The sequence below is a fragment of the Aedes aegypti genome, chromosome 1, assembly GCF_002204515.2.
Source record: "Aedes aegypti strain LVP_AGWG chromosome 1, AaegL5.0 Primary Assembly, whole genome shotgun sequence".
Lineage (NCBI taxonomy): Eukaryota > Metazoa > Arthropoda > Insecta > Diptera > Culicidae > Aedes > Aedes aegypti.
In genome coordinates this window covers 55,111,634-55,255,812 of record NC_035107.1, presented here as the reverse complement: position 1 = coordinate 55,255,812, position 144,179 = coordinate 55,111,634, and the positions used below count along the sequence as shown (strand labels likewise).

Sequence of the window (144,179 nt, the reverse complement as noted above, 5' to 3'; positions counted from 1 at the left end):
ACATTACATATAATTTGCAATTGGATTAGATTTTTCGCAAATCTTCACATCAATTTGTCCATCTAATCCAATTGCAAATTATATGTAATGTTTAGCTTTTCGGTAGTTTTTTTAGTTATTTTTCAACAGAACAAAACTGTAAGGTCTGTGCTGGCCGGATGAGAATTGATTTCCTACAATCAAAATTTTTAATGTGAAAGATTTTTCGATCAAACAAAATTATTACAGGTGATAATTAAAAAACCATATAGATAAAAAAAATATATGTTCGAAAAAGTACTATGATTTTCATTATCCAAGTCGTCTGGGACACCCTATCATAGTAGTTTACGAACAAGTAGCAGAATTTTTAGAGCCGTACAAGCCACAAGTCGGTTTGCTTCATAACATAAATATGACGAGTGCTTTGAAAATCAAGTTCTGTAACACACAGTAGTTGCACACAATATTTTTTTGCTATCACAAATTATTTTGCTGAAACTTGAGGGTTGCACAAATCATATCGAGATGTGTTCATCATTATTTTGCAATTTTCTTTTGCAAATTCTTGTGCAATAATTCATAACGCAACTGAAAAGAGGTGTGTAATTACTTTTTTTTGCAATTTCTCATCGTAATAGCACAGACAAACAGACGTAACAGTTAGAACAAATTTCTTCAAATTCCATCGCCCAGTTTACACCATCATCATCTGGTGAGCATGTTACACGAAAAGGTGTTTCGTGCAACAAGACCGGCAGATGGCGGTAGTGTGAAACGTCAAACGCGAAGAAAAACGATGCGCGCGCCTCTGGGTGTGAGATTTGTAATATAGCGAATTTGAAATGATTGTTAAATGAGTGATCGATGGAAATTTCGTCAGTGTTACGTCTGTTTGTCTGTGGTAATAGGCTATTTTTCATCGCGGTAGTCTGTCATGAAACGGTCTACTTTCCTGCACTGAATTATACAGTGTCGTAATAGTCATTGCACAACGGAAATCCGTTGCCATTTCGCAATGCCTTTCCATTACGAATCATTACGAATCGAATTCAGTGCAGGAAAGTAGGCCGTCTCATGACATAGTGTAATTGATCCATTAGTTGTGGGTGTTCCTATAGTTGCGGTAGTGCTATTTTCACTGATTTTATTACATTAGCCACAGAACCAACACTGCCAATCGACGTATAGGCTTGTTGATACACAGTATAATTGAAGAGAGCGTTCAAATCGCTTTAAAACTGATGAAATATCACTAAAGTTGCTAAAACTTTTTTTACTTGTACCACTAGTTGCAGTAAAGTGTTCCTATGATGGAGGATCTCATAAGAAAACCACATATACCAACAAATCAAAAATATACCACAACTAAAGGAACAGGCCTACTTTGCTGCACTGAATAACGCAACGCTTTTTTTTATGACGCAACTGTTTTCAGTAGCGCAATGGATCATTACAAAACAAAGTTTAAAAATTGCAAAATAATGTTGTATGCATCTCGATATGACTTCTGATACTCGTATGTGGTCTTCTGCGAAATTGCAAAAAAAAAAATGGTGTGCGCAACGCATTGCAGAACTCGATTTTCACAGTACCGTAATTGATCAGTGGGGAGAAGTTGATCATTCCCGTAGCCACATGTATAAACTGCCAACAGAGTTATGATCCGTTTTAAAATTATCACAATTTCTGTGATATCGCATTACCTGATAGCTGCTATTGATGTTTCAAAATTCGATTCGCCATTCAATAATATTTATACCATGGAAAAACAAATTTTTTTAGGAAATGTTTGATCAACTGTTGATGGGTTCTACTCCAAACATTCGACTATTGCCAAGGCTATACAACGAAACCATTTAAATAATCTGTTTCATAAATTCCAGTTGGGGCCCAGATAGTCGTAGCGGTAAACGCGCAGCTATTCAGCATGACCATGCTGAGGGTCGTGGGTTGGAATCCCGCTGGTCGAGGATCTTTTCGTAAAGGAAATTTTCTCGATTCCCAGGGCATAGAGTATCTTCGTACCTGCCACACGATATACACATGCAAAAATGGTCAATCGGCAAAGAAAGCTCTCAGTTAATAACTGTGGAAGTGCTCATAAGAACACTAATCTGAGAAGCAGGCTTTGTCCCAGTTGGGACGTAACGCCAGAAAGAAAAAGAAGAAGAAATTCCAGTTATGTTCTGTGAACCCAGCTTTGTATTTGCATTGAAAATAAAAATTCATTTTCAGAAAAAAAAAACGTCCTTTTTGTGAACTAGTTGCTAATTCCAAAGAAAATTGCATACCTTTAGGCGTTTAATGTGATGTATTCTGTAATTTACAACATTCAAATATAAAATTGACAGGTTTATCAACAAGTTGTAAGATTTTTGAGACTTGATTCGAAATCAGTGACCCCAAATTTAGTAAACAGCATATCTCTTTACTTTAGGAAACCTATCACAGTAATTGATCAACTTCACCCCGGAATAAAAAAATCCATTTTTGAGTTTCTAAAAAAAATTTTGTTGTTATGATAACATTTCGTAAAAAATCGTTTGTATAATTTGATAAACATCCAACCAGTACAGGTTTTTAAAATATTTGGATAGTAATACATGCATTCTACTCGGGATTATGCAACAAAATCTCTCTAAAGTGATCAACTTCACCCCATTTTACGGTACTCGTCATTATTATCCATTGCCGGGTTGTGTAACCTTTCACAGAAGGTTTCAATAATTGTACCCTTCGATCAACCAATTGAATTCACTCCTCTTGTAAATAGTTTTTTTTTGTATATAGTTTTTGTGCATACTTTATTTAATTTGTTAGTTGTTAAAATCTCTTTTGTTAAATTATATTGAATTTGTGGTCTAGAAATAATAAAATAAAATGAATTAGAATATGAAATAAATAAATCTAGTGTAAAAATCCCTATCCTTTCCTACCCATTTTCCTTGGTGGCAGATGCCCTTCACAACCCTATTAGAATTTGAATTTACAAACCATGTCCAATATCCCCCTGACACCAAAGACCGTGTGCACCAACCATATTGAACGTTGGATACACGTCACCCCAATATGGATTCCAGGATCAGTGATTCAGCTGATATAAAAACCCCATGCATCGATGGATCGATCTCTTATTCGGTAACAAAATTTCAAAGATCAAGTAGTCCGTGATTTTATTCCGGTTTTAATTTCATCTCACAGTGTAACAGACAGTTTAGTAAAGCTAGTGAGTGCTATACGAACCAACCCAGCATTGAAGCCCTATGAGCCCGTCAGTGAAGTGCCGAGTTAGCTCAACGTTTGTGCCACGTGTAACCCAGTCGACAAAGTTAGTGGGTGCGATTACCGAAGGCATCGAGCGAGCGTCCCGACGACAACCCGTTGAGTGCGTCGTAGTCGACAGGCGGCAGAAATTGCGCCAACCGGAGCCCGCATCCAACATTGAGGCTCGGCGTCGTATCTTCAACGAGCGTCGAAGATCGCCGTTACCCGAACAAAAAGGTGTGTTAATTCCAATTTCCTAATTACATCCGTCCTATTTGAATTAAAAGACTGAATTAAAAGACATTGTTGAATTAGAATATATAATATTATTTTATGACCACATTCTCCCTTTTCCGCCATCTTCAACTCGTTGTTCGACTGGTGCAAAAAGCTTGGGAAGTGAGTCCGCCCTAAAGTTTCAATTTCTCCCGGATAGACCCTGAGGAGCAAGTGGCAAAGTAATAGAATAACCAATTTAAAATCTCTAGAATAAACTAATTAATTTCCCCAAAAATTATCAATAACTTTCAAAAAAACTATCAATTGGCGCCCAACGATAAAAGTAAAAAAAAAAAAAATGTTTCTAATTTAAAAATTAAATTAGAACCATTTTTAGATGTGCTCCGGGAGGAATTGAAATTTGTAAAAATTCAATTAAATTAATTCTTTTCAATCACATTTCTGAATTTCCGCTTTCCATTATCCTGTATATATTTCCTTTTCTTTAGGTTCTAAGTTATTTAAATTAAGAAGTGATAGTGAAGTGCTATATTATGGTGAATTTGATGGTAATTAATAGTGCAAAGTAATTTCTTTTCGGGTGATGATAAGCAGTTCTTACGCTTTTGTCAACCGCGTGTTAAGGTAAATTAGGATCTTTTGTTAATTAAAACAATACATCAAACTTAGGCTCTTTATCAAATTTCTTCGTCGTTTTCTCAACGCTTTGTTTCAACTAGAATAATAAATTTTGTGACCGCGTGGATTCCTTTGACGATGGCGCAATCGAAAATCAACTTCGATCAAGCCGTCGGAATGATGCTAGGGTGGTACCACCACATGCGCGTGGATCACTTATCGGAAGATGAGTTTCTTTTTGAATTGGAAATGCGATCAATTGTCATTCGTGACGATCCAACGTTTTCTCGAAGGCGAAGAAGCTTGAGAGAACATTTGAAAGTAGAAAGAGATGAAAAGAATGTTTTGGATGTTCCATTAGATGCCGAAAAAGTTGAGGAGATTGAGTTATGCGACCGGAAATATGAGCAGATTTGTGAAATTTTAAGGCGAGGTGAAATTAGTTCGAAGGACAAATGTAAGGCTAGGTTATTGCATCTTAGTCACAGATTATTCCAAATGGAGAAAAATTGTGACAAAACTGTCGAGCTGGCTGAAAAATTGCGTACTCTAATGGTGAAATGTGTCGTTTTATTGCAAGATTGGTTTTACACCCAGTCTAGTGCACCTGCTGAGGGAGACGAGGAAATAGCTTTCCCCTCATTGGGAGATCTTTTTGCGATCAAACCCGCACAGCTTCAAATCGATGGCTTGCAAAACGAACGAGGTGATAATTTTAACAATGCCAAAAATGACAATGCAAACGATCGAGAAATGATGCTCGCTTTGCATGCACGTATACGACGGCTTGAAGATGAGTTGGCTTTGCGAGATAGTCAAAAAGAAATGTTTGCGCAAGCTGCTCCCGTAGGCGACGGTGTACAAAGCAATCGAGAAGCATTTGTACCTCAGGTGGGGGGAAATGAAATTGTTAACGAGCAAACCACAAGCTCAAAATCACACGGTGCGCTTAACAGTGGTGTCCCAAATTTAGCAAACCCTTTCCCCGCATACACATCGCAACTCGGTTCATTTAATCATCTTCATCCTCAAGTAAACGGTGTGTTTAATGCTTTCCAAAATTCTACTCAACCTACGCCAAGCTGGCAACACCCAATGCTACAAAACTTTCCACCTTTGGGTATTAATTACTCATTACCGAATGCCGCTTTTTCGTCTGTTAATCCTGGCAATTTGAACCCTGGACCTGCTCCCAACCCTCTTCGAACTCCCTTCAATTCGGGCCAATTTTCACATCGCACTTTGCCAGTGTCCCGATGGACTTTGACAAAATATGATGGAGAAGATCAGGGCCTAAAATTGAACGAATTCTTAGAGGTTGTGCAAGCATTGTCCTTAGCAGAACACGTGTCTGAAGCTGAACTTTTTGAATCAGCCGTTCATCTTTTCACTGGCCATGCACTAAAATGGTACATGACTATGCGTACAACGGGGCGACTACTAAATTGGCAACATTTAGTAATGGAACTCCGACGCACGTTTATGCATCCTGATTTGGATCCATTAATTAAAATGAAAATTTATCAGCGACGACAACAGCGAAACGAATCGTTTAACGAATTTTATTACGAAATGGAGCGTTTATTTCGCACCATGAGTAATCAAATTCCCGATTATGAAAAGATGCAAATATTGATGCAAAATATGCGCATCGACTATAAAAAGCAGCTTACTTTTCTGCCTATCACCGATTTAGCTACACTCGTGGCTGCGGGACAAAAGGTAGACGCATTAAATTTCTCCGCATACAATAAAGTTTTCGGATCGGAGAAACAAGCAAACGCCGTCACTGTTAGCGAACCAAATTCCAAAGCCAAGAAAACAGAACGGCAAAATAATCAATCCCAACTATCCCAACCGAACAATAGGGGACGAAACAAAACCCAAACGCAATGCTCTGCACCATCTGCGCCTAACGCAACGCGCGCGCAACACCAAGCAGCAGCTTCATTCAACAACCAAACGAATCGCATACCTACTCTAACAGCTCTGATTGATTCCTATCGCCCGCCACCACCTAACCATTGCTTCAATTGTGGCATGCATGGGCATCGTATGAACGCATGCAGGTTGCCCAGAGGCGTACTTTGCGAAAACTGTGGCTTCCGCGGGTATCCTACCAACAATTGCCCATATTGTATAAAAAACGCGATGTCAGCGAGCGAAAACCGCGGCTCGCTGCACCATTAAACGCGTACAATTCAAAGCAAAACTTCACGACATTCTTTGAACCGGCCAGTGATGAAATTTATACACCCGAACCAACCACGTGCTTAGTCTCATACCCATATCCAAATGATAATCGACCGTACACAACAGTGAGTTTGTACGGACATAAATTTAGGGCTTTATTAGACAGTGGTAGTAATTTAACTTTAATTAGCGATTCAATTTACGCTAAAATCAAACCACGTAAACTCTCTACCGTTCGTAGTTCAATTGTATTGCGTACGGCCAGCGGGGAGCAGTTAGATGTTTTAGGTCAATTATATTTACCCTTCTCCTTTAATGGTGTGGTGAAAATCATTCCCACGTTAGTTGTTCCAAAATTAGCAATTGACTGCATATGCGGTATGGATTTTTGGAGAAAATTCCACATCCAACCGACAATCCAGCAATGTGCTACAATCGAAGACTCTAACATGGAATTGTCTAGTAGCCAACCATCGTCGTCTCCCTCTATCTCAGCTGAGGAACGACAAATTCTTGACCAGATCAAACAGCTGTTCCTTCCCGCTCGCCCAGGGCAATTAACATTAACTCCGCTCGCGGTACATAGAATTGAGATTCAAGAAGAATGGAAACACAAGGCCCCGGTGAGACAGTTTCCATATGTAATGTCCCCAAAAACCCAAGGATTGGTTGCCGTGGAATTACAACGGTTGCTGGACACCGGAATCATTGAGCGTAGCAATTCAGATTGGTCTCTAAATTGTGTCCCTGTCATAAAGCCCAACAAGGTCAGATTATGCTTGGATGCGCGCAAGATAAATGAACGCACTGTACGTGATGCATACCCCTTGCCGCACCCTTGCAGAATCCTCGGTCAGCTTCCAAAAGCCAAATATTTGTCCACTATCGACCTTTCGGAAGCATTTTTACAAATTCCATTGGACCCCTCTTCCAGGAAATACACTGCATTCTGTGTGCAAGGCAAGGGGTTGTTCCAATACACCCGAATGCCATTTGGCCTCGTAAATAGTCCGGCCACACTGGCCCGGCTGATGGATAAGGTACTTGGCCATGGTGTATTGGAACCCTATGTCTTCGTGTACCTCGACGACATCGTCGTGGTCACGGAGACATTCGAGCAGCACGTACAGTTGCTTCGCGAAATTGCGCGCCGACTACTCGAAGCCACTTGAGTATCAATCTCGAGAAATCCAAGTTGGGAGTATCCGAGATTCCATTCTTAGGGTACCTGTTGAACACGGATGGCCTTCGTACCAACCCCGAGAAAATTCGGCCCATTATAGACTACGAAAGGCCAAACACTGTTACCAAACTTAGGAGGTTCTTGGGCATGGCCAACTATTATCGTCGGTTCATCCCCAATTTCAGTGGAATCACTGCAGGCCTCACAGACCTCCTCAAAACAAAAACGAAAGTGATTCGTTGGACCGAGGAAGCAGAGAAGTCCTTCTGCGATATAAAGGAGCGTCTAATATCTTCTCCAATTTTGGGAAGTCCCGACTTCTCCAAAGAATTCACCATTCAAACTGATGCCAGTGATGTGGCTGTTGCTGGCATCTTAACACAGCAACAAGAAGATGGAGAGAAGATCATTTCATACTACAGCCACAAATTAACCACCCCTCAAAAAAATTACCACGCGGCCGAAAAAGAAGCCCTGGCAGCCCTTATGGCCATAGATGCATTCCGTGGTTACATAGAGGGATACCATTTTACTTTAATTACAGATTCATCTGCCCTGACCCACATTTTACATACAAAGTGGAAGGTAGGCTCACGTTGCAGCAGATGGAGCTTGGACCTACAGCAGTACGACATGACTGTCGTACACCGAAAGGGGCGGGACAATGTTGTTCCCGACGCCTTGTCACGTAGCACTGCTATGGTCCAAGAAACTTCAACTGCAACCTGGCACTCATCCCTGATGCAGAAAGTGTTGGACAGACCAGATGAATATGTAGATTTTAAGGTGGATGATGGCAAGCTCTTCAAATTCGTGACTGCAAGGAACGATCCTTTCGACAGTCGTTTCGAATGGAAACGAGTTCCTCAGTCTGAAGAAATTCCCGAAATTTTGAAGGAGAACCATGACGACTGTTTCCATTTAGGCTACGATAAAACGTTGGCCCGCATCCGCAAACGTTTTTATTGGCCTAAGATTGGACCTGACATACGCAAATATGTCCAATCCTGCCAAACGTGCAAAGAGGTGAAAGCCCCTTTTGTACCGGTGGCCCCTGAAATGGGAAAAATGCGTATAGCTACTCGACCGTGGCAGATAATCTCTATAGATTTCGTGGGACCCCTCCCACGAAGTCGAAAGGGCAACCAACACATACTGGTCATCGCCGATCTGTTTTCAAAGTGGGTCATGATCCACCCTGTGAGAAAACTGGACAGCTCAGCAATGTGTAAGATCCTTAAAGATCAGTGGTTCTACAGGAATTCCGTTCCCGAAGTAGTAATTTCCGACAACGGTAGCACTTTTACTTCGAAGGAGTTCAAGAACCTACTCGATCAATTCGGAGTTACACATTGGCTAAACTCCCGGTACCACTCACAGGCCAACCCGGTCGAACGCGTGAACCGTACCATTAATGCGGCCATACGCACATATGCGAAAGATGATCAGCGATCTTGGGACCTCAAAATCCCCGACATCGAGGTCATACTCAACACCACCGTCCATTCATCCACCGGGTTTACACCTTACTACATCACACATGGCCAAGAATTGTCAGAGAAGGGTTCCGATCACCATCTCTATCGGCATGATGAATCTCTGTCTGAAGCTGAGCAAGTGGAACGACGTAAGCAAAGATTCGACAAAATTTACGAAATCGTACAGCAGAATCTGTCCAAAGCACACGAAGCCTCCCAAAAACACTACAATTTGCGCCACCGTCGATTTGCAAAATCATTCACTACGGGACAGCTTGTGTACCGCCGAAACATGAAGCCGTCTAGTGCGGCAGACCATTACAACGCAAAATATGCCTCTCAATATCTTCCCTGCAAAGTCAAAGCAAAAGTTGGCACTTCGTCTTATGATCTGGAAGATTTGTCCGGAAAACTTCTCGGTATTTGGCCGGCATCGCATTTGAAACCAGGGTAAAGTAATAAAATCACTTCGGGTTACATTGTCTTTATTTCTCGCTGATTAACATCAAATTCTGATGGGTTGTTTCACTCGAATTCGTATAATCAGCAGCACCTAAACGTCCCTCGTAATTCACCAACCTGAAAAGAAAACAAAAACAAACAGCAGAAAAAAAACAACAAAAATAGACACATTTACCCACCTTTTCAGTCGACGCCGATATTGTTTTGTTCCAGTCCATTATGGTTAATTGATTGACCTTGTCCTTGGATCGATGATGTGACCTCGAAAGCTATTTTTAGCAAATTTCGTCCATCCGATCACTAGCTCGTCGTCCTCACACTAAGCGTAATAAGTAAACAATGTTGACATTTTTCGCGATTTGACAGTCGACATTCAGCCCTGTGGTGATGACGGTCCAGAACCGACAGCCCAGGTGGTTGATTTCCTAGGTATTTAACAAATTTAGAATAACTTTTCAAAAGATCCTCTCGCTGCTATTCGGTTGAATATGCTTCAGAGAAATCGTTTTTGAATCGAAATGTTTCAATCAATCGAACCCAGCCGCTCTCTGGATTAGAGCTGTCTAGGTGTTCGAGGAAACAACTTTAGTAATAGGGCGCCCTAGCATAATAAATCAAATGGATCTGTGTTGGAAAACCAACGTGTTGCAAATTAGGATATACAATTTAATTTAATGAAAGCGGTTGAGATAAAGATGTAGAAATTCTAGTCTTTCTTATTCTTAAATTTAGGTAAATTTTCAAATTATACATTTGGTCATCCAAAGTTGACGTTAGAATAATCAATTAAATTCTAGTTTGTCTTGGTATACGTGAGGAAGACAAAATGTAAAAAGGACAAAATGCGACTTATTCTGACGAAAAATTATATTACACCAATAGCACCATACCATCAAATACGTAATTATCCCTTCAACTATCACAAAGCGTGTAAATTTGAATAATTTAGACTCTAAATGCTGTTCAGATTGGCTGGATCGAAAACCGAAAATCATGGATTCCCAGGCTCACTCTCCCAAATCCACGTGATTTGGTGGAAAAGATTCCCTCGGGAGGTAATCATTCCACTAAATCAAATTGGATTTCGAAGAGAAGAGTGGTCTCTATGATCAACCTTTAAGATTCAGAAAACAATCTCAACTAGTACTTAATCCTTTCAAGCATCCTCTATTAACATTTGCCGTATTATGATTGAGTGAATCAAAAAGATCCAGGCTCACTTATCCAAATCCATGTAATTTACCGGAAAAGATTCCCTTGGGAAGTAATCATTCCGTTAAATTTATCAGGATTTTGATAAGAAGAGTGTTCTTCCTGATATGCCTTCCAATCACGGTAACATGTTAATACGACGATCTTATAACCTTCGAGACAAGGTAGTTAAGAATACCGTGATCACTAAAACCCAGGCTCACTTTTCCAAACTCAAGTGATCTTGCGAGAAAGATTCCCTCGGGAAGTAATCATCTCTCAAAATCAAAACTGAGTTTCGAAAAGCAGAGTGGTTTTACTGATTATTACTTCCTACTTACTTTGTACCTCAACTTCCAAATCAAACCAACTTAGATTGAATTATAAGTTGAAGAAGATTCGACAGCTAGGGGATCCTAGGTTCACTCTTCTAAATTCACATAATTTGAGGAAAAAGATTCCCTCGGGAAGTAATCATTTCATCAAATTAGATTGAATTTGCAAGAGAAGAAAGTTCTTAACTAGTTGATCCTTCTAAACTTATAAATTCCAAGTCCTTCCCAATCCTAAAATCTTCCATGAAGAATGGTTGGAGACGATCAACGTAGACCGGTCAGTTCCAGGTTCACTCTTTTAAATTCACGTGATTTTGTGGGAAAGATTCCCTCGGGAAGTAATCATTCCACTAAATCAAATTGAATTTGAAAGAGGAGAATGCTCTCATCAGTCAATTAGGTCGTTTTCAAACATATTTGTGTAGAAAGATTTACCCATCCTGCGGAAAGTCAAAATACTTATTTACTGGCTCTAGAAAGCCAAGCAAACCAGGGGCCAGGTTCACTCTCCCTAATTCAAGTAAATCGGTGGAAAAGATTCCCTCGGGAAGTAATCATTCCACTAATTTAAAATGAATTACGGAGAGAAGAAGGCACTGGATTAGTTTGTCATTCAGAATCAGTAAATGTGTATAATTGTCTTTCGTGTCACAGAAACTTAAGAAAAAAATTAATTTCATTAATTTTTTTATCCGGACCCCGGGATAATTGTAACCTTTCACAGAAGGTTTCAATAATTGTACCCTTCGATCAACCAATTGAATTCACTCCTCTTGTAAATAGTTTTTTTTTGTATATAGTTTTTGTGCATACTTTATTTAATTTGTTAGTTGTTAAAATCTCTTTTGTTAAATTATATTGAATTTGTGGTCTAGAAATAATAAAATAAAATGAATTAGAATATGAAATAAATAAATCTAGTGTAAAAATCCCTATCCTTTCCTACCCATTTTCCTTGGTGGCAGATGCCCTTCACAACCCTATTAGAATTTGAATTTACAAACCATGTCCAATATCCCCCTGACACCAAAGACCGTGTGCACCAACCATATTGAACGTTGGATACACGTCACCCCAATATGGATTCCAGGATCAGTGATTCAGCTGATATAAAAACCCCATGCATCGATGGATCGATCTCTTATTCGGTAACAAAATTTCAAAGATCAAGTAGTCCGTGATTTTATTCCGGTTTTAATTTCATCTCACAGTGTAACAGACAGTTTAGTAAAGCTAGTGAGTGCTATACGAACCAACCCAGCATTGAAGCCCTATGAGCCCGTCAGTGAAGTGCCGAGTTAGCTCAACGTTTGTGCCACGTGTAACCCAGTCGACAAAGTTAGTGGGTGCGATTACCGAAGGCATCGAGCGAGCGTCCCGACGACAACCCGTTGAGTGCGTCGTAGTCGACAGGCGGCAGAAATTGCGCCAACCGGAGCCCGCATCCAACATTGAGGCTCGGCGTCGTATCTTCAACGAGCGTCGAAGATCGCCGTTACCCGAACAAAAAGGTGTGTTAATTCCAATTTCCTAATTACATCCGTCCTATTTGAATTAAAAGACTGAATTAAAAGACATTGTTGAATTAGAATATATAATATTATTTTATGACCACATTCTCCCTTTTCCGCCATCTTCAACTCGTTGTTCGACTGGTGCAAAAAGCTTGGGAAGTGAGTCCGCCCTAAAGTTTCAATTTCTCCCGGATAGACCCTGAGGAGCAAGTGGCAAAGTAATAGAATAACCAATTTAAAATCTCTAGAATAAACTAATTAATTTCCCCAAAAATTATCAATAACTTTCAAAAAAACTATCAGTTGTTTGATAAATGTAAGGGTTATCATCCGTCTTGATTTAGCAGGACATGTCCTGATTTTGAGTTTCTTTTGAGGCGTCCTGATTTATTTGTCATATTTTAGGATTTGTCCTTCTTTTTCAGCACAGATAGTAGGGGAAAAGCACTAATTTTCGACCCACGAGAATTCTGTGCCATCTTTCGGATTTTCATACAAAGCAGGCCAAAATCGTATGAATGGGTCGAAAATTAGTGATGGGTCGAAAATTGGTGCTCTTCCCCTAGCAACTACGGGACTTTCTATCTTCCTTTCAATATTTTGATGCATTTTAAAGAAATATTTCCTCCATCTTACATCTAGTGCTGCTCACCATGTCTAATCAAACTTTCTGGAGAGATCCTTTATGAATGTTTCAGAGAATCGTGTAGAAAAAACTGTCGGGTTCCAAAGAACATTTTTGACGGACTTCTCCCAAAAACATGGATTGATTTTTTGTAGGACTCTTCATGAATTCCTGGCGAGATGTTTAGCGAATTCTTACGGGATCTTTATGGAAACTTAATGGAAGCTTGTTTATGAAATTCTTGAAAAGATTCTTAGCATATTCTCTGCATAACTGTAGCGTGGTCTTTATTTATCTCTCAAAGTGTATCAATACCGTAAGGTGCAATGTATTATAATACATGGGTGTATGGGTATAACGTTTACGTCACATCTCCCTTTTTCGGGAAAAATGAAATATAAAATACATTACAAATTCAAACGTTGAATCGGTTTCACTAATCTGCCAGATCTGGTGATGGTTCTCTGTCCTCTCTCTACGTTGACTTGATGCTCTTCTGTTGGATCCACCGGGGTGAATTGGATGTCTACCACAACTGGAGGTGGTTGTCGCTGTTCCTCTCGAGCCAACGGACTTTGTTGCAGGATCAACGACCTCGGATCGTCACAGACCGCCTCGGGTTGCGCTGGGATGACCACATTAGACTTCCTAACGTGCTTCATGTTTCTGCGATAGGTGTCACCCCGATCAGTTTCGACTATAACCGATCGAGGTGTGTTTGCATCAGCAACGACTCGTCCTGACTCCCAAGTTTTCGTCAGCGGGTTCTGCAACTGCACACCATTGTTGATCTCCATGGGTTGACGAACTTGTGCTGATCGATCATAGTAGTCCTTCTGTTTGAACCTTTCAGCCTCCAAATTCTGCTTGACGTTTTCAATCACTGCTGGCTTCAGTTTTTGGTAGGCAACCGGAAGTGGCGAGTTTGTGATTCTGCTCATCAACCGTTGATTGGGGGAAAGCAGCTTCGAATTCCGTGGGATGTTGCGGTAATTGAGCAATGCAAGCTGAATCGAACTGTTATCTTCGTAGCACTTTTTCAGGATGTTTTTCGCAATCTGCACCGCTCGTTCACTTAGCCCGTTGCTTTGCGGATAATACGGACTAGAGGTCACTTGCTCAAATTTCCATTCCGCAGCAAACTGTCGAAAAAGTTGCGATGTGTATTGTTTGGCATTATCACTATGGAATTCTTCAGGAGTTCCCCAAACAGCGAACCACGACTGCAGGTGATCAATCACTTCCGATGATTCCATGGACCGTAACTTTTTGAAGTCGATCCAGCCAGAGTAGCTGTCGATGATGACAATGTAGTTGCCGCCGTTGAAATGGAATACATCTGAGCCAACAATTTGAAACGGGTACTCTGGAACTTGCTTGACTATCATCGGTTCTTTCACGTTGGAGCGACTGTGCTTCTGGCAAATACTACATTCCTCGACGAATCGCTCGATGTCCCGACCCATGGAAGGCCAGAAAACTAGCTGTTTGGCCCTTTTGATGCTAGACTGAATTCCGAAGTGGCCAGCATGGATAATATTCATTGTTTTGCGGCGCAACGTTTCCGGTATCAACAACCGATCCCCTTTGAAGATCAGTCCCTCGTAAGTGGAAAGCTCGTCCCGGTAGTTCCAGTAAGATTTGATGACTGGATCAACTTCCTCTGGGTCATTCGGCCAACCCACCTTAATAACTTCGATCAGCTCCCGAAGTGTGGCATCTTCATCGGTTTTTGACACTATCTCCTTCATCCAGGACTTGGACACGTTGAGGACGACATGTACTTCCAAATCTTCGTCGTTTTCCGGTGTTGAGTTTTTCACATCGCGACTTAGAGCGTCTGCGATTGGAACATTTTCACCTCGAACGTACACTATCTCTGGAGCGTAGGGTTGTACGTCAAGAATGATTCGCTTTAGCCTTGGAGGTGCCTTGTCGAGAGGTTTTTTGAAGATCGACTCCAAAGGCTTGTGGTCGGTGTGCACAACCACAGGCTTGCCAAAGATATAGGAGTGGAATTTCTGACACCCGAACCGGATAGCGAAGGCCTCCTTCTCAATTTGTGGGTAGTTCCGTTGCGCTGATGTCAGCGACTTCGAAGCGTACGCAACGGGATGCCCATCTTGAAGTAGCACAGCTCCCATAGCATGAGAACTGCAGTCTACGGAGAGCACATTCTGTTTGTTGACGTCGTAGAACTTCAAGACTGGTAACGATATCAGCAGGTTCATTAGTTTGTCGAATGCCGCCTGCTGTTCGTGCTCCCACTGCCAGGGAACGTCTTTTTGCAACAGCTGCCTCAGTGGAGCTGTGATTTGAGACAGATTCACGATGAATTTTCCCAAATATGTTACCATTCCCAGCAGTCGCTGGAGTTGCTTCTTATTTTCAGGCACCTTCAACCTCCGAATCGCTTCGATTTTCTCGCTGTCCGGTTGGAGGCCGTGTTCCGACACGACGTGGCCCAGGTAGGGAACGGATTTCTTCGCGAATAGGCACTTTTCAGGATTCAATTTCAGGCCCGCATTCCTCATCCGATCGACTACCTTCGCCGTGATCTCGTTTAGATTTTCTAGCGTTTCCGCATATATTAAAACATCGTCCATTGATACGTCCGTACCGTCGATTCCTTCCAGTAACGTCGAAATCATATTCTGGAACACCTCGGGGGCCGACGCCAATCCAAACGGCAGACGCAAGCACGAATAGCGACCCCATGGTGTGCCAAACGTTAGGTACTTCTGGGAGTTCTCGGCAACTTTGATTTGCCAGAAACCCTTTTTGCAGTCCAGGATGGTGAACCATTTTGCATTACGGATTCTGGCCGCAATTTCTTCCATAGTGCGCAGCGGATAGTGCCGACGAAGTATGTTTTTGTTTACGTCCGTCGGGTCAATGCACAAACGAATTTTGTTGTTCTTACGCACTACTATCAGGTTACTTACCACGGGTGTGGGCTCTTCCTGTTTGATTATGACACCCATTTCGACCATCCTGTCCAACTCCGCCTTCACCTCGTCACGAATCTTGTGCGGGATTGCTCGTGTCGGCCGGATCTCGAACGCAGCATCCGGTTTCAGGTCCAGTTCGTACTCAAAATTCTTGAAACAGCCAAGGCCTTGGAAGATGTCGTCACGGCCGCTAATTGAATTAACACGCTGAATCATCTGCAAATCGACACAGGTTTTCTTGCCGAGGATCGGAACGACGTTCAAATCGACGACCTTGAACGTGAGGTTGGTTTTGCGTTTGTTCACGACTGCTGCCACCGTCAAATCCCCTTCCACCTTGGGGTTTTCACCGTTGTAGGACACAATGTACTTCGTTTTTGACTTCTGCAACATCTTTCCGGAGAGTTTTTTCGCCACTTTTAACGGCAAAACGTTGCATTGCGCCCCACAGTCCAGCTTGAATTTAAGCCTCATGTTGCCAATCGTTGCCTCTTCGAACCAGTCCCCGTCGTCGTCGTCGTCGGTACCTACTGCGTGCAGGTACAGGTCCACTTCTGCTTCCGACGAGTCTTCTTCATCACTTTTAACAACCGCTGCTGCTTTTTTCGCCTTATTATCCTTTTTCGGCTTCTTCTCTGCGTTTCCGTCCTTCGTCTTCGTGAAACAACACTTCGCAAAGTGGCCAGTGCCTTGACACGCCAAGCACTGTTTTCCATACGCCGGACAGCTTTTCTTGCCGTGCTTCGATCCGCAACATTTGCACTGGAACGGCTTACCGTCATCGTCCGACCTGACAGCGCTGCAGCCTCGATTTTCCGAATCCATTTCCTTCAGCGTCTCTGTCGTCTTCTCACTCGCCTTGCAAATCTGGATCGCCTTCTCTAATGTCAGCTTCGGATCACTCAATAGTTTTTCCCGGACCTTCTGACTGGAAATCCCAAGTACGATTTTATCCTTCAGCAAGCGGTCATTGATATTCATGCCTTCGTGTTCCGTGCCAAAATCACAGTCTCGGATTGCTGCTCTCAGTTTGATGAGAAAATCATCGAAGCTTTCACCCGGTTGCTGGTCCGTTTTAAGGAACACGTACGTGCTGTACGTCGGATTGGCTGTCGGACTGTACGCATCACTCAAAGCTTTCTTGATCGCTTCCGGGTCCTGCTGCTCCTCATCCGTCAACTGCAAACCTTTGAATGTCCCAATGACGTCCGGACCGAGACTGTTCATCAGGATTCCCACCTGCCGGGATGCTGGCAGATCCTTTATCCCCGACGCTTGCTCGAACCACGTATACTGCTGAATCCAGTCGTTCCAAATACGCGCCTTATCCGAGTGACTATGGATGTTCATGCGATCTGGAGGGTGAGCGAAAAAATTCTGGACGGGCTGCTGCAAGAGGTTATGCGCTGCCGCCTGCTGTGCTGCTGCTGGTGGGTCTATCATTTTCAGCGAATTCCTCGCTCTCGAGCCGAAATTTCACGCTGAATTGGGTCCCTATTCACGACCGGACGCCTTAACTACGGTTTTCCGGTATTTTTTCGATCTTTCCGCGACTTTTTTTTCGAAATTTTCCGATTAAACCGCGGCGCGAAAACTGACCAACTTCTGACACCATGTAGCGTGGTCTTTATTTATCTCTCAAAGTGTATCAATACCGTAAGGTGCAGTGTATTATAATACATGGGTGTATGGGTATAACGTTTACGTCACAATAACCACGATTCAAGGTATGCTACCGTTATTTCCTGGCATCAGTATATTTAAACATTTAAAAAACACCTTCTTATCAGGAATGTCTCGTGATTTTACATTACAAGTCCTCAAAATCAAAAATTGAGAAATAATATTTGAAAATGCTACTGGGAATTGGGAATTTGAGCTAAAACAGAACTTACACAGGTAGGGCCGAATCCTATTCTTGGCACTTTTGATTCACTTTGGCAATGGGGTTTTTTGAAAGCTACTGACTTCATATTTGGTCACAACATGCAAAATGCTTCTTATTGCAAAGTTTCAGACAAATCGACCAAGAAATACCCCCAAAGCCAAAGCACCCTAAGTTGTGAAAATTTTAAAATGTCCTGATTTTGATTCTTCAGGAGATGGTCATCCTAATAAATATACGAGTGCTAAAAGTGCTGTAAAATCATCATTCTGCAATTAGTTGCGTAAACTTCTATTCCCGTTGTTTATCGACGGTAAACGAAGCCAGCAAGATAGTATCTTCCGAACAAGTTTACTAACCTGTGTACCGTAAAACGGGGTAACTTTGATAGTTTTTTCGAAGAAAACTTCAATATTTATGCATGCTGTTTCAAAGTATTTCAATTTATATTTTTAAAACTTTGCACTTGCACTTCTCTCCTTCTGTCGGGTGTGAGATCACTGCGTCCATTTTTTTTAGAACTATTGTGATATACCCTTTTGCTTTTACAAAGACCCTCAGTGGCGGGAACGCCACCGGAATACTTTGCGCGGTGACTGAACTTTTAGCCATCTGCCATTGATGGGCAGAAGTCCTAAGTTGCAGCATTGTGAATCCCCCAATCTGGTACGATCAGCCTGATAAAGCCGACCACTTCCCTGGGAGATGCGTTCCAAATTTCGGCCGGCTCCAAAAAGGGCTTGCCAAATATTTTGGATCTTCGTTGTAAATGTGCACTGCAGGAGCAGAGAAGGTGTTGTGAGGTTTCGCACGTTCCACTACAGAAACGGCAATTTGGGTTTTGGATGGCTCCGATCTTTTGTAAATGGTATCTGCTGGGGCAGTGTCCAGTTATAAGACCGGTGTAGGTGCTGAGGTCCCTTTTGTTGAGACCAATGAGTTTTTGTGTTTGTTTCGAATTAATTGTGACGAATCTTTTAGATTGATTCGCATTGGAAACTGTTTTCCAATTGGATATAATTTGCCTGGACAACCAGCTGTTCAGTTCAATATTTAGTGAGCAGTTTGATATGCCAAAGAATGGCTCAGGACCAATGAATGTATTGGCCGATCCATTCCTGGCTAGCTCATCGGCAATTTCATTACCCTCTAGACCCATATGCCCGGGGATCCAATATAGTTTAACTTGATTGCGGATGGCTAGGGTTTTTAGAGCAAGAGCTCATTCCCACACTAATTTTGAGTTAAAAGTGTAAGCTTTCAGAGCATGAAGAGCTGCTTGGCTGTCGGAGAAAATACAGATTGTGGCATTTCTGTAATTCCTCTTTATGCTAAGCTGCACACATTCAATGATAGCATACACTTCAGCCTGAAAAACTGTAGGCCACTGTCCGAGAGGGACAGAGATTTTGGTTCTTGGTCCGTGCACTCCAGATCCAGAACGATTGTTCATTCTCGATCCATCAGTGTAGAATTTGATTGAGCCTGGAGGAATACTCGGTCCACCTTCTTGCCACTCTTGGCGAGAAGGAATGAACACCGTATATGATATGTCATAATTCACAACCATTTCCATCCAGTCACTGCATTTTTCTACAATTGGATTTATAGAAAATGCTTAGGTGACCGGTTAAATCACCTGGCAGAAGGTTTATTGATCGTTTAAGCCTCAGAGCGCTTTTCTCAGCATCCAGCTTTATGAATTGATCTAGCCGGGGCAGATTAAGCATTGCATCTAGGGCGAATGAAGGGGTGCTGCGAACTGCACCAGTAATGGCGACGCATTGGATTTTGTTCAGCTTGGCTCTAGCCGTAACCTCGCTTGTTTTTGGCCACCAAACAAGGGAAGCGTAGGCTATTCTAGGCCGAACGATGGTTTTATATATCCACATGATCATATTAGGTTTTAGGCCCCACTTTTTTCCACAGGTCTTTGAGCAGACCCACAGAGAATTGAGACCTTTATTTACCATGTTTTGAAGATGTGTGTTCCAATTGAGTTTAGCATCAAGCGTAATGCCAAGGTATTTGACTTCATTTGAGTAAACCAATTGTGTTTGATTAAGGAAAAGAGGTTGCAGCTGTACCTTCCTGCGCTTTGTGAAAGGAACAATCGTAGTTTTTGAAGGATTTATCCCCAGTTTCTCTTTCAGATACCAGGAGAGCGTGTAATCGAGAGCTGATTGCATTCTTGCAAGGACAACGCTTTCAAATTTGCCGCGTTCAATGATGACAACATCATCAGCGTAGCCAACAACCTCGAATCCTCTTTTTTCCAGGCTATTGAGTAGATCATCCACCACTAGAGACCATAGCAAAGGTGAAAGTACCCCTCCTTGAGGACACCCCTTTGTGGCCATGACAGTGGCGCACGATCCGCTCAACTCGGATGAGATTCGGCGATTTGCTAGCATAGCATGTACCCAGGTAGCAATGCATGGGTCAAATTTTCTCCTATGCATTGCTGACACTATAGACAAATAGGAAGCGTTATCGAATGCACCCTCAATGTCAAGAAATGCCACGATGGCGATTTCCTTTGCATGAAATGTTCTCTCGATCTTGTTGACTAGCATGTGTAGTGCTGAGATCGTAGATTTTCCACTTTGGTAAGCGAATTGGTATTTGGAAAGAGGCATTGCTTCCATAAATTTTGAATTTATGAACTCTCCTAAGACCTTTTCCATTATTTTAAGCATCACTGACGACAGACTAATCGGTCTGTATGCTTTGGGATTGGTTTTGTCTTTTTTTCCCGCCTTCGGGATAAAGACAACTCGAACTTGACGCCAGCCATCTGGAATATATCCTAAGACTAAACTGGCCTTAAAAATCTCTATCATGGGAGGAATAAGCGTTTGCTCCTCTTTCTGGATAAGCGCTGGGAAAATTCCATCCATGCCAGCAGATTTAAATGGCTCAAGAGATCTCACTGCCCTTTCCACCCTTGCTCGCGTAAAGGCTTCTTTGGCAACCTTCAATGCGTCTCTTTTGGTACTTGAGTCCCATGACAGGAGCTCTTGTTGACCAGAGACGCCATGTCTGTTGCCATTAGCGTTCACGATCGCTTCAGGGATTGAATCAGGGAAGTGAGTCCTCAGCATTTCACTCAGTGTTTCTGTGGGATCCACAGTGAGCGAACCGTCAGTCTTTCGGAGAGTTCCCAGACCATTGGAGTGGTCTTTCGATAGAGTTTTATGAAGTCTGGCAGCTACGGGAGTCTCTCAATGCTTTCACACATGAGGACCCATGATTTCCGCTTAGCTAGCCTTATTTCCTTGTTGTAGTCTGTCAGAGCCTTTCGGTATAGGCTCCAATCAGTAGAGCGTTTGGCACGGTTGAACTCCCTCCGTGCCGTTTTCCTAAGCTTTTCAAGATGGTTGTTCCACCACGGAACATCTCTGCTCGACTTAACAGTTTTAGTCGGACAGCTTTCTTGATATGCATTAAGAATTTTAGTTTGTATAGAGTCAGAAGCCATTTCTAACTCTAGAACTGTTTTGATATTAGGATTTATGACAGGGCTGCCCAACGTACGGCCCGCGGGCCGCATCTGGCCCGCGACCTCATTTTGTGCGGCCCGCGGAGGGTTCGAAGATTCTTCTCATATTTTACCCGGTGAATATTCTACCAACCCGAAGTTAGAACATACTAAGCCTATTTAATTATCAATTTAGTTTCAACCTTATATTGTATTTAAATTGTTTCGTTGTTTTAACCTTCGTTGATATTTAGTTTTATGATTGATTCAAATTCTAAATCTCAAATTCGGGGTATTTCAACAATGTTTCGATCATGATTTCCAGCGATATTCATTCATTCAATATTCTTCCTTAATAGGATTATAAGAAAGACAGGCTTTTTACAGAATCTTGAATAGGACGTCTTAAGAATTCTGTATACGACTTTCCTGAAGTTTGCTGTTTTGCTAAAGAAAAGTAAATAAATTCATTGACTGAATGAGGCAAGAAAAAAAATCTAAGAAATGTGATTTTCTTTACCATTTCATGCAGTTAATTTCCCACTTATCGAGTTTGGCAATTAGTTTTCTTGTCAGCATCAAATCAGCCTTAAAATTTGCAAGATTATCACAGAATTTTTACCAGGATGCCATAACCAAGATTTTCAACGAACTCAATACATCATATTCAAGAATCCTGGGCAAGATTACAACATAACGCTATGTTACATTTTGCCAGAACACTAAACGAATTTATAATAAAATTATAAACAGGTTTGTTTTAAAAAACTTTTTAGTATTTTCAAAGTTTTCTAGGTGGACTTTCAAAATGACTATTGAGTGAGATTCTGAAGGAATCATAGGCACGATTCTTGTAAAATCTTGCACATTCGGATCAAGATTTTTGTAAAAGCTTGTTTAGAATGTTAGCACATTTCGGTTCATGCTAATAATATTAGGTTGGATTCAGAGCAGAATTCGGAGCACAATTAAAAAAAAACTGAGATCCGAAATTTGTTGGGTAGACCCATCAACATATTCTGGACTAGATTATTATATAATTTTTTAAGGGATTCTCACAATGTCCAGCAGAATGCTTAGCAGCAATTATTTTTTTTCGATTTCTTCAAATGACTCCATTTCATTCACTAATTTTTGTCAGGTTTTATGAACTTCATTTACAGACTTTTGGAATTTGTGCATTTAAGAATGTGGCCCGCGACACAAAATTATTTATGCGATTTGGCCCGCGGTTCGAAAACGTTGGGCAGGCCTGATTTATGATGTAGTCTTCGGATCGGAGAGTGGCTGAATAGGTTTCCCAATCAGTCTTCTTAGGATCTTTAAACGATTTTGCAATAGTTAGACCCCTTCCCATTCCCAGACTATGTGTTTGTGGTCTGACATAGATATTTCATCAGAAACATGCCAGTTTGTTATTTTGTGGGAGATGGACTGACTACATAAAGTCAGATCCAGCACTTCCTGTCGTATGGCGTTTTCATATGTAGGCTTGTCACCTGTGTTACATATGTCTATGTTGTTTGAGGATAGAAACTGTAAAAGGTACTCACCTCGAGGATTTGTATTTGTACTTCCCCATACAGTGTGATGCGCATTCGCGTCACATCCGATGACAAGGGGAATGTTTTTTGTTTCACAGTAAGAGGTTAGCGCAGCAATCTCTGGAGGAGGAACATCTTCCGCGTCGCCTGGAAAATACGCCGAGACCATGACGATATCAGCCAGGAACCACCACCCTGACTGCTACGATGTCGCGTTTAATGAATTCTGTAATTGGAAAGCATTTAGTGTCATTGCGTATTAGAATAGCTGCTCTTGGAGAGAGCTGGCTGTCATCATATACCAACTTGCATGAGTTTACATGAATACCCTGTATTCGAGATTGGTTGACCCATGGCTCCTGGATAAGAGCCACAGTGAACAGTTCTTTTCTGAATCTCCGGCAAAGCACATCCGTTGCGCTTCGAGCATGATGGAGATTCACTTGAATGATCTTAGTCATTTTTAGGTGTGCCGCAGTTTCCAGGACGGAGGTCGTTCTTCTTTGGATGATGCGGATCATCTTGTATTTGTTTTGGATGATGTTTCAGGTGTTCGTGTTTGTCAATCTTCTTCCCTAGGCCAGCCTTTTTTGTCTCTGTAGTCGAATTCAATCTTTTACCAGATCCACTGCTCTTAGATGGCACCAATCTGCCACCGCTAGAGCTAGGAGTTTGGTTGGAGCTTGAATCTTTAGAGACAGGCAGACTGGCCTTTTTAACGGGGTTTGATTGTGGGTTTTTGCTAGAGGCTGCCTTAGATTTCTCTTGGGGCACCCTATTAGTTGAATTTTCGTTCGACTGAGTGGTTTTGCCCTTTATTTTTCTCAGCTGTATTTCGCCAAAGCGATAGTTGAGGATAAAGTTGGATTTTGTTAGGTTCGCCATAGACGGCCCATCAACCGTAAATATCCACTCGACATGGATATCGTTTGGTGTGCTTCTTTGGAGAATACGCCAACTAGAGGTTGTGATCTTGTTTTGACTCTCGATGAGCGTTTTTATGCGCTCATCACAGTATTTCGCACTTTGGGGAAAGAACGCACGAATTGGTTCTGGACGCTGAATTTTCTCCTCGTCCATTGCTTCCAACTCGGCACCTTCCCAAGGGATGAGTGAAGGAGTTATTTCTTTTACCCAGTCTGCAGTCTCGAGATCCTTGCAGACAAGGACCATGTATCCAGACTTGTAGAGCAGGTTGCAGAATTTTGGTTTCATCGGCTCATTACGCTGTTTCTCCACTTTTAGCAGCAGGGCCTCCTGAAGAGCATCAAGCTGAGTCGTGGAAAGATGGGATGTGGGAAAGTGTTTCGGAACAACTCCGACCTTCCTACGATTGGTCATGTCACTTAATAGATTGCCTAAAGATTTATTCTGAAAGGATATATTATTTTTCATATAGTCGAAAATCGGGTTTCTGTTTTGGGGTAACTTTGATACTGGAGTATAAATCGAACAACATTGGATCAATTACGGAACATTTATAGGGTGTTGCATACCTCTAGGCGTTTAACGCTATATGGAAATTTCTGACTTAAATTAACAAAATGGTCCCAGTTTGTAAAATTAGGTTTCGCTAAGAGATTTGAGACCGAATTCATGTTCTACTATGGTCTAATCCATCGGTGTACTAAATTCACTCGGTCTGAAAATTGTGACACTTGAGCGGGGCACGCTCCCGTATGATCCCCACGTGATCTGGACCCGCTCTAGTGTCAAAATTCTTCGACCGAGTTGGTTTAGTACACCAGTGGATAAGACCATAACTAGGCTGTCATGGATAAGTGACGAACTCATTATGAATTTATCAAATAGCGATTGAGCGTAGAACAGATTGTTTGTAAGCGTTGCAAAAATGCTAAAATCTTGTAATTTTTTAATATTGGCATATAAGTTTTCAAATGCACTTGATTGCAACAAAAATAGCTTTGACATGAAGTGTCATACTAAAACTCTTTACATTTGCATTCGTTTTTCTAAACTGATTGACAGAAACTTCGTTATTTCGTTTGATATGTTGTGGGTCTCGCACTATCAAAGTTACCCGCATTATCAAAGTTACCCCGTTTTAAGGTAATTCGTTTTCATTGAGGAACATTGGCAAAGAAATTCTTTAGTTGCTGTCTAGCAGAAATCCTGAACGAATCTTTTGAAGAGAATTGTGAATTTGGACGAATTATTGGAATCTACACTAATGAAATTTCTGATCAGGAGAAACACCTAGAATAGCCTGACAACCATTCCACAACATTGTTTTACAAGAAATGGAACGAGAGGACATCAAGAACAAATTTCAAAATTTTTAAATAAAATTAAGGTGGAATCCTTTGATTCTTTAGAGAATCATTTTTGAAAAAGTGCCATACAATTATTACAATTATACAATTATTAATACAGTTTATAATATTTATAGATTGATTTTTCTCGTATTTTACTTGATTCCAGTATTACTAGAAACAAAATTTGAAGGTAGGATCAGGGGACAATTTTACGCTAGCACTATAATCATTTAGTGAGCAGTTATGCAAAGAAACCAAATTCTCACATGTCTGTTAGTCGCACGAAACATAGCCAAAATTCAAGCATGAGTTCACTCGTTCGTTTGGCTTATTATCTTGAATTTGCAAAGTTTTCTCATAGAAAGCGTTACTTCCTAGAATGTTTACTAGAATTATTGTAAATCCTTCTGATCTCATCAGCCAAATTAAAATTAACGGTTTTCAGACGGATCTTATCAATGAAACATTTTGAGAGCTCATCAGCGTGAGTGATTTCGCATGTAAATCTCAACCGTTACATGAATAAGACAGATCAATAGAAATATTAGTAGTAGAATGCTAATGACGCTGTTCTCAAAAAACTGAATTAGTTTATTATCACCTTTAACTGTATCTTTTCATTGTTTTCTCGATGACATGTTGTAGTGGATGATTTTAAAATTTATTTGACACTTTGAGGACCGGTACTCAAGCTGTCAGCGCGTGGCAAACTAGATGTTGGTAACACGAACAGTAGCGATATTAGCATTCTTAGGTTAATGCTTCTACTGACAGATCTCAAATGATTTCACTCTTGTGAGAAAGAAATCCTGGCACATTTGAATAACAGACACTCTTGACTATTGTACTTTACCAGATTTCTGTCGAGAATAGGAACAATCATTGACGAAGACAAAGTTTCTCTTTCAGATCGCCACAGACGAACTTCATTGACAAGTAATCGAACGAAAGTGCCCAAAAACCCACGTGAGTGGACTTTGACCGATAATTTTCGCACGTCAATCAAGCACGTTGTGTATGAATGAAAATGGGAACCCCGATAACGTTCTTAAGGGTGATACCCACAGAACAGAAGCCAAGAACAAGTGCTACAACATCGGCCGATACCTGGAAAGATACGCTATAAATTGTCCAAACATTGCTAAGAAGCGACGAGATAAGAAACTGTATTGCGCTCCTTTGCGAAATTCGGTGAACCTGGAAGTCTATGGGTTCCATAGAAACGGGAGAAACCATAGTAGAAACCATAGGGTTCCATAGAAACGAGGCGCTTGCTCCGATTTCGAGCGTTTGGACGTTGTTGGATCGATAAACGCAGGATTATTGTGTTGTAAACTGGAAGAAAGTGTCTTCCAAATCAAAAAATTGAAAAATGGGCGGAAAAGGCAAGAAGAAGCCTGCTGGAAAGCCGGGTGCGAAAGAACCGGGAGATAAATCTCCTGGCGGTAGTGCAGGGGGAGGTGGTGGAGGTTCGAGCGCCGGAGGTGGTGGCGAAGATGACGAAGTAGACGAAGAGGAATCGGAAGCCAAGCCGAAGAAAGGCAAAGGAAAGAAGGGAAAAGGAAAGGGCAAGGGATCGTCCAAGTTTCAGGGCGATCTGTTCAGCGAAGCCGCAATGGAGAACGCGTACTATGTGTGTCATAACATCCAGGTTTGAAGCGTATTGTAGATTTCATTGGCTAAAATCTAATGCAATCTTAATTTTCCAGGACGTTCTGAAATCGCGAGGATTCGCATGGCCCGAGGGGCAGAAAAAGAAAAAGAAGGGCAAAAAATAAATGGTGATCGCGCGTTGCCCAGGGAAACTGATGTTCGAAAGCAAAATCATGCTCTGATGCGCTCTGTAGACAATATTCGTTTTCGAAAGCGTGCGTACGGCGGATAGCCTAACCGTAGGCGATCGTTGATGGATTCAATGAAACGTGATAATTTAGTGGAATAGTGTTCGTACAAATATTGTACTGTGTATAGAAACAAATGTAATGGAGGAATGTTAATAAAAATGCGATAAGCTATTAACATGTGGTTTGTTTTGGTCGCAAAGCGAGACTTTCGATTCAAATTTGTCGGTGTAGACAGATGACAATATTCGAAGATGATAATGTTTGATAATAATTTTAAATCTCGTATCAAAATCTGGAGACTTTTCAACAAATTATTAAAATTGTTTTAAATATTGTTCAAAACTGAATCTATCACTCAGTGAGAACATCTCACACAGTCCAGAGATTTGCAGTTCCAAAAAGATTTTCGCTCACACGCCAACAACGGCGACGACGCCTGGTGATCGTGATCGTGAGAGAATCACTTTAAAAGCGGTGTGATCACGGCGCCCAGTTTGTACTCTGTTCGTCGCGGTTGTCCGGTGCAGATCTCGTGATTTGCTTTCTAGCGAAAAGAAACCAACTGGTGCTTCATTTCCAGTTCCCGTGTGAAGTGTCCACCTCTAAGGCAAGTGTAAGACCCCCCCGGTGAAAATATGCACTAATTGCCCGAAAGTGTCTAATTGAATTATGGTTCGGTGTGGTGGCGATCGATCCGGCGTCGATCCGAGCAGGCTAATTAGTAATGCTAACAAGAGCCTTCCCAAATAAGGACATCAAAGTGGTTGCTTCGCGATGACGATCGCAAATTGATGATTAATTGTGGGAATGCGTAATTGTGAGAAGATTTGGCTGCATTCAGAGTGGAATTTAGAGCGATTGATCTAGAATGATCCTGTTTCCATTGAATACGGTTGAGAAAACACAGCTTCGGTGTGGATGGTGCAACGAAAATAGACAGAATCGGATTATTGGTGGGGGCGGTGGTTCCGAGCGATTTTCTTGCACGCGCGTGGGAAGAAAATTTTGGAAAGATTTATCATCGCTTTTCCGCCCGACTGGAGGATATTTTGGCACATGAATATTTTTAGAGCACTGCATTTATATTCGTAAACACCTCTTAGAAGTGTCGGGTTACATCAGGCGACAAAATTAAAACTTTTTTTGCGCACTTTGATCATTTACAATGGAATCGCTGACTTCGAATACGTTTTAAATTTTTCCTTATTTTTTTTTTCAAAACTATAGAACAATGTCACAAATTTTCATATTTAATGTTAATTGGGTTTATGGCGATTGGGTTAATTTTTAATTGGCACTCTAAGTAGAAGTCGAAAAAAATTCCCAACTCGGAAAAATCTCCGTCGGAGTAGGCCGCGTGGTTGTGTTTTCAACTGCCTGTCACGTTTTTTCGCGTTCTGCGAGATGGATTTTTGCACGATGGTGTTTCGGCTGGTGCTACGCCACACGGATAGTTTTCGTATGTGATAAGTGTGGTTCTGTTGAAAAATTACATTAGTTGATAGTTGTAGCATGTGATAATGCCATTAAGTGCATTCGTATATTAAAAAAAAACGTTTCAAATTGTGGAAACCGCTTCGTTTATAATGGTTGTGCTAGGTGTAGGAGTGATTATTATGAAACTAGAATCAATTGTTTAACCTTCCAAAGTGAATGAAAATTATTGTGGAAACCGTATCTTTATTGGCCAGTAACACTTCAAAGGTCGCACTGTTGTATTTTGTACAACACATGTGGGAAAACCTCTAGGATAACATCGTTTTTCATGCAAAGCAACAGCGCGCTGTTTTTGGAGATAACCAGTCGAGTGACAAACGGTATTATATGCTTAGATCGGATTTTGTGAGTTCGTTCCAATCTAAAAAAAATATTTTCAATGCAACTAGGTTTTTTTCGGAGGGTAGGGTCAATTTGTTTTCTGGTTTAAGAGAGCGAGCAATGGCGCTTAAACCAAAGCTCTTTAGCTAAGACCCAAGGTGGAAATACCTGTGGCCCATTCCTGGAAGACTCGCGCATGGAGTGACATTAATTTTCTTAGCAACATCGATCCCCACAATTTAAATCCGGCCGTAGCACTCGCTATAGTTTCCTTCAATATCGTCCAACTTCTTGACATCTATGAGGGCGTCGATGAGCCACTGACCTCTCTTTAAGTAGGTGTCATATCATCATTATCCTTCGCTTTCCTCGTAACGGAGAAGATGGGCGTGACCGGCAATGGAAGTTGTAATGTCTTTTCATCTATTACTTCTGATTGAACAGCTATTTTAACCAAAATAAATAATTTGGATCCTAAAGTTTTCAATGAATTTTTGTTTTTATTTAAGAATACAAAAAAGCATATTCTTGCAACTACTTTAGAAATTTTTCCAACTCAAATAACGGCTAAAATAAATTTAAACTTTAATTTTAAAAGAGGTTCCAATTATGAACCTTACCACTTTTGATCACCTTGACGTCAAAAATGACAAAGGGCTTTTAGTTTTAACACTGGGGTTGTTCCTATCTGACATTTCGGAAGGGACACGGAAAACAAAATATACCCATAATTTGAGTTTAAACCAAGGGGTGTAACAAAATCTCAAAAATCGTAAAAAATGGTTTTTGAAGTGAAATTAACGAAAATCATTTAAAAATTAAGTAGACATGTGATTTTGGCCTTAACTTAAACGTTCGGTACTAAAATTAGGACAGGGTTTTAGGCTTGGTTTTAGGGCCCTATTGGAATAAGTTTCCAGTATGCAATCTACGAAATACTCCGTTAATACGCGACGCAACGCAATGCAACTCGAAAAAATCTCCGACCGATGGGATTCGAAGTTCGAACCCATTCATCTGGATCTTGCTGAAAAGCTGCATGTTTACTGCTACGGTAATCTAGGCCGCACAAACATAACAAACATAACGGAATACCCATAACCGTTTCCGTTAGGCCAAATTAGAAAAAAAATGATAATATAACAAATCAGCATCATTCGACAAGTCATTTTGGGGATTAGGGGCACAATGAACACACGGGACGAAATGGACACCGCCTAATTTTCTGAGAATATGCATATTTCATTAAAATTTCATACACTGCACGAAATCTGTATTGTATATGAACTGTATTGTGTAGTACTGAATGAACATTTTCACAGATCTTGGCCTCCAACCCTGTTATGATGGCTGACAATCAAAAGACTGTTGAAAGAACTCCGAGAATTTAGCATCGATCTAACGATCTAGTAGGCATGGCACAACTTTGACGTCTCACTCCTATAGTCACGTCAGAATGGAAAATAGAAATATAAGTAGTAGAACGCTAGTGGCGCTGTTATCACAAAATATAATTATTTTATTAATACTTACTATTGATGTTTTTGATTGTTTGTTTAGTGCCATGTTGTAGAGAATGTTTTATTATGGTTGAAAAATTTGATTTGACACTTATAGACCCGGTACTCAGACTGTCAGAGCGTAGCAAACTAGATGTTGGTCACACGAACAGTCGGCTAATGCTTCTACTGAATGGAATGAAAGGTTTTTCGTGGGGCTACCACTTGCCAACTCTGAACTCCACATATTTTACGGTATAAAAGTCAATGGTATTCAAGACTTCAAGTTGTTCTCAGCTTCAAATTGGTATATAAGTAAGGCGTTGAGAGAATGCAAAATTTCCCAAATTCCACGACAGTGCTCATTTTGCCGCAATACCTTTTTACCACCCTTGTTTCCGACCCAATTTTCTATCTCTTTTTCATGACATTTGATAAAATTTTTCTCACCATGAAAATGAATGCAGCACGTCGTACTAGTTACAAACTTGGAAAACAGCCGAGGGTAACTGAAAAATATTGCCATTTTCGAGGAATTCCTTCAGGAAAAACTCCAGAGATTCCATCAAGAGTTTCTTTCGAAATATATCCAATGTTTCCACCAGGTATTTCTCCAGATACTCTTCCAGAGATTTCTCCAGGAAAGATTACCTCCAAAGATTACCTGCCAGAAATTCAATACAAACTAGATTTAGAACGGTTCCGACAAGGTTCCAGGAATACCTTCAGCAATTCTTTCTGGAATTCTGTCTGGTTCATCTAAGGTTTCCTCCAAATATTATTCCAGGGGTCTCCACAAGGATTCTACTTCTAGAGATTTTGCGAGTGATTACTCCTGTATAATTTTTACTGAGATTTTTCTTCAGGGATTTCTCCGTGAACTTTTTAAGCAATTATTCTAGGGATTGCTCCAGGGATTCTTTCAGGTGTTTATTCAAGAATTATTCAAACGTTTTCTCCTGATATTCCTATGGATATCTTACCAGATAAATCTCCAAGGATTCCACCAGGAAAATCTCTGCAAAAATACTTAGCTTTATCCAGGAACTACTTCAGGAATCTTAAAGAATTACTCCTGTTATTTCTCCAGTGATTTCTGCAGAAATTTCCTCGGGTAGGTCTCTCGAGATTCCTTCAGGAATTATTCAGGAGAATTCTCCAGCGATTTCTGCAGGAATTTCTTCAGAGGTTCCACCAGAGATTCTACAATAAATTACTACAAGATTTTCCTTCAAAAATTCTCCCAAGAATGCCTCCAAGAAAACCATTTCATGATTCACTCCAAATATTTTTTTTTGCGAAAAATCCTTCAGAAATTCCCCAAGATTTTTTTCAGAGATTCGTTATTGGCCTCGGAAAATTTCTGTACAAAAACCTCTAGAAATTCTCTCATAAATTCCTCCAAGAATATAATCAGAAATTTCTCTAAGACCTCCAGGGATTCCTCCAAGAATTTGTTCAGAAATTGCTCGAGGAACTCCTATGCTGAACAAGTTTTTAAAAAGCCCTTGGAAAAATTCCTGGAGGAATCGCTGGGGAAATTGTTTAAGCCATCCCTGGAGAAACCTTTTGAAAAAAATCATGAAGACATGCTTAGAGTAATCCCTAGAGATCCCTGGATGATCCCCTCTAGTATCTCCGTAGTATTACATGAATGCACCCTTAGAGTAATCTCTAGGAGAATATCTATGAGAATCCTTTGGGGAATCCTTGCCTAATCTCTGGAAGATTCTTTGGAACATCCTTTGCAAAAATCTTGCTGGAGTCTTTGGATGAATACCCGAATAAATCTCTGAAGCAATCTCTGGGGAGATTCCTGTTGGAATCTCTGAAAGTTTACCTGGTAAATAGCTGAATCAATCAATGTAAAGTTACCTGGGTTAATTGATGAAGGACTCTTTGATAGATTATCTGAGTAAATCCTAAAGGAATCCCTGGAAGCATCTCTGAAAAAATCCCTGGAGAAATCCCTGGATAATCCTTGGACGATTTCATGGAGAAATCGCCGGATAAATGTCTGGAGGAATCCATGAAGGGGTTTTTCTAGAGGAATCTAGGTACAGATTTTTCTACTGTAATGCCTGGAGGAATTCTTAGAACATTTTATGATAAAATTCCTGGAGGGTTTCATGGTTAATCTTTGGAAAAATTTCTAGAGAACTCTGAACTCTGAAGAAATTTCTGAGAAAACCTTTCAAATTCCATGGAGTAATTCAAGTAGTGCTTTTCTAGGAGGTATTTCTTAAGAAATTCCTGGAGGAATCCATCAAAAAATTAGTGCAGTAAAGAAACCCTGGAGAAATCAATGGAGTCCTGAAGTATCCTTTAAAAAACCCATGGAGGAATTTCTGATTAAGGATGGAAGGATCCCTTTAGAGTTTTTCCTAGATGGATCCTTGAAGGAGTCTCTGAAGGATACTCTGAAAGAATATCAGGATAAATCGTTTGAAAAATTTCCGGAGGAATATCTGGAATGATTCCTTGAAGAACCCTTGAAGATATTCTTGGGAAAATCCCAGTAAAAAATTTACTTGAGGAATCTTTGAAAGATTCACTGGAGACATTCCTGAGTGAACTCCTAGTGAATTTTCTAGAAAAATCTTTGTAGAGATTTTTCTACAGAAATCTCTGCAATCATACTTGGAATAATCCCTGCAGGAATCCATGGCAGAGTTAGGTATTGAAGGTATTCCTGGAGTCCCATTGGAGCTGGTTTAAAAAATAATATTTATCAAAAGTTCTAAGGTAAAATCCTTGAGTTTTTGAAGGAAGCCCTAGAAGAATTCCTGAAAAAAATCCATTGAGAAACTCCGAAGAAGACAGTTTTCTAGAGGAATCATTGAAGGAATTTTCTGGAGAAATTACTGTTGAAACTATGCTAGAAATCCCAGGGGTAATCCTCGAAGGAGTCTCCGGAGAAATTCCTGGAGGAACTTCTGGAAAGTATCTGAATTTCTTTCTTGGTGAAATCTTTGAAGAAATCCTTGCAATAAATACTGGAAGGCATGTAGGAATTCTTTTTTCTTTTTCTGAGAAATACTTTAAGTAGCTTATGGAGAAATTCCTGAGGAAAACCCTTGAAAAAATCCAGAAAATTTTCGGATTTATGGAAAAGTCTCTGGAGGAATCTTTGAAGAAATTTCAAGGTGATTTCTTTGGAGAAATTACTGAAATCGCTACATGAGTTTTTGAAAAAAAAAAGTAATTATTTAGCGTTGAAATTTCCCTACAGTAATTCCTTGAAAAATTCCTGAAAGAGTTAAAGGAATTCTGTGGAGGAATCCCTTAAATAAATGCTGGAACACTGGAGGAGTCCCTTTGGGATTTCTTGGAAGAATCCCTGGAGCTTTTCTGGAAATGTCTCAGGTGTACCCTTTTCGGAATATCTGAAATTTTCGACGAGTTTTTTTTATAAAATAATTGAATCATTTCCTATTGAAATGTTCCTAAGGAAGTCCGTTGAGAACTTCCTAAAGGAGCTTCTGGAGTGATTTCAGAGAAAATCCTAGGACAAATTGCTGGAATTCAGGGAGGGAAATTAAGAAAATTTGCAGAAAGAATTTCTGGAGGAATCCTATAAGGAATTTCTAGAAGTTGAATTCAGATATCTGTTCAGATGGAATCTTCAAAGGAATTACTGAATTGTCTGAATTATTTCGAGAAATCCCTGTAGGAGTTTCTACAGGGATTGAAATATTTCATGGAGAAATATTTTCAGGAAATCCTTGGAGAAAGTACTGTCATCCCTGGAGAAGTTTTCGAGAATATCTCTGAACTAGGGAAATACGTTTAGAAATCTCTGAAGGAAGAGCTCTTGGAGGAATTTCTGAGGGAGAAATTTCTGGACGAGTCGTTGGAAGGATCCGTTGGGAATTCGAGGCGTATTTTCTCTAGAGAAATTCCTTGAGAAATCCCTGAAGGATTTTCATGAGGAATATTGTGGAGGAATCTCTGGAGATATTTGAATGAGGAATTCCTGGAGGAAGCCTTGGTGAATGCTGAAGAAATCTCAGCGACAATTTTCGGAAGAATCCCTGGATGAATCTTTGTTAGAATTTTTGGTGTTTTCTCTGGAGGAATTCCGGGTGGGTTATATCTAAATTATTTCTTGGGGAAATCTTCCAAGAAAACCTTGAAGGAGTTACTGGAATACCCGGAGAAATTCTCGAAAATATCTCCTATTTCCTTCCTAAGACCATAAGAAAAAAAATCCTCGAGATATCTTCGAAGTGGATTTTGGAGAAATTCCTGAGGGAATCCCTGGAAAAATTCCAGGAGAATTCCTCTGTAGGAATCCCTGGACAAATTGAAGGAGTAAATCTAAATTTTTAGTGAAACTTTGGAGGTATTCCTATACCAACGTTGCACTAAAAGTTTTTCCAGAAGTTCCTACAGGATTTTTTTCCTGTAAGTTGCTTTAGAATTTCCTCTGGAAGTTCGCTTAGAAGTTCTGCGGTAGTTCCTCTAAAAGTTCCTATAGGAGTTCTTCCACAAGTTATTGTAGAAGTTCCTCTGGACGTTCCTGTAGCAGTTCATACGAAAAAAAAATCCCCTGGGATTTCCTCTAGAAGCTAATTCATATGTTTCTGTAAAGGTTTTTTTTTCTGAAAGTTCCTCGGATTCCTTCCGAAAGTTTCACAATCCTCCGGAAGTTCCTCTAGGTGATCTTCCGGATGATCCTCTTCGATTTCATCAAGAGAGTTCTTCAGGAAGTTGCTCCCTAAGCGAAGGTGAAGAAATCAGCCCAGTTTGAGTTTCACAACAAATTCCTCCGAAAATTCCCCTAGGAGTTTATCTGGAAGCGGGTATCTTATGAAGGTTCCTTAAAAATTCCTTCGGGAGTGCCCCTAAATATTCTTATGATAGTTCTGGAAGGTTCTCCTGAAATGCTTTCGGAAGCTTCTGCAGGAGTTCCTGAAGAAGTTCTCCTAAAATTCCTATGGTAGTTGCTGTAGGAGTTCTACCAGTCCTGGAATCCCTTAGGAAGCATCTCTAGGATTTCCCCCGGAAATTCTCCGAGTAGTTTACCCGGAAGTTCTGTCAGTAGTTCATTCAGAAGCTCCGTAAGATTTTCCAAGAGTTCCTTCGAAAGCAAACCCAGAAGTTTATCTAGGAGGTTCTATTGAAGGATTTCTGCTCTACGATTTCCTGTGGATGTTCCTATAAGTATTTGTTTGGAAATTCCTCTAGGAGTTCTCGGCAGTTTATTCAGTATTTTCCCTAAAAATTCTTCAGAACGTTCCGTATTTCTGCAAGAACGTTCCTATATAAATTAAGTGATATAATATACTATAATTTTTAAAACAGTTTCTCCGCCGAATGCTTCAGAACTTTCTCCATGATGTTTTTTTCTAGGAATTTCCAAGGATTTCTACCTAGTACTTCTGGGTAAATTTGGGAAATACTCCCTGAAGAGCTTCTGTAGTAATTCTCTAGAGAAATTTCTTATGCCCAGAAATGGTTCAATGAGTTAATCCTAAAGGAATTTCCGAAATGTTTTCTGAAAGAACTCCTAGAAAAAATCATTGTGGATTTCTCTGATAATTTTTCTGCAATAACTCCCAGAATATCGAAGTAGTGTTTCCTATAGGCATCGCTGGTCAATTCGCGGAGGTATTCTAAAATGATTCCCTATAGAAAAACTGGAGTAGTTCTTGAAAAAATCTTGGAAAAAATTGCTGGTGAAATTCCTAGAGAAGTTTCCAAGAGATTTACTACATAAATTATTGAAATGATCCATATAAGGGTTCATTCAAATATTACGTAACGCAAAATTGTTCAATTTTAGACCCCCTTCCACCCCCACGTAACAGCTTTTGTATGGGAAATTTTAATTTTTTGTATGGACCGTAACACTATGTAAGACCCCCTCCCTCCCCCTGTTGTGTTACGTAATATTTGAACGGTCCCTAACATTCCCGGGGCAATTATTGGAAAAATTGGGTTCTAAAATGTTTAATGAATTCTTGTTTTTACAGTCAAACCTCCATGAGTCGATATGTGAAGGGACCATCGACTCATGGAAATATCGAGTCGTGGAAACAAATGCTTTGGAAAGCTGTTTGGGGGGACCATCGTAGTAACCATGAAATTTTGATTTTAGTATGGTTCCATGAGTCAATATCGAGTTATGGAACATCGACTCATGGAGGTATCACTGTATTTTATAATACGAAAGAGCATATTCTTGCAACAACTTTAGCAATTTTTCCAGCTCAATTAACGGATATAACATATTTAAACTATGATTTTAAAAACTGATAATCGTTTGCTTTGGAACAAAAACGATAAAATTTTGAAAATAAAATCCTTTTTATCTAAACAACTAAATGTGTTACTAAAATTCTGAGTACAGATTTAAAGTCAACGGGCCACTATCTATTGAATCCATTGCAAATAATCAAAAGAATGTGAACCAGTGTTGCCTAGTATTATTATTGCAAATTTCGTGTGTTTGTTGCTTCAACAGGTTTGGAAGAAACAAGAAAAAAGAGTGCGAAACATGGGCAAGACACCGGCCGTCGGAATCGATTTGGGAACGACCTACAGCTGTGTCGGCGTTTGGCAGCATGGCAAGGTGGAAATTATTGCCAACGACCAGGGTAACCGGACGACCCCTTCGTACGTTGCCTTCAACGACACGGAACGGCTGATTGGCGATGCTGCCAAGAATCAGGTGAGTTATATCCCGCCAAAAATGGCAAACCCAGACCCCGTGATTTGCAATTCATAAAGCGCGGAGACACCTTGCTTATCAAGACAAACACGATCGCACAGTAATCGAAACCGGCCTGAAGTAATTCGATGACATATTATTTACACTGCATAAGTTTGTCCAATATGGCGATAGGTCGATCGCAGTCAACTTGAACAACTTACTTAAGGCGCACGCTGAGACTGCGCTGTCACAAACGTCTATCTTTCCGATCAATTGTTTCGCCTTAAAAGGACTAGGCCAACTCGGATCGCGTATAAACAACAGGCAAAACACATGTCGTTCCGCATCACGATCAAGTTAGCCAAAAAAAATCAAACCAACCGCGCGAACTTTGTCAATGCTTATGCGTATATTTTGCGTTGATGACGCTTGTTTCCTTGTATGTACCGTTTTGCTCGCACGCAACAAACTGGTCCCATCTCGTCCAATCATCAATGTTTGGCACCTCGTCTAATTAAAAGTGTCACTCAATAAGCCGTAAATATTTCCCTATTTTCCCACGCACGCCATTTGGAGCTCCATCTTATGGCTTCATCGTCCATGGCTTCTGCGGTGCATGCGTTGATGGACTAAACAGCGCGGGATTCCAAAAATATCGTATTCTCTTCTCTGCCGATCCAAAACAGGCGGTGCGGTTTGACCTTAGCCTGCTCTGTTCGCGTTTTGATTGGGGACGAACTCCCTCTCTGTCTCTCAGGTTGACAAATGTTTGTTGGTGTTGTACCGAAATTGAAGCAGTAGATGCCCCAGGTTGTCGAGGTTTTCTAATGACTTACACATGTTGACATGACGTTGCTATGTGGTTGGGCATTTGTAAAACTATGAAAAAACAAACGGTTTAGTTAAATTATTTTTCTATAATGACTCATGGTTACCCGAGGAGGAACAAATAACTCCCCAATAACTTATGCATACCATATTTTGGTATCATACCATAATTAGGTATTATTCAGTTGTCAATACCTCATTTTGGTATTATAATGGTATTTGAAAAACAATTAAAAATACTTCATTTTGGTATTCGATAGCTATTGAGGACTGCTGGAGGTATTGAAAAATTTCACTTTCATATGCAAATCCATCAAGTATTATTTAGGTATTACAATACCTGATCTAGTTATCAGCTTGGTATTTGTAGAATATGCATGAGGTATTATTTGAGGTATTTTACCTCTTATGCAGGGCTCATTCATACCTCATTCAGGTTGTAAGTATTTGAAATTGTCTGGTATGGAATACCTCAATTTGATATTCAGTAGTTATTTTCTTCTGCTCGGGTAGTGTTCGATCTCCATCTTTTCACAATCCAAATTCTTCGAAGCTAAGAACATTAACAAAGCTTGATCTCTTAGCTGACTAGTTGTTTTTGTACCAAGTTTCTTGACAGAACAAAATGGAGAGAATAATTATTAAGACAAAGTTTTAATTTTCCGTAAAAAAGTGGATGAAGACATTTTACTTATTTGTTACATTTGGCTTGAATGCCCGCAATGTGATTTTTGAAAGTTCAATTTTTATCTAGCATGAGCCCTAGATACTTAACTTCATCTGACCAATTTATTGAAACTCCTCTCATAATAACAACATGTCTACTTAAACTACTTAAAGGTTGATGTGGGAATATTATTAGTTGAGTTCTGGAAGCATTGGGAGAATGCTTCCATGTTTGCAAGTATGAAGAAAAAATATCCAAACTCTTTTGCAATCTCCTACAACTTACACGCAGGCTATGTCCTTTGTGCGGAGAGGCCTGTGTCATCCGAAAACAAGGATTTTTGACATCCCTGAGGTAACTCAGGTAAGTCAGATGTGAAAATATTGTATAACTAGTGGTCCCGGCAAATTTCGTCTTGCCATCAAGTAGGCTGTTGAAAAACGCCTTAAAACGTCTCATACAAAATAATAGTTCCGTTCACTTTCGTTATTTCGACTTTCCCGGCGAATATTCTGAACTTGTCGTACACACAAACACGTCGGAACACTTCACGAACACTTTAGTGAAAGAATTGTCAAAATATGGTGGCCCGTTTGCAAGCCATTTTGTGACATACAAACACCACTCCATTTTTATTTATATAGATAGATAGATATTGGTCCCAAAATTCTGCCTTGAGGAACACCAGCTCTTACAGGAAGTCTTTCAGACCTGGAGCTCTGATAATTAGCCTGAAGTGTACGATTTGACAGATAACTTTGATTTATTCTAACACAGTATGTTGGGAAATTAAAGTTTTATAATTTTACAATCAAGCCTTCATGCCAAACACTGTCGAATGCTTTTTCTATGTCTAGAAGAATAAGGCCAGTAGAATAGCCTTAAAATTTGTTGTAACGGATCAAATTTGTTACACGTAAAAGTTGATGAGTGATCGAATGTCCATGGCGAAATACGAACTGTTCATTGGCAAAAAATGAATTTTCGTTGATGTGGAACATCATTCTGACCCAAATGACCTTTTCAAAAAGTTTACTGATAGAGGAAAGCAAGCTGACGATAGCTGAAAGCTTCTGCAGGATTTTTGTCCGGTTTTGAAATTGGCACAACCTTGGCATTTTTGCATTTTTCAAGAAAACATACCAACTAAAAACATTTGGTAAATATACCAATCAAGAATGATAAGCTACTCTCTGAAAGTTTCTTGATGAGGATGTAGTAAATTTCATCGTCGCGAAGGGCTTCAATATTTTTGAATTTCTTAATAACACTGTTCGACAAAAAATTTTTTTTGGATGGATCAGGGCCGCGTTTATATGGGTCTTGAAGTGCAAGAAAAGTATAGAAAGAGGCCGTTTTCAAATGATTTGCAGCATCCCTGGATTATTTTTTGATAAAGCTTGAAAATTTGGCATTTTTAATCACAAAAATTGTAATAAGCAAAATATCAATATCTTTTTAAATTCAATTATACAACCATTTAATTTGTCAAATCAATATTTTTTAGCACTGGATGACTTCAGGGAAACGTGCACCATTTCAGAAGAATATTGGCATCTATTTTGTATATGAATTTGGAATGTTAACAATCATTAAACAAGTACGTGAGGATGTGCACCATATAAATACTACTTTTTTCTATTTCACACATAGGGGAAGGGGTGGTAAAATGAACACCTTAAGGAAATCATCTTGTTTCTGATAGAAAAACGAGGAATTTGTACAGTTCTATCCCACAACATCGAAAACAGGGATGTTATCTATAGCAGCAACACGAATTCAGACTAAAATAGCTGAATTTTCACATATTTTTGTCGCTAGCAAAATATGATGTAAATGTTCATTTTGCCTGCACTATGTGGGTAAAATGAACAGCTGTTGGTGGTAAAATGAACATCATGCAAAAAACGTGAGCAAAACAAATATTTCTGAAAATTTTCATTGCCCCACCAAAAATACATCCAATAATGATTGAAACCCATTCAAAGAGAATTCTAAAGGTATCAGATTTGACCTCATATCATAACGATATTCACCTCACTGAAAAACCTCAAGTCTTCCGAGCTAAAAGTTACTTCAGTTCTAATTTTCAAACGTGGTTTTCTCAAAGCTTAGTTTTCGTTGATTTTTTCACATCAATTGACCTACGTTTCAACTCGAACACTCTGATTTATGCTATAAATCGTCCGTGCGTGATAAAAATTTATCGAGATTTGTTTTTTCTTGATAAAAGGCAAGGTGTTCATTTTACCACCCCTGTTCATTTTACCACCACTTCCCCTATGGTTCATTATATAATAATTATTATAGGTTCAAGAAGAAGCTTGATTAGGATTTTATTCTTTGCTCCATTAGATAAAGCAATGAGCAATGCAATCCAGTTACATTTGATTTCAACAAGGATATGACGACTACGGAAACTTTATGTGTCTGTTATATTTATATGGGCTGGTTGGTCTAATAAACTCTTAGCAGTAATACAAAATTAGGTTAGACACTGACATGTAAGTGGTTTTACATGAGCTAGTCTGTTTATCAGGAACTGATGGCGAAGTCTATGAAAAATGTGACAATATTGTTATTTGCGATTTCCAAAGATTTTGATACGTATTCATTAAAAATAGATTAGGGTAATTCGCTAATTGTTGAACGCTACCCAAATGTTGAACGATCTGTAGAAATCATGTTAAAACAGGATATTGAACCATTTTTAAACATTTTCAATAAATTATACAGATTATTTTGTAAGTTAGCTGTATTATTGGACACAAAAAATTTAATTAGCACATTAATTTTTTAAACGAAATATTTATTGAACATTTTTATCGGTAGGTGAAACGAAAATTTTAATTCTCTTAGAAAAAAAACTTAAGCTGGGGCTGTTATGAAATAAGCTGTGTAGTAAAACATACTACGTATATTGGGTTAAGCACCTATTCACGATATCAGTAAAAGTCTGCTTTAGTTATTTTCTAAACATCCGTACAATTTACTCGTACCTATTAATTACATAAAAACTTTTTCAATTGCACTTTCGTTTCACGTACATTTTCCATTTGTTGAACACTAGCATAACATGACAGTCTTGGTTTCATCGACAGTATTGCCAGATTTTTGATTTTCGTAGCAAACACCTATATTGAAATGGAATATTGCATTACATAATATAGTATTGTTTATTGCTTCAAATATCTGTTGAATAATTATTATTAAAAAATCCTATAATGGTGTCTGTTGCAATGATGAAAAAACGCGATTCAGTAAAGTATAATTAATTGCAACCCTGGCTATATCCTGAATCTGTCTTCGAATTTCACTATCTTCACTATGGCATCAATGCCATCACCGTTTGTTTGTTTACATCATGATTGAAATTGCGCATCGGCTGCCGATTTATCCGGAGTATAACCTCAATCTCGCGATTGATGCTGTAATGTCGAAGGTAATGTACATTAGCAGAAGCCGCTGAAGTCTATAGAGTGCCGAAGGGGACGATCCACTTCCGTCTCAGCCCAGAGTGGTCAGGGAAAGTGGTTTGCGGACCTTACCCTGTCCTCACAACCGACGAGGAGCGCGAACTTGCAAGTTGAATGAACGCGGGAGTAAAGCGGTCAACATTTAGCGACAATCGTTCAACATTAGGATAAGATGGGTTATGTATGTGTTCAACAATTGGGTGTAGAACTATATTTTTAAATATATTTATTTTTATTTCAAAATGGACATTACAGTACCAAAAATGTAACAGGAATAATGTTAAACAATCGCTTACGGTGTTGAATGTTTTTTTAGCAACCTTTCTATCAGAATTTCCATCAAAATCAAATAACATTAAAACGTCTATCTTAACCGTTCAACATTTGGCGATTTACCCTACCTATCGTGAGGTCTATTTGTTATCAGAATATCCCTAGAAATTACAGACTAACGTAAAATAGCAACCAACAATTCAGTAATCAACAATTTCACCTTTGTTGTGACACCACTCGATAGCCACTCAGGCAGGCATGAGCTCTTTTTGATTCAGTTTGTGCACAATGCTAATCATTTGTGAAAACTGGTTAAGTGGTAACATGCCTGATGAAAAAAAATCTGGTTAAACCATTTCCAAATCTTGTTTTTTTTTTTGGGTTCTACATTTTACCTTTTTTCGGCAATTTTAATCAAACTTTCAAATGGAACGTTAGTTTCTTGTTCAATGGGTTTAGTTGTAAGCATATTGGAAACATAAAGAAGTCGACCATTAAAATTAATTTCAAACTCGTTGCCCTTATGAGGCCAAACGTGTCCATTTATGAACCCCCATTCCCATATCCTCTAAATGAGTAAAAATGCTTTTCGATTAAATGAAGAAACAATTTATCAATACATTTATGATAAACAATTTTGCGAAACTTCACGTAAAGTCTGTTTTTCTTTCATTAAACAGGAAGACATAAAAAAAGTGTTTTACTCATTTAGATTATATCACAATTTTTTGTGAAATTTATTCTAAATCTCAAAACTGAAAGTTTGATTAAAATTGCCGAAAAGTATGTGAAATGTAGAATAAAAAAATAAAAAAAATCGGAAATGGTTTAACCAGAAATTGTTTCATCTTACAAGTAAGAAGCAGGCATGTTACCACTAAATCAGTTTTCACAAATCATAAGCATTGTGCACAAACTGAATCATAAAGAGCTCATGCCTGCCTGAGCGGCTTTCGCAAAAAATGAGACAATGTTGATTACTAAATTATTTATTGCTATTTTCTGTTATTCTGTAATTTTTGTAAGGATATTCTGATGAAAATTAATCTCACGATAAGTAAACTATTTTCAATGAAAACCTATCGAAATATTTAGAAATCGCAAATAACAATGTTATCACATTTTTTTACAGACATCGTCTTCTGATAAACCAGCTAGCGCATGTAAGACCACTTACATGTCAGTGTCCAACCTATATCAATTTTGTATTTCTGCTGAGAGTTTATTAGACCAACCAGCCCATATAAATATAACAGACACATAAATTTTCCGTAGTCGTCGTATCCTTGTTGAAATCAAATGTTACTGGACTCCATTGCTCATTGCTTTATCTAATGGAGCAAAGAATCAAATCCTAACCAAGCTTCTTCTTGAACCTATAATAATTATTATATAATGAACCAGATGTGTGAAATAGAAAAAAGTAGTATTTATATGGTGCACATCCTCACGTACTTGCTTAATGATCGTTAATATTCCAAATTCATATACAAAATAGATGCCAATATTCTTTTGAAATGGTGCACGTTTCCCTGAAGTCATCCAGTGCTAAAAAATATTGATTTGACAAATTCAATGCTTGTATAATTGAATTTAAAAAGATATTGATATTTTGCTTATTACACTTTTTGTGATTAAAAATGCCAAATTTTCAAGCTTTATCAAAAAATAATCCAGGGGTGCTGCAAATCATTTGAAAACGGCCTCTTTCTATACTTTTCTTGCACTTCAAGACCCGTATAAACGCGTTCCTGATCCATCCAAAAAAAATTTTTTGTCGAACAGTGTAATAGTTCTCACTTCTTCCAAATCAGTCTCCCATGAATTTTCAAAAACGTTTTCTTAGTTGAGATTGCTTTCGAAGTCCTGAGTAACTTGATTTTCAGTTGGACTAGTGAGTTTTAAATAAAAATTATGCGCGCTTTCAAACTGCATAGCAAGTTTTTGAGCTTTTTCGAAATTAGTTAGTATTAATTTGTTTTCCTCTTTCAATGCCGGTATTGGCTTCTGAGGTTTTTTCAAAGTTTTAGGTAATTTCCAGAAGGGCTTAGAGCCAGGGTCCAATTCTGATTTTTTTTTTCAAAATTATTGTCTCTCAATTGTAAAAAACGTTTCTTGATTTCTATCTGCGAATCCTGCCATATAATTTTCATGACAGGATCGCGAGTGCGTTGAAATTGCCTTCTCCTCACGTTTTTAAGACGGATCAAGAGTTTAAGATCATCGTCTATAATCACGGATTCAAATTTTACTTCACATTTTGGAATTGCAATGCCGTTAGCTTCAACAATGGAATTTGTTAAAGTTTCAAGAGCATTGTCAATATCAAGTTTTGTTTTTTAAAGAAATGTTAACATCAAGATTAGACTCAATATATGTTTCCTATATATTCCAGTCGGCTCGAAAATAATTGAAAGCGGAGCTGATAAGGATGCGATTCTCAACATCTTGGGATATTTGAAATGTAACAGGGACATGATCAGAATAAAAATCAGCATGAGTAATCAGTTGGCTACAAAGATGACTAGAGTCTGTTAAGACCAAAACAATCGTAGATGGATTTCTAGAAGAGGACTACAGTCAGGGTATTGAATTCAGAAATATTCTGAAGAGCACTTATCAAATAAAATTCTGCCGTTGGAATTACTTTGAGCATTATTCCATGACCGATGTTTGGCATTAAAGTCACCAACGACAAAAAAAAATGACTTATTGCGAGTCAATTTTCGCAGATCAGTTTGGAGCAAATTAAATTGCTGTCCAGAGCATTGAAAATGCAAATAGGCAGCTATGAAAGTATATTTACCAAGCTGTGTTTTAACAGAAACACCTACAGTTTCAAAAACTTTAGTTTCAAATGACGTAAACAGTTGATGTTTTATACGCCTATGAATGATGATTGCAACTCCCCCACATGCCCCATGAAGACGATCATTACGATAAACAAAAAAGTTAGGATCGTTTTTAGTTTGGATCCAGGTTTTAAATAGGTTTCAGTAATAACTGCTATATGCACGTTATTAGCTGTAATAAAAATAAACAGCTCGTCCTCTTTACCATTCAAAGAACGAGCATTCCAATTAAAAATATTTAAAGTATTATTTATTGGATCCATTAGAAAAACGTAATCCAATAACAATTTGATTAGTAACTTTTACACCAACTTGGACTGCTTCAGTCATGGTGGTGGCTTTGTACTTTGCATATATCATTTGGTCGGGGTTCTCCTAAACCCAGGCAATGGACATGCCCTATATAAACTGCAGCGATTTGCAGTAGACAGGATGTCCCGGGCCCGATCTATCTGACAAGCCAATCGAGCCCTCTGTCACCATAGAAGATGGTTTCTTCATCGATGTCGATAGCCTGGCTAAACCGCACCAAGTGCCAAAATCTTTATTCCTCTTTAACTTTAAAGTCTCTTTCTGTATTAGTTTATCGCGGACGATAATTTTATTTTTTTTATCGCTCACATGCGATTAACAGTGTTCAATAAGTACACCGAGATTAAATATACTAGTAAATCATCAAAAATTAACGATGTAATTGGATTTCATAAAACAATATGAAGCACTCAGTTCACTATGGCTGAACAAAAATTGAAAAATATGGTTCTTGGTTCGGTATGGTTGGATGTGTTTCACAGTTTTCAACAACACAAGTAAAATTGGAGACAAATGGTGTTTATCATCACCGTGCCTGTCGTAATCCATGTCACAAGTGTTTATGTGTTCATACATAAATCCTAATGATCGAAGAAAACCATGAATTCGCTCTGCCAAAGCGCACCAAGTTGCTCCCATTTGGTGCACCTTTCCTGATCAAGTTCACAGTTCAATGCGTGAAGTGTTCACCAGGAGTGACCATCATTTCAGATGTACGTACATTGACCTGATGATATTTTACTGCAATATAAAAATAACCACAGAATCTAAAAATTGTTTGATTTCCATCACCATCGGATTGGACATAAGCAAAAAAAGTTTCATCGGGATTCAAACTTGTGCTTTCTGAGTGGTAATCTAGTATGCTACCACTAGGTCATCTTCACTTCTTGAAGGAATGGTGATAAACTTGAATCAACAAATGTGCACTTTGTCTAACGGGGTTTGATGGCGGTAATGCCATTTTCTGAACAACTTAAGCGCAACAAGTCCACTTGAGTTGTTCACACAGTATCAGATTAAATTAATTCGTTTTTTTCATTACGGCTTCTGTATCAATTGATAAACATATTATATAACAAGCAAATACAAGTATTTATTGCATGTAAATGCCTTTACTTCATATCTGAAGGTGATTTTCAGATACACGCAGAATAAAACTGCTGTGTTGATCCAAAAAATACTGTCATTAGAAATAACCTATAACACGGCCATTGAATTAATCCACTTATTTGTTTAGTTTAATGCAGCATTTTTGAAACAACAAAATTTCAAGTAGTAAAATAGTAAGTAATATATTTTACTGCTCGATTTTAATTTTAATTAGTTTTATTTGTTGAATCAAACATTAAGTTTTATCGAATCAAAAATGTTGAGTGATTGAAAAAAAATTGCTCTCTTGTGTTTACGAAAATTTTATTGAATCGGTATGCAAACGTATCAGAAGAAAACTTGTAAAGAAAATCTTTTTCATAACTGCCTTGGGTGGACAGAGTCAAGTTGAAATCAAACATGAAAAAGGTGCTGCAGGTAATTTGCGAATGAATGAAAAAAAAAAAAGTGAAATAATTTCATAATATTTTTTCTTAGAACTAAGCCACCAATACTCCAGGCCAAACCAAATGGCACAGGAAAGGTAACAGGATAGTATTTTGGAACTAAATGACTATCGCCACGAGGAAGTATGTATGTGGTAGCGATGGTTTTCCATAATATCATATTTATCAACATATTATGGTCACAATATTTAATTGTACATCGAAGATTATATATGCAGAAAAGTAAAAAAAATGCAAAACAAATGAAAAATTCAACAAACATGTTTTTTTTTTTGTTTCAAAACAACTACTCTATAAATCATAATTGTTGTTTCAACAATATCTCACTTTTGTCTTTGACAATTGGTTGGTTTTGAGCATTTTTAGGAACAACATATTTATTTTTTGAAATTAATAGGCAAATTTATTGAAATGAAAAAAGTTGCTGGTAAGCCGTGAGTCAACAATAAAATTTGTTGATTCAATACAGAATCCTTTAGCCTTTACAATATTTTCCTCTGCTTAGTGCGGTGTGGCTGGATAAAATTTCAAAGAAAATAGATCAACGCCACCAAAACTATATTTAATTTTAATTAGTCAATTGCTGCCCAATTTCACTGGCCTCTGTTTCTATGAGTTGCTTGGAATGGATAAATTGTAAGAATATAGAAGGAAATTGGAAAAATATAGCTTTATACCTGAAAAATGAATTCCCTCTGATGACATGCGTTGGTTTATGGTTCACTCTGAGGGATTCCACGGAGGCATGCAAGTCGATTCTGATCGACCATTTCAAAAATATCTTAAACTTTGCACAGTTTTTCAGTTCCATCTAAATCGTCATTTTCCGATATCAAATCTTCAAGTTGAGTCACGACTAACTTTTCAAAAGGGTGTATGTGAAAATGGTTCAAAAATATTCAAAAAGCTGCACAGCAAAAACGGTTCGTTCGATTGTTAGACAACTAAAGAAACAAAGTTAGACAACTAAATAAAGATTCCAAAAAAAATACACACAGTAAAATTTTTTTTTTTTTTTTTTCATTGAAAAACATCATTTTTGTCACAAAAACTCAAATATCTCAAAACCCTATCGGAATACCAACGTATTTTTTTGAGGGAAAACGGTCCATTATATTAGCTATCTACCATAAAAATTTGGTGATGGTAAGCCAATAAACAAAAAAGTTATGACATTTCAAATATTTCACAAATTTGACACTTAGTGATTTTTTTTTTTTTTATTGTTAATTTTGTTTAGGACCGCAGTTTGTTGCTGAATTTTTTGTTAAGGGTACCACATGAGGTTAACAAGTTGTTTTCATGATATTTTATTTAATTATTCATAACTATTATAGCATCTATTAGAAAGTTAGACGCGATCCAGTGTTGTGATCTAAAGTCTTGATAGTGTCATATTTTTTATTGTCCGTAACTGAAGAAAAATTCTCTCAATAGTGTTGAAACCTTTTGATAAAAGAAACCTATAAGAAATCTAATATTGAAGACAAAAGCTACAAAAAAAGTTTTCTATACAGGTATACGACTAGTTTACCTGCAAAAAGTTTATCTCGTAGAGAACAAGGCGGGTCTATACCCAGGTGATCTAGTATACGTAAAGCAGGTCGGCTTTCTCGGCGCTGGTTTTCTCCACAAAGTTAAAATCTGATTACACCTGGGTATAGACCCGCCTTGGTAGAGAATAGACTTTGTTAATCATATTTGGGAGAAAGCGAGTAACTTCAACAACATCAAAAACATGATAGGTACATACCATGAACATACTCACGAAAAAGCTAAAAATATACTACCACTATGGTTATAAAAGATTTAATTGTAAAATTTTTCTTCAGTCAAGCAAACGACACCAAACTAGTCAGTAAAAACTTAAAAGTGATTTTGTTTATTAAAATCTAACGAGCAACATGAGTAGTCGCTTTCTCAACTGTTGCAGGCCGTTTGCAGAAAAAAGTGTTCGAAAGAGCACCATAGATAAACTGAAAGCGGCTGGTTATGCTCCAATGTCTACATTGAATACAATTTACGCATTTGTACGTCCTGCCGTTTAAACGTTGACAAACGGGCAATCTGTACATCATCGGTGGATCAGGTTGCAGGAAGTTCGAAAACAACAACAACTGAGGAATTACTAGATGCACCGACAACAACTGAGGAGTTACCAGAAGTACCAAGTGCAGATAGTCTTGCCACGGTACCATCAGCGACATCTGTTTCAACAAATCAATCAGAAGATGAGTGCATCCAGAAGGTCAACATCGAACGCTTCAACGAAGGGATAGCTGGAATAAAAGTGACTCCGATTAAATGGACGAAGATGGGTTACGTCAATTATCCCGAGAAAAAATACCGTGAAATCAACGAAGCTGTACGAAGAAACCTCTTCAAATTAGGACCTGAGGATGTGGAAAATACAGACTACGATGAGGTAATTATGAATATGAAGGAAAGGTTCTCGAATCTAGCCACGTCAAGGAAAGAAAAATTATTGATTTTGTCGATGCTGCCAAGCTCGTGGTCTATTCAAGACGCCATTGATGAGTTCAAAACCAATAGAAATACAGCAAAAGAGGCAAAACAATTCAAAAATAACTGTCTTGCAACCAAAAATGCTAGGTCGAGTACTTCATTAACAGATGAGACAAAAGAAAAAATAATTCAATATTTTGAAGACGATGAAGTAAGTAGAGCTATGCCTGGCCAAAAAGATTATGTATCTGTAAAAAAAGATGGAAAGCGTCAAGCAATCCAAAAACGATTAATGATGACTACTTTGAAAGAAGCGTATACACGCTTCAAGGAAATTAACGAAAATATTAAGGTAGGTTTTTCCTCATTTGCAAGCCTTCGTCCAAGGCAATGCAAGCTTCTATCCAATTCAGGAACACATAATGTTTGTGTGTGCACAACACACGAAAATATTAACCTAATCTTACATAGTTTGAAAAGAATCAATTTATCAAAGGATATTAAAATGTTAACTGGTAGTCTTTTGTGTGAAAATACAACATCAAATTGCTATCTACGATCTTGTTTGGATTGTCCAGATTCTTCATCATTGGAAAATAGTTTATTCGCTGAGTTTGAAGAAAATTATATTGATCAGTTATCATTTGAGCAATGGGTGACCACGGATAGGTGTGACCTAGAAACTATTGTAAAACCTGTAGATGAGTTTGTGTCATTTTTTTGCTTGAAATTAGAAAGTTTAATTCCTCACGACTTTATTAAAACAGAGCAATCCCGCTTTTTTTAAAATACGAAAAATACATTACAAGATAGTGAATTTTTAGTCATTTGTGATTTTTCTGAAAACTATAGCTTTGTATTGCAAGATGAAGTGCAGTCCCATCACTGGAACGTACAACAAGCTACAATTCATCCATTCGTTATTTATTTCAATGGAAGTACGCAAATTGAACATTTTAGTTTTATTGTAATTTCCGAAGATTTAAGACACGACTCTGTATCTGTAAATTTGTTCATTGCCAAAATGATTAACTTTTTACGCGTTGATAAGGATAAAGAAATCAGAAAGATATATTTCATGTCTGATGGAGCAGCATCGCAGTACAAAAACCGTAAGAATTTTCCAGGCCTATGTCAATTTAAATCAAAGTACGGAATTGATGCAGAATGGCATTTCTTTGCTACGTCACATGGCAAAGGTCCTTGTGATGCTATTGGAGGAAACATAAAGCGCATGGCCACAAGAGCAAGTTTAGCCAAAGAACGTGAGCATCCAATTAAAACTGCAAAAGAACTATTTGATTGGGCGAATCGCAGAAAAGAAGAAGATTTAACCAAATTATCATTTTGTTTTACTACTACTGAAGAGTACGAATTAACGGCATCAGAGCTCAGCGAGCAATATAATAACGCGAAAACGATCCAAGGAACCCAAAAATTTCACTGTTTCATTCCATTGTCAGAAAATAAAATTAAAGCAAAACTATACTCGAACTGTACTGATAATGATGCAAAAGTGTTCGATATTGTAAAAAAATTGAATAACAATAAATAAATAAATAAGTATTAATAAAATGTTTTCATGATCTCATAACGCATACCCAAATCCAAAACTTTTAAAGTTTATATATAACATTTAGAAACTCATCGATCATACTCTAAAAAAAATATCCTGGTAAAAAAAAATATTTTCGTGTAATCTGTTAATTCATTTTAATTTATACATATATACATATACATATAATATTTATACATATACATATAATATTTATACATATAATATACATAATACTAATGAATACATGAAAACGACTTGTTTAATTCACGCAAGGCCCTTAACAATAAAATCAACAACAAACTGCGGTTCCCGTAATAATTTACACCGAAAAAAAAATTTTTTTTTTCTACTAAATGTGAAAATTGTGACATGTTTGAAATGTCATAACTTTTTTGTTTATTGGTTTACCATCACCAAATTTTTATGATAGATAGCTAATATAATGGACCGTTTTCCCTCAAAAAATTACGTTGTTATTCCGATAGGGTTTTGAGATATTTGAGTTTTTGTGTCAAAAATTATGTTTTTTAATGCAAAATTTTTTTTTTTTTTACTGTGTGTATTTTTTTGGAATCTTTATTTAGTTGTCTAACTTTGTTTCTTTAGTTGTCTAACAATCGAACAAACCGTTTTTGCTGTGCAGCTTTTTGAATATTTTTGAACGATTTTCACATACACCCTTTTGAAAAGTTAGTCGTGACTCAACTTGAAGATTTGATATCGGAAAATGACAATTTAGATGGTACTGGAAAACTGTGCAAAGTTTCAGCTCAATAGAAAAAAATGAATTAAAAAATTTACCAAATTTTGGTGCTGTTGCTTGGAATCACTGACATTCGAAATTAAAAGATTCGAACGGCTATCCGACGGAATAAAGTTAGTTTATGAATCAGCATGATTATTATTTTCCTGATGGGTATGATTCTTAATCAAGCGATCGCTAACTGAAAAAAATGAGCATTGTTCGATACTCTACCAAGGGAATTCCGGAAACTACCGATATCGTAACGGACATTACTGTGCAAGTGCATCGACGACTCGCCTACGCGAAAGGCAAGCCCAAAAGTTTGAGTTATGATTGCCCCGCTATTTGCACGTATGAACTTATCGGTATCTTCCTTCATAGGACAGACGACCTTAGTGTGGGAAAAACCTCCGCAAATCATGCATTTAGCATCTATGCGACAATTTTTTGTACCATGACCCCACTTTTGGCACCGACGGCACTGAGTGGGGTTCTGGTAATTTCCTCCAGGTTTCTGGAAATTTTCCCATGTCACACGGACATCGAACATAAGTCTAGCTTTTTCTAAAGCTTCAATATTATTTAGATCTTTTTTGTTAAATTAAACTAAATAATATTACTGAGAAAGGCCTTTCCGAACAATGCCAGATTGGGTTCTCTTTTTTATAATGATTACTTAGACTGGGGAAAATCCAAGTAAATCATTTAATCCATTTTTGATCTCTTCAGGTGACTTATAGTCACTTTAGAGACCTTTCAATACGACTTTGAACAAACGTTCAGTTTTGTCGTCATAAGTATAAAAGTTGTGCTTCTTCTCTTCAAGATGTTCGAGAAGAAGTTCGCGATCTTTAAGAGGAGAGGGACCTTGATTCCCTTAATGGAGTTCAACATCTCCTGCCTTTTATATCCTGTAAATAAAGAATAAAATAATATGTTAATCAGTCCACAGTCCGGGAAGTCTCTCTTCTACGCCAACTGCAGCCAGTACTTATAGCTCAGAAATACCGTAGGTACGAACACATAAAAGGTACCAAGTCAAAAGGTAGAATAATTAATGTCACTTGAGATAGGTAGACATGACACTGCCTAAATACCCCAAACTCGGAACAACCATGACCATGATAGGCGTCACTCTTTGTTTCCTAACTTGAATCAAAGAGCCTGGGCTAGAGACTTGGCTTCGATTTGGTGTTCGGAAAATTTGTCTAGAGCATCGAACTGATTGCTCATTTCGCTGCAATTATCAATATTATCCATTTCACCCTTGGAAGAAAGTTCACATTCCGGAGAAAGGTCCTTTCTTCCATTCTTGCCACGTTTAGTGCCAGTTTTGAATCCCACTTTTTTGGTAGGAAGTTGTGAATTCAGAGATTCACCCTTCCTTTTGTTTGTTGTTGCAACCATGTTTAGTGAATAAGCGAAAGAAGACGTGACCTTCGAGAGGGGAATTCCGGCTACGAAAAACGTTGCCGTCCATCTGCCTGGTACGAGTCTCAACGATTCGTTTGCGAGAAGGACAATCCCAAAAGTTATGACTGCCCCCGCAATTTGCGCATACAAACTTTTTGGTATCTTCTTTCACATGACAGACGTCCTTAGCGTGAGAAGAATCTCCGCAAATCATGCATTTAGCTAGATTGGGTTCTCTTTTTCATAATAATTACTTGAACTGGAGAAAATCTAAGTAAATCATTTATTCCATTTTTGATTTCTTCAGGTGACTTATAGTCACTTGAGAGACCTTTCAAGTTGACGTTGAACAAAGGTTCAGTTTTGTTGTCATGAGTAAAACATTGCTTCTTCTCTTCAAGATGTTTAAGAAGAAGTTCGCGATCTTTAATGGTTTCCGGCAATCATGGGCAGGCTTGATAATTCTCCTCAACATCATCAGAGTTCGGTGACATACTCTAGAGCAGCGTGCTGCCTTTGCCTCTTTGCGAGGGAGCGAAAAAATGCTAAGCAGAGAGGCAACGAAAAATGAGCGAGGAAGATGCAGCACAAAAAAAATCGAGAAAAATTCCATCAAAAAAGGAGCTCTCACAACTCCCCGAGGACTGTCTGTTCGGGCGGCAGACTCGAGAGTTCGTTTGAAGTGTGAGTGATGGTGAGCATTGCAACGAGAGAGAGAGAGAGTGGCTGAAAAAATCCTCGCATTTTTCTGCACTCTCACTCGAATCGCTTGAGGATCTGTGTTGAAAATTTTGAGTTTATTTTTTTCTCCTCAGAAAAACGGCAAAATCGCCTCCTCTTAGCATCGCAGAGGAGTTTCTATCAAGCCTGATCATGGGCAAAGCCAGAGGGGGGCAGGGAGGGGCCGTTGCCAACAGTCCCCTCTCCCCATTTTTTACGAGTGTTCCCTGTCGAACTCCTCCCAGGAATTATAACTGGAAATTAGTTTATCAATCACAATATTTATAAGTAATTATACCTTATTTTTTTTTTGCGAATTGATCCTTGTATATTTTTGAGATTCTGCCTTGAACAACTCGATTAACTAACAGCCCTTCAATTATGTCTGCCTTGAACAATTTCTCCAGAACTTTGTGATGAAATGGAACCAAGAAAATCGTCCAGATAGGTATAACCTTCAGAAATCTCCAAAGATGTCTTCTAGGGAATTTTCCAGAAATTATACTCATTTTGCATCCGTATTTTTCAAGTTTTCTTGCAAATTTCACTAAACATAATAAACAATAGCTTTTTCATAAATTCTATGAGACGTTCGTCCAAAAATGTGTGAAGAACTTTATAGGAATCTTGGAAGAATTTCATCGAAGATACTTTCAAGCATTTCTCTAGATAATAATTTCCCAAGAAATATCAGGATTTTTAAAAGTTTAATTTATTATAATTTTTATAATTATTGAAGCTAATCTTCCAGTTTTTTTTCTGAAAATTTGGAGGTCCTATCACTTTAAATATTCCAATAATTCTTTCTGGCATTCTCTTCACGATGCATCTGAAGGGTTTTCTCTTGTATATTTCTATGATTGTATCCTTTCAAGATAATTCAGAAGAAACATCAAACAAGTTCTACAGCTGTTATTGTAGGAATTCATCTAAAGGCTCCTCAACGATTACACCAATAGTTTTTCAAAGAGGCAATTCTAGAATTTTTTATTGAGTTTATACTAGAGTGGTTCAAAAAATCGTTTTTGCTCCACACCGCTCATTCGATTCAGGGTCTAATTCTGAGTGTCCTCCCAAAATTTGAGCTCATTCGGATGAAAATTGAGTCTGCACAAGCCCTTCAAAGTTTATATGGGAATTACTATGCGAAAAGCAAGCAAATCATTCAATCGGCTATAGTGTTTGCCCATGTGCTTTTGGGGACTAGAGCCATGTTGATAATGTAAGATACATTCATCAGCTACAACTTTGCCGAAGACCGTTTTCAATTCGATTTTTTGAACCACTCTAGTTTATACTGTATAATCCCTAAGAAGTACCTCAAGAAATTATTATTGGATTTTTGGAGTTTATTTTGTTCTATATTACAGTTTTGATTCAAATTACGGACACTTAAGGCTTCAGTGAAGTACAACTAATCAAAACACATATAAATTGAATCGTTCTGTATGAAACCTTAGCGTAACGAGACCTTGAAAATCCTGAAATTTTGAATGGTGGGTGAAGACTCGGATTCCACATCTTGAATTTACTTCAATAAATAGAGATGTTCGGCCTCTTTATGATTTTCATTACAGACACAACCACACTTTTCCGGACAGCTCTTGAAAAACACAATTAGAATAGTCGAATCATTAATTAAACGCACTAAGTCTTTAGAAAGACGTCAAAACTAGTTGAGCATTGCAAACTTATATGAATTGCTATAGAAAATTTTAGTTAAAATTAACTTTCAAATTGGGAACATTTTAACGGCAAATTTCGAAACATAAGTGAAATCTTTCCCATGCAAAGTAGAGTGTCCAAAATTTGAAAGCTGTCCGAGATTCGAATCAAAACGGTATTCATGTTTTGATTGAGAGATTTTTTAAGTAGTTTGTTCAGAAATTTATTTTCTTGTATTATTCGAAGAATATCTTCTTGATTACCTTCAAAATGTATATTTAAATGTTACCATAATTTTCTGCAGAAACTTATTCAAGAATTAATGCAGCGATTCTTCTAGGAATTCATGTTATCTATTTTCGACGACCCCATAAGGAATTCAACCAGAAATTTCTCTTGAAAAATACATTTGGATCAAGCCCAGAGAAGAAAATTCTAGGATTCCATAAAATTTGACTTTAGGAATTCTGAAATAAATTCCTTTACAAACTCCTTGTGAATTGTTCTTGAAGATCTTGGGAAAGTTCATGTTGAAATCTCTAATTGAACGGCTGATGGACTTTTTGGAAATATTCAAGTTTCCATTAGTATTTTAAGACTAGTTTAAGCAACTATTGAAGAAATTTTTGAATATAATTTTGGATGAATTCAAAAAACCTAGAAGACGTAGCACTGGTGCTGATTCTGGTAGAATACAAGAAAAAAACCAAAAATGTACTTTCTTGAATTCCTGTAAAAAGTTATTAAGTTTTTAAATCAATTATTATTTGTATCTAAAATAGTATCAAATTCCTTGGACAAATCCTTTGAGATTTTTTAACATGCGCGTACTGCCCATAACATAACAGTCACATTCGACATTTTTGACAAATTGGAGTTAATACCATGGAGAGTCATCAAATGATCAATACTTTCGATCAACTTACTGAAATCTGTGAGATTGTTCTAGAAACTTCGAAAAAAATACCAAGTTGTTTTGTCACATTGGTAATTCTAACCGCATAACAGTCACATTGAGATTATAAATGAGCCTCGTAATGTAATAGCAAAGAAATTTGTATCAGAATTATTTTCTGACCATTCACCCAATGTACGATATGAGCTGTACAAAATTTCAGCCTCAAATAAGCACTTTTGAGCTCTCGGCAATTTTTTGAAATTTTAGTTACTTCTCATACTTTTATAAAATGTACAATTGGTACGCCATATGCCATTTGCCCAATGCCTACTTTTGTCGAATGTTACAAAAATGCAGTTATGGGCAGCGCACAGTGGTACCGCCCATAGTTCAAAAATCGAAAAATAAATTTTCTTATATTTCGCTCCCTCGCTTTTTCATCGATCAATTATGATCTCAAGAAAGTAAAAACATAAATTTTATAGACGTTCCTATAGAATATTCATAGTAGCGCCAAGAATGATGGAGTATCTTTTTCATGTTTCAAAAATACGTGAAAAATGAAGTGATTTCTGCGTGTTGTGTACTGTGTCCGTAAACCAGAATCAATTGATATATTGATCAGTTTAGGTTACAGAACCTTAGCACAGATGTATATCTATCACTTCCGATACATTTCAGAGTCTTATGTGACATCTAGGAGGCAGCATTGATGTGAGTAATGTGGATTAAAATATAGTCATTTCATAATTACACCACTTTATTTGAAGTACGTTTTTGAATATGTTCTTAATCACATTTAATCAAACATCTGCCACCAAATGATCATGTTTGAGTAGGAAAAGGAACCTGTGAAGCTTATAGCTGCAAATATTTGCAAATAAGTTAGCAAGGTGCCTTCAAAGTTGTTAGTTTTTGCCAAAGGAGGCAATAATAGTAATATTCATAGAAATTATCTCATACCAATATGATGGTAACTAACTGGAATATAGAAAATAATAAAATTTTCGCTGTATCTACTTCACTCCGATATGTATACACTTGCAACATTGAACATTTTGTTTATATAGATATTTTCAGTGAGGGCGCTAAGTCAATAAAGTGCTAATAATTTAGTAATGGTACAACGGTTATTCTAATATATATGAGATGATTTCCCAAAGTGTGGGAGGAACATCGAAACAATATCTTTAACAACATTCCAGTATCTACAGATCCAGCGTCAAAAATAAAGAAGAATCTGAAACAAAAATTAAAAAGCAACAAAATATTCACATATAACGCATTATAAATTTCTCATTTATAAATTTTTGAAACAATAGGTTTATTACATAAGTGACATGTTCGTTGTTTGGATTTGATAGAGATTTGATGTGAAATTGGCATAATTAATAAGTATTACTGGTATTTATTAAGTACGTACATTAACTGCACTTAGAAAAGTGTCTCAAGGCTTTTTATTTCCATATACCAAATCTAGACCTATGAGCAACTCTGAGCAGAGAATCATCTTCAGTTGGAAATTAATAATCCTGATATTTTGCTTTCAATTTACTGATTTCATGGTCCTTTTCCATTTTTGTTGGTTATTCTTGGACACGGAAAGACAGATAATTGCAAAGTCTCTTTAAGCGCATTTAATCATTTAAATAACAGCGCCTTCGCAATATGCTCTCTGCATCCTTTATCTATAATCAGATTTTTTTTATGTAATATCAATGACGACAACAACTAACAGTTAAAAATAATTAATTTGGCGATTTTTGATGGCATTTGTCATCGGATATTGAGTGAAATGATTTATGGCCGCTTCGTAGAACAAATGGAACCACTGTGCAGCGTAGCCTCCATATAAAATTCTACGATAGTTTTCATAATCACCAAAAACTGACTTTTGAGCATAAAAAAACATTACGAACTTTGTTGATAAATACTTCTCAATAACTAAAGTTTCAATTATGTGTTCAATTAAACAAATAAATTGCCATACAATCTTGTAACTGTACTTGCATGTAAGTTTGTTGAAATCGACAAATTATTCTGCATTTTTAACAGCCAATATCTCAAAAACTTGACGTGCTATGATATGTTCGAAAACACAAATTAAGTAAATAGCATTATGTTGATGCTTAGGGCGAAAAATTGTTCCGCAGTGTTAACATCCAATAGATAATAGGCATAGAACCACCGAGCGGAACGCTAATCTCACACGCCTAATCGCGTGAATTCAAGAGAAGCAAGTTAGATCAAAATCAAGTACTTAGTTCTGCTAAAGAAGATAATCCCATAATGTGTGTAAAATTTACATTTAATGAAATTGTTAATAGCATAGACACTTGAGATAAATTGTAGCCTCCTAATATCCTTAGTAGTGTCCATCAATGTCAATCAACTACAGCTGAAAATATACTGGAACATGCATACGAACGGCAATTTAAATCCTTTAACAAAACCAACAACTTAGACCAATCAAACGGTCACTGGTGACCGATAGAGTACCGGAATCAGTACAACGATTCCGGATTCTCAGAAATGTGAAACGCAGATAACGTGTCAAGACTCCATCTTACAAGTCATTCCAAAGAGAATGCGGAGCCTGTGGAATTCCTGGAATTAACTTCTACTTTTCATTCGTCTATTTAGTACGCCAAAACTGCGCTCCTCAAATAGCCCTCCAGGATCCGTGACAGATACCCGAGGAGAAAAGAATAACTCGCAATAACATATGCATACCATATTTTGGTATCATACCATAATTAGGTATTGTTCAGTTGTCAATACCTCATTTTGGTATTATAATGGTATTTGAAAAAAGGTTTAAACAACCAAAAATTACTCATTTTGGTATTCGATAGCTATTGAAGACTGCTGGAGGTATTGAAAAATTTCACTTTTATATGAAAATCCGTCAAGTATTATTTAGGTATTACAATACCTGATCTAGTTATCAGCTTGGTATTTGTAGAATATGCAGAAGGTATTATTTGAGGTATTTTACCTCTTATGCAGGGCTCATTCATACCTCATTCAGGTTGTAAGTATTGGACATTATCTGGTATGGAATACCTCAATTTGGTATTCAGTAGTTATTTTCTTCTGCTCGGGAAGCTTAATTAGTCAAACAATAAAAGGCAAAATGTTGAAAATCCCTTTAATATCCATATTCTACTATCACCATTACGGCATTGCAAAAATATTAAATTTTCACTTCTGATATCTCAGAGTTATTATGTAGTACACATGCAAAACCTTTCTGAATCCACTATAGTTCCATCCTTTATCATTCAAAGATTTCTTCAGCTAAAAGCGAAATCATTAACACTTTCTTTCTCCACTACAGGTGGCAATGAACGCCAAGAACACCGTTTTCGACGCCAAGCGTTTGATCGGTCGTCGCTTCGACGACCAGAAGATCCAGGAAGATATGAAGCACTGGCCGTTCACCGTGGTCAACGACTGCGGCAAGCCGAAGATCCAGGTGGAGTTCAAGGGCGAAACGAAACGCTTCGCCCCGGAGGAGATAAGCTCCATGGTGTTGACCAAGATGCGCGAGGTAGCCGAGGTATACCTGGGCGGTAAGGTGAGCGATGCGGTCATTACCGTGCCGGCGTACTTCAACGACTCGCAACGGCAAGCGACCAAGGATGCTGGGGCAATTGCCGGCTTGAACGTCATGCGGATCATCAACGAACCGACGGCGGCTGCGTTGGCCTATGGACTGGACAAGAATTTGAAGGTTTGTCTTTTAGGTCACCTGAACGAGTTAGTTGACGTTAATTTGTAAATTTCAGGGCGAGAAGAACGTGCTTATCTTCGATTTGGGCGGTGGTACCTTCGACGTCTCAATCCTAACCATCGATGAGGGTTCTCTGTTCGAGGTGAAGTCTACGGCTGGTGATACACATCTGGGTGGCGAGGACTTCGACAACCGTATGGTTAATCACTTTGTGGAGGAGTTCAAGCGCAAACACAAGAAGGACATGAGCGGAAACATTCGTGCTCTTCGTCGGTTGCGTACGGCTTGCGAACGTGCGAAGCGCACTCTGTCGTCGAGCACGGAGGCATCGCTGGAGATCGATGCTCTGCATGATGGCGTCGATTTCTACTCGAAAATTACACGTGCTCGTTTTGAAGAGCTGTGCATGGATTTGTTCCGTTCGACGTTGGCTCCGGTCGAGCGTGCTCTTACCGATGCAAAGTTGGATAAGGGGGCAATCCATGACGTAGTTTTGGTAGGGGGGTCTATCCGAATCCCTAAGGTTCAAAAAATGTTGCAGGACTTCTTCTGCGGAAAGGCTTTGAATTTGTCTATTAATCCGGACGAAGCCGTTGCATACGGAGCTGCGGTACAGGCTGCAATCCTCAGCGGGGATGGAAGTTCGCAAATCCAGGACGTTCTGCTGGTGGACGTTACTCCGCTTTCGTTGGGTATCGAAACCGCTGGAGGCGTCATGACCAAGATCATTGAGCGCAACTCTCGTATACCGTGCAAGCAGCAGCAGACTTTTACCACGTACAGTGACAATCAGAATGCTGTGACAATCCAGGTATTTGAGGGTGAGCGAGCTATGACCAAGGACAACAACCTGCTAGGAACGTTCAACCTGACCGGGATCCCACCGGCGCCACGTGGAGTACCGAAGATTGAGGTTACGTTCGATCTGAATGCCGACGGTATTCTGAACGTTTCGGCCAAGGACAACAGTACCGGCAAGTCGGAGAAGATCACCATCAAGAACGACAAAGGACGACTGTCGAAAGCAGAAATCGATCGGATGCTGTCGGAAGCGGAGAAGTACCGCGAAGAGGATGAACGTCAGCGCGAGAAGATCACGGCCCGCAACCAGTTGGAGAGCTATATCTTCAACTGTAAGCAAGCGGTGGAAGATGCTCCGGCTGGAAAGCTCTCCGACTCGGACAAGCAAACGGTTAAGGACAAGTGCACTTCGGAGATGTCATGGTTGGATGCTAACACACTGGCCGAGAAGGATGAGTTCGAACATCATCTGAAGGAGTGCCAACGGGTTTGTGGACCAATCATGGCCAAGATGCATCAGGGAGCAGCTGGAGGTGAAGGTGGTGGTTCTTCGGCCGGTGGCAAAGGACCAACCGTTGAGGAAGTTGATTGAATATCCAATTTGGAGCAATCAAATTATCTGATAAATCCTCAACTCTGTGTCCAAAACTGCTGATACTAACAATGTAACCGGCGCTTGTCTGTTTGGGTATGCTTTAATATTTATACATTTATAATTAGGTGAGGCGAAATACGAATAATAAATAACGGAAAGCTTGGGTTCAGTCACGATCGTTGTTTCGATAGAGAAATGCCCTAAAAGCGGGGCGAGTAAGGTTTAAACCGTTCACTGTTTGCGAGCAATGCCTACATACAAAATACAGTCAAGTCTCCTATAAGACACTGTTTTTTGCCATATTTTCTTAGTTATCGCTCTATCAATAGTAATGAGATGACGTTAGGACCGAAAAATCAATTCCATCAGATGCCTAAATAATAAGAACTTGCAGTTGAAGGACAACTGATAAAAACATTTCAAAGGATACTTGACTGTACCCGTATCTAATAAAATATTTGTCATGCTAATTGATGGTAAGTCAAAAGAGAGCTTCTCAAAAAAATTCGATAACACAGAGAATGGAAAAAGTTTGCCTTCGGAAGAGCGCCGGAAAGGTAGGAAACCAATACGCAACAGAAATCAACGCAAAATAGTTTCCGCTATCAGTACTACGCTGACCAAGAACGTATAGAGTCATATTTTCTAATATCTCTCGCGCGCGCGCAAAAACTGGCGACGAAAAGTTGACAAGCGTTGACTTCACGTGACCTACTGCCAAACCCCGTTGGATTATTAATCGAGCGAATCAAAGTCGAACGACGAAAGACCGCTGCCAGATGGGTACCCTGAGCAAGTACTTTTACGAGGCAACTCGGAACAAATCCTGCAGAGATATGCTCCATCCGGGATATACGTGCTACGAGGCAGGGAAAATCTACATACGGCAAGGGATTGTGGGAGCCATGAGACACTATCTGCCGGGAGCTGTGGTAATGATGTTGGTTCTGCTAGGGTTTGAGCCAGACACATAATCGTACTACCGTTGCAGACGGCGTTACTATTTCGAATGAATCAATGGGACGATCCGGAGGTGTGGAAAAACTTTTTCCTGCAATATGCACGTTGTATCTTCTTCGGATTACCGATGACGGCTGGTAGTTTTCACTTCTTCTGTGGGTTTTAGTGAGTATTTGGCTACTCTATGGTTTGTGATTAGAGCTTTATATGCCAATTGATCATTTTTGCATTTGTATATCGTATGGCAGGTACGAAGATAATTTATACTCTGGAAGTTTCCTTTACGAAAAAATCCTCGACTATTTGAGACCACGACCCGCAGCTTGCAAGCTTGCTGAATAGCTGCGCATTTACCCCTACGGCTAGCTGGACCCCATTTACTTGTATTGACGTATGCTTTCTTAACAGATTGTTGGAAACCAGTTAGCCCAGTTCCAGGCTTCGTTTGTCAAACTGTAAACGATGGGCTCAATGATCTTTGGAAAGTAAATATACTTCAATTCCTGGGTAAAGTCGGTAGGCGGTCAAGCTATTTCCTAATGTCTGGCTGAAGACTTCCGTGCGTTCACGCAGTGAACTGGATTTTTTAATTTCATATATTTTGCATGAAAGATGGAACGATTATTGCAACGCGAACGTTATGATTATGAGGGTTTAATACAGTATATAGTCTTTTTGGTCCACTCTTGTAACTATTGATAAATGACCAATTCACTATCGATTTACAACTAAAACTTTTTTATGATTTTGATGAAATTAGGTAATAGCTAATAACTTTTGTTCCAGCACTTTTGATTTAATGCATTTCTTGAATCTCGAAACATAAAAAAAAAGTCGCGAGCGGGAAGGGATTGAGATCCTGCACTCCAATATTGCTTTCTGTGATAAATCTTTCTCGTTAGGCTCGTTACACAAGGATATTGCAATCAGGATTATCAGGATATTCTTCTAGTATGAGCTCTTGCAGTTAAATCCTTCTTCAGCTCAAAGATCGTTTCGTTTTTCTGCACTCGCCTGATTTTACGATGTTCTTTTTCTAACTCTTAAGTATTTACGATCGAGATGTACTCGTTCTATCCAAAGGATTGCCAGCTGCTTCAATTATTTGATCACTTTTTCTTCTTCTTCTTATTTCTGGCATTACATCCTAACTTGTCAGAGTACTTTTCAGCTTATGCGCACTCCCACAGTTATTAACTTTTTCATGCCAATTGACTATTTTCGCATTTGTATGTCATGTGGTAAGCACGAAAATACGCGGTATGTGTTGGGAAGTCGAGAAGAATTACAAAAAGATCCACGTCCGGTAGGATTCGAACCCACAACCCTCAGCACGATCTTTTTGAATAGTTGCGCGATTACTGCTAAAACTATGTAGGCCTCAAAATGTTCACTTCTATATGCTAGCTAAAACTATAGATTAAACTAAAGTGACCAGACGTCCCGGATTGTGCGGAACAGTCCCGAAATTGAGCAACCTGTCCCGCATCACCAAGCGTCCCGGATTGTAGAAATTGAAATGTCCGTGTAGGGTCAGCGCGATTTAAGCATATTTGAACGTTCCCGCATAATTGTGAACCATATTTCAACTATTTCCTATTCTGTTTAGAACCATTTGTGACTGTATCTGAATAATTTGGTATAACACTCAAAAAAACAATAAACCAACCTTAGCGCAAACAATTTTTACAGTTTGTGAAATTGTAATTAGGAAATTCACAATATGGGTAATAGGCGGTTAAGTTAGGTAACCATAAAAAAAACCTTGATTTTTCCGAACAAAATTTTTCGTATACAGTTTGTGAAACTGTCAATATACTATCCATTTTTTCCCAAATCCAATGTAATGCAAACAGTTGTTGAATGGTCTGACTATAAAATTGAAATGAGACAAATAACGTATGTGTAATGATTGATTAATTGTGAAACATTGTATTTCTACCCTTTACCATACTGTTCCTTTGTGTTCATACCATAAAAGAAAAAATATGAAATGCATTTTATTCATTTATTTTTTTAATTTTATTATACTATTTCAATAGTTGTTATATATAGGGTAATCTTTAGTGTTCATATTTCATCATATATACATCATTTGAACATTGTTGTCGATTATTTCAAGCCTAATTTTTCAAATCGGCGTATCTAACATTTGGAAGGATTCGAGAAAAATGCGATGCAATATATTGTAAAGCATTTTAAATCCTGTTTAAAATGTTTTGCATTTTTTCTATTGCTGTGTCTTCTATAAGTTGAATAAAAGAACACCGTTTCTAACCACTATTAAACAATTCCGATTTGTTTGGAATTAGATTGAAAAACTGGTGAAATTATCGAATAAACCCTTTTGCTTTGTGCTGCTCACATACACCATGATGATTCGTCGATATCATACCTTGCTTGATACATACACCTTGCTTGATGCGTCGGTTTGACAGTTCATTTATCACATGCGTCACGTCATATACACCAGTATTGTTTTGAAGTTGCACATACACCGGTTTGCAAATTCCCATAAAACATAATAAAGTTTGTTCTATTCGTCAGTTTCTACGTTCAACTACAACGAATATTGAATGTTTCCAATTTCAACTCGACTAACAGGAGCACCGGACGGAGCCGTGAGTAACAAAAGTAAATGGAGAACAGTTCTTGTGAAAAATTTGGTGAGAAATTTGTCTAAAACCGAATACTGATGATGTTCCACATCAGTTTGCCGACCCGTCAGCTTACTGCAGCTGTGAAAATCCGAATCTCTCGATTTCCAACATGTTTAGTAATTCGAAAACAGTATGACGTATCTGCTGATTAAAATTTTATGTTTTGATTCTGCATATAGGTCGCTTTGCTATGAGCATATGTACGGTGTATGTGCTAGCATGAAAAATGTTGACAGTTGAGTCGCTTTGCAATGGTAGGGTGTATGTAGCCAAATTAAAAACACTGAGTAAAGTGCACATAGGGCAGATTTGAAATTTATTTCAAAAAATCAAAAAAATGTTTTAGGATTACTTTTTTGGACTCAATATGTAGATTATGCGTTTGTCAAGCCCATGCAAAGCAAATCTCGATTTGTTTATTTTTGCAGTTACGTCGGAATGAAGAATTATGCTTGATTTGCACTAATAGCTCTCGATGACGCCTTTCCCTCTCACTTGTTGCAGACTTTGGAAGTTTTCAGGACATCATAGCCAAAATAACCTTTATGAAGGAATTCATCTCGCAAATGTGGTTCGGGGTAATATATTCCGGCAGCTTCCTATTGGTTTCTTGGATCGGATCCTCACCGCAGCGGATGTAAGTTTGTGCCACTTGTTTGCACTCGATGCTTCGGAAGTTTCGTCGTCATGTCAATCATCCTGAAAAAAATCGATAGGACGTTAGTGCTGGCATTTGAATTTCTAATTCCAATTCTAATGGCACGATAAATATGAAAAATACTTACGTTGTGATCAAACCCAACCGTCTGTACAGTGGCGACTTGGAGGATGGTTCCTACTTCGTTGATGTTTACGTTTCCGGATCAACGAAGATAAAACAGCAGAAGCTACCGTTGATTTCGAAAGGCCGCCGGATCTTCTCCCAGCATTGGATGGTGCACTTTTGTAAGCCGCTGAAGAACCGATCATTCACTTCTAAATATTTACCAGTAGCTTCCTCCGGTATTCCTTCTGGACTTCTGGAACTTGTGTTTCTCAAACCTTTTTTTGTTTCCACTCACGGTTTTGGAAAAAAAAATAATGCAAAAATGCACGCTCGAAAAACTTAACTCAATTATTGCAGTAATTTTCACGAAAAAGAACCCATAAAATTTAGTGTTTACACATGTTTACTGAAAAGATACAGAATATTGAAAAAAATATTTGTTGCATTAAATTTAATCTACCTTAGACTATAATGTTATATAATAATAAAAAAAACACCGGTTTGCGGAACATTCTACATCCAGAATGTATTTTTTTGAAAGTGTGTTGAATCAATGAAAACTTACTGTTTGTCTAACTGTTAAACAAACGTTGTATACAGTAAAATGCACATGGGTGAGTGTGTAGTGAAAATTGGAAGAAAATTCGTTTGGCAAATGGTAAAGTTATATTTCTACCATTTCTCAAGATTTTTTATCTTCGTATCATTCAACTATATTTGGGCATTATTGCATATTTGCACTATCTGGGATACTTTACTCAAACCGTGGTTTATAGTCTAAAGCTAAAGGACTCGTATTGTTCAACAAAAAAGCAACTGTTTGTGATACATTAACAATAACAGATAGTTTTGTTTAATTGTTTTGATCATTAGACAAACTGTGTTTTCCTATGCGGGTTCTTATTTTGGTAAAATTGGTAACCATCTTTATCCTATACATTATTACTTTGACCTCCAACCATTGAAATTTTTGAAAAGTGATAAAAAGTTTTCCAAATAGCTCGTTAAAAAATAGCTGTTTTTATCTTTGGTAAAAAATACTCCGGGGCAAGATGGGCACCTCCATAAAAAGATGAAATTTGCTAAAGAAGCTATTACTTGCCAATGCTTGTAATATACGAAGATATTATTTTTAATGTCTGATGATATTCACCCTCATTCTTGTTTCCGGCGGATCCTACTTTCGATCGAATCCTATTCGTTCGAATCCACGGCCCACTTGATTTTGCTGACGTAAACGAGAATACAAAACGGTTTTCGATCGAAAGCGCATTCGAACGTAAACGAGAATAGGGGTGATTAACCTTCTACTAGCATAATTTTTTAAGCTTTTGAATATTTTTTTTTTTTGCAATTCCGTTGCAAATCAATCAACTTTTCATGGAGAAGTTGATCAACATAACGGCCTACTTTTCCTACAACAAAAAACAGCACTTTTCAGCACTCTTTTCGGTGCTGAAAAGTAGCACTTTTCAGTACTGATTTGGTAGGCGTCAACCGAACAACCCAGTCTCTTCATGTCATTTGTGTTTATTCTGCGCGGCGTGCGAGTCGTTCTCACCTCGAGTGACGTGAGGCAACTAATGTTTATCCAATGGGAGCGAGTCGACAATTGTCACCTCATTCGACTCAGCTCGCCTCACACGCTGCGCAGAAAAAGCACAATTGCATCTGATTCTATATCTGTTGTGAGATTTGGTTCCGACGCAGGCTAGCTGGAATCGAATCGTCCAGAGACGATGATGTTGCAGCATTTGTGCAGCTGACTTGTGACTTGTGCTGTCTTACCTGTTTTTTCCTCCAATAGCGAATAAAGATCTGCATGATACCGATGAGAGCGTGAAAAATTGTGACATTCATGAGTAGTACTGTTCCACAGCCTACGTGATTGAAAAATACTGCATTGATACTTCGCATGGATGTATGCCCATGTGGGTTCTCTTGAAAGATTTGTTTGTGCTTTTAGAGTTCATCCAACTGAAACGGCATTTTTCGAAATAGCAAAAAATGTTGCATGCAACTCGTTGCAAAACTCGATTTTTTCAGCACTCGTTGTATTTATCCAACTCGGGGAGCCTCGTTGGATAAATGTACAACTCGTGATGAAAAAATCATCATTTTGCAACTAGTTGCATAAATAACTATTAAATAATTGCTAAGATTTTACTTAAAAACCGATTATTTTTTTGTTTGTAATATATTTTTTTGGAAAAACAGTTTTGTACAAAGGGGATACCGTAAGTCAAGCTCACAGCTAAGTTTGGTTTTATGCATTCACACTTTTACTTAATTTTGAACATGGTGCTCATCTTGCTCCTGAGAAGAATTCTGAACTGCAGAAAAATAAGAAACGAGTGTGCTTGCTGTGAGATACAAGAACGAAGTGAAATTTTATTCTACCAACTGTTACAACTGTCTAACAGGCCAAGATGATTATAGTAGGGAAAGGTGATCTTATTTACACATTAAAACTAAAGCGATCAGATTGCTTTCTCAACACCCCTCCTCAAGCTAATCACTATTTAACTCCCAAAATTGAACAGTGTTTCTTGAAAGAAGCTAACGGTAATCCTTTGGTCATTAGATCTGCCGGTTGATCACCACTAGCCCTGTATTGTACACTTATCTTTCCATTTGCGACGCATTCCTTGATGAACTGGAGCTTTTTTTTTTAATTGCTTTATTAGTATCATTACAAACATTACATTCATTTCTTATATCTAGGTGTTCTGTATTATTAGACGACACTATCATCCAAATTTAAGATTTTATCGCAGACAGACGTTCAAGTTAGACTCAGCCACTTGTGTAAAAACATGGCCGCCACAAATCGCCAAGTGGCAATAAGCTAACAGATGGCGTTAGTGGCGTATGCGTCCCGCCACCATCCTGATCACATTTCGTTGACAGCATGACACACAACCGCTCCCACAGTCCACGTGCTCAACGCTAAAAACTATGCACCTTTTTTTCGCGCTGGGTGGGTGATGTTCCCTTTTGGTTCTAATTTCTCATGTAAAAGTTAATCAAATCCATTGTAATTTTTACCACAAGTTGGCATTTAATTTACTCACAGATTTATGCTAGTATAACACCCTTGAATGATCGTAACTCATGTAAAATAAATTGGCGTGAAAATATCACAATTGTGTGAATCATTTTTAAAGTGATTGTTTTGATATTTTTGTTCAGTGGGTGGTGGACTGTGTGGTAAGCGAGAAGATGAAGCCACGTGCTTTTACGAACTGTCACTGTACTGCAGCAATTTGCTCCCTAGGTGACACCACGGTAGAATTTACACAGGAATTTTGAATAAATTTGTTCCTGCTTAAACGTCTGTCTGCGATTTTATTAACATTTTGTTAAGGACATGTCCCCTTGAGTACCAAAATGGCCTCTAATATGGCAACTTACTTCCCCCTTCACTTTCCGCTCCTTCCTCCCACGCTTCTCACAGTGTTTTCGGGAGCGATAACAAAAAATGATTATTTGAAGTTACTAACCTTATTGTAGAGGGGTGGTTTCTTAACTGAAAGCATTCCATAATGTGTTTTTCACAAATAATCAATTTTTGAATGCAAACACGTAGTTATTGCTGTGATTTGTGTTGTAAAATACCACGCACTACCGAATCGCTTCTTCACGCACCGTGTTATTTTTTGAAGGCTCTTTGGTGCCCGTTCTAAAATTCACTTTTCATGGTATTACTACTCACCGTAACAATTCAAAAATCTGATGCGATGCTTGTAACATTTTATTTTTTTTCTCGCGCCATGCTCCTGGGAACACCGAATGACTTAAATTCACCGATTTGTGCTCGGAAACCCAACCGGAACACGAATTCACTGAGCCAACATTGTTTATGAACGGGATGCGCAGCTCTAATTGATTGGAAGTGATGTCAGTTTATATGTTTGGAATTAAAATTGTTTGGATGGTTATACGCTTGCTTCAACCACGTATTCTACAGTTTCAAAACACTCAAAAGGTGTACAATGTCACAAACGTTGCAAAACATTTTTATGCGTGAGAAAAACAATGTACGACGCAATCTAACAGCAAAAATGAATACCCTGCACCCCCGCTAATTTGAACGGTACCTCATGCAAACCATCGGGGTCCATTTTTAATTTGAACATCTAGTCACCCTAGAAACGTATTTCTGGTTACCTCTTTCACTGTTTTGTTTTGATTCTGCGTTCCGTTCCACAGCGTTCCATCTCACTTTTCTCCGTTCCATGAGATAAATGACGTTTGAACCATTTTTAATCTGAACGATGTGCAAATTAGCGGGGTACAGATCAAAAAAGTGTTCAAATTAAATGTGGTCAAACCAACGGGGGTACCCGGTATTAGATATTATACAGTACAATTGACTGTAGAATTCAAATACATACTGATGGCAACTTTCTCCGTCCGTGAGAAGCGAGAGAAGAGAGGAGAAAACTGCCAAAAAAGTAAACAACACACGCATGGTGTGAAAAATGCTTATATTTTGGTCAAAAAACATGTTTTCACTATCAAATAAAATAAATCGTGATTTTAAGCTTTTCTGAAGTTGTTGATGAATTTATATCGACAATAATACCTTTGTATGAAACGTGTGCAAGTAATACTGCCTACATAATTCGGTGGGTGGAGTTACACATGGAACATGATGATTTATTTTTGGCCGACGCACATAACATTGTGCTCCGCCTTGCTGGGTGGCAACATTATGTTTACGTGCTCAATGAACTTTCACCTTGAAGCTGTTGAATGTGGGGTGGAGCAATAGGTAAGTCCTCAGGTCCCATCTATTTGCATCCGTTTCTTCAGAGCCCGGATGACCCTTTCCATTTGCCCGTTGGCCTGCGACCAATAAGGAGTGTTTTTCAATAGGTGAATACCATGTTCCACGCAAAATTGGCTCAGAACGTCGCTGACGAATTGCCCATTATCGGTTCTTAGCGTTTTCGGAATTCCGTACCTGCAGAATGTCTCATGCAGAGCTTGAACTGTAAGCTTAGCCGATATTCCTCTCATCACGATGACTTCGATGAATCGACTTTAACAATCGACTAGTATCAAAAAATATGACCAGATGATAGAGGTCCTATGAAATCCGCTGCAACATTTATCCACGGTTTGTCTAGTATAGTTGTGCTCAGGAGGCTCCTTCGCTGGGACTAAAATGCATGACATGCAGGATTTGACGAATTTATCAGTCTCTTTATCTAATCCTCGACCATCACACTTTTTGTTGTAAGCGTCTCTTTAATACAACGATCCTTGGGTGCCTCTCCTGGGCCAACTCAAGTGTTCTGCTCTACAGTGAGGGATTGACTATTCGATCTCCACGAAGCAAAATTTCGGTTGATACACAAAGCTCGAGAGTAGGATTTGTAAATTTTAGCAGAATCTATCCAATCTTGGTTCTCCATAGCTTTGAATACATCGCAGATAATCAAGTCCTTCTAGGTTTCCTGGCGTATATCCCCTACAGATATCGACGCAGGAGCAGTCATTTTCATTAACATCCTGCCAACAGATTCGTGCACAACATCGTAGATGTAGGACTGCAAACGCAGAATCCAACGCTCAATTCCAGTACACGGTTTTGAACGAGGATTGTAACAGTTTGCAGTCTGTTATAGGTTTAAAAAGAATACCTTACGAATGTAGACGAAATCAATCCATTTCCCATACTAAAGCTAACGCTTTCTTCTCTGTTTGGAAATACTTCCGCTCGAGATCAGTGAGAGCTTTTCTAGCAATTTTTTTGTGAATCTTCATGCAATAATATCGCTTCTAAACCGAATGGGCTTGCGTCTGCTATTAGCACGGTAACATTTTTGGGATCAAAGTAACATAGATTATCAATATGAGACACCACTTCTTTTATCGATTCGAATGCAACTTTCTGAGCTAAGGTTCACTCAAATTTAGCTTCTTTTCGCAGTATAGATCAGTCTTCGACGCCAGATGGGGAGTGAACCGTCCAACATACACGCAGAGAAAATAATTGTAATGTCAAATATATTCTGTATCATTACAACAGTATATCTGTATTATTTGACGGCTTATAGTAGCCTTCCATTGTTTTAATAAATACTCATAATTTGGTTTAAAAATATTCATTGTTGAATTTGACAGCTGGGTTCGACTCGGTTCAACAAAATTATTTTTTGATCTTAATATTTTTTTCTTTTGAAACAACAATATTTTTGCATTACAATAAAACGTAATATTGTCAAAACAAAACGTGAACAGCAGACGTGAACTCGTCAACAAGCAAAAATACACCGTGAACTAGATCATGTTTATGTGACCTTTGGTGGTAGTTCATGGTGTATTTTTGACAGTTCACGTTTTCCATTTATCGAAAGATTATTTCCCAAAAAATCTAAGTTAGGCACATTTGTGCTTATTCTGCGCGGCGTGTGAGTCGAGACGAGTCGCTCTCACCGCGAGTGACGTGAGACGACTAATGCTAATCAAATGGAAGCGAGTCGACAATTGTCACCTCATTCGACTCGGCTCACCTCACACGCCGCGCAGAATAAGCACATTATTCTTATTCAGCAAAATGTTATGTTCTTCGAAACGAGCCAACAAAACCTGTTGACGTATGTAGCGTTCTTCCTGTGTACGCCCTGAGACCATAACGTCATCTAAAGAGACAATTACACCTTCGAATCCAGCAACAATCGATTCCATTACTTTTTGGAATAGCTCTGGGGTACACTAATGCCAACCATAAGCCGTTTATATCTATCACTTCGTCAAAAATGTGTACTATCACAGATGTTTCAGTTGCTTCCACTCTCATCCTGAGCTACGTCCGTTCTTGTTCGACAATTATTACGGTTGACTTAATGCTCTTCATCATTGCTTCATCTCTTTATGCACATTAACTAATATTTCATGAAATCGTAGATTGTTAACCTCCCTTCTCACCACTAAAAAACTGGAGTTCCAATATTATAATACGTTTAGGGTAGTGTTAGTTATCAATCCTTTCAGCAGAACGTTCTGCATCATGCAACTGGGCATAAGTAAGGAATGTACCATGACTTAGATCCTGATGTGCCGATTGGTACTTCTGTGGATCAGATGACATACAAGCATAATTCCATTGAGTTTGAAGAACTAGTTGATAGATCATTAAGCTGAATATAAAAGCATCCATAGATCAATATGTACCTAGTGCTTGAGTAGGGTAATCAAAGTATTTTGGCCAGACCGTTACACGTATATAATTTGGCCATTTACAGCAAAATCAAATGGCAGTGGACGAATTATATACGCGTAACGCACTGTCCAAAATACATAAAGCACCCTAATTTTTAAATATATTTTTGTTCAACAATTTCAATACCAATGCTCCTATCAAAATTAATAATACGTCTATGAATTCTTACAGTAATCTATTCGGGCGTTTCTCTGCACCCTTCTTCACCTTCATTCCATCGTTCCTAGGTGCCTGTACGTGTATGTACCTGCCTCGAGCGATTGTGCACGCCCAGGGCATTGGACTATTCAATATGGTATGGAAAGCTTTGTTTTCTCATATAACCTCATATTCGAGCATTCGTATATTTTGCTTCTACAGTACATCGAGTTTCTCATTCGTCGCCTACGAGGAAAAACTGCCGAAGCGCTACGTTTGTCCAAACTTGCCGGAACGCTTTTCTTCAGTGCGTTCAGTGCCGCCATGCTACCGGCCCTCGAATATCTGCAAATTAACCGCTTCTGGTTCGCCAGCATCTACCGGAAACAAAGCGATGACACCCGGAACGCAAGTCAGCGGAACTGTTGTTCACATCATCCAAATCGATCTTGCGTGCAGCACGTTACCACCCAAGTGAAGAAGTCCTTCTACTTTGGACTGGCCATATGTTTGATTAAGAATGCACTGCCTCGGATAGCCATGGCGTTCCGAAATCCACTGCAATTCATCCGGACAATCGCGTCTCGCTTCGATTATGGCCTGATAGGGTTCTTCGCCGCCTATAAAGCACTGTACGAGTTCTTCAACTGCTATTTAATTCAGAATAGCAAACTTAGTCCGGTGGTTCGTGCTACCATCACTGGATTCATCAGCGGAACCGCATACTGCCTGTATCCGAACTATCTTCTGTTTACTTACCCCATATCGGAACTGGTTGAAGTTTACTGGCTGGTGTACATGAAATCAAGCCTTCCCAAACCCAGGATTGTTCAAGCGATCGACCGGTTTCCCACGACTTTACTTATGTACATGTTCAGTTTGGGCATGATGTATCATCTACGTGTAGTGTACCCATATCATACTAACCATTATTGCCACAAGCTGATGGCTATCGGTACTACCGGACGCTCAGAAACTCTAGCACGTGGCTACGCTGAAATCATGATGGGTTACAGGGACTAGGGATGTTTGATGTAAAGGCTACTTGTTTATTGTTCTAATAAATCAAATGTTAAATCTTGCGGCAGCATCTAATCGAATAACCTCTCCGTTTAGCATAGGGTTCTCCACAACATCCTGAACCAGTTTGGCAAACTCGTTTGGATGACCAGCCCTCTTGGGAAATGGAATAGTCGAGATCAACATCTTCACGGCTTCCTTGGGTAGTTCTCCGGTCATCTTGGTTTCGAACAAACCAGGTGCGATCGTGACCACCCGAATGCCCTGACCGCTAAGGTCACGCGCAATCGGTAGCGTCATTCCAATTATGGCTGCTTTCGAGGCCGAGTACGCCGTCAACCCCGTTTGGGCATCATAACCCAGTACGGAAGCCGTGTTGACGATAACTCCCCGTTGGCCATTACCATCCGGTGCGTTTTTACCCATCAGACCAGCTGCAAGCCGAATCACGTTGAATGTTCCAACGGTATTGATGTTTAACAGTGCCTGGAAAGATTTTAAACTGTGCGGCCTGCCGTTTTTGAAGTCGTAGACTTTCTCCGGAAAAGCGATCCCGGCACAGTTAACGACAATGTCCAATCGATTGAATCGATTTTTAGCTTCTTCGAGGGCATTGGTGACATCATGTTCCGAAGAAACCTACAACAGAGGATGGTATTTGATCAAGATGACAGCCCTTCGTAACACTTTATTCCTTACGTCCGTAGGTACGAATGTCACATTATCTCCCAAATCCGAAGCGACCTTTTCTCCGTTAGAGGACGGTAGATCTGCAAGGATTACCCGACAGCCTGCGCGGGCAAAGCGCTCTACGGTGGCGAATCCGAGCCCGGACGATCCACCGGTGATCAGTGAAACGGCATTCTGTGTGGCAAAGGATTAGCACAGTTGATCGATTTTAAATAATTTGCTACATCAAAACTGGGCAACAAACCTTCAACATTATTTCAACACTTTTCGGCGAATACTGAACAGTGTTGGTCGTTATCACGTAACGTCAACAGCGAGATAACCGATGGTGATGCAAATGCGTCGTCTTATCTACGGTAGCTTTGTAACGGTACAGAGAGCAATTTGGTGGTTGAGCTTGACCGAAAATTGACCAGCTTTTACTATGCAAAAGTGCAAAGGTATGCATAAACAATTTTGCTTATTTAAATTTAAATTGTTCATGGAGAATCATTTTTTTTCGTTTACATAATATTTAAGGACAAATGATATTTGCAATTTCGAGAAATTGAAGTGGTGCAACATTAATTCAAGAAGCGCAAATTTAGTTAGCACTGGAGTATTTATATGGCAATCAAAATCTAATATAAACTTAAGAAATTGTTTTATTTGTTTTTATGCTGATTGAATAAAAAATATTTCTAAAAATTTTGACTCTTTTATACGTTTTGTGTTTTGCCTGTTTACTTTACATTTTTAATTGATAACTCAGATATTGAAATTATTATCTTAATTATTTAAGTTTTCAATTACTGTGAACTGGACTAACAATTGAATTGAAAACTTGCATTTCAGTGCGTAGTATTACCAGAAGTATGCCACCGCGTCAGAGCCGCTTCTTTTGGTTCATTATATTAGAAAGCAGCGAAATTTCACACATTTTGGCGGAAATTTCCATCGTGTTTACCGATCAGGCCAAGGCCTCTCCTGTATGTAGGAGAAGGCTTTATGTTGTTGTTAAGTTCAGTTATTATACTTAAATATTAATTTCAAATTCACTGTTCCGGATTCTTCAATAACATTCAAAACTCGACTTTTCACTTTGGAGTCACACATCAATCTGATCCTATTTTATTACTCGAGATCTCAATATTCACTGAATTTACTCAGTTTATGTGAACCATGATTTACGAAGGTTTTGTATTTAAAACACCGAACACGTTACACCTTTCAAATGTTCGAATGCGTGAACGCAACAGTTCTCCCTTCTTTAAAAGATTATTCTTAAAATTAATATTAGCTTTTAAATTGATTTCAGAATGTTCTTTTTAAGTAGGGTCGATGTACCAATAGCCGCATAGCTAAGAACAAAAATTCGTATAAAATCAAAAAATAATGCTACCGTCATAATTTTTACATCATCTGATAGCTTTTTATCTTGGTTTTGTGGGAAAAATAGAAAACCTACGAAAACTCAAATGTTTGTATTTATTATCGCGTGTGCCACTATAGGAATACATGTGCCTATAGTAGCACTATTTCTAATTTCTGTTCCTATAGTAGCACTAGCATCACGGCGTCGGCAAAATACTTATCAAAACCGTATTTTTACAAAACTTTTATATTTTTCCTACAAAGTGTGGATCTTAAACTTTCGTTTGATGTAAAAAAAGTTATTAATTCATCAATTATTTCGTATAATAAAAAATAGTTTCTCTCAGTAGTGCTACTATAGGAACAATAGGTTTACTATAGGCACAAGGGAGCTCAAATTTTAAGCAAAAATATTTTTTTCGATCATTTTTTGAGCAAAATCAAGATGTAAATCAATGATACTTAGATAAATAGGTCCTGACCTTCATGTCAAAAAATGTTTTGAAAAGATTTATATCAAAACGGCCGTGAAAAGTCACTAGTGCGACTATAGGGGACTGTCCACTAAGGGAACACCGACCCTACATGAACTATTTCTTTTTACCTACTAACTAGTTTCGTAAGCACTTCATGCAAATATTTCTTCTATATCGACTACTTCACTTCACATCATGCGATTTAGTGTTCTGGATACTAGTTAAGCTCCTGGCCATAATCATTTCGTCAGTCAATTTCTGTCGCTTCGAATTGTTGGATGCATGTCTTTCAGTTTCGTCGGGAAACCCTAGAAATGGTTCTTCATCAGACTCACAACAACCCTGAAATTCCATTCTGTCTGGTTCCGAGTGACTGCGCTTTCTTCGCTGGACCTCTGGTAATGCTAGTGTTTAATTCTGGTGTTGAGAATAAGGAAGCTTCAACTGACTTCTGTGAGCCATGAGTGAGTTGTCCTTACAATATACAGTCGACTCTCCGCATCTCTATGTTCTACATTTCGATATCTCTCCCTATGTCGATGATTGCTTCGGTCCCTTCGTTCTGCGTATATTTTCATTCCCCATATCTCGATATCCTCCTTATCTCAATATCTCTCTATCTCGATGTGATTTTCGTTCCCGATTTTATCTCCGTATATCGATATGCCCGTTATCAAAGGTAACTAGACTGGATTTCAGGGACTCAAAACAATTAGCGAAGACAAATTGACGTTTGTTTGTTTTTGATTTTCCTGGTAACGGAGTGATTTTCAATCTAGTATTCTATGAAAAATTGTTCTATGTCTCGATCTCTCCCTATCTTGATGGTCCCTTCGATATCGAGATGTGGAGAGGCGACTGTATTACTATTCGGATATCCTGATTGCTAGCCTTTATAGGTGTTATAACGTTTTGTTGCTCGATCATATCCAATTGTTTCTCCATTTTTCCCTCCAGTTTGTTCGGTACAGTATATGCCTTCTTAAAAATTGGTTGATTGTTTTTCAACACCAGGTCCTTTTCATATCCAGTAATTGGTTCTGAAAAGTCTTTTTCCTGAACAAGATGAACAACTTCGCTTTTGTAAAACCAGACCTCTAACCCGGAAAGAAACGATCAAGCCATGACCTACCTATCAGTGGGACAAAACTGTTGTTTCACTCCAAAACAACAATTTGTGCTTATCCACGAGGCCATTTAACTCAACTTGAACCAAAATCTCAACAAGTATTCGCAGACGAGTGACATCGACAATCACAAACTGCCTACTAATCATTGGAACGCTACTTAACATTTTTTGCAGTCAACCTGACTGATAACCGACACAACTGAACCTGAATCTATTCCCATTTTCAACGATCGATGTTGCACTTTTGCTGTTATCATACATGGTTCATTGATCTTTTTCGCTGTCGGAATGGTAGTTTTTCAACTGGACAATTTAGCTATCTGAGGATATTTTTCGGACTTAGCAATCTTGAATAACGGCAAAAACAAGTTTGCCTTTACATCCGACGGTTTCGGTCGTTTCATTCAACGTTTATCAAGGATTAAAGACGCGTTTCGTTGTTAAAAAGGGGTGGGGAAGGGGTGTTCTACATACGGTCCGCATCTAATGGCGACCCACCGTGGTGTGCTTGTATCAATATTTTGGGAGTACACTATAACCGGTTCTGTTGAGCTTTTGTGTATGAGCTTAGTTTTTACTTGAACTTTCATAGTTTTAACTGTTTCTTCACCTACGCTCTTTATCGAAACTTACTGAATTTAAGTGCGGGTGCGGAGGTGAATCTTATTTGACCGCAGCTTCTTACGGAAGCCATCACCTTGACGTAGTCCCCGGCGGGGTCCAAACGAACTGGAATGTTCGCCTGAAACCTTCACACAATTTTGCACACCTTCCATCGTTACTCTTATCAGTCTTGTGAGCTTCCCGGGAAAGCTGTTCTCGTCCAGAATTTTCCATAGCTCTACGCGGTCGATACGCGGAGAAAAAGTGATGCGTTGAGACCTGGTATTCACGACATTTTTGGAGGATTTGCTCTACAGTCTGGTCTGTTGTCGATCGGCCGTCAACGAAGCGGAGAACAGGTGACATACGACGAAAGGTGAGCTGGGATAACACTTTGTAGGCCGCATTTAGAATGATCGATCGGAATCACAATCTAACTTGTCGCTCTTCTTGTAGGTGGGTATTTTACCCCTTCCTTCCACTCCTCCAATAGCTGTTTTTCTGTTTTCTGTTCCTGTACCTCTCCGAGCCCATCTTTATGAGTTCTGCTCCGATACCATCCATAGCAGCAGCTTTATCGATATTAAAGTTAGGAATATTTCCCATAAGCTGGTAAATGGAATCCTTAACCTACCTCAAAATGGTGGCTGGTTGGTGTCCATCGTCCGCAGTACTAACAAAGTCATTCCCTTCTTTGTCTCGACCTTCATTGCCTGTGCTCTCAGCGCCATTCAGGTGTTCGTCGAAATGCTGCTTCCACCTTTCGATCACCTCACGCTCGTCCGTCAATAAGCTCCCATCCTGATCCCTGCACATCTCGGCTCGCGGCACGAAGCCGTTGCGGGATGCGTTGAGCTTCTGATAGAACCTAGGGCGATGACATATTGAAAGAGAAGAGAAGTGAAGTGAAGTGTTGGCGAAAAGAGAAGAGAAGAGGTAAAAATGGTATGGCATACTGGGAGAGGTTTCGAAAGAGTTTCAATGCGCTCCTTGTTTTCATTTATTTTGTGCTTCAGCAACAGCATGCTGCCTGCAACCAGAGAGAGAGCGCATGGCTGATTCATTCGGTTTTTTTCTCTTTTTCCATGTCCATCTGCATCAACTGGCGCCTGTAAAGGCTACTCTGTAGAATGTATAGCAAGGGGGTAAAAATCAAGCATGAGCATTGCTTCGTGATGACGTACAAGAAAACCGTTCGAATCACAAAGCAAGTTGTTTTTCGTCATCATTCGGCAGTCCAGTCCACTAAAAATTTCTATGTAGGACCGACAAGTTTCATAACGCTAAAGGGGGTGGGTGGGTGTACTGAAGATGTTACAGCTCCTATAAAATTTGAAAAATATTCATACAAATTGCGAATGAAATTTGTGAATTAACCCATAAAACCTAAACGAAACAAGTAGAAATAGCAATCCTAGGATATGATTAATAGTATATACAATATTAAAATTATAACAGAATTAATGAGTTGTTGTTAATTTACATGACTGAACACACGATTGAGCACGTTAATGAAATAACCAATGAATAGTTAATCCAGATTTTCATGACACAGTTCTTAAATTTTTTTGTGTTCTGTAACTCGATACCTCCCTAACTCGATGGTCCCTTCAATATCGAGTAAGGGAGAGTTAACTGTAGATTGATTTTTATCGTGGACTGTTGAAAGATTCTCCAGTCTTGTGCACTTGACAATTCGAAGGTTGGCTTCGTTACCGATCAAATTGTAATTTGATATTTTTGAGGCCACCATATTTGTTTCTGTGTGATAGTCAACGCGATAGTATTGCATCCGTTTAATATTCTCTGATTGTTTTCCGTAAGTAGGTACGACCTGAGTGATTTTATTAAAAAACCTATTGTTTAAGGTTGAATAAAATATTTTCGTTGTAGTACTTGTCGTTGTTGTAACTGCCCAATTACGTTTCTGGATAGCATCATCACATTAACCAACATAAACACCTATGACGGATTCGGTGGCGGTTTTTTGCAAAAGAGGTGAACAGTTGCATATGAGCTAGGATTGTAGCTCAAGATTTGAAGCGCGCGTTCGAGTTGTTGGTGATGCCACTGGTTTCCCATCTTCAACAGACGAGCAGTTTATCTTCAAACGGTATAAAAACGAAAACGCGAAATAAATCGATGGACTTTGACATCAATATGAAATTTATTTTGTTCTAATCATTCTATTTAATTGTTCGGTAATCCTTAGCTTTACCGAAAACATTACCGAGCGCTCAGCGGTTTATATTTCGCTAAAAAAATTACCGGAGTCGGTGATATTTTCTAAGTGTGTACTGGTTGTGCATAATGATGGCTATTAGGCCAACACACTTAAACAGAATCGCCGAGAACAAAATCGGCAAAACTTTTACCGATATCTCGGATGTTTACCAAATCTTGGTAAAGTTTGCCGAGATCTCGGCAAAATATGTGGATTGAAAAATTACGAAATTCTCAGCTGTTGGGTTCTCGGCGAAACGTTTAAGTGTGAACCGAATATTAAAAAATAAGTATAATTTTCGAGAAATTTGAAGTTTAATGCCTTTTTCACACAAAATTAAATGATTAAACTTCTATTGTTATGAACGAAGAATTGCTTTACATTTACTAAAGCAACACACTAGTTATAGATATAAGATCATGTTTGTATCTACGGAATGAAATATTCTTTTAAATGTGTACCTTTCCTTCGAGCACTGTAAACGTTTAATGGGTATCCTTTCGATGTCATAAACAAGATCACGAATGGCTCCAAATGCAGTTCGTTTTTAGGTAAAATTTGAGAACAATTTACCACTTTATTATAGTAAAAGCTATAATAATTGAAAATATAACGACTCTTGTATTTATAAGTGAAGGAACATTGTGAGATTTTATAGTTTTCTATGGAATGGCCAAATGATAATTTTGAGTTAGGAAATTTTATTGTACAATATTGAAAATCAGTTCAGTGGTACAAAGCACATTTTATTTTTCAAATATAAATAAGAACCCTTTTTGTGTTTGTCAATTGAATTTTCTCAAAACTGTTTTCATCAGATCCAAATTCACGCACAATATGAGTGCTGCAAAAAATAGTTTAAATAGTCTTCTAGCGTTTTGACGCGTCGAAGCACCACACGCACTGCTTTCACGCTATAGCACACTTTCCATGCCACTTCGCATCGCTTCAGTATGCCATGTAAGCGCGATTTTCATACAACATGCATGGAGAGACCTTCAACGCGTACGCTTCTCTTTTACATCCTCGACTTCAGTTTATACTAGGTAATACGGTTTGAGAATTTAACAAACATGTCTTATCGTTTTTTTCTATACCGCATTGACAAAGCAATCCACACGAAGCAAGTTTGTTTTATGTAAGCCATAGAATTGCACAGAATTTCTGAAAATTTCACAAAATTTAATTGTCACTTGATTGCATCGTAATCAAGAATTCTTATGTGAATTCATTATTTTAGAGGCGTTTTGCAAAATCAGATACTCAAGGTTTATCCGATCAAATTGGCTGGAACCCATTATGGCGTTGTTTTGGTTTTGTTTTACGTAGGATTGGATTGATTTATTTTAGATAGGTGAGGAGGATGGGACGAATAATATTGCATTTTCTTTGAAGTTGAATTTTCGATGAAAATCAATCTGATTTTCGAATTTAGATATTTGTATTAGTTTATTGGTTGCTAAACCATCTGACAGTGAACAATCTGTTTTTCAAATCGCCTGAATGGAGTCATATAAAGCCAAGAGAACTCCTAAAATTATACAAGAGCGAATGTTTAAACTGTTGATAGTTTAAATCAAACATCAGGCTCACATGATCAACTGTTCATATTCTTCGACATCTTTTTATCTCGTATTATTAGGAAAATATATACAGGAAACAAAACAAATAGCAATAAGTAATATTCGATTGACGAATCATAATTAGTCATTATTATTTTATTGTTGAAAAATGTTAGTAATGTAATATGTCAGTATCATAGACACTTAAAACAGAGGTTAGAGCTGAACAAGCACAATATTATTCACTCCTATTCTTCTTTACGTTCGAAAACAGTTTTTCATTTACGCCAGCAAAACCAAGTAGGAATTCTTCCACCACATTTAATGAAAAAGGATATTCTGAAGTAGTGATCAACTGGAGAAAGCAATGAAATAATTTGAAAAACAAAAATACTGATTAACAGTGTATTAATAAATCAGTTGTAATTACAGTTAACTCTCCCTTACTCGATATTGAAGGGACCATCGAGTTGAAGAGGTATCGAGATACAGAACACATATTTTTGAAAATTTTAAACTTTTTATAATTTTGACAAAATACATTCAGAATAGTTATTTTCACGTAAAAAATAATACAATTTTACCACATTTACCTATGTGACACTTTTTACCGTTCAGCAAAAAATAAAAAAATAGCACCCACAAATTGGCAGTAAACTTTATTTTTACTATCAATTTAATTATAACAATCAAATTCATGAAATTTATTTACGTTTGGAGGACATTTGGAACTTTTCATGAAAATATCGAGTTAGAGAGGTATCGACTTACAGAGGTATCAAAGCATGCTAGATTGAAGGAAAAGGATTAAAATTAAATTACAAAAAAAAAGTTACAAAAGATAATACATCAACCATTAATTTTCCTATTTATGGATTTAATGCATTACCAAACGTTCTGATCCGTGCTGCATTCACGCCCAAAACAAGCGCAGTCATATCACATTCCTCTAGCGTTCACTAGCGTTCTTGCGCGTCGAAGCAGCAAATGATCTTCACAGAACTCTTTGAACCTCTTCGCTTCGCCTTCAGTATACCAGGTAAGCGCGTTTTCCATATAGTTTGCATTGAGAGAGCTTTGACTCTTTTCTTTTCTCTCCTTTTATCCCTTCTCTACTCCTGCAATATGTCATCGCCCTTACATGTTTCTTGAGAGCGGCACAGCTGTTCCATATCATCGCATTCCGTCTCCTCCAGGCGGCGTGTTTTCTCCCGAAAGAGGCGAGCCTGCTGATGCCGTTTCCGTCTATAACGTTCTACGTTCTGTCGGGGGGAACGCCATTTGGCATAAAGCCGTTTGGCATAAAATAATTAGGCATAACGGTCGTTTGGCATAATAGTCATTTGGCATAATGGACATTTGGCATAATCATTGAAAACTGAGTTGCTCTGTTTGTGGCGTTACCATTGCTAACATTCTCATATATGAGTTTCCCTTTTTTTGGTCATAGGCTGTTCTTTCTCATTACGTTGTTAAACTAGTGGTTTGCATCAGTGCTGTTAAATGTCAAAATTTTGGAAAAATTAGAATGCTCATAGGAACCTCTTATGCAAAATATCACAAATACCACATAATGCCAACCGATAGTAGTAAGGAAAAGGTCACCGGAAAAATGCTTTTCCGATGACTTTTTCCACGGGGGTCGATGATATTAGCAATATTCAATTGTCAAAGTCACGTGAAATTCATGACATTTAACAGCTCTGGTTTGCATTGTAACTCATAACTTGACAATTTTGCCTTCTTTCCTACGTTGGCGTTATGACTACTAACATTTTCATCGACGATTTTCCCTTCTTTTGATCACCAGATCTTCTTTTAAGTAGCACTATTCTGCCCATAAATGCATACCAGTCCCACTAGCAAAACAGCGCACCTAAGAAAAACGCGATAGAAGTCGTGAACACTTTTATGCTTTATTTACTCTAATTATATTAAAAATGCAGTGTTTTTGCACCCAAATTTGCACTCAAATGGTGCAATGAACTATTGTTTATAGTATTACATGCATTTTGTTTGCTAATTTTTTCAAATAATTAGTTAATAAACGGGAAAATGTACGCGTGACTGATATGCGTTTATTTGCTCTTGAATGTACGAGAATAAACGCATAACAGTATCAGTGCTTACTATGATGCAGCGGTCTTCACATGTGAACTATTGTTGTTTTGACAATTTATTGTCCGCATTCAAAGTCGCGAAAATGTCTGCTCTCGATTATTTGAAATTGGTAATTCTGATAGTTCCGAGGATGAGTGCAGGAATTTGGCCAATGGGGTCCCTATGGACAATGACGCGGGCTCTGAAAACAACTTCGATGGATTTGACGATATGGACGGCTGTGACGGCAATGCTGGCGGCGACGGCAGCTTTCAGTTTTCGCCGAAGACGTACCCTGAGCATTGGGTAAGCTATTTGAGATCGTTGGAGGACACTGAATATGCGAGGGGGACTGATGAAATGGACTCTGACGGAAGTTATACGGCCGTGGATAAGCTCGCCAAAAACGCAAGAGAACAAAAAAGGAATTGAAAGCGAGATGCAACGCCAAAAAAGCGTCGTTTATCGCAGCTTGTCGATTGTGGGGTGGGTGTGAAATGAACTGCAGGCTTAAAATCTCGAAAGTTACACGGTGTTCTAGGCATTGAATTCACTAGAGCACACCAGCTATATTCGCCAGAGCGTGGAACAAGTAGCCGCAACTTAGCTGAGAAAACGATTTTGGATGATATTGATGATAATGATGAAGAAATCTGATACAATCTAGAAATTTTAGAAATCTAGAACTGTTGTAGAATAAAATCGATGTAAATCAATAAAACTTCCTTTAAATTTCTTTGTTTGTGAACTGCGACATTATTCCAGTAGCATTTTTTTTTTTAACTTGTTTTAAATGCATATCTTGGGTCGCGAGACTGACATGTGTTTATTAGTAACGTGGGACACACCATGTTCGATGTTGTTTTCAACATTTCTAGAACAAATGTATTCTTCTTCTTCTTTCTGGCGTTACGTCCCCACTGGGACAGAGCCTGCTTCTCAGCTTAGTGTTCTTGTGAGCACTTCCACAGTTATTAACTGAGAGCTTACTATGCCAATGACCATTTTTGCATGCGTATATCGTGTGGCAGGTACGATGATACTTTATGCCCTGGGAAGTCGAGAAAATTTCCAACCCGAAAAGATCCTCGACCAGTGGGATTCGAACCCACGACCCTCAGCTTGGTCTAGCTGAATAGCTGCGCGTTTACCGCTACGGCTATCTAGGCCCCTAGAACAAATGTATTGTTTTCTTAAAATACCATGAAAGAGCATGCAATTTAAAGACGTATCCCGCAATCAACTAAAAATTGACGAAAACTCACGTGGGACTGTTATGCATTTATGGGCAATATTTAACTTTATAATTTCTTTTCTTTTATGCCAAACGTCCATTATGCCAAATGACCATAATGCGAAATGACCATTATGCCAAACGACTTTATGCCAAATAGCTTTATGCCAAATGACTTTATGCCAAACGGGGTAGCCCCGTTCTGTCGGGTCCCTTCCTGCGGCATGACCGCCCGCGCTGCATTCTTCTCGACCAGAATTCGCTTACATTCCTCGTCGAACCAATCGTTCCGTCGACTCCGTCCCACGTACCCGACGTTGCTCTCAGCTGCATTGTGGATGGCTGCTTTTACTGTTCTCCAGCAGTCCATAACGGTGAGGCCATAGTAACGCGTCTGCGTCCGCGAACGCGATGCGATCAAAGGATTTCCTGTTGTTGATATTCTGCTTTGCGGGCTCGCACACGCGGACGCGTCGCTCGACGCGTTTACTATGGCAGCGCCCTAAGAGGGGTTTCATCCAGTGGTGCGATAGATCTTCTTCGTGAACGATGATCGACGCATCTTCGCGATCCAACATTCGCTAACATTCATTTTTCATTTTTGCGTCACGAAGAGCATCGCAAAAAGCGAACGGATGCAACGCCGAAGAAGCAAAATGAACACAACGATAAGTTGCTCGCGAGACCCTTCCTCTCGTAGGATTAATTTATCCACGCGTTGTTCATTCTCGTGATCATTGCAAGGTTGCTTCTTCTTGCAAAGTCAAGCAAACGCTCTGCTGGTCGCATCATGTACTGAGTCCACGCAGCCCAACAAAAGTACGCTTGGAGTGCACAGCACGAGCGTAGCTGGGTGCTGCTGGCTATGGCTTGGAGCGCGACCGCTATTGAGCTATTTCCGCAACAATTTTCTGGTAATGTTTAGGTACAACTGCAACATAAAATCGATGGCATGTATACGAATCGCAAAATGTACTGATTTTGACATTTATTATCAGTGAGATATAAAAGTATGCCTTTGTTATTTTGTTGTTAAGTTAAATTAAAAGTACCTAAATGTTGTTGAAAAAACATGAGAGGTCTGGAAGATTCCGATTGCAGGTTTTCTACTATTTAAATAAATCGAAGTAGCTACATGCAGATCAATTTTCTTTTTCAAATTAATAAATCAATAAACGACGCACATGATAAAAACGCCTTTCATGGCGCACCAGCTTGTTGCGAGCCCGATGATCGAAATTAATATTTTCCTGTTCTTCGCGAAGAGCAGGCAGCGTGGATCGTACCGTTCACATTACCGAGCGATGGAAAATCACCCGATGATAGCGTCGGGAGAAACAGCGATCCGAAATAAAGCACGAACGAATGAAGCACCCGAACGGTTGTTCGTGTTTATTGGCAGATTCTGTTTTGATGCCTACGAAAATTCATCGTGCTTCGTGTTTCCGATCGCTGTTCAGCAACATTGGTTTCATCCAGCTCACCCTTTTCCGGTAATGCAGCCTCGCGGTGCTGCGCGTACGCAGTTGCGCCATCCGATTGCTTAAGCCGCCCTAGGTCGTACCGGGGCGGCCGTCGGTACCGTACGTTGTTAACAACGGAGAGTTTTGGGCGCAGTTTAACCATCATCAGATAGTGGTCAGAGTCGATGTTAGCGCCACGATAGGACCTGACGTCGATTATGTCGGTAGCACCGTCCATCAATCAGAACGTGGCCGATTTGTGATTCTGTCTGCAGTGGTGATCTGCAGGTGTATCGATACGGAAGGCTATGCTGGAAGTAGATGAGCCTTGCAGGATTTGAACAACAGCTTCAGCATGGCTTTGCTTATGATCTGATAGTGATGTCCAACAAATTTGTACAATAATTTTAGTAGGCCTCAAATAAAAAAAATGTGACAACCACCCAATAATGAACTCTTACTTACCTTCGTGTACCCGCTTCACAAATCCCGTCAAGTAGCTGCAACAAACTTGACGGACTTTATCTCAAGGACGCTTTCGAAGGTTAAGGGCTTGGCAGGGAATGTTCACTCTTGACAAGTCGTCAAACGAAACCACCTGTAAGTTAACAAAAAATGCACTCCTGAGCAAAACTTTATTCCTGGTTCAAAAATAGGCACGATATGCACACATCAGCTGCTTGGCAGTTCCCAACAAGGAATCCCATTCACCAAACAAATTGGCACCGGTGAACTACTACTAAACTACAACACGCACTTAGGACCTAATAAATGCATCTGTCCGTCTTATTGTGTTCGAAAGGTATGGGAACGAGGAAGCATGGTGGTGGTACCTTTGAAGGGGGTTGTCTTAAGGCATCATTCTCAGGGCACCATCCAGTCGGATCACCTCTCCGTTCAGCATAGGGTTTTCGACGATCGATTCCACCAGCTGTGCATACTCGGACGGTTCACCGAGACGCTGCGGGAAGGGGACGGTCTTGGCCAGGAAGGCACGAACCTTTTCCGGAAGGGCTTGCAGCATCGGGGTGTTGAACAGTCCCGGAGCAATCGTGCAGATGCGGATACCTTGGGTGCTGAGGTCACGGGCAATCGGTAGAGTCATTCCAACAACCGCGGCCTTGGAAGCAGCATATGCCGCCTGCCCGATCTGTCCATCGAAAGCGGCCACAGAGGCGGTATTAACGATCACACCCCTCTGGCCGTCCTGGTTAGGTTCGTTTTCGCCCATCAGGCCGGCGGACAGCCGAATCACGTTGAACGTTCCGGCCGTGTTGACCAGCAGCACCCGCTGGAAGTCCTCCAATTTGTGGGCGGCTTTCTTGTTGAAGTTGTAGGTCTTGACGGCTACGGCGACGCCGGCACAATTGACGGTCACATCCAAACGGCCGAATTTGGTCTTGGCGATGTCCAGCGCACCGGTGACGTCCTTTTCCGAGAGGACCTGCGAAATGATCGAAGACGATTGGTTAGACTGATTATCGGGAAGGATTGTTAGTTAGTATGACTTACATCAACCGGCACGAAAACGACATTGTCGCCGAGTTCCTTCGCGACGTCGCCACCCTTGGACGTGGGGAGATCGCACAGCACTACTTTACTTCCAGTCCGGGCGAACCGTTCCACCGTTGCGCGTCCCAGGCCGGAGGCGCCACCAGTCACCAGAGCTACCGCGTTCTGTCGGATGCCGAAGCGAGAGAAAATTTGCTATTAGAACTTGCTGTCCGAGCGGTCAAAGTTTGTAACAAAGTTTAAAGACGAAATCATAAGCTAAAAACACAATAATGTATAGCACACAAGCAACAACCAAACACGGCAAAAGGAGAATCACACTCGCGCAATCATTGGGAGTTGGGCATTGGCGGTGGTGGTTACTGTTCCATCTTGACTTTCCACTATTCGAACAAGTGTGCGCACCGGTTCAGAGCTCTTTCGGAGATTTGGCGACGACACACACAGACAGACAAGGATAGCCAAGAAAAGGGTCCTCTCTGAGAGGGAGAGGTGGAAAAAAAAACTCAAAATATTGGAAATCGAAACAATTTTGCAAACCGGTAGAAAGGGGGTGGGAATAGGTGATAAAATCGTAAAAAAGTTCTTAAAACTAGAAAAAAAAAGTGTTATAAAATTAGGAACGATTTGATTAATGGTTTTACGCTAGCATTTACTTACATCATCTCGCGCTCTCGTCCAAAAAATCATCCAATTCATCACATTCGATCCAATTTTAAAGCGCGCGCATAAATATCGTTCGTTCATCCCTCGCAGTATCTCATCACCATCATCATCACGCGCGCAAAAAGATTCGCTCATCGCATCGCAGGTAGGCAGTCATCATCGCTAGCGCGCATCATCATAATCATGTTCACTTTCGTAGGGTGGGGGTTTTGCTGAGGGTTCTCACAGCACTCTATAATCGCTAGCGACTGACTCTTGTTGATGAGAGAACAAAGCACTCATGACGAAGGAAGGAAGAGTGAGTGCCCGCGACAGTCATCGCTGAACAGGGTGAATAGGGAGACAGGCTCGAAGGGGGGTCACACAGTTCAGAACACAGCAGTCAGACCAAGGAACGACAAATAGACCAATTGGACAACGAAAAATCGTTTCAAATCGGAGAGAGAAGGACCTGATAGTGGATGAGTTACGGTTGGATCAGAGGAACGAAGAACGTGATAGACGGAAATGTGCCAATAATTGAACATTAGAGTAACGGAGACGAAGTCTGCTTTGGGGTGGTGTGTTCAATGAGCATGCAGATCCGATTTTGAAGAAATAGGGTGCAGAACCACTTGGGCACTTCCATGATTCACTTTGGCATGGGAGGTTTTTCTCGACCGAATTGTCTGAAACTTTGCAATAAGAAGCGTTTCAGTACGACACAATGTGCCCAAATTGGAGCTCTGTAGCTTTCAAAAACCCCCACTGCCTAAGTGAATCAAAAGTGCCAAGAATAGGATCCGGCTATTTTAGTTTTTATATAAGCTTCAGAGGCCTCTGAGGAGATTTTTGAGCTTCCGAGGTACAATTTTAAAGTCGTTGAACATCTGCGTGAAGCTCCCTACCTACAAACTTCCAAGAAACTTTCTGCAAGCTAGCGTTTTTTGTAAGCTTGTGAGAAGCTACCTGAGTTGCAATTTTTGAGATACTCGCTGATATTAGAAACTCTTTGCGAGCTCTTGAAAAGCATTTCGCAAGTTTATAAGAAGCTTCCTGGTAGCTCTTTGTTGCGAGCTTTAAGAGGTTACTTAGAACTATTCCTTTCCAAGAAGTTTGCTAAAAGCTTCTGGAAGGCTCTCTGTAAAATTGAAAAACACTCCGTAAGCTTCTGAGCAGCTTCCCTTCATCTTGTAATGTCTCCACTGGGATAGAGTGTGATTTTCAGCTTAGTGTCTGTCTGTCGTACCTGCTAATTTTGCACTTATATATCATACCGCATTCACGACGATACTTTATGCCCAAAAAGCCCTTTTCATTACGAATAGATCCATGAATCGAACATGGCTTTGCTTTAAAAGTTTTTTTTTTCTTACAGGCTTCCGAAAAGTCTTTTGTTTCAAGCATTTTGAAAGCTTTCTTCGATAAGCTTCAAAGATGCTCGTTATTGCAAGAAAGTGAAACGACTGAGAATGTTTCTATCAGTTTCTTGAATGCTTTCTAAAAGCTACAAAATGGCTTTCCTCATGAAAATCTATCATCGTATTACAGATGGCACATGTAGTGCAATGATAGATTTTCTTGAACGTTGCTTCGAGTTTGAGCAAAAAACTGGTTTTGAAAATTTGTAGAACGATAATAGTTAAGTCGTTTTAAGCCATTTTAGGCTATCAGGGCCTTTTGAAATTTTTTAAAAGTAGTCCTTTCGTTCAACAATAAAAAAGTTTTGAGGAAAATGTAGTAGTTTTAGGCCGGATTAAGCCATACTAAGCCTTTTTAAAACATTTTAAGCCGTTTTATACAATTTTAAGCTACTTAAGGGGCGATCCATTAATTACGTAAGGGTTTATGGGGGGAGGGGGTTTCTGAGATTTCTTACTTGCCATACAATTTATTTTTCATTTTCATTCAAGCCATTTTACGCCGTTTAAAGCAATTTTAATCCGTTTTAAGGTTTTAAGCCATTTTGAGCCGTTTTAAGCTATTTAAGCAATTTTAAGCCGTTTTAACCATTTTGCGTCGTTTTAAGCCATTTCAAGTCATTTTAAGCCTTTTTAAGCCGAGCTCTATGTCGCAAACTTCTGGGAAGTTCTCTGCATTTAATCCGTTTTAAGCCGTTTAGAGCAATTTCAATCCGTTTCAAGTCATTTTGAGCCGTTTTAAACCATTTTAAGTCCTTGTTTTAATTATGAATCGTGGTTTACGGCCAACCAGCCGAGTGGAAGTTTAACAACTACCGAAAAGCTAAACATTACATATAATTTGCAATTGGATTAGATGGACAAATTGATGTGAAGATTTGCGAAAAAGTTACACGTCTTCTCAGTGAGAATCGAACTCACGACTCCCCGATCTCTAGTTGGGGCGCGTTAACCACTACGCCATGAGAGGACTCATGAACGCAGAAGTTAACCTGAATTCGATTTCAGCTCAATAATCACGTGGTCCTCTTTCGCAAAGTGCACCTCTTTCGGAAGAATTAGATGCCCATCCAAACACAACGCTTTCTATATATATCCAATGCCTAGCCCGAGAGCGCATTGTTTTTTAGATATAGGAATAGCACACTACACTAGCCAGCAACTGCGCTGGCTGAGGTTTCTATTGTGTGGGCTTCCAATGGGTCGCGACGTTCTCAAACGACCGGTTACGGAACATGAGTCCGTTGCTCGATAAATACTTGTTTTAATTATGAATCGTGGTTTACGGCCAACCAGCCGAGTGGAAGTTTAACAACTACCGAAAAGCTAAACATTACATATAATTTGCAATTGGATTAGATGGACAAATTGATGTGAAGATTTGCGAAAAAGTTACACGTCTTCTCAGTGAGAATCGAACTCACGACTCCCCGATCTCTAGTTGGGGCGCGTTAACCACTACGCCATGAGAGGACTCATGAACGCAGAAGTTAACCTGAATTCGATTTCAGCTCAATAATCACGTGGTCCTCTTTCGCAAAGTGCACCTCTTTCGGAAGAATTAGATGCCCATCCAAACACAACGCTTTCTATATATATCCAATGCCTAGCCCGAGAGCGCATTGTTTTTTAGATATAGGAATAGCACACTACACTAGCCAGCAACTGCGCTGGCTGAGGTTTCTATTGTGTGGGCTTCCAATGGGTCGCGACGTTCTCAAACGACCGGTTACGGAACATGAGTCCGTTGCTCGATAAATACTTGTTTTAATTATGAATCGTGGTTTACGGCCAACCAGCCGAGTGGAAGTTTAACAACTACCGAAAAGCTAAACATTACATATAATTTGCAATTGGATTAGATGGACAATCTTCACATCAATTTGTCCATCTAATCCAATTGCAAATTATATGTAATGTTTAGCTTTTCGGTAGTTGTTAAACTTCCACTCGGCTGGTTGGCCGTAAACCACGATTCATAATTAAAACAAGTATTTATCGAGCAACGGACTCATGTTCCGTAACCGGTCGTTTGAGAACGTCGCGACCCATTGGAAGCCCACACAATAGAAACCTCAGCCAGCGCAGTTGCTGGCTAGTGTAGTGTGCTATTCCTATATCTAAAAAACAATGCGCTCTCGGGCTAGGCATTGGATATATATAGAAAGCGTTGTGTTTGGATGGGCATCTAATTCTTCCGAAAGAGGTGCACTTTGCGAAAGAGGACCACGTGATTATTGAGCTGAAATCGAATTCAGGTTAACTTCTGCGTTCATGAGTCCTCTCATGGCGTAGTGGTTAACGCGCCCCAACTAGAGATCGGGGAGTCGTGAGTTCGATTCTCACTGAGAAGACGTGTAACTTTTTCGCAAATCTTCACATCAATTTGTCCATCTAATCCAATTGCAAATTATATGTAATGTTTAGCTTTTCGGTAGTTGTTAAACTTCCACTCGGCTGGTTGGCCGTAAACCACGATTCATAATTAAAACAAGTATTTATCGAGCAACGGACTCATGTTCCGTAACCGGTCGTTTGAGAACGTCGCGACCCATTGGAAGCCCACACAATAGAAACCTCAGCCAGCGCAGTTGCTGGCTAGTGTAGTGTGCTATTCCTATATCTAAAAAACAATGCGCTCTCGGGCTAGGCATTGGATATATATAGAAAGCGTTGTGTTTGGATGGGCATCTAATTCTTCCGAAAGAGGTGCACTTTGCGAAAGAGGACCACGTGATTATTGAGCTGAAATCGAATTCAGGTTAACTTCTGCGTTCATGAGTCCTCTCATGGCGTAGTGGTTAACGCGCCCCAACTAGAGATCGGGGAGTCGTGAGTTCGATTCTCACTGAGAAGACGTGTAACTTTTTCGCAAATCTTCACATCAATTTGTCCATCTAATCCAATTGCAAATTATATGTAATGTTTAGCTTTTCGGTAGTTGTTAAACTTCCACTCGGCTGGTTGGCCGTAAACCACGATTCATAATTAAAACAAGTATTTATCGAGCAACGGACTCATGTTCCGTAACCGGTCGTTTGAGAACGTCGCGACCCATTGGAAGCCCACACAATAGAAACCTCAGCCAGCGCAGTTGCTGGCTAGTGTAGTGTGCTATTCCTATATCTAAAAAACAATGCGCTCTCGGGCTAGGCATTGGATATATATAGAAAGCGTTGTGTTTGGATGGGCATCTAATTCTTCCGAAAGAGGTGCACTTTGCGAAAGAGGACCACGTGATTATTGAGCTGAAATCGAATTCAGGTTAACTTCTGCGTTCATGAGTCCTCTCATGGCGTAGTGGTTAACGCGCCCCAACTAGAGATCGGGGAGTCGTGAGTTCGATTCTCACTGAGAAGACGTGTAACTTTTTCGCAAATCTTCACATCAATTTGTCCATCTAATCCAATTGCAAATTATATGTAATGTTTAGCTTTTCGGTAGTACATTTTAAGTCGTTTAAATCCATTTCAAGCCGTTTCAAGCCATTTTATGCCGTTTAACCCACTATCAATCCGTTTTAAAGTTTTAAGCCGTTTAAAAATGGCTTAAGGTGAAACATCTCGGAATCCAAAGATGTCCAGCACAATGGCCGACTTGTCCCCCTACTCACGTTTTCAAAGGCACAAAACTGGAGAAATAGTTGGCAAACGTTTCTGATCTTCTTATTTTAAGCTTTCTGCTAGTGCACAAAGCCGAAATAAAAAGTGCAGTGTTGTGGAATGCTTTCTTCGGGAGATTTATGCCTGTGAAGTTTTAGCGCAATCTGAGAAGTTGATTACAAACTGTTTCGCCTTAAAAGGCATTTAGAGCCATTTCAATAAGTTTTAAGCCGTTTTAAACCGTTTCAAGACGTTTTAAGCTATTTCAATCCGTTTAAATCCATTTCAAGCCGTCGTTTTAAGCCTTTGAAGCCGTTTCAGGCCATTTCACGTCGTTTTAGGCCATTTTAAGTCATTTTAAGCCTATGAAGCCGTTTCAAGCCATTTTACGTCGTTTTAAGCCATTTTAAGCCTTTTTAAGCCGAGCTCTATGTTGCAAACTTCTGGGAAGTTCTCTGCATTTGATTCGTTTTATGCCGTTTAGAGCAATTTCAATCCGTTTTAAGTCATTTCAAGCCGTCGTTTTAAGCCTTTTGAAGCCGTTTCAAGCCATTTTATGCCGTTTAAACCACTTTCAATCCGTTTTAAAGTTTTAAGCCATTTTGGGCCGTTTTAAGCTGTTTTAGGTTATTAAAAAATGGCTCAAAAGGCGTTTAAAGCCTTTTCAATCCGTTTTAAGCCGTTTTAAACCATTTTGAACTGTTTCAAGACGTTTTAAGCTATTTCAATCCGTTTAAAGCCATTTCAAGTCGTCATGCTAAGCCTTTTGAAGCCGTTTAAGCCATTTTACGTCGTTTTAAACCATTTTAAGTTATTTTTAACCGTTTCAAGCCTGTTGAGGCCGAGTTGTATGTCGCAAACTTCTGAGAAGTTCTCCGCATTTGACAAGTATTATACACGTATCTGGGAAGCTTCACAAAAGCTTCTAAAATGTCCCATAAGAGAAGCTATTCATGCCATCCATATGTTTGTGAGAAGCTTTCTGTTGTAAGCTTCCAAATATATTTTTGAAGAGTTCTCTATGTGCTTCTTAGAAATTTAGAATAAGCAAAGTTGATTTCCTTCGACTCATCCAACTCACGTAATAAGTCAGTCAGCCTTTAAGGAGCTCTTTCTAAGCTTCCGATAAAATTTCTCCTGCAAGCCAGGGCTGGTAGCAATCAAAGACCAAAATAATAGTGACTTTAGTGACCAAAATGATCAAAATAGTGACCAAATAGTGACCAAAAAGTGACCTTAAAGTGACTTCAAAACCAGAAGCATTAGTCATAAAATAAACCAGAAAGGAAAATACGTTCTATATTGATATTTACGAATGCACATATTGTGTAATTTTAGAATGTAAAGAATAGCAGTAATGGCTGGAAATGTTTCTTAACATTTGTCTGTCCAAGATAAGCCTTGATTGCTCAGAAAGATGGTACATTTAAGATTTAACTTATTCATAAAAAGTGGATGAATTTCAGAACATTCTGAAAAAAAATCCTTGCCTATCAAATATTAAAAACAAGCAGAAAAACTGAAACAATGGTAAAATTTGTGGCAGAATTTCTGTAAAATGAAAACCCTTTCTTCTGAGTAAACACTTATAACACTAATATCTACAATTAAACTGAACGTTCCAATAAATGAACTTCTGAAAACAATCATATCGTAAAACTTTTGAGGTTACAGGATTTATATGTTCTACGACCCTGAAAATGACTAATTTTGCATACCGTGCACCCCCGCTAATTTGGACGGTACCTCATGCAAACCATTTGAAATTGAATACTTAAAACCGTGTTTCTGTTTAGTCTTCTGGCTGTTTTGTTTTGATTCAGCGTTTCGTTTCACAACGTTCCATTTGACTTCATTGCATTCCATGAGCTAAATGACTGATTAATCATTAATTTAGAATAAAAGCGGTCAAATCAATGGGGGTATCTAGTACTTACATTGTAAACAAACAGTAAACGATTGAAACCGCATATGTGTTGCTAAAATGTATTAACAGTATATTTGACGCTTTGAAATCGCCACTGATATCACTATAAACGGTTTAAATTTGCTTTCTTCTGGAGGAAATCTCCAGAGGAATTTCTGGATAAAATCCTCCTCCTGGGAAAATCCTCGGATAAATTATCTGGATTTACCGGGGATTTACCGAAGCAATTTGTAGAAGAATTTCTGGACAAAATCTCCGGTTAATTTGCTATTGGAATGCCTCTGAGAAACTTCTGGAGAAAATTCCCGAAGGATTTCTTAGAAACAAATTCTTAGAATTCCTGGCGGAAATCCTTAAGAGATTTTCTGATGGAAATTCCTGGAAGAATTTCTGGACGAAATCTACGAAGAAATTTTTGATGGAAATACCCGAAGAAATTCCTGGAGGAAACCCCCGGAGGTTTTGCTGTAGCGAATCCGCGGATGAATTCTTGAAAGAGGTCCCCTTAATAAATCCAAGAAGAAACTACTGGTGGGAATCCATGGATTAGTTCCTAGTGGAAGTTGTGTTAGACACATCGGAACAACTTCGGTAGAATTTCTGGAAGAGCTCCTGGAGTGCTCTGTTGGAGAACTTCGTTGAGGAATCTTTAGAAGTATTCTCGTAGAAATTATTTGATTCCCCGGAAAAATAGCTTGATGTTTGCTTTCCTTTTTAAATCAAACAGCTCAAATCTTGGTTCAAATCCGACATAAAATATACCAGGCTGCTAGCCTGTTCCAAAAAATAGAACTTAAAACTGGTATAAAATAAAATTGGAACTTCATTTGCAACATCGGTTCAAGCTCAATTCTTTACTAAGGTCCAAAAATTTGAACCAAACCTGTGATTTGGTCCACCGGTGAAGTTGCCCTAAGTTTTGCCAGAATATCCTTGCTCAGAAAAAAAATTGCCCTTTTTTATGGGAAATGTTTACGAAATATTCACCTGAATTCTTCCATAAAGCTAGCCAGGATTCCCTATTTTCTTGACACTTTCGTTTCCCAATCACACTATATTTGTCTTTATATATTACAAATATCAATTTCTTTTTGATGAAGTTTGAAAAGTTCCACCAGCCTTGAATTTAATTTTCAGCAGATCACGAAAATAGTGACTTTAGTGACCATTTTTCTGAAAAAAGTGACTTTAGTGACTTTTTGTTGGAAATAGTGACTTTTAAGTGACCAGGTCGAAAAAAGTGACCAAGTCACTAAAAAGTGACTTGCTACCAGCCCTGTGCAAGCTTATGCTTAGAAGTATTCTGATACAATTCCAATTTTTCCTTTACTATCATCTAAATGCTCCGATCCAATTGATTCCACTTCAACTTTTTGCGTTTTTTTAAGAGCTCTCTCCAAACGTTACATCACACGTTTCTGAAGATGGTTTTGTCAACTTTACAAAAACTTTTCAAACGTTTTGGAGAGGCTTTTGCGAACATTTCTCCATACCTTCAAGGGTATCTAAAGGAACCTACTTAGCAGTTATCTGGTTTATCAGAGAAGGCTTTTTCTGCATGTTTCTTAAATGCTTTTAAGCAGTTCTTTTGTGTTAAAAAATGATTGCAAATTAATTTGATGACTTTTTATTGTGAAATTGCGATTTCTGTGAACCACTTGTAAGACACTATCTGCAACCATTAGATGTGCTACTGGCAAACATCTGAGAATAATTCCGTTAGCTTCCCAGAAGCTCTACTGCATACAAAAATCATCGGTCTTAAGTATTCTTTTTCTAAGCCACTTTTTTCTCTCTGCCAAGATATTTATTTTCACAAGTTTTGGAGATGTGACATATCAAACATGCTTGCAATTTCAAGCAACGGAATTCTCGACAGCTTTTTGTAAACTGTTGCTTATAGAAGAAATCTTCAACATGGCCCGAAAAACCTTTTGAAAGATTCCAAAGAGCTATCAGCTAGCCTTTTTTCTAGAACTAAGGATAACAACTGATGAATCTTTGATCTGGTCGGACAACGTCTATCACTCATGTATTTAAGTTGAACACTTTTCCAATCCCACAAAATTCTCATTCTTCTATCCAACTCTTAACTCTCAACCACCTCTATTCAAAATCTGGCATTTCTTTTGTTCTGTCACTACCCCATATTTACTAAAACAATAATCAAACACATCACACACCAATGAGTACAGATCAATGCATTTTATAACTTTTTTTTTTTTTATCTCCAACTAATTTTCGTCATATTTGCTTCCATTCATTTTTTTTATCATAGATTAATTCACGTATATAATATTCACTTTTCTCTAGCTCACTTCGCTCTCTCTCTTACTCTCTCGTTCCAAATTACTGGGTACGACGACAACACCGCGAGTTCTTTCGTGCACGAGCGCGCGCGCTCACTTCTACAACGCGTCAAAAGGCGGATCAGGGGTTGGCAAGGGGAAAAAGTCAAAAACACACACTCACAATCCTATTACAAATTGCTATTTTTCATCGTGGTTTGTTAGCGAAACTCATTCATAAAAATCGGGCTTGCTTGCGCGCCTTTGCTGCAAATCTACTCGCGTACTTCGTTTTTCCTCTCTGTTGTTGCCGTCTTTTGCGTAACTCTAGCTCAATATAATATATATTTTTATAGTCGTAATAATAATAATATTTTAATCATTCACCATCATACCAACATGTTTTTTTTCATTATCATCATCATCATCATCATCATTGTAATCATTTCAAACGAATGCACTCTTTGTGCATTTATAGCTTTCATTTCAAATACACGTTTAAATTATAGTTTGTAGTTTTTCTCTCATTTTTTCTCGTTTTAATCAATAGCATATAGTAGTGTTCATCGTGAATTTAATTCGATTTCCTTGCTTAAGTCCTACTGCGAAAAGTAGTATGCGTGTAGTGATTTTCTAGCTCCTCTATGTCAAATTCCTCCTCCCGCATGGTTTTCCTCTCTACTCGAAATTCTTTGTAAATGATTCATCAAACAGAAATCAAAACCAAAAACGCTCACACCAATAAAAATCAAAACTTTGTTTATTTATACATTAGTGACTAAAAATGACGACGGTCTTCTTTTGGCAGCAGTAGAGAATCTATTTTATCGACTTTTATTTTAGCGCCCGGCTCAGCCGTTCGTTCACTCACACTGTCCAAGTATTATCGATCGCAGGGCCGCTGTTGGTTTGACTTCGTCCGTTCCGATTCTGCCATTGGCCACCGAAACGCGTCGATGACGAATCGCCTCCTCGTCCGCTTACCAACCACCAACGGCACCGACGTGTTCGCGTCTATGAACTACAACACAACTACCACCACCAATTCTGCGGATACTTCTTTACCGACTTTGTTGTACTTGGATACTTCCCTTGCGCACGTTCTCTCTTCTGCCGCCGTTCCGGACGACTTTTTAAACCTACAAATAGGATGATAATCTAAACGAAAAGCATACGGTTTAAGGCGAAACCGGGTCGAACTGCCATTCCACACGCACACACCGTTAAAATGGGTGCTAATGGAACGGCCTCAACTCGGACTCGAACTCACAATACACACAGTTTTTTTTTTTCTTTAGACAACAAAACTCTATTGCGTCTTCTGTTCGCGGGCTCTCTTCCTCCAGCTCAGTTGTGTGAATATATTACTCTCAATCTCAATAATTTATCTCAGGAAAATATGAACAAACTTTCTCTTTCTCTCTCTCTCTAGTGTGTCAGTTAAAACTTATACAACCAAAATCAGGTTAAAAAAGAAAAAGCGGGACCATTCTGGAGAGTAGTTTTGCAATGTCGTCATTTTATCGTTCGGTGACTAAACTTTCATACACTTAATAGCTACACTGCACTTCTACACCTAGTTTCCATATGATCGGGAAAATAAACAATTACGAACGCAACATTCCGGCGACCTAAATTTTATAGCTTAATAGTTTTCTTTTCGAGTCTCTTCTTCCATTGAGGCGTATTAAGGATAAGGTTAAAACGTCTCATCCCGTCGTAAGGATAGCAAGAAAGTCCCCTCATTCTCAACTTTCTCTCGTTCTCGCGTCTCTCATCAAATGTGTGCGTGTGGGGGTGTGTGTGAGTGATAAGTGCCTGTCTATTACGTGAGTGAGTGACTGAATGGGTTTCCAAACAACGGGGTAAAAGTGCGTGTAAATGTGTTGTTAAGGGACTGTGAGTTCTCGCTTTTGTTTAGGAGAGGGGGGATAAGAAATGTGTAAGCGTTTCATCATTTCAACTACTACAAAGCCGAAGAGGAAAACCGGTCGGTGTCTATTGTCGATTCTGTTCTCCTCTTCCGGCGGGGCCACCGGCGGCGGAGTTCCCATTACCTGTTCCGTTCCACGGTAGATACTCCTGTCCGGCACCGGGACCGCCCGAGCCCGGTCCAGCCGGGTTACCCGGTCCGGCGGCACTGCCACTTTGTCCCGGTGCTCCTGGTCCTCCAGGGCCACCCGATCCTTGCGGATTGTTATGCATCTGATTACCGATGAGGCTCCACTGGCTCAGGGCAGCGGCAATGATGGCCGGATTGATCGGCATCTGGTTGAGGTTCATGTTACCCCCAGCAGGACCTCCATGGTTTCCGATGACACCTGGAGCTCCGCTGTTACCACCAGCCCCCGTTGCCCCACTCGTCGCTCCACCCCCACTCAGATGATTCCCACCCATCCCCGCCGAACCGTGGTGGCCCCCATGAAGACCCGCTGTGTTTCCCTGGCCTCCGCCGTTCGGGCCAGGGCCTGTCGAGTTTAAACCCAAGGCCTGAAGGTTGGGCATGCTGTCAATGTTGCTGTTGTTCTGACGGTTCTGTTGCGAGTACTCGTTATAGTTCCAGATTGGCTGATTCTGCGGCAGATTGTTGTATCCACCTCCACCTCCTCCTCCATGATGATAGTTCGAATTCATGTTCGAATGAGACTGTTGGCCCCCATAATCGGATCCTGAAGAACGCGGCGGTGGTCCACGTTCGTCATAATTGGAAAAGTTACCTCCCATCTGGTTCTTTTGCTGGTTACGGTTATGTTCCGGGCGGGGTGAAGCCGTCGATACGTAAACCGAGGCACCCTTAATCAAATGATCTTCACCGCAGAGACTCTGGGCCACGTGGGGATCTATGAACGTTACAAAAGCAAACGCTCGGAACGGTTTCGGGATGAACACATCCGTAACTTCTCCGTACTTGCTGAAGTACTCCCGGATGTCATCCGCTGTCATTTCTTCCGTCACACGACCCAGGAAGATCTTGCTCGGCATCTGGTGCTGCATCTGATCTTTGCTGCTCGGAACTTTAACATCGCACCAACGGCCATCGATCAGGTGGCGTTTGGACAGTGCTTTCATCTGCGATTCAAACTTGGCAAACCGGATGAATCCGTAGCCCTTGGATTGCCCAGTTTTGGCATCCTTCTTTATTTGAACCACCAACAAATCCCCAAATGCATCAAAGTACTCACGCAATCCTTCCTCCGTAGTCTTCCAGGGCAACCCCAGCACGATCAAATCCGTAGTCGTGCGGTTGCGATTCTCGATGCGCTTCGTTTTGGGCGTGGAGTTCTCCAGCTTGTCGTCGCTCTTGCGTTTGTTCTCCTTGGGGAACACACAGATGTAGATGTGATTACCCCAGCCCTGGTCGGGCGAGAACGGGTGCAGCTTGTTGTCGTTTAGCCGCACGCCACGGATCGCCTTGTTTTCCGGATTGCGATACTTGAGCCCACAGGCACCGTAGAACTGGGCCTGCAGCGTCGACAGCGACAGGGTACCATCGTCTTCCAGTGGCAACTCGACCGCTTCCTCGCCTTCCTCCTCGACGACCAGAACCGCACCGGGCATCCCCATCGGATCGCTCCCGTGTTCCGAGTCCATTGCTGTTGTTCCGCCGCCTAGCCGGTTACCTGCTCCGTACGGGCTGTGGGGGAAATCTGTTGACGCGAACAGCGTGTAGCGTTACCTACGGGAAATGAATTTTATCAGAGGGTAAAAAAGATTAGAATTAGAATTTTAATTTTGGGTTTGAAGAAATTGTGAAAGGCGTCCAAATCGACGTAAGGAATAACATTGACACAGTCAACAAAGTTCTTTGATTGAGCTTACTTCAATTCCTAAATAAATTCTACATAAATTTGACAAGAGAATTTCTTCAAAATTTAAACGACGCATTAATTTGAGATTCCTTTCAGAGATTCTTCCGAAGATGCCTTAGCTAATAGATTCACCAAGGATTCATGCAATAATTTCTCCAGATATTCATTCTCATACAAAAAAAAATCCTTCATGAAATTCTCCAGAATTGCATTGATTCTTTGAGTAATTCAGTCAGGTATTTTTCCAGAAATTTAAATGAGGATTTCTCCGGGTACAAATCAATTTATAGTTTAAAGAATTCCTTCAGAAATGATTTCAGAAAACTTCTTTAGAGATTCTTCCGGTAAGGAAATTCCTCGACAGATTCGAATTTTTCGAAAAATTTCATCTAGAATTTTTTTAAGGTTTGAGGGTTCATTATCAATTCCTGCTTGTATTTCATCAACTTTATTTTTTTAATGATTTTTTTAGGATTCTTTTAGAGATTCTTCCAGTGATTTCTTTATGAACTGTTTCCCAGATGTATCTAAGAGTATACCTTTGGGCTTTCCATCAGGAACTTCATCTATAAATTTCTTCAGGATTTTGGAAGGATTCAACTAGGAACTTTTCCTATGATTACTTCAGATTTTTTGTCTAGCGCTCCCTTCATGAAATGCTTAAGGAATTTTTCCTTGAATTCTCCCAGCAGTTCATTTACAAACAAATGTGGTATTCCTAATGAAAACATCACTCTTTTTTTCATTTTGCAGCGTTTGGTGCGGCAATAAAAGCGCAAGTCAGTCCAAAGCCGGGGGCAGGGATAGGCATGGCCGTAATAGTCTTCGCGGACCGCTTGAACACCATCGGAAAGGATATGAAGGGCTGGGGTAGGGTATTGGAGAAGACTTGGCTTGCTGCAAAATGTAAATGTGCTGATAGCAATATAATTTGAGTTTTGAAGTTTTATTTGACTTACTAAAATTCCAAATAAACCGTAATTAGATGCTATTGATCTCCCTTTACTCCTATCCGCAACCCGGTGCACGGGTCCCGAAAAACCTCGTAGAAGATTGCAAATCGTCAATGGCATTTCCCATATACTAATCCACATTGCACATCCAAGGGTCTAATTGTGCTCTTAACCCACCTGGAGTATAAATGATGATCGTATGATGCAGTACAGTCAACTCTCCACAACTCGATATTCAAGGGACCGTCGACTTATAGAATTATCGAGTTATAGAATATACCGATAGCAAAAATTTCAAAATCAAAGGCTCAAATTTTTATAATTTTTATACTTTTATGATCACGTCTGCAAGCAGACAATATCATTATGTTGGTAGCATTTTGAAAAAAAAAATATCTTTGGACACTTTTTTAAAAATATTCGAAAAATTCCTTATATTTGCTAAAAATTATTTTTTTTATGTTTTTAAACTTTTATTACAACATGCAAGTCCTTTATTCACTGCCAAACCAGAAATGGTCCATGTCTCCCTGTACAAAGATGGGTTTTTAGATGGATATCGAGTTATGGAGGGAAATTTTCCTCCCACGTGGCATCTACTAGTGAAGACATCGACAGAGTGTCTACTCATTTCAAGCGTGTGCTAGAATAAGGGCGTAAGTCGCATGATCGATTTCTCTTCACCGATCCTCTCTTCTGTTAATAAAGGTGACAAGGCGCAAGTTTGTCAGCATTTTTTCACCTCAGGACGCAAGATTACATCGCTGCCTAGCGTCCTGAAGTGAAAAAATGCTAACAAACCCGCATCTTGTCACCTTTATGAACAGAAGAGAAGATCGATGAAGAGAAATCGATCATGCGACTTACGCCCTTATTCTAGCACACGCTTGATTTACAGAAATGAATTTCCCTGATATTTCCAGGTTATTCCAGTTTTTGAGAAAACAATTCCAGGTTCAAGAAATTCTCTAAAATGCATAAATGATAGACGAATTTTTCATTTTAGGTGACTAAAAATTGGGTTTCAATGATAGGAGTTTGGCTTCGAAACATTTGAACAAAAAAAATCAAATGATAATTTCAAAGTATTTTTTCGGGGACGGACCTGGTATAGTGGTTAGAACACTCGCCTCTCACGCCGAGGACCTGGGATCGAATCCCATCCCCGACATAGTCACTTATGACGTAGAAAGTTATAGTGACGACTTCCTTCGGATGGGAAGTAAAGCCGTTGGTCCCGAGATGAACTAGCCCAGGGCTAAAAATCTCGTTAATAAAGTCAAACCAACCAACCATCAAAGTATTTTTCACTTCAATGAAAAAACAAATATCAGTTTGTTCTAAATGTGTAAACAACTTAAGAAAAAATGATCTAAAAGTGCCTTTTATCACCAAAGTCAAATCAAATAGTATAATCAAACTAAAGAAGAAATAACCTTTCTCTTAAAATGGGATAAAGATTTATGGACGTACATAAACAATTTCTCTAGAGGGAGTTTTGTATTTTTTCATAGATGATGTCTTGAGGAAATCAGGGCTGATAGTGACAACTTTAAAGACCTTTCTCCTGATAAAAAACGTTTTTTTTTTAAGAATATTTCTAAAAATTGTTTTTGAAGTTCCAAGTGATAAGACGACGTGTACACTGCTTTTTTTGGCTGTGGATTTCTTTCGCATATTACTCCGATGATCTTTTCAGGAGTTTAATTTGTAATTTTTCACGAACTTTCTAAGCAATTCTTCCAAGAATTTCGATTTGGACCCCTTCATCAATTAAATCTGGATTTTTTATCAATCATTTCCCTCGGAGTTTTTCCAACATTTCCGTTTAGAGCATTTTTTGAAATTCAAAATTCATTTCTGATTTTTTTAAATTCCCAAGGAAGTCTCTAGGAAGTCCAAGGAAGAATTTCTAGAGAAAATTAAACAGTAATCTTTTATGAAACTTGTGTGGATTCTAAGTATGCCTTGATAAATTCCTACGATGATCTTTCAAAGAACTTCTGGATGCATCATGAAATTCTTTCTAGGATGTTATTAATAAATTGATAAATTGACCGAAAAAAACATTTGAATTTCTAAAAAAAAATCGGAACAATCGCTGCTTAAATTTATTTATTAAGGGTCGGAGCTGTTCTATTATTAACTGGTGTGGAAACTTGAATAAAGTTGTAAAGAATCCATGGAGATTTGGAAATTTTATTTAAAATGCAATATTATTTAGATGAAGAAATGCCGAGAGAAATTTCTGGAGAAACTTAATGAGAAATAATAGGTTGAATTTTAGAGGAATTTCTTGGAAAAGTTTATAATAGATTTCATCGAATAATGCTTGAAGGAGTTTTTTGTAGCAATTGCTAAGAGTAATCATACTAGAATTTTCAAAATAATCCCTATGGAAATGTCGGGAATAAATAATAAAAGGGCATAGGAATTATTGCAGGGTTTCTGGGAAAAATGTCGAAATGATTTTTTTTTCTCTATAACTATGGAATAAACCTTTGTAGAAGAACTCCTGTATTATATGACGCATAACTCCTAAAAGTAACCTTAGGGACGAATGACATTCGGGTTAAAGTCCCTCTCAAACAACAACAACAACAACCTAAAAGTGACAACAGAAAAAATCGGTAAAACAACAAGTGAAAAAAATATGTGGAGGAAATCCTGGGATAGGCGCTACGATTTTTTTAGAGTATCTTCGTTAAAATTACTGGAGGTTCTTTAGGATTTTCAAGACCACATTATTTTTTCAGAATGCATTTCTGAATTATTTCTTCGCTAAGCGTCTTTTATGAAATCGTTTATAGCATTCCTGAAAGATTTCAGAAGGAATCTCTGGAAAAATCACTAGAAATTCTGAACCATTCCTCGGGTTCTGAGAAACATATCATTAAGAGCTTGTGGAATAGTCCCGATATAAATTTTCTCGAGGCTCTAGAACACTGCACGAGATTAAGGCAAAAAAGTGATCTTAGAGACCATTTTTATCAAAATAGAGACATCAGAGATTTTACATTAAAAATAGACTTATTAGATGCAAGTATTGAACAAGAATCTATAAATAGACCTGTTTGTCTGATAAATGTACCTACATGGTTCGTACTTGTTATAACTTTTGTTCTTTCTCTACAAAGTTGTATTATTGTAGAAAAAAATGTTTGTAGAAAAGAAACTATGTTTCATACGCTTATGAAAAGTACCCAACTGGGATTGGGAACTGCATTTGCGTTACCAACTTGGCGATCTTAACTTCTGTCTCTTTGTCGAATAATAGTTTACACTGAATAAATCAAAATGACTCAAAATTTAAATAACTGAACATGACAAATGTCATTTTGTTAGTGACACAGCCGAAAAATTGTTTGATTGAAAAGATTTTGTATCACAAGAAGAATATTCTACCATGTACCTAAACAAATTCAAAAAAAATCCCTGATTGTGCCCGAAATTCCCTGAGAATTCAAGGTTTTTTCCAGGTTAAATAAAATTCCCTGATAATTCCAGGTTTTCCAGGTTTCTCCAGGTAGTAGACACCCTGATCGAGTTATAGAAACATCGACTTATGGAGAGCATGATGTATGGGAATTTGAAGGGACCGCAAAATCCATCGAGTTATAGAGTATATCGAGTTATAGAACATCGAGTTGTGGAGAGTCGACTGTAGTTGAAAAGGATCACTAATTCAGAACATCCACAAATTCTGATTATGGGAATAAAAACTTTGCCACTGTTTTGAAGCTCATGCAACCTCTAATCAACACTACAAAATACAGCGATCAAATATTTAAAATCATCGCTCCCTGGAAAATATAATACCAAGCCCAGGACATCTTAATCACTCTTTTGCGTATTATATCGAAAACTTGGGTAAAGATTTGTGGTAAATTAGTGACACAAGTCGATGTTTAGATTTACCAATGATTGGAATGTTTGGGCTCGAATCTAATTGTCTGTCATCTGATACAATGACACTTAGGGTAAGTATACCAGTTATGGACATAAAGGTTCCCTATTTCGCCATACGTGATAATTTGATTATTTTCAAATTTTTAATAATTCTGTGTGTTTAAATAGTTTAATATGACATATATCTTGAATTGGAAACAATCAAAAATATTCAAAATGTGAAAGTTTTCGAGAAAACGCATATGGCCAAATAGGGAACCACTATAGCCATAACTGGTACACTTTCCCTACATATATCATAACATTCGCATAGATTTCAGATATGTCCGATCATTCTTGCTTGTTATTTGAACTGTGAAAGAAATAAATAAAACCGTAACGTTTTCGTCATCGGCGACGTCATTATGGCTAGCTGCATTCAATAGACATTTTTCTTCCGTACGTTATCCCTCGTTATGCCTTATGCTGAAAGTGCCTGGGTTTGATCCCCGGTCAGTTCAGAATCTTTTCGTAATGGAATTGTCCCTGACTTCCCTGGGCATAGAGTATCATCGTACTTGCCACACGACATACGAATGCGAAAATGGCAACCTTGGCAAAGAAAGCTCTCAGTTAATAACTGTGAACGAGCCGGGGACTCTGTATTTTGCCGGGATCGAAGGTTTTACTTCCCGTTCGAATGTCGAACGGCGCACAGGAAACGTAAGCCACAAATTAGCACCACTAGCCACCTTGGGGTGATTCTTCCCCTTCTTCACCGAAGGCAGAACGATGTCACAAGCACTCAACCCTTCAAATATTCTTCGATCGCTTAGATCGCCCACGCACAACGTTCGAGTTAGCACCAACCGACACGTAATTGATCGAACGATTTTATTGCCCCTTGGCCACAACTGATTTCGGATCGATAGAAATAGGTTTGCAATTTTTCCACAGAACTATATTCCACACTTGCGATCAATGAACAGAGGAATGAAAACGACACAATAGACGACCGACCGTACTTCTGTTTGCTACCGAGATATATTTTCAACTAACTGGTCATCAGTATAACGATGATGCGGTAGGTGGTCAGCTTGACCATTGCTGAGTAATTATACTCTCACTTCGTTCTCGTGAGCATGGTTGAAGATTAGACCGGTTCGAATTCAATTGTGTGTTAATGCGCTTAATTAATTTCAACTTAATGTTAGGGTTAGTTATATGTACACTATTTACAAATTTCATCTACTCCATGGTCGGTGAATACCGATCATTCCGGCCACCTTGAAACAATCGGGTTGTTTCAATCCCTACTCTCTTCTCTGGATTACTCTCTCCTTCTCGTGCTCTCTCATCGGCTGCTCCAACGATCGACTTTTCTTCACGTGCTTGACCGAACGAAGGCATTGGTGAATGGAGTCATTCATTCCCTCACGACTGGTTGATGATTCGGCCTGGCTGATTGAAGACGAGATCCGATGGAGATGTATGGAACAATGATCTGGAACTACGAAAGATCCGGTAGATCGGACGGGTTAACTAAGGATATTGGAGCGACAATCACCTGATTGCGCTCAGTTTGCGCGTTGAGCAGTTTCGGACTGCTCTACCGATCTTTGTAGGCTCCGGACCAGATTTGCTGAACTGTAGAGATGAGCGAGTGACGATTCAACGGATGAGGATTGATGGAGGATAACCTGTGGACAACAAAAGACCCGGTAGATCGAACGGAGCTGGCTAGAAGTAAAGGAACGCTAATCACCTGATTGCGCCTTTTATGCGCATTGAGCCAGTTTCGGACTGCTCTACCGGTCTTTGTAGCTACAGCATACTTGAGGTACTTCAGGGTTGGTGATTGCTGGACTTCTTGAGGATTTGATGATGATCAGGCTGGCCTGGCGAATCATCAACCAGTCGTGAGGGAATGAATGACTCCATTCACCAATGCCTTCGTTCGGTCAAGCACGTGAAGAAAAGTCGATCGTCAATGGACCCAAGCGTCATCACAATCAATCAAAATCACCCCAAGGTGGCTAGTGGTGCTAATTTGTGGCTTACGTTTCCTGTGCGCCGTTCGACATTCGAACGGGAAGTAAAACCTTCGATCCCGGCAAAATACAGAGTCCCCGGCTCGTTCATTGGTCCTTCGAGCCGGATCGGAGGACAATCCAAGCCAGGAATCAGCGACGGAGGCAAGTTGGCGCCATCGTGGTAAGTGGTCAAAGGCGGTGACCACACAAAAGGTAGGCCATTCAATCCTTTTTCTTTGTGGAGATAGTTTGGGCCTATTCTCTCACGGCCGTGCCAATATTTCGCGCCGATTACGGAGGCAAGGAATGGCGGCAAATTTTGCATGCTAATCTGGGGAAGATTGCACACAGCGCATATCAGTACGGTGGAAGCCGAAAAACGACGGCATATAAGAGCATTTTTTATCATTTCGCATGATTGTGGTGGCTAATTAGGCAAATTGATTGCCGTTTTTGATGATTTGCATCTGCGCCTATCCAGTCGCAACTGAAATTAGTACACCGTGCTGGGTGGTGGAAATAAAAAGGCAGGGCTCAGTCAACAAGGCAAAGTGATAGTGGTGGCGTTTTAGCGGACACGCGTAGCGTAAAAAAGGGTACATCGCGACGGGAAGGATTAGTCAAATCGAATTATCGCACCCTTTTCGGTCGATCGCGTTCGTGTAGAGGTAGTAAGACGTGACGGGAAGGAGTATATCGTTCGATTGCTTGGTACCTCCGTCGTATATTCGCGTTTGGGTAGTGCATCGCGACGGGAAGGAGCAAATCGTTCGATCTTGTGCTACTCACGTTCGGTTCGCGTAGGAACGGCACACCGCGTCGGGAAGGAGATTTCGTATCGATTTGTGTCGTTTTTCGTTTTTCGCGCGTGGTTCGAGTGGTGTGAAAGATGTCAAACAAACAGCGGAAAAAGCTAGAAGAGGATCTTCTGAAGCTGAAGCGTGTGATTGCGGTTCGAGGTGTGGTGGAAAAGTTCGTTGCGGAGTACAATCACCAGCGGGATTCCAACCAAGTGGCGGTGCGGCTGGAAACTTTGGATAGGATCTACAAGGAGTTCCAGCATGTGCAAAGCGAAGTGGAGATGCTGGATAGCGAGAAGTTTGAGGAGCACATCGAAGTTCGGACTGTTTTCGAGAATAGATACTGTGTTTTGAAGGGCTTTTTACTCTCGAAGGTAGCCAACAGTGGACCAGCAATGAATTCGACGATGATCAACAGTTTCGCTCACCACACAGCAGCTAGCTTTCACCATCGACTGCCGAAGATTGACCTTCCGAAGTTCAGTGGCGACGAATCAAGGTGGATATCGTTCAGAGACAATTTTCTGTCGATGATCCACAGCAACGACGACATTCCAACCGTTAACAAACTCCATTATCTGTTGCAGTCATTGGAGGGAGAGGCGAGAAAACCGTTTGAAAGTGTGGACATTCAAGCGGATAATTACGCGTCCACCTGGGATGCGTTGATGAAACGGTATGACAACAAGCGGTACCTGAAGAAAGAACTGTTCCGAGGCTTGTTTGATCTACCGGGAATGAGAAAGGAGTCTGCACAGGAGCTCAACACGTTGGTAGATGACTTTCAGCGACACGTGAAAGCTCTAGCCAAGCTAGGAGAGCCTGTCGACCACTGGGATACTCCACTCATCTTTATTCTCTCCAACAAACTCGACTCTGCAACACTCCGTGCCTGGGAACAAGAGACCCGACAGCAAGATGAAGTTACGTACGCCGAGCTGATCGAGTTTCTCGGACAGCACGTCCGAATGCTGAAATCCGTTGCCAGCGATCTGCAACAACGTTCCCAACCGACTAGCAACAAGGTGGTCGGCCAGTTCATGAAGAAGCCTCCCGTCAAATCCGTTGCGAACGCCGCCACAGCCGAATCAAAGACGACAGTTCAACAATGCACCGTTTGCAAGCAAGATCACCAGTTAGTCCAGTGTCCAACTTTCACCAAGCTGTCCATACCCCAACGACGAGAGTTGGTAGTCCAGCGAAGCTTGTGTTGGAACTGCTTCCGCCCTGGCCATCAAGCACGAGTTTGCAAATCGAAGTTCAGTTGCCGAACTTGTCGAGCCAGACACCACACTATGCTGCACGATCAAACAGCACCTTTGAAAAAGCACAGCATCCCTGCCGCAACGTCGAATCCGTCTACACATCAACCGAATCCATCCGCAACAGCGAGTGCGGGGACCTCCGGATCAGCGAATCCACCGGAAGTTAGCATGGCTGTCCATTCGAAATACAGCACGGTCCTACTGGAAACGGTTTCGCTTCTCATCGTCGACCACCGCGGCAGAGAAATACCTGTTAGAGCACTTCTAGACTCCGCATCGATGTCCAATTTCATCACAAAGAAGTTAGCGAACGATCTTGGCATCCGCCGAGCTACCGTAGATGTCACCGTCTCCGGTCTAGGAGAATCCGTTAAGAAGGTGAAGCGACAGATCACCGCTACAATCAAGTCGAAAACGAACCCATTTTCCACTACACTCGAATTTCTGGTAATGAAAAAGCCCACCGCACATCTTCCAACCATTACCATCGACACTTCGGCATGGAACATGCCAAACGTTCCATTGGCCGACCCGCACTTCCACATTCCGGGCATGATCGACATCGTTATCGGTGGAGAATGCTATCATGAACTCCACACAGGCAATCGCCTATCAATTGGCGACGGTCTTCCACTGCTTGTCGACACGCACTTCGGGTGGACCGTTTCTGGGAAAACATCCACCATTCCTGCCGTAGCACCGCCAGTGTGTTACCTATCGACCGTCGACCAAACTCTTGAATCATCGCTTCAACGGTTCTGGGAACTAGAAGCAGTCGATCATGGCCCTACGCATTCCGCAGAAGAAAAAAAGTGCGAGGAAATCTACGCCAACACCACCACTCGAACTCACGATGGAAGGTACGTCGTACGCCTTCCCCGGTCCGATAATCCGCAAGTCACCCTCGGTGAATCACGTCAAATTGCCACCCGCCGATTCTACAGCCTTGAGAGACGCCTTGAAAGAGATGCCACCTTAAAGAGCTCGTACCACGAATTCGTCGAAGAGTACCTCCGCCTTGGACACATGCGCAAGCTCGATTCCGTCGACGATAATTCTCCTCACTGTTATCTGCCTCACCATCCCGTGTTCAAGGAGAGTAGCACCACCACAAAGGTGCGCGTGGTGTTCGATGCCTCCTGTAAGACCTCCTCCGGCATGTCGCTCAACGATACACTGCTTGTCGGCCCCGTTGTACAACAGAACCTCGACTCCATCATCATCCGCTTTCGTTTTCACGCTGTTGCCATCGTCGCTGACGTGGAGAAAATGTACCGGCAAATCCTGCATTCTCCTGATGATCAGCGATTTCTCCGAGTGCTGTTTCGCCGACGACCGTCGGATCCTCTCGATACCTACGAACTACTCACAGTTACGTATGGGACAGCCTCAGCCCCTTTCTTGGCAACACGCACGCTACAGCAACTAGCGAAGGACGAAGGACATAACTACCCCGAAGCCGAGGAAGCTGTCGTCGAAGATTTCTACGTGGATGACGTCTTAACAGGAGCGAACAACCTGGAGTCTGCTTTGGAAAAACGTCGTCAACTATCCGCAATGCTGGCATCGGCCGGTCTCCCGTTGAAGAAGTGGGCTTCCAATGTTCCAGAAGCGTTAGCCGATATTCCACCAGAAGACTTGGCGATCAAACCCTTGCATGATCTGCAAGATGATCAGTCGGTATCAACCCTTGGACTAGTGTGGGATACAAGGACCGATATGTTACGGTTCAACGTCGACCTTCCACTACCGGCACCCGTTCTCACGAAGAGGAAAGTTATCTCCTACATCGCCAAGATCTTCGATCCTCTCGGCCTTGTTGGCCCCGCAATAGCTACGGCAAAGCTATTCATGCAACGCTTGTGGAAGCTGAAGCACGAAGATAAGTCGCCGTACGAATGGGACCGTCCACTACCGGATAAGCTGCAAGATGAATGGAAGCAATTTCATGCAACACTCCCGATTCTCGCTGAAATCAGAATTTCCCGCTTCGTATCACTTCCTGATGTTTCCAAAACCGAGCTACATTTCTTCTCCGATGCCTCCGAAGTAGCGTATGGAGCATGCTGCTACGTCCGTACGTTGAATGCAGAAGAGGTGAAGGTTCAACTGCTGACATCGAAGTCAAAGGTGGCTCCACTCGCAACGAAGCACACCATAGCGCGGCTCGAACTCTGCGCCGCCGTGTTATCTACGAAGTTGTATCACAAGGTGCAGCAGTCGATCAAAACCCCAGCAGAAGTCTTTTTCTGGACCGACTCCACCACCGTAATCCAATGGTTGAAATCTCCGCCAAGCCGGTGGAAAACATTTGTTGCAAATCGTGTTTCCACCATCCAATCTTCCACCGATATTTCTTCTTGGTACCACGTACCAGGGGTAGAAAACCCAGCTGACGAGCTGTCCCGTGGTCTGCTACCCACGGATCTCATCAACCAAACCAGATGGTGGAAAGGCCCGCAGTGGCTTTCGGAATTCCCGAACCGTTGGCCGAATTTGAACGATCCAGTAGAAGAATCCGCCACAGCCATCGAAGAAGCTCGGAAGGTAACACTCACCACGATCGTCGCCCCAGAAGATCAACTACCGGATCAGCTGTTCGCACGTTATTCAACCTACACCAAACTTCGCCGTGTAGTAGCGTACTGTCTGAAGTACATCAACGCCCTACGAGCAGCAGCACGAACATCAATCAAGCCAAGTAGCAGCATTCTGTCGACAGCTGACCTTGAAGCCGCCGATCGTGCACTAGTTCGTCTTGCCCAATCACAACTCTACTCGGAAGAGCTAACCGCTGGCAAGAATTCGCTGAAGTCCTCCTCGCTCAAGCTGCTGAAGCCTCATGTCCACGATGACGGAATCCTCCGTGTCGGTGGACGCCTTTCGAATGCCGAAATTCCGGACAGCGTCAAGCATCCAATCATCCTATCTGCAAAACATCCCTTGGCACAACTACTTGCCGAACACTACCACAAGGTTCTGCTCCACGCCGGACCGCAACTGATGCTGGCAACAATGCGCCAGAAATATTGGGTCATCGGAGGAAGGAATCTTGTTCGTCGTACGTATCACCGTTGTGTCAAGTGCTTCCGGAACAAACCCATCCTCATTCAGCAGAGCACAGCAGATCTTCCAAAATCTCGTGTCACTCCTGCACGTCCCTTCGTCATCTCCGGTGTCGATTATTGCGGGCCTGTGTTTATCAAGTCGCCCATCCGCAATCGAGCACCAACCAAGGCCTACATCGGCATCTTCGTTTGTTTCGCTACAAGAGCTGTACATATTGAGTTGATTACGGATCTCTCCACACCAGCCTTCTTATCGGCACTCCGCCGATTCGTTGCCCGTCGCGGCCTTGTTCGAGAAATTCACTCGGACAACGGGACCGCCTTCAAGGGAGCAGCTAACACTCTCCATCGAATTTTTGAAATGCTGAAGTCCAGTAATGCAGACCGAAATCAGATCCAGACCTGGTGCGCTGAAAGGCAGATCCAGTGGAAGTTCATCCCTCCCCGCGCACCACACTTTGGTGGATTGTGGGAAGCCGCGGTGAAGTCAGCAAAGCACCATCTCCTGCGTGAAATCGGTAATATTAGTCTGCCGTATGAAGATATGGTTACGTTGCTGGCGCAGATAGAAATGTGCCTCAACTCGAGACCGTTGACTCCCATCCCGTCCGATCCAGCTGATTTAGAAGTGCTGACACCCGGTCACTTCCTGGTGGGATCAAACCTTCAAGCCGTTCCAGAACCAAGCTGCGTCGATACTCCAGACAACCGGTTGAATCACTGGCAGTTCACCCAGAAGCTGTTCCAGCGTATTTGGGCTCGTTGGTATCCCGAATACCTCGCACAGCTCCAATCGCGTGCAACGAAAGGTTGTAAGTCACCAGTCCCGGTCCGGGTGGGCCAAATTGTAGTCATCAAGGACGAAAATCTGGCTCCAGTGCAGTGGCCGTTTGGAAGAATCACCCAGTTGCATCCAGGGAAGGACGGAGTTGTTCGCGTCGTTACGATGAAGACTGCCAATGCCGATGGCGTAGTGAGGCCAGTTGCGAAGGTCGCAATTCTGCCTATTCCAACGGATGTTGAACAAGAACAATCAACAAGCAACAGTTCCTGATTCTCCAAAGACCGGTAGAGCTGTCCGGAACATGCTCAACGCGCATTTGAAGCGCTATCAGGTGATTAGCGTTTCAATAATTTATCATGTATCCGTTCCATCTACCGGGTCTTCCGTTGTTTCTAGTTCGTTTATGCCCTCGTAATTCATCAACCAATCGTCGATCGTCGCTGCAGTTCGCCAGGCCAGCCTGATCAATGAACGAGCCGGGGACTCTGTATTTTGCCGGGATCGAAGGTTTTACTTCCCGTTCGAATGTCGAACGGCGCACAGGAAACGTAAGCCACAAATTAGCACCACTAGCCACCTTGGGGTGATTCTTCCCCTTCTTCACCGAAGGCAGAACGATGTCACAAGCACTCAACCCTTCAAATATTCTTCGATCGCTTAGATCGCCCACGCACAACGTTCGAGTTAGCACCAACCGACACGTAATTGATCGAACGATTTTATTGCCCCTTGGCCACAACTGATTTCGGATCGATAGAAATAGGTTTGCAATTTTTCCACAGAACTATATTCCACACTTGCGATCAATGAACAGAGGAATGAAAACGACACAATAGACGACCGACCGTACTTCTGTTTGCTACCGAGATATATTTTCAACTAACTGGTCATCAGTATAACGATGATGCGGTAGGTGGTCAGCTTGACCATTGCTGAGTAATTATACTCTCACTTCGTTCTCGTGAGCATGGTTGAAGATTAGACCGGTTCGAATTCAATTGTGTGTTAATGCGCTTAATTAATTTCAACTTAATGTTAGGGTTAGTTATATGTACACTATTTACAAATTTCATCTACTCCATGGTCGGTGAATACCGATCAAACTGTGGAAGTGCTCATAAGAAAATGAGAGGCAGGCTCTGCCGCAGTGAGGACGTCATGCCAAGAAGAAGAAGAACCTAGCTGCTCCGCTACATAGAAACCACGAGACCCAGATTCTCGTTGGTTTTAAAAAAAACACTCTTCAGCGAACGCTCAAAATTTATGTGTGCTGTTGTTAAGAACCAACAAGAACATCGAAACCCCTAAAAATAACCTTTGTGCACTCACACTCGGTCCGAACGACTTGTCATAGTGCATCCCCAAAAAGTATTTAAATTTCGTGTAAAGGTCGTTGCTAGTTGGTATCGAACCGAACCAAAACGCCTCACGCGAGCAGCGGCCACAGAGAGTAAAAATAATACCTACAGTTACACCACAGTTATGGATCAGTGCTGGATTGAATAAAACATTTCTTATCAAGCAGATTCGCAGTTACACAACACACACTTGGCTTTCGTGAAGTTTAATACTTAACACTTCAGTTGTCACGCTGTTGTATTTCGTACAACACTGTTGAAAAAACCTCGCTTTTCCTTCACAACAGCAGCGTGGTGGTTCTGACGGTGGCAAACCGCGCGATGACTGGAAGGTTAAAAGCTTTGCAATTAATTAAAATGGACTACTACCCACTTTTTTCTGTGCCTGAAAAATAAAGTGTCAATCATATGCATTGAAGTGTTCATTGAAAACTGTGCGTTATTAAAAACAATACCGTAATCTAGGGTCAAACTGATCAAATTGATCGGCACCAAATAGCCATTCGTTCCAAGGATGCAGCATGCTTTGTTTGTATCACAGGCATTCCATGTTTTATATTTCATAGATGTCCAATGCCGATTTAAAAAATATATATTAAATAAGATTAGATTTACATAAAAATATTTATTATTTTTGAAAATGTAAGCAATACTGTTGGAAAAATCAATACTAAACAATCTGCTGGTGCTAAGCTGACTCAGGATTGTCAGTGATAAGTAAGTAGATGGTTGTGGGGGTTCTCTAGTAGATGCGAGTTGAGCCAGTTGTTAGAATAGTTAGGTTAGACAAGGAGTTAATGTAATGCAGACCAGTCAGTTCAAGAAGGTCTTTTCTTGTAGCTTTGGCAGAAATGGGGATTTGAACAGAGCGGAGTGTAAAAGGAGACCACAGAGATGTTAATCACGTTGACTTTGGCTTGAACAGCAAGGAACTCGATCCGTGATTAGGTTGACCATCTCCTGAAGATCAATATGGCGACAATTTTCACAACTGACCTGTGCAAGTTCTATTCTAGCTCAAATTCCGAATATAACTTATATTTCGTACAGCATTTTTATTTTTTTTTTCTATCTTTAAAGTTGAGGAATTGTAATGTAAGATTGTGAGAAACTTCGGAGTAGCGGGTATGTGTATAAGTAAAAATTCTTAAATATAACCTAAGACAATACAACTAGGAAGCCTTTTACTTAGACAATACATTAACACTAGAGTGCTTCGACTATTAAGGGTCTGGCCAGGAATTCATAAAGAGTCCTACAAAAAAATCAATCAAAGTTTTTGGGAGAAATCCTTCAAAGATTTCCCTTGAAAATCCACAGTTTGTTTTCTACTCGATTCTGATACACATTCGTCAAGGATCTCTTCAGACATTCATGTTTAGACATGATGTGGACCGCGAGATGTTAGGAGGCTGTGCATCCCTTGGTAAAATTTGAAGGGGATTTCTCTTCTTCTTCTTCTAATTAAAATATTGCACGACTATGGAGATTGCTATCATCTGTGCTGAAACTGATAATCAAAGATTCGGAATCTTATAATACGTTTATAAAGAGTATTATTAAAACATATTTTTAGCACAATGGTTAACTTAAGCGAGAAGTCATTCTCCTCCAAGATTAAGATTGCAACGTGTGAACTGAACTCTGTACCGTTGATTGCGTATATCAGAAAACCGAATGACTCGGTGAATACTTACGTCAAAGAAGCTCACTATTTATCCGTTGTGTAAAGAAGAAGTCAAATTTGTGGTTGCTAGAAAATAATTAATTTACTAAGAACGATCATTGAAGCAAATCAATGATTGAAGCAAAGCAGCGATGATTGAAGCAAATTGAGGCTACAGAAGGACGAATAAGTCGTGAACCGTTTTAGTAACTGTCAAAAGCTGACTACAAATGCAATGCAAAAGCCTCTGCTGGCAGCTATTACCGCTAGCAAAGAAGTGAATAATGGCTTAGATTTAGGATGTTCTTTTTTCAGCTTTGACTGCTTCTTAAACTAACACTAAAGGGCTGTATTTCAAAGATGATTTATCCTTTTTTTAAGAATAACCTGTTCTTTGACATGCATTACCAATGCATGGTAACTGCAGTTCACTATTGTTTTCTTTTTCGACCAAACGGCATACATATGGCCGTATGCATGATACAATGAAAACTTTTTATACTACTGAAATCAATATGTAAACCACAAAACTTAACATGAATATTTAGATAGGCTTATATATGTTTGCTGTGTTTTGGTGTTAGAATAGCTTCTACTACTTCGAATTATCTCTAACATTCGATGGTGTTCACCAGGCAGGAAAAAGGACAAAACTTGAATTACAAAAATAAATCAGGACGCCTCTAAAGATTCTCAAAATCAGGGCATGTCCTGCTAAATCAGGACGCATGGTAATCCCAACTGTGATCACACAGTAATATCCGGATCAAGGGTTGATTTGACTACAGGTGTGGCCTTTATTCCCTGTTTACGTACATAGATGCAGGTTCCGCCACATGTCTTGATCCCACGTCCTGTACTCAATTGCAATGAATGTCTGATGAGGTTATATGCCGGTACACGTATGGGCCCAATGGAGAACGACGTTTTTAGTTTACGGCAATTACGGCAAGAAAGTGGTATTGGTTTTGGTCGACTAAAATTTAAACGCCATCAATATGACGTTCCAGCCCTCTAACATTGAGATGGCCGATTTGAAGATTTGATAGGCAGGATGGAGGTATCTTCGAGGTAGAAGGTCCGGCTGTTGATCTAGCAGGTTGTGGATGCGGATGAATCCGCTGATAAAGCTTTAAAGAAGACACAAGAAGAATTATGTGCAGATTGCGATTTTTGTTGGTTGTCCAGTTCGAAAAGATGAGCTGAATTCTCAATCGGTGTAAAACGGTTATGGTCAGAAAAAAGGACACTGTCATTCCGTATGAACACCGAACGACGTTGTTTTTTTTAAGGGAATGGCGAGATTCCGTATACGAAAGGTTTGCGGGAACAGCACTGATTGTGAATCGATATTCGAGTGCAGGGTCGTGTTTCAGATGGCACAGCTTAGCGTTTTTATGTCTCTCGAAATACCTTTGAGGACCCCGGGTATCACGAGATTCACGTTTGTCGAAAGTGGCAACGATGGTGGGAGTTAACGTTCGATCAGTCCATTTCAATGGTTTTACTTGAACACGAAAGCTGTTGGTAACGTTGCTTAACATTTCCTGACCGTCCAAAAAATGTAGGACGTCTTGGAGATCGTTCAAACGTTTTCACTCTGATGGAAAAGCACATTGTTAATCGCCAGGCAGATGTTTACATTCTGTTAATGGTATCATCATTTCGCATTCTAAACCTCGTTCGAATATATGAGATGTACATTTGACATCAAAACGAGAGAGATTTTCATTTGTCGGTTTCGTGGTCACGCTACCTACCGACCACTTAATGCGAAATTATGGTATTATGTGTTTTGGGACTTCCGAGCGTCAGAGTCTTTCCGCAGCTTGTAGGTTAAAGCAAAGCAAAGCAGTTCTGGTCTGGTCTGGACACGCCAAGAGACGTTATCGATTTCAATATGTTCAGAATGTCTGAAATCAACGTCAAGGACGCCATCGATAAGCTAAAATTCTCCTATTCTGCTGGCTCGGATCAGATTCCATCTTGCATCTTGAAGAAATGTTCTAATGCATTCGTCAAACCACTTGTATTACTATTCAATGACTCCTTGCAGCAACGTAAATTTCCAATGGCTTGGAAGTTGTCAGCAATGTTTCCTATCTATAAAAAGGGGGATAAAACAAACATCAGGAACTACTGAGGTATCACCTCATTATGCTCTACTTCAAAAGTTTTTGAGATTATTATCAACGATGCGTTATTCGCCAGTTGCAAAAACTGCATTTGATCGGGTGGATCTAGCCATTTTGTTAGGCAGGAAATTGCGATGATCCTTCCGCCAGGATGTCGAGTCTTTTATGCAGATGATGTAAAAATTTACATGGTGATCAAATCTCTTATCGAATGCATGGAACTACAGAGTCGGCTGAGTTGATTTCAAACGTGGTGCTTACGAAACAACTTCACACTAAGTATTGGTAAATGTGTGATGATTTCATTTCATCGGAAGCTCAAACCAATAATCTTCGATTACCATCTTGATGGCCATCTTCTTCAGCGAGTGGAACAAGTTCGAGATTTGGGCGTTACTCTAAATAGTGCACTTACGTTTCGCGCTCACTAAAGCGACATTATCAGTAGAGAGGTGTAAATTTCATCGATTGATCACCACCAGCAAGCAAGTCATTTGATCGATTTTCAACGCGAACGGTTGTCAGATTCTTTAGACTTGTGCACTTGAAAATTCAAAGTTTGGCTTCGTTATAGGCAATTTGAGGGGGAGCGGGTTATTTGGCATAAAGCCATTTGGCATAAGGTCATTTGGCATAACGCCATTTGGCATAAAGGACATTTGGCATAACGAACATTTGTCATAATGTTTAACTAAGTGAAAGATGAGGGTCATTTGGCATAACTTCAATATATTTTCTGTATATACTTAAATTGAAGATTCCAGCATTTTATTACTGTTTTATTTTAGTAACAGCTGAACCTGTTCTATAATAATTTATTAATTCTCTTCTCTGGCAAGCCGCCGAAGAAGCACAACAAGTGTGGTATGAAAGAAAGAAGATTCTATTAAATCATACCACCGAATTCAATCGGATTGTAAACTTTGTAGATGTATTTTATACGACTTATGTTGACTTCCAATGATCTCGCTTGCTAAGTATCCATGGTTGCTAAGTATCCTTTGGCTACTTTGTGTTACCGCATTTGCAGCTCAGTTATACCTACTGGATTTGCACGTCAAACGCAAACAACAATATCATCTTCTCTTAATTTTGCTCAGAGATACTCGAAAGACTGCAAAATCATTAGGTGGAAGGAATCATTTTCTTCAGGTGCTCATAGTTGAGATACAAGGCACACAAAATATTAAATTTTAAGATGAAAAACTCAAATAACATGAAAACCATAAGAAATACAACTATGGCAAAGTTGTAGCAAATGATAAGTATTAAAACTTTGTAGAACTTAGTAGGCCAATAAATTGAAAAAATAAAACACTTGCGAGCGACGATTTTTTTATTAAAAATACTCAATTATCGCGGCTCTTAAGCTAATCGTTTGCAGAGTTGCTCGCTGTTACTATCAACGCCTAAAACTTGCTGATTTGTACAGGCAGACTGCGATACAATACGGATCATTCTATATCACATCAACACATCAATTTTAAATTAAGCAAGTAAAATGGCAACTTATCAATACGATATTTTCGATAAAGCTGCAGATGAATTGAAACTATCACAGAAGAACAATAATAGCTTGGAGAATTGTCACTTCTTCTTCTTGGCATTACGTCCTCACTGGGACAGAGCCTGCTTCTCAGCGTAGTATTCTTATGAGCACTTTTACAGTTATTACCTGAAGGTTTCTTTGCCAAATTTACCATTTTTTGCATTCGTATATCGCATAGCAGGTACGATGATACTCTATGCCCAGGGAAATCCAGGGAATTTCCATTACGAAAAGATCCTGAACCGACCGGGTTTTGGGATTCAGCAAGGCTTTGCTTTGTAGCCACGGACTCTAGCCAATCGGCTAAGGGAGGCCCCAGGGAGAAGGAGAATTGTCACGTAATCACTCATTCTGAATTGATTATAATCTAGAGTGCGATGTCGCACCTCTGCTGTTGGTTGCCAAAACAAAATGATATTGATAGCTCGCAACTGATATTAATAGTTTATGTAAATCAGCCATACGCTGTTATGACTGATATTGAGCAACTCTGATCATTTGCTACAACTTTGCTGAACATACCAACTTCACTCTTGTAATCATCGTAAACAAATTTTGATGCGTACACTTTGTAGTACTGAAAATTCGGTGTCCGGCCACTTGGCCGAATGCCGTTTGGCTAAATCATGAAAATAAAAATCAAATAACACCACCTCTGATATGTAGGTTTCATAAGTGTGGCCCAATAACTGATAAGCTAATTAATTTGTTGTTTTTCATAATGTGACGGGACGTATTTTTTTGTCACTCTATAAGAGCTCTAAGAGAATGATAAAATCGACCCTTTAATTCAGGACGAAGTTGTGAACTCCTCACATCGCGTCAAGACTCTGAGGTGACGGTTAATTCGTCTCTGGACTACCAAAGGTGTAATAAGGTTTCAATTGTTTTAATGATTTCATCAGATTTTTTTCCTTCTTTTGCACATAGGCTATTAATTCTACTTATACTATTGAAAATAGTTCAGCTTATATTTTAATTGGGAATTTTACCTTCTTTAAATCATCGGAAGTTCTTTGTAGTTGTACTGATAAAACTATTATATGCATTACACTTGCCTAAATTTTCATAAGAGATTTTTCCTTCTTTTGATCATAGGCTGTTCTTTCAAGAGTGAAGTATTTCTCCTAGTTATTCATGTTAAAGCTTATAATAAGGGTACCAGCAGGAGTAATATGCACCCCAAGAGTAAAACAACTTTCGGGGATTCTACAAATATTTTAGAAAAATTTAGACATTTTTCTGGAAGTTATATTTGTAAAATCGCATGTTGTGGGTCACTCCTATCGACCCTTGACGAATCTTTTCCAATTTTTTTACAAATACTTATAAAAGGCACCGTGAGGTAGTTTTGCCTCAATGGTGCATATTACCCCAGATTCCCTTACGTCTTATTCAAAACACATTTTTTTACCTCAACTTGGGTGAGAGTCATTCTCCTCCTGCTTGCGTATAGCAATAAACGACTCGGGGAATATTAAAGTCAAAGAAACCAAGACTTGTGGTTGCTAGAGCTATGACATATATTACTTAGTACGATCCGAGGGATCATAACAACCAGATCCAGCAAAAGGACGAATAAGGTCTTAAACCTTTTTGGTTACTGTCAAAATCTAACTACAAACATCTGCAGGTGGCTATCACCGCTAACAGAGAAGTGAATAACTGCTTAAATTTAGGATGTTCTTCTTTCAGCACGAACTGTTTCTTGAAATACTACTAAAAAGCTAATTATGTGTACATCATTGATGGTGTAACTTTATTCATAAATAAGCTGAATAAGTTCTTTGAAATTAATTATATATCCATGCTAGTTCACTTTTGTTTTCAATTTCGGCCATATGACCCGGAACTGAAAATTCTGAACATATTATCAGAAGCAACTATGGCTCTAAAATCAATAAATCGAGACGAAAACCTCATGTCCGCCTAAATTAGCTTCCTGGACCAGTGTGCAGTGCACTGATTGATCGGGTTCGTTGGAACACGAAATGTTATTTAAAAGATACACTCAAAAATATCCACACGTCAAGGCTACGTGAAAAAACACGTAGACCCTTAGAAAATGAATTTTGCCAGGATTTACCTGACAACTGTAACTATCACCGTTACATGGTTTAAAATTGAATGAAATGTCGATCGTATTTACTGTGGTGCTCTATCACCTTTACGTAAAATTCACGTACCTAGCCATGTTCATTTTGACAGCTCCAGTTGTTTGTATTCATTTTGCAGCTCATGTAGCTGTGTTTAAAGATGGTGTTCATAAAAAACTCGCTAGTCATTTTTAATGTTGCAATCCATTGGTTTTGAAGTAAAATAATTGAAATTAGATTAGATTGCTGTAAAAGTGTGAAATCGGTATGTGATAATTGGTGTTTTAAAAGATAATAACCATGCTTGTGATGGACCAACTCCGAAACGAACTCAAATCCGTTCGTTAACTTCCAACGGATGCTGTTCGATTGTCTCGTGCCTAATATCAAGCGTAAGTAAATTCCTAAAGTGTAATAATTCAAATGATATAGATTTTCATTTTTTGCAGAAACCTAACACCAAAAATAACGGCTAAGCTGCAGCCGGACTCCCAATTACGGGCAAACAATACTCGATTACGACTATCCAGACCGCATTTGAAATAATAACTCAAAAAATCAGCAGCGATAAAAATATCTGATATAAAATTACTTCGACCTAAGTTTGTTTCAATTAACGTAATAAAATCAAATGAAATTAACTTTATTTATATGTTTATGTCTGATACAATGCACTGGAGCCTCATTTACTGTTTTACACCCTATGAAACTCACGAAAAAAACACGTAACAACTACCGGATGCCTCGGTGAAATCAGAGGAGTCCATCAGTTCATGAGTTCATTCATGGTTACCTTTGATTCACGTAAGTGCTACGTTAAAAGTACGATGGAAAAAAACTACGTATGTTTTCACGTAGCCTTGACGTTTGGATTATTTTGAGTGTAATTGTAGTAACAATGTTGCTGCATTTTTTTTTTCTTCTGTTTTCCAAAGTCATTACCTTGTTTTCAATTTTTAATTTCAAATTAAGAAATATTGCGTCACTGATTGACACCCTAGTTCATCTTCTGTAATCCTGTTTAGTCATGATATTGATCTAGAGATTTACCCTTCTTTTAAACATAAGGTATTCTTTCGAGGATTATTGCTATAGCGATTCGACGCGTTATTTTGTTATATAGGAATTTGCCCTTCTTTTTAACATGACTTGTTCTTTTGCGCAATATTACAACAGTTTTTTTCACATAGAAAAAGGAATATCTGAATTATTATACCAAATAACCCTTACGTTTCAGATGGTTTGATATTATGTCAATTGATTCTTACTTTACACAAAGCTTGATATTATGCCAAATGACCGTTATGCCAAATGTCCTTTGTGCCAAATGGCGTTATGCCAAATGGCTTTATGCCAAATGACCCAGACCCATTTGAAGGTTTTTGTACCATTATGGGCTAAAAATAGTTTCCACGCATTTATGCAAAAACGAATACACATTTAAGCATCCTTATAACGGCCTAGAATCGCCCTGGAAACTGGATTAAATTTTATTTGTTTCATGCAATGGAAGTTCTATGAAAAATTGCGATTTTCACGTCTGAAAACAACAAATAGCCGTGACTTTTCCAAATCTCAATCGTTTTCTGAAGGTCTCTTGCTTGAAAAGCCTTCGAAGTACCATGACATTCGCAGCATTTATTTTGAATTGAGCTTTGAACTTGAAAAGAAACATTTGCTACTACGGTGAAATTCAGATTTCGGTAAAATGAGCTTAATGTGTATGCTCTTACCATAACACACCATTAATTTACGTTGCAGATAAATTGCTGTCATAATGTTCTGATCCATAATAAGTCGGTTTGTTCCATAATAATGATCCTTCTTTCTCTCTCCTACTAATCCACATCATTCTGTGGGATGGATAACTTTTAAAATTTATATCGAAATCGTTCAAGGTAAAAATGCATAGAAGCTAAACCTAGAATTTTAAAGAGCAAAAATCTAAAGAACCATACAACCATTTGGGCTGAACATTCCACTCATTGGTCACTCGCTGGTGATGTTTAATCGATCACAATTTCTGCACGAACGGTTGTCAGGTTCTCTAGATTTGTGCTCTTAAAAATTCGATGTTTGGCTTCGATGCATCTTCACCTAAGGGGTCATGCACAAATTACGTCACGCTCAAAGGCGGGGGGATTCGAAAAAGTTGAAATTTAGCGTGACATAATTTGTGTACCATCCCTAATATATGTATTTTTGTAATGCAGTGCCAGGGAGCTAATTTTGTTTCGTACAGCATCACCATGATTTTCAATCATATTTTGATCCGAAAAATGACCCTTAGTTGATCCATAACTGTGGGGTGACTGCCCCACATCGGCTTGCACGGCGCTCTGTCGTCGTCAATGTTATTCCTTCACGCATCACGGCCACGAGTGTTGGGAACTGTTCAAATAGTGTGTCATAATTCCAATCTATGTAGGAAGCAAAAAAAAAATAACTCACTCTAAACTCGTTCCACCAAATCCTCTCTCTGTCTCTCCTCGTACGCCGCTGCTGCTGGCTGTCTGCTGCTTTTGCTCTTTCCGGCGGTGGTGGCGTCGGCAGAGCCCCTTTTTTTTTCCTACACACAAAATACGCACTCGCTCTCACACTGTCAGTCAATGGGGCAGCAGCCTACTTGGGTGAAAATCGATTTTCCTTCCCGAAAACTAGGTAGGCTACTACTGAAAATGTGATGATCGTCTCGTGACCCAATTTTTTTCTCTATCAAACTTTTCTAGTCCTCGTCATGGGGATGTTACTCTGTTTGGGGGGCTAAGGGGCGTAGTACCAGAGGCGTAGGTAGCAGAGAAGAAAAATGCTCCCAGTGAAAATCAAGATGGAGGAACCACACTCTCGTCGCTCCGTCACTGATTGGTATTGCCGTTTATAGTAGGAGAACGCCAATCAGTATTGTTAGATAACCAATCTCGCACTTTTCACGCCACTCACGCACGCACTTTGTCGCAAATCTCAACGCAAAACACCGGACAATTTCCGACTTTCATTCGTTTTTTTCCTTATACCTTCAACATATTTCAGGCTGCCTTGACGACGAAAAAATTCCACTCGTGAAAATTTCTTCTTCTTCCACCTGCTTCTCTCTTATCACTCTACTTCTTCTTCTCGATTGACAGCCCGGATCTCGGATTTTTCACTATTTTCTCTGCAGAAGAGGGTTCTTACGTAACCGAAGAAAATGCGATTCCGGGGGAATGGAACACGACGACGAAATCACAAACTGCTGCCACCAAATTGTAGAAAGGAAAGGATTTTTTTCTGCTTTCGTCCGCTCAATCAAACCGCACACATCAAATTCATCACCGCACCACAAAAAGAATCGTACAAACCGGACTCCGAACAAACTCGTACTCGCGAACGCGCGACTCTTCCTCACTCGAACGATTGCTGCAAGATGAATGAAATCCAGGAAGATGGCGGACGTCGTCAGTCGCGATCCGAAAAGAGAATTTGCGATGACAGATCAGCTCAGAGACTGGGAACGGTGGAATGTTTATCCAGGGGTAGGAATGCGTGGTAAAGTACTAGATTGCGATCGATATCTGCACCGTGAAAAATTCTTGCATTTGCGCTAACTAAATAGGGAGCCGGATCCTATTCTTGGCACTTTTGATTCACTTCGGCAGTGAGGTTTTTTGAAAGCTACAGAGCTCGTAGTTGGCCACAATATGAGTCATACTAATGCGCTCCTCGCAGAAAAGTTTCTGATGGAATCTGAGGCGGATAGGGCTGGGAGAAATGACCAGGACACGGGTTCTAACAATAACGAACAAGGTTTATTAACAGGAAACGGTCTGTACACTTCGGTGTCTTGATGTGGAATGGGGTTGAAAAAATTGCGCGGGCGCTCATGTCAGTAAACCAACGGCTACTACGTTTACACCCCCTCTCGTTGGGACACTCCTAGCTTCTTCCGAAGTTCCTCAAATCGTCCAACGTCCAAGGCCTTTGTGAAGAAGTCAGCTAGTTGGTTTACGCTAGCAATCGGTTCGACTAGCAACTTCCCAGCAGCAACAAGATCTCGCAGAAAATGATGCTTGATGTCTATATGCTTCACTCTCTTGCTCTCCACGTTCTTGGCCATACCGATATATCCACGGTTGTCTTCGAATATGGTCACTGGTTCGATCGTCTTCTCACCTAAATCACCGAGGATTCCGGCCAGCCATACTGCTTCCGATGCTGCAGCACTCAATGCCACATACTCTGCTTCACTTGACAAAGTGGCCACCGTCGTCTGCTTCTTGCTTGACCATACAACCGTCGATCCATACACTTGGAAAACGAATCCGCTAACTGACTTCCGGTCCTCTGTGTCGGTTGCCCAGTCTGCATCCGCGAATCCGATCAGGGGTAGCGCTCGGTCATCTCGGTAAAACGTAAGGCAATGGTCCATCGTTCCTTTTAGGTAACGCACCACTCGTTTGAGTGCGGTCCAGTGCTGCTGTCCGGGTTGGGATTGGAACCTCCCAAGGTACCCGACTGGAAAACAGATGTCCGACCGCGTGGACACCATTACGTACATCAGGCTCCCCAAAAGTTCACGGTACGGTTCGTCAAAGGCTTCGATTACTTTACGATCGAGCTGCAAACCCTTCTCCATCGGGGTCCTTGTAGGGTTGCACTGCGACATGCCGAACTTCTGGAAGATTTTCTCCAGACTATTTTCTTGAGATAACGTCATCTTTCCGCTTGACCGATCGTACCGTATCTTCATGCCGAGGAAATGGTTTAGCTCCCCACAGTCAGTCATAGCGAACATCCGGGACAGTTCGCGCTTCAGCTTCAAGATCGTCGACAATTTCATGCCCGCAATGAGGAGATCATCAACATACAGTACGACGAACACGGCATCTTCCCCCCTTTCGTCGGTACGGGTGTATAGGCAATAATCGTGCTTGGAACGAACAAAGCCTAATTTCAGGAGCGCTTGGTTGAATTTCTCGTTCCAACATCTAGGGGATTGCTTCAGTCCGTATAACGATTTCACCAGACGGCATACCTTGCCTGGTCGCGCTGGCAAACCATCTGGAACCGCCATATATATTTCTTCTTGAAGTTCTCCGTGAAGAAACGCCGTCTTTACATCCATTTGGTGGAAATGAAACCCTTTTTGAACACCAACAGCCAGCACGATCCGAATTGTCGCTAGCTTCGCAACAGGTGCATAGGTGTCGTTGTAGTCCAGGCCAGGTTTCTGTAGAAAACCCTTGACGACCAGTCTCGCTTTATGGCGCACGGGGTTGCCGTTCTCATCCTCCTTGTTACGGAATACCCACTTCCCCTGAAGGGGTTTCACACCGGCTGGGCATGGAACCAGTTTCCATACCTTGTTGGCTGCCATGGATTTAAGCTCTTCGTCCACTGCATCCAGCCACAGCTGTCGATCATCTCGCGCTTTGATTTCATCAAACGATTCCGGGGGATCTGAGGATGATGAAAGATTCCCAGCAGACGTTGCTCTGAACCCAGTTAAAAAGTCAAAGAACTTACCTGGAAGCTTGCGCTCCCGTTCACTGCGCCTAGTGTTAGACTCTAAACAGTCATCACCTCTTGTTTGTGAAGAGAGCGCCCCAGGATTTTCAAGCTGTTCTTCAGGAAGTTCCTCCAGGTCAACCGAATCTTCATCTTCGCTTGGAAAAGAAACTATCGCTTCCGGTTCGACTTCCTGATCATCTTTCTCGGCTGGGTACACTGTCGGAATCATCAACGGAACCTTCAAATCTTCACTGTCTTCAACTGCATACGGCATTGATTTCTCGTCAAATTTGATGTCACGAGCTATGAAGATTTTTCTTGACGATCTGTCCCAAAGGCGGTAGCCATTAGGAGCATATCCGACCATCACCGCCTCTCGACTCTTGTTGTCCAGCTTCTTTCCAAGTTGGCCTGGCACCCATGCGAAAGCCTTGCATCCAAAAATTCGCAATTTCGAGAGATCCTGTTTATCACCGGTCCAATACTCCGCAGGTGTACGGTTGTCAGAGAGAGAGGTAGTAGGGCAACGATTCAAGATATACGTACCAGCAAGCACAGCCTCGCGCCACATGTACTTCGGCATATTCGAATCAATCAGCATCGTCCTTACCTTCTCAACAAGCGTACGGTTGAATCTCTCAGCAACAACGTTTTGTTGTGGGGAATATGCAACGGTAGGCTGGATTTGTATCCCCTTCCGCTTGTAGAACGCCTTTTGTTCCTTCGAACCGTACTTTCGTCCTTGGTCAACGGTAAGCTTGCTGATTCGTTTTTCAAACTGGGCAGTCACCATCGCTTCAAACTCTTGAAAAAGACTAAATACTTCAGACTTCTTTTTCATTGTGTACACGCAAGCGAAATGGCTCCAATCGTCAATGAATGAGACAAAGTACTTCGACCCGTCCCAACCCGGAGGATCGATCGGTCCACACACATCCGAGTGTATCCGCTCCAGCAGACGACTAGCTCTTTCTCGATGTCCGTCGAAGGGTTCCCTGCATTGCTTTCCAAGCACACAGGTGTCACAGAATCCAACAGCATTCACTTTAGGACCGAACCCTTCTGCCATGTTAAACCGGGCCAGCGTAGATTGGCTGGCGTGACCCAAACGACGATTCCAAAGGTTCCCAGTATCCGAAGCACACACATTTGCTGTGGCTCCCGTCACGTTCAAATCTAAATCAAGTTCGTACAAATTACCTCTTAGATGTGCTACTCCAATTATTGCGTTCTTTTTCTTCATCACAGCTTGATGCTTTCCACCACGGGTTGTGAACATCACGTCGATGCCACCCTGGGACATCTTCTTCACGGACAACAGGTTACCTCTCAGCTCAGGTACGAAGATCACATTCTTCAGTTCAAACCGCACGCCTTCTTTGGAAAATCCTAGGACTTCACCTTCATATTTGCCAACAATCGAGACGCCATCTTTGGCCACATCGATCACGAACGGTTCCTTGAGCTTCTTCACCGACTGCATGCACTCCAAGCTGTTCACTAGATGATCGCTACATCCAGAATCAACCACGAAAGTCGACTTCTTTGTGTCCATCTCCGCTGGTGTCTTGTTCACCATGAACGAAACAGCCTTACTTCCAACGGCCGCATTCACCTTACCTTCGGGCTTCTTGACACGACAATCTCGTTGCATATGTCCAGGCTTTCCGCACCGATGGCACTTACCAGCAAACGGCTTCTTCGGCTTCTCGGGCTTCTTATTTCTTCCACCGACAAACGCTGCACTCCTATCTTCGCAAGAATCTTCCAACCGATCAGACCGCTTGGATTCCTCCGCTAACAGTCGTTGTTTCACGGCTTCCAACGTCAGGTCCTTCTCGTTTATATTCTCCAAAGCCGTAACCAGGGAGTCGTAGCTGTCGGGAAGGGTCAAAAAAAGCTGTGATACCGTATCGTTCTCCTCCAGTTTAGCGCCGGCTGACTTGAGCTGCCGTACGATATCGTCGAACTGCTGCAAATGATGCCTCATCGATGCGCCCTCCTTCATCCGGAGTCTCGCCAGCTGTTTCCGTAGCAGGGTCTGGCTGGCCACCGACTTCTTGGCGTAGTTGTCCTCGAGAGCCTTCCACATATCACGCGCCGTCTCCTTTTCCCGTACGTTGCCGAGGCACTCATCCGAAAGAAATCGAACGATCAATGACTTCGCTTTTCGATCGGTCTGCAGGAACTTCGCTCTTCCAGGGTCCTCTTCAGCAGGAACGTCCTTCTTCAGCACCTCCGAAACTTCCACTGCTTCCAAGTAGAGTTGAACTCGGAAACGCCAGTTCTCGAAGTTCGATCCAAGAGCATCCAACAGGGGAATTCCGGAGCCTTCCATCGTTGACGAGCCCATAACCTGATGGAATCTGAGGCGGATAGGGCTGGGAGAAATGACCAGGTCACGGGTTCTAACAATAACGAACAAGGTTTATTAACAGGAAACGGTCTGTACACTTTGGTGTCTTGATGTGGAATGGGGTTGAAAAAATTGCGCGGGCGCTCACGTCAGTAAACCAACGGCTACTACGTTTACAGTTTCAGACAATTCGGTCGAGAAAAACCCCCCATGCCAAAGTGAATCATGGAAGTCTTTGATGGAAGTGCCCAAGTGGCTCTGCACCCTACACTGATATATGTATCACTCAGGCAAATTAATTAACGAATTTCATAAATTTTCCCTTATGAAGCATTGAAAAATCTATAAAAGCCGATTTCAGAAGGCTAACATGGATTTCATACCATTGCTATGATAACCATAATCGAGAAAATAGGAGAACATAATGAGGGTATACAAATTTCATTGCACGCCTTATGATCTCCATTGTTCTAATGACTAATTCCATTAATGATACCATATTTCATAAGGCTGTTTTGTATTTCATATTAGCTCAATGGAAACCATAATTGCGAAGCAAGTTATACTTCATTAACGTATATCAATCCCATTAAGCCGCCTTATGATTCACATAGATGTACCTAGTGTGAAAAACGCATAAGATTGTTATTATGAAAATTTGCAGCATGAAATCACTGCCATCGTTGGCATCCAACATATTTACTGCGTCAACTTCAGTTCAACTTTCAGTTAGGGAAAGTCCAGTTATGGGAAAGTAATGGACGATTGTCGATAAAACGGAAATGTGGATTCAAATACAAGGACAATAATGGTTGCGGTTACGTCATCAATATATAGTACTCCGGATATTTTTTTCAATATCTGCGTTAGAAAATGGCTTGATCAACGTGTAAATATCGGATGTTCATTCTTCACCGCGTCCTCGATGAGGAATAGTAATTGGATGCGTATTATTGCGAATCATGCAGCAACACTGCAAAGTAGGTGGAAATTCAATTTCCACACCTTAATTGCCTAATAATAAGTAGATGAACGCATTGAAAACTCAGTACATGTCCCGAATGGAATTTATTGTCAACTATATATAAAAAACGAATAGCATAGTAATAGTTTGTGTCACTAAAAGTAATGTAGTTTATATTGCTGATAGAAGAAATTCTTAAAATTTTATTTCAATGTTCATAATGCTGTTTAATGAAATAAGCCAGACACCACATTGGCATGATCCAGATCAATTCATAAGGTGAATCAATGAAATACTTACCGATTTCTTGTGGCTAATAAACATAAGGGAAAATAATGAATATTCTTAGTTTTTTTGCCTGAGTGTATGGGATAGAATCAGCAGCTGAAAGTGCAAGAGGGCGGATAACTACTGGGAGTACAAAAACTGGAATTTCAAGAACTATGTCCAGCAATTGGGTATCCATCACTGAACGATGGTGGAGTACACACCGGTACAAAATGGACTCGATGAACAAGTCGAAGGGCATTGAAACAACTCTATGGAGGAAGCGTGAACAGAATGTCCAATATTCAATCCACGTGGTTCATGAAGAGCTCCAAAACTGAACCAAAGTAGCCACGGACAAACAAATTTTGACTGAAGTTTAGGATCCTAGGTTTAACGATCATTCTTCCATTGGCTAATATTTTGAGGGGACAAAATGGCTACCGATTCAGAGAGACGGGTAAACTCCATCACACCCAAAATGTTGACCATGGTCTTAACCTTTTTCCATTTCTACAGATGCCGACTGAGAAGCGGACCAGGAAAAAACGAATAGTCATTTTGGAACCTCATGAAGAACCAGGTGTGGACAAAACTCGGGAAAAATCGATTCGTGAAAGTGTGGTCTTCAATTCAAATGTAAGAACATATCCCAGGGAGCGGGCCATTCGGCATAATAATCATCGCGCATAACCAGAATTATATCTTCTTTAAAAATATGCATGTTCTGGATGTAAAAATTTTCTGCCAAAATACCGTTATGACAAATGACTTTTATGCCAAATGTCCTAGACTCCTAATTCAAGTTTTACATTATTCTCCGAAATATTAAGTCGCGTCGGCAAGAAAAGAACATCTCGGCTGTTGATAACACACCCAGAGCTCCTATCTAAGAAACGATATGCCTTTTGCTATGTAGGATAACCGACGAAAGTCATCTCGGTTAATTCTACGAGTGGCGTGAGGTGACAATTGTCGGTGTCGTATAGCGAGGTGACAATTCTCGACCCGAGTGAAGTTACTCGCCGTGCAAATCGAAGAAATATCAAAGCTTTCTCGTACGATTTCTGCCATCATTGAAGATGTTTTCAAAAAGCACAATTTGCAACTGCGACCATAGAAGTGGCGGTTGACCTTTCAGTGAAATTAATATTCATAAAAACCATGGCCAAAACTACAAAGTTAAAGCAGGAGAGCACGACCGTCTAACATCTCGCACTCCATGAATTTCTGGAAAGATTCTTAACGAATGTCTCTCAGAATCGTGTCGATAGTTTTTGGTTTCTAGTGAAGATTTTTGACAGATTTCTTCTAAAAATTCTGATTGTTTTTTTTCATAAATTTCTATCGAGACCCTTGCCGAATTATCACGAAATCTCTACGGATGCTTCTCTGTAAAACTTCTATAATGATTCTTAGCAGATATTTGTGGAACTGTGATTCAAAAAATGCAAGCGGCATTTCCTTGAATGATTTTTAATATATCTACGAAAAGATTGACATTATTAGTAATTAGCTACTTAAACCTTGATCAGACACTAATAAGATTATTTTTAAAATCATCGGAAAATTGCTGGCGAGATTGTTGCAGGATTTCTTGGGCTAAAACATAAAGGGGTATCTAGAGACCATCGTTAGATTCTTAAAGGATTTCTGTTGGTGGGTTCCTGACGAGATGCTTGATGTAATTTAAAGCGAAAGGCTTGCAAAGAGGATTTGTACTGTGGTCTTTGGCAGACTTCAAACAATAATTTGAAACAATATGTACTTGTCAGATACCTAGCAAAACCAAAAACTAAAACAAACTAGTGAAAAAGTCCGCAACATTAAAAATTGAAAAAAAAATCTTTGATCGCTACTGTGAAATTGCAAAATGTTCTGATTTTGAATATCTAGGAGATAGTCACCCTAATAATGTCCCGCATGACCATATTTCCCCTACTGTGATCAGAAAAAAACGCTTTCATGACCAATTACTAGCAGGAATTCCCTATGCATCAAGATAAATTACTTGTCAGCAGTCAGGCTCAAACTTGCGAACCGAAATTGAATTTAACTCCAAACCCAACACGAACAAAGTACCCAAAAGCGCGGTTGGGTCCTAAAATGAATTCTTTTTAATACGAAAAACCATGTTCTTGCAACTACTTTAGCAATTTTTTAAGCTCAAATTACGGCTATAACATATTTAAACTTTAATTTAAAAATGGTTTCAAATATGAACCTTGACACCTTTGATCATGTTTGACGTGCACTTTGTTGACATAATTGCCACGCAAGGCTTTTAATTTTTGTGGTAGAATAAGCACGCCAGTCAATTAAAACTAACAGCCACTCTGTTTTCATACTGTATTTATTATGATCTTCTCTGCTCATAGAAGAAGGTGGAGTGAAGATCGATTCGAGTGGTTTCTTATCGGTTTCAAGTTCGAGACGTATCCCGAAAAGATAAATTTGAAATCGTTCTACGGCCCAAACAAGCCCTAGAGCCTCCTGTTTGCGCGTACCTACACCCCGTATTGGTTAAGCTTTTACGGGGCAGCAGGGACGAAAGTCCAGGAGCTTAACGGAACCTCCCCAGGATCTCTGCGAGTTGGGGAGTTGCCCAGGATGTGGTTGAGTTCACAGTGAGCTCTGATGAACCTTCATAAAAAAACACAAAAAAAAAACGGATGCACTTTAAGTACCCTAGCCTAAACTAACAGGAGTGCCAACCTGCACATCAGGATCGATGCCAGGAATGGACAAGGCATGGAACTGCGAGTAGGAGTGCTTCGAGCACATTGGGACTAACGTCAGTACGGCCCCAATTATGTATACTGGCAGCGCACGACTAAGGATAAGTAACGGTTTATGTACTGGATAATATGCTTTGAGGCTGACAGCGGTGACATTCTATTCCCTTTGTAGGGTCGGGTGACACTGGCTCGAAACGGCGAGTGGGTTAATGGCGCAGGCTGCCCCGTTCCGTAAAATCGTGGCAGTGGATCGCAACAGGGAGTACCTCCTTAAAATCTAGGTAGCTGCTGAGCTGCTGATGTCATCGTCGAGTTTGTTGAGAGCAAAAGCAATATCAGCAAAGACTTGAAAACAAGTCTACTAAAACTGCGACAATCAGTCGTAGCTGCAAAGCAGGACTACGAGAAAGCCAAGGAACAACTTGGCAAGGTAGAAGGCAAAAGAGACACTAAGTCGTGTCAGACCGAAGTGTTTTCCTTCACGCAGGCAACGTGAATATATCTGATGGTATTATTCGATACGTAATGCGAAAGAGGGGACCTTCCGAGGATGAGTACGTGGCAAAAAGGCGTACGGTTGCTAAGGAAAAAGTGACCTACGCGGCCGTCCTCCAGAGCGGAAAAGCTGGCACGAGCCAAGTTCCGCGACCAAGAGGACATGGCAACGGTGGAGAGGCCAAAACCAAGCCTAAGGCCAGGAAAGCCAAGAAAAAGGAGCCACGGGATAACCCGAACCAGGCAGTGCATCCACAGGAACCACGGCCGCAAGGCAACAGCAACCCGTGGATACGAGTTGGAAATAAGGAAAAACAGAGGAAACCGAAAACGGAGCCCAAGGAGAGTGCTAAACCAAATACAGCAAAACGTAGGAATTTAGGCGAGGCCCTCGTTATCAAAACGGAAGAAGCTAAATACGCCGAAGGTCTGAAGGCGATGCAAAGCACGGAGAAGTTATCGCCATTGGGCGCGGATGTGCGGAGTGTAAGGCGGAGTAGAATTGGTGAAATGATCCTAGTCTTAAAAAAGGATGCCAAGGAAAAGGGTGCAGCCTATAAGGAACTGGCACAAGAAGTATTTGACGACGAGGTTGATGTAAGATCCCTTACTGCTGAAGCGACTCTCCAGTGTAAAAATATGGATGAGGTCACCGATGCAGCGGAGGTCTCGGCTGCCCTCAAAGAGCAGAGTGACATCGACGTAGCCATTAAGGCCATCTACCTTAGAGAGGGCCCGCAGGGCACTCAGGAAGCAGCGATTACACTACCGTTTGCAGTGACCCACAAAGAAAAAAACTTGGGCATACTCAAGGCAGGCTGGTCGGTTTGCCGGCGGAGCTAAATTTGGCTTATTGGGCCAAAGTGGGTAGATGCAGCTCTCGATTTTTGACAACATTTGTGTGGAAGAAAAAGAATACCGACAGATTTTGGGTTGAAAATATAATCGATATACTTAATTTTGGGAAAACTTTAGCTATTTTTTCTGTTTGAAGCACCTCAGAAGTTTGCCTAATTCATAAATTGAAGGCTACTGAGAGAATTTCTTGATATTCGTTGAAAATTTTATGGAATTTGGTTCAAAACGTTTTATTTTTTTAAATTTTGCATACGAGGTGGTCAAGCAAGTAGATCCAAAGCACTTTTCTTTAGAGTTCTGAAGATTGTTTTAAGTATAATCAGGTCCGTCCCACTCGGGCTCAGATTGGGTACCAATTCTAGTACTGCATTTGGTCCCTCGGTAGTGCAAAAGGTACCCAAGTTTGACAGATCGTAGTACACTTTGAACGGCATTCTAGATTATTTACCTTATGAGCCATAATTTTTTGGGAAACTGCAAGGGACATCGAGGTCTTTAATTTGTCTTTGGTATAATCGTTATAACTGATGGGGGGAGGGGGCTTCTGGTTTCAACAAGGATCCTTTCCGATATATCGGTTTAAATCATGGCTGATTAACACAATTTTTGAAGATAATTCCAGTGACGTCAATCGATGCCCAAGTAACCATGGAGCATTATATCATTGCATATATAATGCAGCTGCATTGCCGTAAGCCTACCATTAAAGTAGTTTAAAAGTGGAAAAGGGCCCTTTTACAGTTGAATTAATGCAAAAACGACGTTAAAGCAATGAAGCAATTTATAAAGTAACATTAGTGCAGCAGTGCAACTTATAAAGTGATATTAGTGCATTGATACATTTGTAATGTAGAGTTAATGCTTGTAAAAGCTCTTGAAATATGTCGAATAAAAGCAATGTTACATCAATGTTGTTGATATGCAGTAGAATACGTGCAATGTTATAATGCTTGTGGTTACTTGGGTAGTGAACTCGTGCATCGGTCCATAGGTCCATACTACACTGTGAACTAGACTATCGAAATGCATACATTTTGGCTTATGAATTGTGGAACGGTTAGGTATTGCAATACGAACACTTTATGTATCGTTATTCGAGGCATCGATAAGCGCGTGGTGTACGCACGAGCCTAACGATCGCAAAATCCTTGGTTCGATTCCAGGTTGCCGCGAAAACATGTTTTTGTTCTCAAAGTCTGGTTTCATAAGCCAAAGCTATGAATTTCAACCCGATTTATTGTGGTGAATTTTCATAAGTGGTTTCTATGTTTTCGATAGTCCATTCGCCTGAATGTACATTTCTATTGAACGAGGAGAAACGTTGCTTTACGATCAATCAAAACTTTACTGAATCAGAGACTGGATTCCATGAAAAAATCCTAAAGAGATTTTAAAATAATCATTAGAATTGTGGGGACGGTCGAATGAAAACCGCGACGGATACTTGGGAATAAAACTCTTTATTTTCTCGAACGTGTTTACACGGTTGCGTCTTGTATTTAACTGTCTTACTCTACATAGGGTTGTTCGCAAATTCTGATAGCGCATAGGGTGGCTCCAAAGGGTTCCACCACACACGCCCCCCCCAGTTACACCATAAATCGAACACGGTGTCCTGCAGGAGTAATTACTGTGTGATGATCATCTTGGGGGTAACTTGATAAATTCTGATCACAAATGAAAGCAGGCTTTACTCGATCAATGGAGACTACTTGATTCTTTCCGAGCACATTGATTTTGAAATATTTATCGCTTCGTTTCACCACTTCGTAGGGTCCCTCGTATGGTGGTTGTAGTGGTCGCCTCACAGCATCAATTCTGACGAACACGTGACTGCAATCTTTCAATCTGGGATTCATGAAAACTCGCAACTTGGAGTGACGTGTGCCATCTGAAGCCTTCAAACCCGAAAACATCTGATGTAATGCTTTTGCAAATTCCGTGCGGTCAACATTCGGGGCAGCTGAATCGTAGAACTCTCCTGGGATTCTTAACTGTTGACCAAACACGAGGTCCGCTGCCGAGCATTTAGAATCTTCACGAAATGCAGACCTTAATCCAAGGAGCACTAAAGGGAGCCGATCGTGCCAATTCTTCGGATTGGTACACATCAATGCAGCTTTCATGGTCCGGTGAAAACGCTCTACCATTCCGTTTGACTGTGGATAGTAAGCGGTGGTGTGAATGTGATGTACTCCGAGAAGGTGCGTTAGCTCCTGGAAAATTTCCGACTCAAACTGACGGCCTTGGTCAGTAGTGATTGTTTCGGGTGTGCCATATCGAGAAATCCATTCGGTGTATATGGCCATTGCTACCGTTGGCGCAGTTATGTCCTGGAGCGGTATTGCCTCTGGCCAGCGAGAAAATCGGTCGACCATTGTTAGCAGATACCGATACCCTTTCGATGGCGGTAGAGGCCCCACCAAATCAATATGAACATGCCGAAATCTAGCCTTTGGCTTTTCGAAACTTGAAAGCGGTGTGACGGTATGTCGAAATATTTTCGACCTTTGGCATTGCTGACACATTCTTGTAGAGGAACGATGATTACCTCCGGCTAAGTATACAGTGCATCCAAGCACCCCCCGTGAGTATGAATACTAGAGCATTGGTGTACCCCCAGGTACGTTTGACATTCTTGCTCATTCCTAAAAGCACATTTCCCGCGTACAGTTGATATTCATTTTAACTCTAATTAAACCGTTCAAAGTTAGCTCGCGTGTTTTATTTCCCGTGACAAATCCGAATCTGCGGCTTCGCTGATCTGCTGTGTTTTCCACCTGCTCGTATCGTCGTCAGGTTATGGTGTCCCAGGAAGCAGTAGGATTTGAGAAATTGCGGAAGAAATAGTCCTATCGGAAGTGACGGAGTATCGCGAAAGTTCGACGGCGTTTGTGTGTGTTGGTGCGCTGCTGCTGCTGAGTGCAGAGCCACCGGTGGCTTTGGTGAAAAAGCTTTTGTTCTCGACATGCGTCGCGAGTGCGGAATAGTGGTAGTGTTTTTGCCAAGATGGCTGATTCTCGTTTTGCCTTTGCCAAGTTGAATGGCACAAACTGGTCAACCTGGAAGGTGCGCATCGAGATGCTGTTGCAACGGGAAGATTTGTGGACTGTTGTGAGTGAACCCGTCCCGGATGAAGAGGGACAGGACGATGAGTGGAAGACCGCCGATCGAAAGGCGAAGGCCACTTTGGTGTTGCTGATTGAAGATAACCAGCTGCCGCTCATCAAACATTGTGCTAGTGCTGTTCACCGCAACAGCCCCTCGTAAAGGACACCCCTGCCAAGAGCCATTGTGAGCCATTTGGCCCAAGTGTGGATTGACGTTTGAGATGATGACGGGCAAGCTGATAAGCGATATGTCATAGATTGATAACAACGATGATAAGCAAAGTTGATTGGTCGGCTATTGAAAATTGAAATTGTTTTGGATAAATTACGGTTTATTGCGAATATTTATATTTACACTATTAAGGAATTAAAATACGTTTGAACAAGTTGTGAATTGGAAGAGTAGTTGTCGGAGACTGAATTGTAAGTACAATTAAAGTAAAGCTGGTTTGTAAACTGATCCTAAATAAAAAATACTTTTAGCTTTAAGCTGCTTAACACATATATCGGGACGTGTTTTCTGCTGAAAGAACTCCGGAATTTCCAATCGCAACAATTCTTAAAGAATTCAACCGGTACACGATGAGTTCACAGCCAAACGTGAGACAAACCCGGTCACAGACAAGGGCGCAGCAGGCGAATGCTAACCCCAACGTTGGTGGTGATGATAGGGTGTCGAGTCATTCATCGAGGAATTCATTCATCCCATCTATGATGGATAACGACGGAGGCGAATTACGTGATTGCGGCGGCTGCAACCGGCCGAACAACTCGGAGCAGTATATGGTACAGTGCCAGAAGTGCAGTATCTGGTTCCATTTCTCCTGTGCAAACGTCAGCACGACCACGGTACGTACCATAAGCTTCGTGTGTGGGAAATGTATGCCGGGTGGGGATTCCGTACCGCAGCCAACGCCGAGCGTAATTAGCGGCATTTCGAGTTCGTCGAGCATCCGTAGGGCGAGATTAGAGCGGGAGCTACAGCTTATGGCTGATGAGAAGAAGCTAATGGAGGATCTCAGCCGGGAACGGATTGATATGGAACGAGAGCTTCGTGAACGAGAACTTCAAGAAAAGTTGGAGCGTGAAAAACAATTCATCGCTCGGAGGCACGCATTGCTGAGTCGGCAGGATCATGACGAGGAGAGAAGTGTGCGTAGTATGCGAAGCAGCCAGAACTCAATACAGCGCACGGAAGATTGGGTAAGGCAGACGGGGTCGGGCGTTGTCGGTTGTGGAGACACCGTTCAACAAATACAAGCCTCAACGTCAGCGAATTCTGGTCATCCGGACGAGGCAAGTCTGGTAAACGCGCAGGGAGTACACCCCTCTTCGACCCCCCTAAGAACAGCAAACGAGTCGCCTCCACTCGGTGATGCACCTATGGCGAACACGGGATCAGAGGTGAGATCGATCCCACAAACCGTAGAAAGCATCACAATTGAAGATTCGGAGGATTTCGCGGAGGGAGCCGTCGGATTGAATCTGAACAAGTGTGATCCGAGTCAAAATCCGTCTAATTTGCCTCTTGTGGACCTACAGCCCTATGAAGACATCCTGAAGCTGGAAGAGGTGCCGCCAACCGGCGCGATACCGAAAATCAATCGTTTTGGTGGGCACTGCTACAAACGCTGGAGTGCTGAAACCGGAGAGCTGCGAAAGCAGAACGCCCTGCTACATCACCAACAATCCGAAGCGGAACTAAGGGTCGTCCACGAGTTGATGGTGAAACATAGAACGGATATGGACACGCGGCGAAAGCGTGAGATGGAGCTGGTTCACCAAATCGGCAGTTTAGATAAACAGCACGCTGATGAGCTGAGACGAGTTCGTGAATCGGAAAAAGATTTGCACACTCAGATCGAACACCGAGATTTAGAGAAAGCCACACTAAAAGCTAAGATTGAGACCCTGGAAACGCAGCTCGTCGAGGAGAAAGAACGTACTCGCAATTCGGAAGCAGATATGCGGGTCCAACTCATTCGAAGCGAGCGAGAATGCGAAGCGCTTCGGCTTCAACTAGCCGAAATGGAGAATGAACTCCAGTGCTTACGCGAGATGGAACATCAATTGCATGATCAAATTGAAGCGGCTCGTCGAAGCGAACAGGAAGCCGTTCGGCGGTGGAGAGAGGCCGAAAAGGAATATTGGGATTTGCACGACCAGGTGGAACAGGTCATCAGTCGCAACGTAGATCGTTCAACGGACAGCGGCAGTTCTCCCCCGTTACCTCCGCCCCCAGCGTCGTGGTTGGAACCAAACACGCTGGGCACAGAATTATCTTCCGCTAGTGAGTTAAACCCCTCTTTTCCTCCACCCCCTCCTTGGGTATCGGTCAATAATGTTCTGTCGGGTGACGGCCGAGAATTCGCTCCGTTATCGGGACAGACTGTTGGTGGGATGATCAATATGAATCCTCCTATTCATTGTGATTCGAATATGATTTCTTCCGGTTCAAATATCCCTCCGCAAATGTCGTCTCAGTTTCTGGTACCGCCTTATGCAAGCGGCCTCGGCCCTTCGCCTCAGCAGTTAGCGGCTCGACAGGTTGTGACCAAAGAGCTTCCAATTTTCTCCGGGGATCCAATCGATTGGCCGCTGTTTATAAGTAGTTACCAACATTCAACGGAAACTTGTGGGTACAGCAACTCGGAGAACCTTTTGCGGTTGCAGCGCAGTCTGAGAGGTAGTGCTAAGGACTCTGTCAGCAGCTTTTTACTCCACCCGTCGACAGTACCTCAGGTCTTGTCTACTTTGCAGCAGCTATACGGCCGCCCGGAACAGATTGTGAACAACATGATCGCCAAGGTTCGGGCAACTCCTGCTCCGAAACCGGATCGGTTGGAAACTCTGGTCAGCTTTGGACTGGTAATCCAGAATCTCTGTGGGCACCTGAAAGCAGTTGGCCTAGAGCGGCATCTGGCGAATCCAATCCTTCTTCAAGAGTTGGTTGACAAACTACCCGCAACAGTCAAGTTTAGCTGGGCGCTCTACCAAGAACAAGTTCCGGTAGTAGATCTAAACGTGTTCAGCGACTACATGGCAAAAGTATCATCAGCAGCGAGTGGCGTTACTCAGCTAGTTAACGTGACGCAAAAACCGGCAAAGGAGGAGCGAAATCGACAGAAAGAAAGATCGTTTGTCAACACCCATGTTTCCACGGACCAGCCCAAAGCAACTTTGCGAGAAAACGCAGAGAAAGTTGGAACAAATGGTGGGAAACAAAAGGAAAAGGATGTCAGCAAGAACAACAGCAGATTTTGCGCCGTTTGCAACGTTGACAATCACCAAATCGAGAGCTGCACCTCGTTTAAAGGTCTCGACTTAGATGGCAGATGGAAAGCAGTAAAGTCACACAGGCTTTGTGCTCGTTGTCTCACATCCCACGCGCGTTGGCCATGCAAAGGGGAAGTTTGTGGAATTAATGATTGTCCTAAGCGACATCACCGTCTGCTCCATTTCGATCCACCAGCGGAAACTAAGACGACCAATGCCGTTGTAACAGTTCATCGTCAATTGTCGTCGTCCACACTCTTTCGTATCCTACCAGTCACTTTGTATGGAACAAAGGGGCAGCTCGACACCTACGCATTCCTAGATGATGGATCGTCGGTGACACTCGTGGAAAGGTCAATAGCAGATGCTCTTGGAGCCAGAGGAGAGACGGAGACGTTGCGTATCGAATGGACTGGAGGCATCAACAAGACGATTGCTGGAACAGAAGTCGTCATGATGGAGATATCCGAAGCAGGTGGCAGTAAACGACACAGATTGTCCGAAGTATATACCGTTGAGAATCTTGGCTTGCCACAACAGACAACGAACTATGCTGAGCTTTCAACACGGTTTGCACACCTCAGCAAACTGCCGGTCAAGAGTTTCCGCTCC

The 144,179-nt window shown here is 40.3% G+C and overlaps 6 protein-coding genes across 11 annotated transcripts; 3 read left to right on the top strand and 3 right to left on the bottom strand.

The window, feature by feature from the left end:
• The first annotated feature begins 26,482 nt into the window (after positions 1–26,482).
• LOC110674420 (small lysine-rich protein 1) lies at positions 26,483–27,241 on the top strand. The gene is made up of 2 exons (XM_021838659.1): positions 26,483–26,873; positions 26,932–27,241. The coding sequence occupies exons 1-2, from the start codon at positions 26,595–26,597 to the stop codon at positions 26,998–27,000; spliced, it is 348 nt and encodes a 115-aa protein (XP_021694351.1). The 5' UTR covers positions 26,483–26,594; the 3' UTR covers positions 27,001–27,241.
• Positions 27,242–27,549: 308 nt separating this feature from the next.
• LOC110679299 (heat shock 70 kDa protein cognate 2) lies at positions 27,550–61,774 on the top strand. Of its 2 annotated transcripts, none has more exons than XM_021853640.1 (4): positions 27,550–27,673; positions 36,853–37,059; positions 59,814–60,209; positions 60,265–61,774. In XM_021853640.1, the coding sequence occupies exons 2-4, from the start codon at positions 36,886–36,888 to the stop codon at positions 61,600–61,602; spliced, it is 1,908 nt and encodes a 635-aa protein (XP_021709332.1). In that variant the 5' UTR covers positions 27,550–27,673; positions 36,853–36,885; the 3' UTR covers positions 61,603–61,774. The 2 variants fall into 2 exon arrangements, with proteins under 2 accessions (XP_021709332.1, XP_021709388.1); XM_021853696.1 differs by having other exon boundaries at positions 27,551–27,679.
• Positions 61,775–64,702: 2,928 nt separating this feature from the next.
• Positions 64,703–74,463, top strand: LOC5571806. 4 transcript variants are annotated; one of them, XM_021853398.1, is made up of 3 exons: positions 64,703–65,186; positions 73,397–73,520; positions 73,586–74,463. In XM_021853398.1, exons 2-3 carry the CDS (start codon positions 73,467–73,469, stop codon positions 74,384–74,386), a joined length of 855 nt encoding a protein of 284 aa, XP_021709090.1. In that variant the 5' UTR covers positions 64,703–65,186; positions 73,397–73,466; the 3' UTR covers positions 74,387–74,463. The 4 variants fall into 4 exon arrangements, with proteins under 4 accessions (XP_021709090.1, XP_021709038.1, XP_021708979.1 ...); XM_021853346.1 differs by having other exon boundaries at positions 64,703–65,199; XM_021853287.1 differs by lacking the exon at positions 64,703–65,186 and adding an exon at positions 65,720–65,862.
• Positions 74,384–75,425, bottom strand: LOC5571801 (3-hydroxyacyl-CoA dehydrogenase type-2). The gene is made up of 3 exons (XM_001659886.2): positions 75,318–75,425; positions 75,083–75,247; positions 74,384–75,022 (listed from the first exon to the last, which is right to left on the bottom strand). Exons 1-3 carry the CDS (start codon positions 75,324–75,326, stop codon positions 74,429–74,431), a joined length of 768 nt encoding a protein of 255 aa, XP_001659936.2. The 5' UTR covers positions 75,327–75,425; the 3' UTR covers positions 74,384–74,428.
• Positions 75,426–87,818: 12,393 nt separating this feature from the next.
• LOC5571804 (3-hydroxyacyl-CoA dehydrogenase type-2) lies at positions 87,819–127,445 on the bottom strand. Of its 2 annotated transcripts, none has more exons than XM_001659887.2 (3): positions 127,031–127,445; positions 88,730–88,894; positions 87,819–88,661 (listed from the first exon to the last, which is right to left on the bottom strand). In XM_001659887.2, the coding sequence occupies exons 1-3, from the start codon at positions 127,037–127,039 to the stop codon at positions 88,068–88,070; spliced, it is 768 nt and encodes a 255-aa protein (XP_001659937.2). In that variant the 5' UTR covers positions 127,040–127,445; the 3' UTR covers positions 87,819–88,067. The 2 variants fall into 2 exon arrangements, with proteins under 2 accessions (XP_001659937.2, XP_001659938.2); XM_001659888.2 differs by lacking the exon at positions 127,031–127,445 and adding an exon at positions 89,390–90,056.
• On the bottom strand, positions 98,538–127,425 carry LOC110679098 (TAR DNA-binding protein 43-like). Its single transcript, XM_021853080.1, has 2 exons — positions 126,468–127,425; positions 98,538–102,288 (listed from the first exon to the last, which is right to left on the bottom strand). Exon 2 carries the CDS (start codon positions 102,201–102,203, stop codon positions 100,611–100,613), a length of 1,593 nt encoding a protein of 530 aa, XP_021708772.1. The 5' UTR covers positions 102,204–102,288; positions 126,468–127,425; the 3' UTR covers positions 98,538–100,610.
• Positions 127,446–144,179: the final 16,734 nt, after the last annotated feature.

Coding starts and splice junctions, on each gene's coding strand:
- LOC110674420 (XM_021838659.1), top strand. CDS start 26,595: ATGGGCGGAAAAGGCAAGAAGAAGCCTGCTGGAAAGCCGGGTGCGAAA. Junction 26,874..26,931: donor ATGTGTGTCATAACATCCAG/GTTTGAAGCGTA, acceptor TTAATTTTCCAG/GACGTTCTGAAATCGCGAGG.
- LOC110679098 (XM_021853080.1), bottom strand. CDS start 102,203: ATGGACTCGGAACACGGGAGCGATCCGATGGGGATGCCCGGTGCGGTT.
- LOC110679299 (XM_021853640.1), top strand. CDS start 36,886: ATGGGCAAGACACCGGCCGTCGGAATCGATTTGGGAACGACCTACAGC. Junction 37,060..59,813: donor GCGATGCTGCCAAGAATCAG/GTGAGTTATATC, acceptor TCTCCACTACAG/GTGGCAATGAACGCCAAGAA. Junction 60,210..60,264: donor GACTGGACAAGAATTTGAAG/GTTTGTCTTTTA, acceptor TGTAAATTTCAG/GGCGAGAAGAACGTGCTTAT.
- LOC5571801 (XM_001659886.2), bottom strand. Junction 75,023..75,082: donor TGACATTCGTACCTACGGAC/GTAAGGAATAAA, acceptor CCTCTGTTGTAG/GTTTCTTCGGAACATGATGT.
- LOC5571806 (XM_021853287.1), top strand. CDS start 65,771: ATGAAGGAATTCATCTCGCAAATGTGGTTCGGGGTAATATATTCCGGC. Junction 65,863..73,396: donor GGATCCTCACCGCAGCGGAT/GTAAGTTTGTGC, acceptor GAATTCTTACAG/TAATCTATTCGGGCGTTTCT. Junction 73,521..73,585: donor GCATTGGACTATTCAATATG/GTATGGAAAGCT, acceptor TTGCTTCTACAG/TACATCGAGTTTCTCATTCG.
- LOC5571804 (XM_001659888.2), bottom strand. CDS start 89,530: ATGAGCGAATCTTTTTGCGCGCGTGATGATGATGGTGATGAGATACTG. Junction 88,895..89,389: donor GGACGAGAGCGCGAGATGAT/GTAAGTAAATGC, acceptor GGCATCCGACAG/AACGCGGTAGCTCTGGTGAC. Junction 88,662..88,729: donor TCGTTTTCGTGCCGGTTGAT/GTAAGTCATACT, acceptor ATCATTTCGCAG/GTCCTCTCGGAAAAGGACGT.